The sequence below is a fragment of the Argiope bruennichi genome, chromosome 8 (genome assembly GCF_947563725.1).
Source record: "Argiope bruennichi chromosome 8, qqArgBrue1.1, whole genome shotgun sequence".
NCBI classification, from domain to species: Eukaryota; Metazoa; Arthropoda; class Arachnida; order Araneae; family Araneidae; genus Argiope; species Argiope bruennichi.
This window is the reverse complement of record NC_079158.1, coordinates 65,734,725-65,878,903: the sequence shown is the minus strand read 5'-3', so window position 1 is coordinate 65,878,903 and position 144,179 is coordinate 65,734,725. Positions and strand designations below refer to the sequence as shown.

At 29.3% G+C, this 144,179-nt stretch overlaps 2 protein-coding genes across 8 annotated transcripts; one reads left to right on the top strand and one right to left on the bottom strand.

Moving 5' to 3' along the window:
* Window positions 1-26,169: 26,169 nt before the first annotated feature.
* LOC129981845 (dentin sialophosphoprotein-like) lies at window positions 26,170-101,093 on the bottom strand. 2 transcript variants are annotated; one of them, XM_056092869.1, is made up of 8 exons: window positions 100,684-101,093; window positions 59,469-59,755; window positions 50,491-52,034; window positions 48,244-48,371; window positions 39,544-39,783; window positions 37,953-38,078; window positions 36,676-36,933; window positions 26,170-26,624 (listed from the first exon to the last, which is right to left on the bottom strand). In XM_056092869.1, exons 1-8 carry the CDS (start codon window positions 100,690-100,692, stop codon window positions 26,574-26,576), a joined length of 2,643 nt encoding a protein of 880 aa, XP_055948844.1. In that variant the 5' UTR covers window positions 100,693-101,093; the 3' UTR covers window positions 26,170-26,573. The 2 variants fall into 2 exon arrangements, with proteins under 2 accessions (XP_055948844.1, XP_055948845.1); XM_056092870.1 differs by lacking the exon at window positions 100,684-101,093 and adding an exon at window positions 62,429-62,661 and having other exon boundaries at window positions 26,171-26,624.
* On the top strand, window positions 63,085-140,300 carry LOC129981846 (ras association domain-containing protein 8-like). 6 transcript variants are annotated; one of them, XM_056092871.1, is made up of 6 exons: window positions 63,085-63,238; window positions 130,657-131,983; window positions 133,107-133,284; window positions 134,547-134,778; window positions 135,639-135,798; window positions 139,238-140,300. In XM_056092871.1, exons 2-6 carry the CDS (start codon window positions 130,786-130,788, stop codon window positions 139,342-139,344), a joined length of 1,875 nt encoding a protein of 624 aa, XP_055948846.1. In that variant the 5' UTR covers window positions 63,085-63,238; window positions 130,657-130,785; the 3' UTR covers window positions 139,345-140,300. The 6 variants fall into 6 exon arrangements, with proteins under 6 accessions (XP_055948846.1, XP_055948851.1, XP_055948847.1 ...); XM_056092876.1 differs by having other exon boundaries at window positions 135,642-135,798; window positions 139,238-140,299; XM_056092872.1 differs by lacking the exon at window positions 63,085-63,238 and adding an exon at window positions 92,969-93,073.
* The last annotated feature ends 3,879 nt before the right edge of the window (window positions 140,301-144,179 follow it).

Below are 144,179 nucleotides of genomic sequence, written 5' to 3'. Positions count from 1 at the left end.
GCAATGGGACGCTGGTGGCCCTGCTGGGACTTCGGATTAATAATCTTTTTTTTGCGCTTTGTTTCCTTTTTGCTGTTTTATGTTTCCTCTCCCACTTTACTGCTTGTTATTTGTTTCTCTTCTTTACAAAGCGCTGCTTCAATTTTATCTTTCCCAAATGCTTGGGGGTTTTTTTTTGGTTTTTTTTTTTTGTGTGTGTGTGTACGTCACCCCGGTGTTTGGTTGACCTCTTGCAGAGTTTGCAGATTGCTTTTTCCTTTTCTGTTGGTTTAATTTATTAGGATGCGTTTTGTTCAGTGGAATTGCCGTAGTATTAGGAATAAAAAAATCTGGCTTGGTATTCCTCCCTTCTCAATTTCAGATTTCTGGATTTTTCAAGAAACTTTTCTTTATGCTGAAGAAGATTTTAGTTTCTATAAAAAAAGGTTTTTTAGATCTCACAGGGAAGGCAGACTGGGAGGGGGCCTTTTAATTGGAATCCCCGATCATTTGTCGGCATACATAATCCCTTACGATGTACCTCAAAATTCGGACGTGGAAATACTCACCGTTAAAATCATTACAGCTTCTCTAAACTTTTGTATAGTAAACATTTACGCTCCTACAGGTTTTGACATTGAAATTTTCGGAAACTTTTTTAACTCACTTTCTGAACCAACGTTCATCTTTGGTGACTTTAATTTACATCACCCTTTTTGGGGCTCAACCACTTCTTCCAGACTCAGCAACAATTTTGTCGATTGGTTAACGGATTCAAATTTTGTCATTTTAAATACTTCGAACCCGACGCACATTACTCCTGCAGGTAACCAATCACTTCTGGATCTTACCCTTTGTTCCAAATCACTCTTCTGTAGCTCAGATTGTTTTGTTGCTGAATCATCTTTTGATAGCGACCATTTCCCCATAATTTCCACCTGCAAAGTTTTACACAACAAACAAAGGTTCCTCACAGAAATTAAATGGCAATCTATTCTTTTTCAATCGGAAAAAATTTTTGAAGATACAAATCTTAACCTAGACTCAGTTTCATCAAACATTTCAGAAATCATATCCAATAATACTAGAAAAATACCTTTGAATAACAAACAATACCCACCCTGGTGGGATAAAACCTGTCACAAACTTTACAACCTTAAAATCATATATCGGAAGAAAGCATTAAAATGCATATCAACTAAATTTTGGATTCTTCACAAAAAATTCGCAAGCAGATTCAAATTTTATAGTAAACAAGCAAAACAAAAATTTTGGGATAATTTATGTAATAGTGCAAGAAATCCTCGTTTATTTTATTCTATCTTAAGAAAACTGAATCAGCAATATGAAGATAATAACTCCTTCAACACCATTTCTGTTAACAATTCTTTTATCACAAACCCATTCGTGCAAAGTAATCTGTTCGCAGAATTTTATGCCAACAATTCCAGTACTCACGAGCCATTACCAATCCAGTTTACGGACAATCAGGAAAGCGAATTAAACGGAGCACTTCAAATGGAAGAATTACAATTCGCAATTAAAAAATCAAAAACAACAACCCCAGGTCCAGAAAATATTCCCGCATCCTTTTTCAAAAAACTTAACAAAAATGCAAATTATTACATCCTTCAATTATTTCAACAGCTTTTAACACAGCATATGTTCCCAAAACATGGAAACATGCACTTATTATTCCCATTCCAAAACCAAATAAAGACAAGCTTCAGATAACATCATATAGGCCAATAGCTCTAACATCTGTTTTTTCCAAAATCTTTGAACGTATCTTATGTAAAAGAATTACTGATTTTCTTACAAAGAACAAAAAACTTCATCCAAAACAATTTGGTTTTTTACCATACAAGGACAATAGGGCAGCCACTTACTCATTATATTACAGCATTTCAAAAGCAAAGAGGGAAAAAAAACATTTCATTGGTATTAGTCTCGACATCGCAAAAGCTTATGATTCGGTTTATATTGACGGATTGATATATAAATGCTTGGAATTGGGCATCTGCGGGAAGATATGCGCTTGGTTGCATCAATTCCTTAGTCACCGTTCGTTTCAAGTGCGATGGAGACAAACACTCTCCGACATAAGAATTACAAACAAAGGATTAGCACAAGGTAGTGTCCTCTCGCCAATCTTATGGGCAATTTTTATATCGGATTTTTTTGAAACTCTTGAAAATGAAGTTGATTGTTTGATCTTTGCGGACGACATATTTATATTTTGCTCGCATTAGTCTATTGAACTTATTGCTAAGAAATTACAAAAAACAATGGAAAACGTACATCAATGGTGTACGTATTGGAAGCTTTCAGTTAATGCAGAGAAAAGTTACATAGCCGATCTTTCAAACAAAATTAATTTTACCCACCCAAATATCTCACTAGCAGGAACGAACATCCAATGGAAAAACTCAATTACATTCCTCGGAATTCCTTTTTCAAAAAGAAATCAAAACGGATCGATCTTAAATAAAATTAAAAATAAAGCTTTAAAAAAATCAACGCATTAAAGGGTTTTGCATATAAACATTATGGCCCAAGAACAAAAGATTTAATCACAATCACAGACAATAGCATTTGCAGCTTATTCTTTTACGCCAGTCCCATTATCAACAAATTTCCAGAAACTCACATGAAAGCATGTAATATTATTCAGACCAAAGCACTTCGCATTGCACTTGGTGTTCCACAGTGGACACCAAATAAAGCTCTCCTTTACATCTCCAATCAGGAAATTCTCAGTGAAAAAATCAAACGTTTATCCTTACAATTTCTCATTAAGCAGATTTCTATCAGTTCCTTCTCCGCCATCTACAAATTAGATTTAGAACATTTCAATCTTGCTCTTATTGAACAGGACAAAATTTTTCTGGATAAAATTTTTTCTGATCTAAACATTAATTGGAATCGCATTATTTCTGATCAACATTTTTTGCAACTTCCAAGAGAAAATTGCAGTATTATTATTTCAAAATACCCTTTTCAAAACAAATCTCTCCCACACTCAGCTATTAATGGCAGTTTTCAAGAAACGCTTCAAAAGGACTTCAAACAATGTTTCATTATCGCAACTGATGCATCGAAATCGCAAAACTTAACTTCAATCGCCGGCATTTCGGATCTGTCTCAATTTGCTTTTCGAACCCACAACATCAATTCAATTTTTACAGCTGAAGCTCTTGCAATTTACCAGGCTCTGGACTATCTTTCCGTTCCTGAGAAACATTTACTTCTTCTTACAGTTAGTCTTTCAGTTCTTACAGCACTTCAAAAATTTTCATATAAATCCCCATCCATTATTCATAAAATTGTGGCCAAAATTGTGGAAAAATCTCAGATTAACCAACATATTACTTTTCTTTGGATCCCAGGTCATTCGACAATTTTATGGAATGAAAAAGCGGACTTGATCGCAAAATCAGTTACAGAAATCAGCCCATGCATTGAATGGATCGCATCGGAAGACATCATCTCACGCATCAAACAAATCTCAAAAAGAAAAACAACAGACAGCTATAGACAGAGCAAATATTATGAAATTCTTGGTGAAATTCCAGACATAAAAAATATTGCTAAATGGACAAGAAATAGAAGAGAAGACATCATTTGCGCTAGAATATCTACCAAAACACTCATTACACCTGGCCTTCTACATCGTTTTAACCTGTCGAATGAACCAAATTGCGAAACATGCCACTCTTTGAATAATTTGGATCATATCTTACTGCACTGCCGAAAATACTCAAGCGTAAGACGTTGCCTGTGGTCGAAGTTGGGCCTCAACTCTCTTTCAAGCTGTAATTTCAAACAACTCACGAGCAAAGCATTTGCAGATAAACTCTCTCTCCATATTTTCCTTCAACACTTGAAATTTTTTGATATTTATTGATTGAAGATATTGTTGAACGCTGGGATGACAGCCTTTGTAGCTAAAAATCCCTAAATCCCCCTCATTCAAACAAACAAAAAATCAAACAAACAAGCCTTTGTCGCTATATCTCTTACTGTTTGTATTCAAGTTACAAGAGTTCGTGCAGGTTAAAATTCATAATTTTGAGCAAAAAATATCGTTAAGAATTATGCTTAGAATATTTTTAGAAATTAATTCAAAATTGAAGAATAAATCACAGCCCAAAATGAGATATATCATTGAAAAGTACATTTTTGTTGAATTTTAAGAGGATGTAAAAACCATTTTTATACTTTTAGGATTTTGGAAGTAATCACAGAAAAACGCCAAATTTTATTTAATTTTTAAGTAAAATTCTAATCAAAATTTCAAAAAAAAAATAGTTTCGAGGTGCACATTCCCATACTTTAAAGTGATGTTTGTGCGAAGTCTGGTAGATGTCGATCAAACGGTCTAGCCTGAAAAGCGCCAATACACACATACAAGCAATCACAAACACGCATTAATCTTTACTATAAGTAAAGATAACGATTCTACCAGTTTTTAATATCTGAAGCCCTTTTTGAATATACAGGGTGTATTTTTAACTGACGGTACTCAGAGACCACTGTAGCTTGAACTATCAGCCGCAATGCCACCAAATTGTGTACGGGGATTATTAACTACATGGGGAAAAGGAATCCCCGAAAAAAAAAGATTAGTTTCAAAAGTTGACGATAGGGGAAAAATGTGGCGCTTTACACTTTAAGACGGCTAAAATTTTGCATAAAGCACAGGGAAAAATTGTAAAATGCAAAATCCCAATTACATAGTCAACTCCAGCGCCAGTATTTTGAGTTATAAAAAAGAAACGGAGCATTGAAAATCATTTCAAGTATTAGTTGATTAGTAAAATGCGTCTCACTTTAGCACAGCGTGCATTACTTGTGAAGCTCTTTATCAATCCAATGCAATCTTCGCGAATTTAGAAGTCGAAACAATTTACATAAAAGGCCTCTATCAATTAATGCAGTGAAAGCAATGATTAAAAATTTTGAAAAAAAAACAGGTGCTCTCGCAACTCAGCCTGGTAGAGGGCGGAAACCGGTATCGGAGGATACGATCACAGATGTTGCGATTGCAATCGTTGAAAGAAATCAGACGAGCACTGCTGCCAATGGCAGCACACGTGGAGTTGCCCGACAACTGGATGTTAGTCTTCAACAGTATGAAAAGTTTTAAGAAAAATTCTTCAATTTTATCCATATAAACTTAGCCTTTTGCATGAATTAAGACCTACAGATTATGATCTTCGATTAATCTTTGAATTGACATTTCTTGACTGGATGGAGGTCGACGAGGCTTGGCCTTAGACGATTCTCTGGAGTGATGAGGGTCCTTTTTATTTAAATGGAACTGTTAAACTCAGAATTTAAGCATCTGAACAATCCCATACAATTCAAGAAATACCACTCCATTCTCAAAAAGTAACTGTTTGGTGTGGTTTTACAGCAGATTTTACCATCAGACCATACTTTCTTAAGACTATTACCCAAGCAGGACCGCAGACCTGTTCCGTAAACGCTCGAAAATATCATGATATGCTGAGTAGTTTTGTTATCCTACAACTTCAGCAAAGGCAATGCTCAGATAAAATTGTCTTCGTGCAGGATGGAGCACCACCACATATTGGTACATCCGTACAGCAATTGTTGCGCCATAATTTTACCGAAGAAAGAATCATTAATCGCTGTTTTCGTGTTGCTTCGTCACCTCGCTCCCCGGATCTAACCCCATGTGACTTTTTTCTGTGGGGTTATTTAGAATCAAAGGTTTATCTTGGTGGAGTCTCAAACTTATCAGTTTTAAAGGAAAACATGACCCGGACACGTCTTCTGAAATGTTGCATTCAGCTGTACAGAGTACGATGTACAGAACGCAATGCTTAGTCCAAAAAAATGGAGGTCATATTGAAAATAGCCGATGTCTTCCCCGGGAAAGCAATTCTACTGAATAAAAACAAAAGAACAAAGAATAAAAAGAAAGTTGAATAGAATCTCCTCTTCTTTTTCTTTTTTTTTTAAATTTGTAACCATTTACAGAAGTTATTTTTTCGAATAAAGCACATTTGTGGAAAAATTAATTCCTTGTTATTCATTTATCTGTTACTGTAGCTTTTTAAAATTTTATCGTACAGTTAAACTTAAAATTTAGATCAAAATCGCCACATTCCCTCCTATCGGCAACTTTTCGAACTCAATTTTTTTTTTTTCGTGGATTCATTTTTCCCATGTCGTCAATACTCCCCGTACAAAATTTGGTGGCTTTGCGGCTGATAGTTCGAGCTACAGAGCTCTCTCAGTATCGTCAGTTTAAAAAAAAACACCCTGTATTTATTCATTTTACTGTTCAATTAATAATACTTATTTTACTTGTCGATATTTGTTTTTAACATTAATATCGAGCATTATTTATTTTTCTGTTCCAAGTCTGTGTCCTGTTTATGCTTATTATTTCAACATAGAAGATTCAAATGCATTGTCACGTAACCTGCTTCCAGCACATAAAAAAGAACATTATTTCGGCATTTTTTTTTTTTTTCTTTTCATCAGTATGCACAACTTTCACGAAAAAAATAGCAGCAAACGTAAGAGTCTCCCCCCTTCGTATGTTCAATTGTCGTGGGAAAAAAGTAATTGCAAACATAGGAAGATTTTTTTTTCCTTACTCATTAAATGTACACATAAAAAAATGGACAGCTATTAAATAATTTGATTTCGTTTTGCTGTTGTCCTGTTTACAGGCAATTAAAAGATTGCGTTTAGATAAGCTCTGAACAAATACTCCAGAGTTTTTTTTATTAGTTTATTTTGAACAATAGCAAACTAAATAAATGCATATGAGAAGGACTGAGTACTACCAATCTAAGCAAGATATTAACAGATCTCCACTTTAAAAAGAATTAGGAAAGAAAAAAGCAATCAAACAAATTATAGGAGTCCCGATAGTTTCTGATAGTCAGGAAATTAACGGAATTAAATAGCATTCCAATTACCTAAAGGATATTCAATTAAATTAAAGAGACGATTAGAGGGCCGCGGTGGCCTGGTGGTAAGGTCTCGTCTTTAAAGAACCTGAAACCGGAAACCCGATTTCACCGCAGAACCGGCGTGTAAGCTGGCCTGGTGAACATTTTGCCTTAAACTTCCTTGAGTTTAAAAAAAAAAATGTTTTTGTAACTACGACTATTCATTTGTCTGTGAACACACTTGAAAGCGTAACAAGCTATTGGCAAGCTATCGACAATAACCTTTTATACAAATTTGGATATATCTATCAGTTTTGAACAAAATCCGTTTTGTGGTAAATTTATCGATTCATCCATCCACGTTCACACAATCGCGATGATCTGGTGTTAAGATATTGGTTTCGGAACCGGAGGGTTTCAAGTTCGAGACCCGATTTCACCACTGAATCGTCGTGTAAGCGGGTCTTGTGCACGTTAAATCCGTAGGGGTCAAACGTCATCCCATTGGTATGGTGAGAAAGCTTGGTGTGGTGGATGCCGGATGAGGCATCGTCCTCGTCATCCGACCGTGGCTCAAAATTACGAGGTCCGCCCCGAAATGGTCTTAGTGTTGCTTTAAAACGGGACGTTAATATAACTGAACCAAACCAAAAGATAATGAAAAGTGAGTTTTTTCCTTATTGCAAAGAAACAAAAAGAATTGCAATCATCAAAAGTTCGAACTCGAAAACTGTACCTTTTTCAGCTCTATTAACTTTTCTATAATTTGATAGAAATCGACAATTTTGATAAGAAGATCACAAAACAAATTTCTTCTATTCAATTCATTGTGTTTTGGAGTAATTGTGTTCGTATTCTTATGGACAGATAGTCAGGATTTTAAAAATAGCTCATTCAGACTAAACTTTCATATTTAAGACATTGTAATTCATCAAAATCCATACAAATGTGAACATAAATTCTTCAAAATCTGAAAGCTCAACATTTTTTTGTAATCGTAGCATTTAATATATACTTCGTATATATGGGAAAATAAGAAGAGTAAATTTGACATAATCGAACGAGGTTGAAGCTAAATAAAAGTATTGCCTTTTTATTATTTTTTATATTTGTTACAGGCTTTTATTTAATTCATTTCTTTCAATTTCTAATGATTGAATCTAGTTATTGATTTTTCATTTCATCTCCTGTTGCAAATCTGTAATTTATATAATATTACAATAATACAACATTTTAGAATATAACAAAAATACAACATTTTAAAATATCACAACAATACATTTTAGAATATCACAACAATACATTTTAGAATATTACAATAATACAATATTTTAGTTTTTATTTATAAACTAGTCGCCTTTAACGACTAGTTGATTTATCAAGATTATAGGTTATCTTTCATTTCGGTTAAAATGTTTAGATATAACTTCATATTCATGATACCATGAACTTGTCAGACACTCAAGATATGTTACTTTAACTGTACATATGCTCTTCTCATTATGTACGTGAAATTATGTACATGTAATTTTGTAATGAAGACCACTCCTATGACATCAAGGCGGTACTAAAAATATAAAGATATGATTCATCTGCTTCATTCACTTACTTACTACATTACTTACTTATTGTCATTTTATTTGTCTCATAAACTACACAGATACTTAACAAAATCCTTATTTTCTTTTACTTTCAGTAAAAGAAAAAAACCACGCAATCAGATAATTGATGAAAAAATGAAAACGATTTCAACTTCAAGATAACAATATGATCTATTGTTGGAAATAAAGCAAAAAATATTATGGTTATATATGGCAAAATGCAGGAAAGTTTGTTAGAAAATTAAACGAATGTAATTGAAAAGATATTTCTTTTGATTTTTGTGTACATTTTCACCTTCAAGGTATAACTATGCCAAATTTTGTAGCTGTTAATCAAACGATCTGGTTGTAGAGCACTAACACACACACACATTCACCTTTATTATTAATAAAGATTAATTTATTAATATTTTTCGCTAAAGGAAAGTACTCACCATTACTGAGCCTGAGGGGAAAAAATTCAATTGCAAGATTCCATTATAATCACACAAATAAGTTATAAAATTTAAAGTTCAGAATAAGAAAGTAATAATTAATGAAAATAAAAAAAAATAAATAAAAACTTCTTTTTATTATTCTATTTAAAAGTAGAAAATATATATATATATATATTTTCAAAAATATGAAGATCATAGAAAATTATAAAATGTTTAAGATTCTAAAATCAAGACGATAATGATATTAAATCATAATAAATATCATAAAAAAGATCGGGAAATATTCTGTAAAAATTACAATACACCATGAAGATGACGATAATATCAATTTATTTAGAATCAGCGTTCACTATTTTACGATTTTTCTTTGACTTCCAAATTTTAAAAAAAGAAAACTATTCCTTCGTTTATTATTTCACAAACAGAAACATGTCTTTTATTTATTTTTTTATTAATAATTGTTTTCATAAATTGTTCATGTTGGAATTAATAGATATCACTTTTCTAATGCACTTTTGTTTCTGAAAGAAAAATAAATAATGTTTTTTTTCCAATTGGAATTGATAAATTTATTACATATTATGCTATCAAATAAAATATGCTGTAGAACTTCCATTATTTCATTTTACACCAGTCGACAGGATAGATCAGATACCTTCGATACAAATACAAATATCGAATATGAAAATCAAGTGTTCCAAGGTTTTTTCGGAAACCATGTATATGGTTCCAATTTTTTGGTGGCAATTTCTTTCTTTTCTGTTTTCAAGAAATTCTTTAGAATATTTCTTTACAAGCAACAAGATATAAAAAATATCAATTGCAGCATATAGTTTACACAGAAAACATATTGCTTATTATATTTTTCTATGGACTCAGTCTCGAATAAATATCATTCAATAGATAGTTTGCAATTGTATCTACGAAATATAAGATCTAGTTTTATTTCCAAAGAAATACAGCGCAAAAATTATTATTTTTGAGATTTATCGTTCTCAGGCCAATTTTAATCTCTTCTTTTGGCATGTTCTTCGTCACACAGCAGCACAAAAGAAAAAAAAAAAAAAAAAGATGAGAATTTGAGAAAATGTAAAGAAAAAAATGAACGAGTTTTATGGCGTATTTGAGGAAACCAAGGCAGGAAATTTATAGACAGCGTTGCGTAGCATCGTAATTCTCGCCTTTGACTGTGACTGTGACTTGTACATTCTGGCAGTTTTATCACCCTAAAAAACTCTGGGAAATCGCGAAGGGGCAATTGCCCGTCACTAGAAAGCGATTTCCTAATTTAATAAAGAAGATAAACCTTATCTCAAAGTATCGAGGTCTAAAACAAGTTTGGATAGTAAGTTAATGAATTTTCTGAATAATACGGAAGTAGACGTGAACCCCAAAAGATTTATAAATATCTTCGCGATGTTTTACAAAGAAAAGGTCGTATTGGAGTTCCTTCAGTTATAGTAGAAAATTATTAGATGCTGTTGTGTAATCGTGAACTATCCACCATTTTATCGATTTCAGATTTAGTTCAGCTGTGAAGTTCGCCTTACAAATTTGAAGTAACTGTCGCTCAAGTGACGTAGCGAGGGAAAATGGCGCTAGTATAATAGGTGGGGTTTTTTTCCCCTTGTTGTTGTTTGTTTGTTTTTATCATGTAAGAACATAATTTTTTTTAAGCACCAAAATGCAGAAAATTGGCGATTTATTGGTTTTAAAACATCTTTTTTTTTTTTTTTCCTGCTTTTAGGTTTATTAGAAAATATCACATTTGATGACTTATCGCCAATAAATAGTTACAACTTGGCGCGTATGTCCGCTATGTATCCGATTCTCCTGTCTGGCCTATAAAGAGCAGGGTTCTAAGAAGTTATCGTCCGAAAAAGAACAGAGAAGAAAATGGGAATGAGCGGAAAACAGTGAGGAGAGGCATCGAAAGTTATATATTATATATATATATATATATATATTAAATGTTCTAACCAGCAAAAAAGTTCTGGAGCTCAAACGATTTTGAGATGGGGAAAAAAAAATAAATCCTTCTCTAAATATCGACACATGCATGCACAATATGATAGCCACGTGATTGTTTAAAACCGGTTTAAGCTGGTTTTCCAAGGAGGAAAAATTTGGTCTCGAGAAAACAATTTTAGAAATCGATTGATTATGAGATGATTATAAAACATCGCTTTTCTAAATGTTGGTGATTGAGAAATAGGAGTAATGTGAGAACATGATGTTTTACAGTGCGCGAAAAAAGTATAAGGACAACATGTAATTGCATGAAAATATGCTTTATTTCCATTTCACCTATATGAACTTTTTATATTTCTTACTTCTGCTGCATAAGTTTGTGATAACACTAATACCACATAAAAAACATAATTTAGCTTCAAAATATTGATTTTACAAAATTTAACATTAAAGGAAATACGGAAAAAATTATAAGGACATGTTGTAAAATACTTAAAAAAATGTTTCAATAATCAAGAAAACTACCTTTTTTTTCACTCACTTGAATAAGCCGAGAGGTCATAGATCCTGAAAGATCTTTTAAAATGTCCACACATGTTTTTTCCCAAGCGTCTTTGATAGCGACGACAAGATCTTGTATACAATGATACTGTGTGCCATTTTTATAAACTTCTCGGGCTAGAAGTCCCCATAAGTTTTCGATTGGATTAAGATCGGGACTTCTCGCCGGCCAATCAAGTAAATTTACAGAATTAGCTTCAAACCAGAGTTTTGCACTCATAGAAACGTGTATCGAAGCATTATCCTGCTGAAAAATATAGTCCCCTGAAGTAATTAGTGGCACTTCAGATAACAAACTTTCTCCTAACATATGAACATACCTGTCCGAATTCATTTTACGGTTGATAAATACAATTGGAGTGGTTCCATTTGCCGCAAAAGCGCCCCATACCATAACCGAGCCACCACCATATTGACGCCTGGAAAACACTTCCTTGGTCTTTCGCAGATCATACCAAAAATAACGAAAACCATCAGGTCCATCAAGATGGAACTTTTTTTCGTCCGAAAAAATTACATCAACCCACTTTTGACCAAGAGAAAAGTATTTTTTGGCAAAGTAAACTCTTCTTTTCTTATGATGATTTGTAAGAGGGGGGCGTGATACTAATTTCCTATAAGAAACTTGAGGATGTTTACTCAAAACATTTTGAACAGTCCTTGTTGAGCATGGTAAACTCAAATTTTGTCTAACTTCATTTGCAGTTTCTCTTTTCTCGCAAGCTCTCCTTACAATCATTCTTTTTTGTCGACGAGTGAGAATTTCTGGTCTCCCAGTTCGCTTTTTCATACCATACATTCCAGGATTTTTTAGAAAATTATAAACCACAGTTTTATATCTCTTGATTCTTTTTGAAATTTCCCATCCACTTAATCCACATTCTCGAAAAGCAACAATTTTTCCTTTTTCAGAGTCAGAAAGTTGAGTTCCTTTGGGCATCGTTTAAAAATTCACACTGAAAGTCGCCGAGTGGGAAATTCTTTTCGCAAATGAATCTTTTAACTCGGAATTGTCATTTTATGCTTTCAAATATGCAAATTTTTAAATAATTACTGGAGAAAAAGCAATGTCCTTATACTTTTTTCCGTTTTCATTTAGGTTTAAAAATCAAAATTTAAACTTTAGCAGATTTAAAATTGAAAATTTTAATTACTTTACGCATAAAATATTTTAGTTTTACTTCTATTTTTGCTGCGAGAATTTGCATACGATTCTGTAAACAAGGCTTCTAGATTTGGCGATTTTTCGCGTGTCCTTATAATTTTTTCGGGCACTGTACTGTCGGATTGACACCAAGTGGCTTAAAAATATAATGTTCTCACATAATAACTTTAAATTTACAAAAGCATGTTTTTGTTTTTTGTTTTTACTCCATTAATGGCTTGAAAGTATTGAAAGTATAAACATCGTCGAGTCATGATATTATTTTTCCTTCTTTTAATCATATTTTTCTTGAAAAGTAACATAACTAACACACTAATATTTTGTCTTTATGTTGACAATCAAGATTGGTGCTCGGGGCATCCATAACTCCCCTCCGTTGTTATAATGGATTGCTTTTCATCTAGTAAAATACTTTGGAAATATGCTCCCTTAAAAATTTTAATTAGTTGATACTTTTAAGCTGGTATTCTATCTATAAACTGAATGATGCGGAAACCATCACATGAAAAAAAAAAAGAAGAAGAAGAGGAACTTGTACTGCAAATAGTTTTGAAATGGAAGGATTAAAAAATAGTATTAGCCTAGTTACTTTGTAAATAACTTTACAAAGTATATAAATTATATGATTTATAAAGTGTTAAAACAATAATAAGAATTTTACAAGTGTAATAGATCAAGTTAGAATCTATTTCATTAGGTTCACCTCGTCTGGAGGTCAAAATAACTGTCGCAAAATATTGGAACAAATTTTAAAATTTTATCGCACTGGAGGAAAAAAGTATTTTCTTAAATACAATACTCGAATAAAAATTTACTTTTCAAAAATGTTGCATTTAATATTATATACTTTTGTCTGTAGAATTCAATATTACAAATATTATAGAATCTAAAAATATTTTTCTCAAATTATTATCAGATGACGTCATTCATAGGGAATGAAAATTCTTTAAAATCGACTCACAACTAAGTTTATAAAACAATAAGATATTATGAAATTTTATATAAAGCGAAATTAAGAAGAAATTCAGAATTTTAATGCATCAAGTAATGATTGAAAATTCAATTACTCAATTCCATATGTACAATCTTAAAAGAAATCAAATTTAATACAAAGCATTTATAAGAAAAAATGAATATTTAACTCCGTTTAAAATCTGTATGCGCGTTATCCTTCGTTTTGAATTGGCAGATGACAAAACCGACTTTTGAGCTTGCACTGAACTTTCCAAATTTCCCCACCACGATTCCCTGATTCCCAAAGATCAAACTATATTGTAGAAAATCAGGTCTACTTAAAACAAAAATTAACCAGCAGGAATGGTCTCCCTAAACTTTCTCGCATACTGTCTAATAAACTTCTCGTGCCAGAGAACGCTTTACGCGCAATTGGCGCACATTAGTTATAACTTTGGCTTGAATTTAGCTTTTTTAGTAAATCTATTGCGTCATCCTTGGCGAATTATCTGGTGTTTAAGGTTTATGTACACACTTGAAACTTCGAAAATCGTTCAAAATATCGAATATTTTTTTTATTGCTTAATAATGTTCTCTGATCCTCTAACTTTCAAACGATACCAAGATGAAGTCAATATTCGAAATATTTCTCGAGTTATAATTATTTTTCTTGAGATTCTTTCATTAAAAACTCTAGTTACGGTTTTTTTTAAACTCATTTTATGAAGAATGATATTTTCCCACTATGTTGCTTCATTCAAACAATCATAACTCAACAAGAAATTATCCAAATACAATTATTTATATATCAAAATAATCTGTATGAAATAGCGGATGTTTTGTGCCTCAATCAAAGAGATATATATAGAAATAAATTTTTAATAGCTATTTAAAAGTTAAAATGACAGGAAAAATCTCTGTTTTTCTATACATCGTTGATAAAAAAATTGTTTTAAAAAAAACTATATATTTTTATAACTTGATTGAGGCAGACAACATGAAGACTAATATTAGGCATCATTTCCAACTAGAATTGTGTGCCTGTACAAATTAGAATTTAAGATATCATGTTTCAAAAAATAGGCTAATTAGCTCATTAAATATTAATTAATAATTAGTGTAATATTAATTAGTGTAATATTAATTTTTCTCACTGAAATGAGTTTAAACATATATTAATAACCTACTGTGAAAAAACTGGATTTTTAAAATTAAAATTTAAAAAAAAATCTTCTAGTGTGTACGTACACCTTAATAGTATCCAAAAATCGGATTTGTGTTTTAATTCGATTTTTCGCAATCGATTGGAACAAAAATGTCACAGAAAACTTCACTTGTAGTCACAAAATGAATATATTTAAGTCATTGCGTTTTTAAATTATTGATTTTGCATGTTTCTAAACCGACAGACAGTCAACCCGAAATTGAATTTGGCTCAAAATTTGATAAGCACCTACACTATAGATGTTAAATCGGTGTACCGAATTTTATCTAACTCTCTTCGTTTGGCAATTGTTGCGTTAACTTATATTCGAACAGTCAGACAGACGAACTTCCTCCGAACTGATTTTACTGAAAATTTGATTGAAATCTACAAATTGGGTCTAAAGATCATATACCAAATTTCAACCATGTAGCTCAAAACGTTTCTATGTTATTTTTGTCGCAGACAAACCGACGTTTTTCCAAAAATGTGTTTTCCGAATTCAGGGAGGTCTAAAATGTGGAGATTCGTCAAAATCTCGAGTTGGAATATTTTTGACGATTACTATACTTTTTCCATACGACGCCTACGAGAAAGTAAAAATATAGGTAAAACCAGTCTTTCATCGATTTCCCATTCTCATTATATACGGAAGAGATTTGCTTTAATGAATAAATTAACGTACCGAAGCGTTGAAACTTACTAGATTAATCAAATATTAATATCTCATAGACGACTGAATCTCAGTCATTAACACCACTTAGAGATTTAAATTATTCCTTTACATCTAATCTAATTTGCAACAGCATATTAATGCCTTTGCATATTAGTTTCTCATCTCTGAAATTAATCATTGATAATTCGTTCTTCAGAAAATTCGTCATTTAAAATTTATGATGAAGTAATTATTCAACCGTGTCAGGAGGAGTTGGATATAAATTGACTAATTTCCTAATTGAGTAGTTATATCTGTATCAATTCTAATTTTTTTTTCTTTTATGTAGTATAGTGTATATGAAATGGTATTAATTTTGCTAATAATTCATTTGTTCTTTCTGATACATAAAGAAAAAAATGTTGTAATCGTCAAAAATCTCAAATTTTAACGAATTTCCACGTTTTAGATCTATCTGATCCAGAAAAAAAATACATTGTCGAAATATGTCTGTGAAATGTATGGAATAATATGATAATTAAAAAAAAAGATTAGACAGGTAAAATTTGATATCACAACGTAATTTATAACCAAGGCTAATAAATACGATTAAATGAAATTGTTTTTGAATTGTAAGAACTCACTACAATACAATTCAACAAAGGATTTTTCGTATAGAATTTCAATCAATTAAAATTTAACAGAAATCTTATTATTTATTTATTTATTTGCCTTAATAATTTCAAAACACATAAAAAAATATTTTTACACCATTTTAAAATTTAAAATATTAACTTTAAAATCTCACTAGATATTTCATATTGTAAAAAATATTTATTAATTACTTTTTGTCCCGTACCCGAAACATTCATTTTTTACATCTCAACTCTAAAAAGGAATAATTTTTTCCCAATCAAAACAACCCCCGGGGGGGGCGGCACCTCGAAATGAGGATGAGATGCTTCTGGTACGGTGATTAGATCCTCCCACCCTGGATGGTACACAAAAAGGTGGGGGATCAGGCTCCTCCCATCGATGATGGAACGTACTTCCTTCGAGAAGGGTTGTACCATGGCCGGTAATGGCCCTTAAGACTCCACCACAGTTCCCGCCAGTGTTGCTGTTGCGGCGGTCCGGTCATTCAGTTTTCTTTATCCGTGTGCCTTCGGGCGGGTCAGAGAGTCAGTAATATGACCTTCCCAATCAAAACTCAAACAATTTTGTTCCGAATTTTTTATATAACGCGTGTATATTGACGAATTCACTTGGTATTTACATCTGAAAACAGTGAATTACAGACATTGTATTATATAAATTCCGAACTCATACTTTCAAGCTTCTCAAAAAAAATCATTAAAAATTTTCAATAATTAAGGTAAAATTGTAGTTTAATTAACAATTTCTACTAAGGAAGATTTTATTTTGCAATTTAAAGGCTGCTCTTTTTAGTTCAGTAAACAGTTATTACGTTTGTATAAATTCTTTCTTTCTTTTTTTTAATTCATGTGAAAATCTCGATTTTTAATTACTATTAATCAAATGCAAGGGATTCGTCGCCAATGATCATATGATAGATTCAGTAAATCACTAAATATAAATCACTCCAATGATCAATATTTCGTAACTATTGTTCGCTAATATCATGCAGGGCACTCGCGACTTTATCCGAGGTCCATAATTTTATGCTCAAGTTGGGAAGCGGATAACACTTTTATTGCGAAAAAGTTTGGAGCAGATCACCCCCACCGGTTTTGAATTAGTAATTTTCCAAGTTCTTATGAATTTTATAATAAATTATATTGGCCCCCTCAAAAGAAATCCTAAAAAATAAATTTCAAAATTCCTAAAATAGATTATACATATTTACTTTACGCGGTATTCCATTTTCGATGGCACATTTTTACTTTCACAAGTCGGTCCCATTCATGCAATGGCATCTAAGATTATTGCCATTCTACTAAAGAAAAATCGAAAATTAAGAGATAAATTCAAATATTAAAGCAAACGATAATTTCAGGTGCTTGTAATGATTTTCAAACCGCGTTTCAGAATTTGACAACATGAATCTCCTTTTAACAAACCTGCCTGACATATTATTCTAATCTGGAAAACAAATAAAATGAAAAAGTCAATTAAGCACCCTCGGAAGAAGGATAGCGGCTTAAGAAGAAAAACGCTAATGGGAAAATCCGATACTCGATATAACCCGAAACAATCCGGAAACCCCAAAAGAAGAGAAAACAAATGCACCATTATTCAGTATCATGAATGCTTAGCTACAAAAACAACCAGAAATAAATTAACTTTTTCATAGTTGTCATTAACTAAACACATCGCCTCTTAAAAATTCGGGTTTGTCCCTTTCATTTCCATCTTCCAAATTTTTAAGTAATTCATAATATGGCATTAAAAATGCATGTTTCAACATGATTTTGCCTACGTTTATGCAATTAAACGAACTCCTCTGACATCAGTAGAAATCCTCTAAAAATATATATCCACATTTATGTTTTCGTCTGACTTTTTACTTTCTCGTATAATTAGTATAGAGAAAATATATTAATCGTCAAAAAATTCGAAATTTTTTTTAAAGAATCTCCCAGTTTTAGACCTCTACGAGTTCGAAAAACACATTTTTGGAAAATGTTAGTCTGTCTCTGACAAAGATAACTCAGAAACGACTTGAGCTAGACGTATGAAATTCGGTATATGGCCTCTATACTAAATCTATAGAATTTTGTCAAATTTCTAGCGAACTTCATTCAGATGAAGTCAATCTGTCCGACTATTCGAAAATAAATTAACTCGGTAACTAAAAAAAAATGAAGAGAGCTAGATAGATGAAATTCGGTCACAGAATCAATATCTGTAGTCTAGAAACTTATCAAATTTTGTGCCAAATCTGTCAAGGGTCTAACCGTCCGTACTTTTAGAAATATGTAAACCTGCATTCTCATTGCTATGAAGACGACTCTGTGACTCGCCGAGAGTTATCGATACGTCCCGCAAGCCTAATGGACATTGCAACATGACGATTCCGAAAACACGGTTCGCATAGGTAGTCCAGACCCTGCCGCCTGATTGGTTTGGTTCCACATGCAATCAGAGTACCCTATTCTATGCTAGAGTGGGCTGTTCCTCTTCTGAAACAGTTATTTTCGTGTCATTGTTTTTTGGAAATAAAACATCCATTTCAAACTCCTTCCATCTACATAATTCACTGTCCTGACGTCATTTATGCACTCGCCCTCACTCCAACAGTATCTTATCGAGCAATTCTTGTATATATATAAATCTATTCATTTCGTGTATTTCGGAAACGGCTCTAACGATTTGGATCAAATTTTATATTTAGATAAAGTTTTGCTTTTTAAGCTTATCTATATAGGTGCCTTTCTTGAAAAAACATGATTTTACACACATACACACACAAAAGCATTTTTTTATGATTAACTCAGTTTACAGTTCAAGAGATGGTGCCATAAGCTGAATTTAAACAAACCGAGGAAAACATGAGAGCTTCAATAAAAATCTTATACCTTTAAACGAAAAATTCTTATAATTATATATATGTATATGATATTTTAAACTCTAATTTCAATTTAATTAATTTCCACGGTTTTATCTTAATTTAGCCCATTGTAACTGCATTCTAAAATATTCTCTTATTTCCTGATCGCATTCCACTTTTTCTATTTAATTAATTCAAGAAGTTTTGTAAAATGCTTAGGGCGGCAATTCACACGCACCGCGTGACGGGATAGAAAAATGCCCAGTAAACACATCCATGTGTTTCCCTTACTTGTGATTGATGTCTGAAATCCCTATCAGTCTCTTCACTGTCTCCAAAACTGCCTTCTGATTAAAAAATTATATGCTTACATTATATATATATATAAACAAAGAGTCGACAGGATAGTTTCCTGTGCAAAATTTTCAAATGAATTAAAATTAAATTACCGAGTGGAGAGGAAATTTGACTTTGCGGTACGGCTAGTCACTCGCCGTTGCTTTGAAGATGGTTTCGTGTTTGTTCGGTCGCGTTTTCTTGCGTGATGCAATAGCTCCTCGCCGACACCTATGGTTTTTCCCCCGGCTACGCTTCTCCCCGACACTGATGTTTCTTGCACCCGAAGTTCCGTTGCTACCGGCTGCCTCCGGTCACACCGTTCTACGGCGCTGAAATTTTTCGACTCCGTTGATATGCCCAATTCTATGCCCTAAGTAACCTGTGATCTCATCCGACCTTCCAGCTCTGCCCTTGGGTTTGTGCTCCATATACCATCCTGCTCCTCTCCTGTGAAAAATTTATTCATCCAATTTCGAATATGTAATTTATGTGCTACATTATCATGAAAAAAATAATAATCGCCTACTTTACTCTCAAGTTCTGCTCAAAATTGGCTTTTGTGAATCATCGAAAAGGGAATAGTGTTTAAAAAACAGAAGTCTCCATCAACTGACCCAACGAATGAAAGTCAAGATTTATATTCTGTACTTTTAATTTTATTTTGAATTGCAATTTTCAATTACAATATAATTGCAAATAATCTTTTCATATTGTTATTTAAAATATTAAAATTAATTAAAATATTAAATTTTTTTCTAATCTATTATTTAAAATTTCTGCATAATATTAAAGTGTGTTGAATTTGGAATTTATTTATATGCGAGCAAATTTAAGAAAAATGATTTCCCCACATAAATTTAATTGATGTAACTCCATGGTTTTAAAATTAAATAAATAAATAAAAGTAATGACACATATGAGAGAAATTTAACGAGTACCTCAGAGGAAATTTGTTACACCTCTGATTGTAATTAAATTATACTCTGGTATTTATTGTGTCAGAATGCTTTTATGTTTTAATATGCATACCTACCTTGTGAATGAAAAAAAGTAACAGACCAAGGTTTTTATATACTGCATAATGGCATGTGACAATCAGAATAATGTAGTAATACCTCAGGGGAAATTGTTACACCTCTGACAGTTATTAAGCTATCCTCTATTATCACTGTGTCAAAGTACTTGTTTTTAGAAAATACAAATATTTCTTTTTTTTTTATTTCTCTTTCAATTACCAATTATTTTTTATATTATTATTTCTCAAATATTTTATCATAAGAGTATTTTGAGTCTTGAGTTTGTTACATTCATTTACAAGTGTTTTGTTTGAAATCTTTGAATCTTGCATTTATTATTTTTAGTTTCAAGTATTTTTTATGAAAACATTCAATTTTACAATTATTTTTAGTTCCACGTTTTTCATTTGATATTTTTGAATCATGCAATTATTATTTTCATTTTCAAATGATTTATATGAAGGTGTTATTTCTACGAATTGATCGAGGAACTATTTCATGATTAACTTTCAACTGTCATGTAAATTTTATCATTCATATTAACCTAGATGAGAACAAGTTGTTCTTGTGTACATATAAGACTGTAAATAAAGGAATTGTCTGTAATGCTACTCTCTTATTTGATCAGTCAGGATCAAGAAATTACATGCTATATAATCCTAATTTACCTCTTCATGTTTTCTATGGTGCATATCAAGCAGCCATTGGAAGTGTTCTAAAATAGCCTTACTTTTCTGGCAAATTACATCTGGTATCTTATCATTCTAGAACTTTACGCTTTTATAAAAAAAAAAATTATTGAATAATTGAATTCAAAAGTTTAGCAATGTTAGATGCTCTTGATAAATTTCAATACTATTTACAAGAGAAACAATTCATAATTCATACTGATCATTCTGCCCTCATTCGGCTTAAATATGTTAAAAATTTGTCTTTCAAGCTAAACATATTTGATTTTGAAATTAAATATTTAAAAAGAACAGTTAATGTTGAGGTTCATAGGTTATTAAGGCATCCTATTGATCAATATTTCCAGCATCCTGCATATTTATTTGAGTTGGATGAGATAAAACACTATCAAAATTTAAACAATTTGGATAACACTAAATATAAAAATATTACTAATGTACTTGTACTAAAAAAGGAAAATCTGTTAAAAATAACCTTACCTGTTGCACCTTTTCCACTAGCAAACAATTTAGGCATCCAGGTACTCAAAAAAGTGAAAAATCTAATTACTTCCCCAATGTTATTGGTCTCGTACTACTCAAGATATTGTACTTTTTATAAAACACTGCGATTTTTTTTTTAACAATAAAATTTGCTTTTCACAGGCTGTGCCACTTCACAGATCATTTAATAAAGAAAAATATTCAACTATTAAATTAAAATATATTCTAATGAAATATTAAGAAAATTTTCACATACGAAGAAAATGATTCAAAAATAGTGGAAAAAATTACCAGATATTCCAACGAATCATCAGATAATAATAAAAGCTATATGAAAATGGATGGTAGCAATATGCAAAAAGTATTTCTTATTCAGAAGTCATAATTCACTTTGATTGTTAAATATTCCACTAAATCAAAATATTAATAATTAAAAAATTTTGTATCATGTAAAACATATACAGAATAATTTATATAAAATACTTTCTGTATCATGTATATTAGTGTTTTATATAAAATACTAACATGCATGGAACATAACTAACAGATATTGCTTTTAATACTATTGTTGAATGACAATTGTTAAATGTAAACAAACTGCTGTATGAATGTTTCAATGAACGTCTTTATAGATGCTCTTAACTCGGTGTTTCACTAATTAATGGAGATTCAAAATATTACTTGAAATGCTCTGGAGGGAATTCGCTATGTTACCAAAAACTCCAATCAGTCAGAGAAAATATAAAAGAAATAAAAAATTAGACGTCAAATTGAAAGTTTAATTGGGTACAAAAATAGACTTAACCATTTCCAGATGGGCTATCATTATGAATTGCCAATAGAATGGTTATTATCTTAGAGAATTAGTTTTTGCATTATCTTGAAATTCAAAAAGTTTACTTTTTTAACCTGTTAATTGGGTATGATGAAACATTTCATTGTGAAAAGAGTTGAATACAAGTTCATTACCTGATTAACAGGTTAATTATGGAAATTTCATTTCCATACAATTTTTCTTTATTTTTATTAAATTTTTTATACTGTACAATCTTTAAAAATATGATGAAATACAAATTCATCCATCAAAATATTCAACTGCATGCATTTGCCAATATTTAAATTAAGATTTTTAAAAACTGCTTTCTTTGAATATTCACTCCAAAATAGGATTTTCACTTCTACTTTTATGTTATAGAATATACACTTTTTAATTTACATCCATAATAATTTGTAGTATATTGGCCCAATTCATGGTTTTCAATCATATCAAACTACAAGGTGAAATTTTTAAAAATATATCTCATATTTATAGTTTAACTCTTATAATTAACTTTAGTTTTTAAGTCAACTCTTATAGTTAAAAACTAAAGTTAAGTCATAAATATTTTATTAGTGCTAAATCCAACTTTTAGCTTAGTTTTCAGTTTATTTTCACTATTCATTGTTTTCTTTTGAAAAAATGGTATCCACTAAATCTCTTCTTTTGATCTGTCATTTAATTTAAATGTTTTTCTAAATGACCAAGAATTTAACTGAATTTAATTGCAAAAATTATTTCGGAAATCTACTCTCATGAAAAGGTATTATAAATTACATATAATAAAGTAAGATAAATGCTAAGGTATTGATGAAAAGATATTACTGCAAATCATTAATTTTCATTTAACAATTTTTTTTAATACAAAAACATTTAGAATAGATTATTTACATGCCACAAATGATGAATTCCACATCCAGTTACAACTTCAGGTAATTCTGTATCAATTTATAATGAAATCTACTAAATTTGCAATTTGAATTCTTTTTTTGTGTGTCTATTCTTTTATGGGAATTTGCTTCAATTTCCTTACATAAAAATTAAATTTAAGAGCATCTTCATGAGAAAGCAGGTTTTCAAACTTAAGTAATCATTTATTTTTATTGTAAATTTATTATGTTTTGAATATGAATCATTTTTTAAAATTTTGTAACATATTTCAAAAAATACCTTTATTACTTTTTCCTTTAAAAGTTACTATCATTCTCAAATACCCTGCCCCCCCCCCCAACAATCTGTATGTTTAACAAATAAAAGTATAGTTAAGATATATTTTTAAGATCCTTTTAATTCTAATTAATTAAATAACAAACTATAAGTTAAAAATTGAAAAAATATTTGTATTTCTAATTCAAAACATTGTAGCATGATTATGCTACAAAAGTGATTTGTTAAGTGATTTTTTAAATTTAGTGCTAATTATACAACAGCAGAATACATACAAAAAATGTACTCAATATTATCAAAATGTGCAAGACTTTAAATACAGTAAATACAACAATAAAAGATATTGTTTTAAAATTACTTAAAACAATTTTTTTAAATGATTAAAATTAGAGGAAAAACTATACAGAAATAATTAAAATAAAGTTGATAAAACTTAAAAGGGTTTCTCATCCTTTTTTTCTAATTTTGAAGTGGTGTAATAGTGGTTTGTGTGTAAAATAATATACAACAACTTTCTTGAGGACACACATTAACATTCAATTGATTTTTATATATTTTGAAAAACCCTCTTAGTGAACACTTTATGTGTAGAATCTGGTATCTATAAATTCGACAATCTGCAATGTAGAAAGTTGTTAATAGTCTTTCCATCAGGTATTGCATGATTGGATTTATATTTATCACATGTGGAGTTTATAAACATTATTCATTAAAAATCTGGAATACTTGTTTATATCATCTCTGCTTCCATTTTTTCAAATTCAGAAAAGCATGTGAAGTTATTTTCAAAACTAATACCAAGCAAGTGTACATAATTTAGCTGAATTATTTATTTAATAGATTTAGCAGAATTATTTATTTAACAGATATCAAAATTGGCTTGAACTGATAAGTATTTTAAACATAGTTTAAAAATTATTTAGAAAATCAAAGCTATTCTACCTTACAGAATTTTTATTTAAAAACTGAAATAGCTCTAGTTTTTTTTTTTTTTTATCGTTTTTAAATACATATAGCATAAAAATGTATGGTAATACAGTACAAATTTTTATACTTATCAAAAAAATCACGGGAAGTATTATCGCCTGAAATATAAAACATGTAAATTGATCAAATGCAACATTAAAAATTTTTGTGGTATTCTTTGTATAATTTGATCTTATCTAAATTACATAATCAGTTTTGAATAAATATAAATTTTTAATATTCACCGTTGAAGTAAGGAATTTATGCTTGAAGCTTTATTACAAAAAGTTATATTTTTCTCAATTAAGAAGACATCTAAATATATATAATATATAAGACTAAGAGTTTAAAATTTCTTTTTTTTTTTTAATTCAAATAGAGACTATATCTAAAAATATTCCAATTGCAATCAAACTTCTCGATATTGAATTGGATTCATGAAAATCAAATATGATATACATAAAAACACATATTGCAAATTTTTCATCAACTTTTTAACAAAATAATTCAATTTCAATAAATATGTAAAATTTTTATATGAAATTAGTTTTGACATACCAAAATTTTATTCAAAATAGGCTTTAATACAGGCTTTTAGAAGCTAAAGTGAAGATTAAAAGATAAAAATTAAATCTGCGAATTTCCAATTAATTTCAACAAAATAAATTCTCCTTGCTTATTTTGAAAAAAAATCGCAACTAAAAAAAAAGCAAAAAGAAGTGCAATTTTAGCATTCTTAATAAAAAATTTATACAAAGTTTCAAAAAAAAAAAAAAAAAAAATACTGAAATTGGTTTTTGATTGATTCAAAGAATAAAGCCTAAATACTATCATTCATAAAAATTGCTTATTTCTATTTTTTTCCCCTTAAACATGTAAATTTCATGAAATTTAAAATGAAAAAATAATTATTATTCTTAGTTCTATAAATCAAATATGAGAAAGGCTTAAGAAGAAAAAAAGTGGAACTCCATAAAATAATGTATTAAGTCAAATATAAACACAGAAGTAAAATAAATATAATTAATTGAATAAATTTATACAAAAAGTGCTTAAGTTAATAAAATTATTTTACAGTTATCACATTAAAGAAAATAAATCTCGAGAAAATCGATTGATAAAATGCCATTCAATAAACACTGTAATCCTCATTTCTGTAGAAATGTGCCATATTTGATTTTATATTATCTATATATATTTTTATATATATAGTTCAATATACATATGATTTAAAAAAATAATATGATGAAAAATTGTTAAAACAAAGCATCTGTAACTTATTTTATAGAAATGGATAAAATTTTGAAACTATACAAGGAAAAATAGTACTGCCATAAAAAAACTATCAAAATCGACAAATAAAAATTCTAACATCAATATAAAAAGCAAATGTGATTAAATATTTAATTGTTAATATGTTTAAAAAATATTCATTTGGAGAAAATATAGATAAGATTACAAATGAAGCGTCCATCTTGTATTTTTTATCCTATTATGTATTAACTGTGCAAATCATAATAAAAAATATCTCTTAAAAATGTGTTTTGAAAAGAATTGAAAATAAAATTTAATAGCATTACATACTGCTGTCAACACCAATTGCAAATGAACAAATATTTGGCTTCACATTTGTGAAACAAAAATTTTATTAGTTCTAAAAACATCCACAATTACAATATTGATTACATAATTTTCCAATATTTTATCAATTCATTCAAGTATTAATTAACTAATAATCACAGCACATATATTGCCTTTAAAAGTCAAAAAAAGAAACTTAAATTTTTTTACATTTTGAACTTTTTTGCTTCTTGCTCATGAAATCAGTTTTACATTCCATTCAATACTCTTTAACAAGGAGTTAAAAAAATAATAATAACTAGTCTCCTTATTTTACATAAAATAAATGTTAATTATTATTTTACAAAATTTTATAACATAAAAATAATTTGCAGTATGAGCTAAAATATGTTAATGAAAATTTCTCTTAAAACTAAATAAAACACAAAAAAAAAAAAAATCAATTTCTCAAGAAATTTCATTTTTTAAAAAACTTTTTTACATTACTTTTTTTTATTTTAATAAGCACAATTCAGGAATGTCTTTAACTAATGTATGCATATTTATTCTTCCAAATTCACAATTACTCGGCACACAGGACATGTGTGGTTGATCTGTAAGAAAAATAATCAAAAATTAAAAATTTTCAAAGGCCATTTTAAAAAAGAAAGCAAGGTATAAATGTTAATTTTTACATTAAAAATAATATCCTTTTTCTATACAAAAAATTGCTGTTTTCATGATTTACTAATTTGTACATATGCTCACAATAAAATCATACAAATATCACAAAACACAAATTCATTCAATATTTACACAATAATATATTATGGAAACGGATGGCAAATCTTGCCAATCGTTTCCGCAGACGTCGCCAATGGCGGCCAAACATCACACCTTTCCCCCAAGATAATGATTAATCTCAATTTAATTGTTATCTGAAATTAGAACATTTTGTCCACCATTGTGACGAGCAGCCGAAACATTACAATACAAATATGTTACATATAAGTTCAATAACAAGTGATAAAATTTAAGAATTAAAAAATTTACATACATATGCTAAAATTATAAATGAAAATACTATTTACAGTCTTCAGTAGAGACAGGCAGTCTAGACAACGCATCTGCATTCACAAGTTTGCTTCCTGGACAATGCTCTACATCTAGGTGATACCTCTGCAAGGCAAGTGTCCATCGTTGCAACTTTAATGACTGCCGAGCATTTTTAACGATGTATGTTTGTTAGGGGATTATGGTCACTGATGATCCTAATAGAAGCTCCGAAAATCCAAGGTTCGAATTTCTTAAAGGGCCATACTATTGTGCAAGCCACTCTCTCTATCGTTGGCCATTGAGTTTATGCTCGAGTTAATTTCTGACTCGCATAGCAGATAGGATATTGCTTTCCACTGTACGTGATAAACATGCTCCAATGCCTATTTGAGATGCATCTGTATGGATAAGGAAAGGCCGTTCCAGTGATGGCGCATGAAGTTCTGTAGTTTTGAAAAATTTATCTTTCAGTTCTTGAAAGGATTCTTGATGCACTTCTTTCCAGTCAAGGACTTCCAGTGGTCGTTTCTTCGTCAATTCTGGAAGGGGATGAGCAGTTTCTGCATAATTTGGGATATAATCTCTGTAATAGTTCAGCAATCCAAGTGCACTTTTAAGCTGGGTTTTTGTTCTTGGTACTTCCAACTCTTGTGTTGCTCTTGTTTTTTTTCTGGATCTGGTTGATGCTTCCCAGATCCTGTTATGTGTCCGAGATAATTCATTTGAGTTCTCGCAAATGAGCATTTCTTCGAGTTTACAGTGAAACCAAGTTCGTCTAATTTTGTAAACATACAATCCAGATGTTGTAGACGAGTTTCAAAGTCAGAGGGAAATATTATAATACCGTCGATGTAAGCTCTTGCGAATTCACTACAATCTTTTAAAATATTATTTATGACTCTTTGAAATGTGGATGCAGAATTTTTATATCCAAAAAGTAAAACTTTAAATCAATATTGATCTCTGAGTTTTACAAGATGTATAGTAGGGTGGAACGAAAACGGCCTTAATTTTTTCCCACCGATTTTAGTTTGGTAATAGTGGGGAAAAGTTGCCTTTTAGATTCATAAAGAATAATTGAAAATTTGGTTTCAATATTGCAATATCTTGAAGTTCTGCAAAGAGCTTGAAATTTGAAAAAAACTGACAAATTTTAAAATGGGCCTTTAAATTTATTTTTTCGATTTCAGTTTGGTAATAGTGAGAAAAAGGCGCCTTTTAGGTTCAAAAAAAATTTTTTTTATTTATTTGGTTGCAATACTATAACATCTTGAGGTGCCCCAAAAAACTTAAAGTTTGTAAAAAATTGAAAAATTATAAACTTTGATAAAAAGAAATTTATGAATTTTTCGTGGATATGATATTACAAAAGATTGTTTTAAATACATATATAAGTACTACAACTTGAAAAATTCTTAAATAGAAAATAAAATAATACAAAAAATATATTGAATGTTAAATTTTGTTTTTTATTTTTGTATCCTTAATGATTACAAATACCATAGTTCAAAATCTTTCTTTCTACTTCATCGCCACATTAAAACATTTTTTTTTTGTATTAAATTTTGGCATATTTACACATGAGTCAATTTTTGCTGTTATGTATGCTTCTCTTGCACTGAACCACAGATATTTTGGGCAAATTCGGTTACCAGTTTTACAGCTCTTTCCACAGCTTGCGTGTGACAAAGAAGCCGGAAAAAGTCGAATACCGAGTCCACTATATTATTTAGTTCAACTTCAGATGCCTTCAGTATAAAGTCTTTGAGAGAGTCACTGGAAACACGTTTTAACAAGGGGGTCTTAGTTACATCATTTTCAAGCCATGACATCATTTCCATGTAATCCTTTGCATTGAAGTTTATCTTTGAAACTTTGAACTTCCTAACTATGTCTCTACTTTCTGTTCTTACTTTTAAAACACGTTGTAAACCAATTTCTCTTTGAATTTTACGTTCATCACTTAGTATGGATAAAAGGATATTTTCTGGAGCAGAAAACTACCCATTTCTTTGAATAATAGGGTCTGTAATGTTCGTGAGATCGTCAGAGAGATAGCGTGAATGCGAGATAAGATTAAACAAATGTTTGGTACCATTCGTACATGATGGTTTTAACTTAATATTAAACCTCACATGAACAAACACTTTCACAATGTACTCAGCCAGAGTCTTAGGATTTTCAGTTGTCACATACAATCGAAGCAAGCGATTGGCTAATGTTACTACCTGGAGAGAGCAAGTTTTCCAGGGTTTCTTAAAGATAAATCCAATGAAGAATTTCTACTTGATACAGCGATACACATATCCAATAAATATTTTTGATCTGTACTTAAATCATTTTTGTCTTCCAGATGAGGAAGGTCTTCAAGTGGCAAGAAGGTAACCACAGAAAGACTAGCACAGTTTTCTAGCTGCTGACCTATTTCTCCTTTAAACTCATTGGATCTTTTCGTTTTACCATTTAAATGACAAAAAAGATGTCACAATGGTAACTCATTACAATGGAACAAACAGATTAATCATTGTAAAGGTCTTCCTATTTCCATTTCCATCAAAGAAATCACACCATTATTATACCCAGTGTTTACAACAGTTCAAAAGTTATTTGTTGTGTTCTCTATCTTTAAGAAATTGAAATATACTGTCTGCTGTGTCTTTTCCAGTGCCAGATTTAGGTGCTACATGGCCTTAAAACTTTGAGTTTGGTTCCTCTATAAGTGAAATGTACACATCTGAAATAACTTTTTTATACAATTTACTACTTTTCTTTTCTTGAACAATTGTTATGTATTTTCTCCCATAAAAAAACAATCCTTTGTTTTCGGTTATCTGAGTATAACGAATGTCTTTAATGAAAACTCTTCGATTTGTTGATCTTGCTCTTTTAATTTTCAACCTGTCTATTGTTTTGTCTTCTTCTGTGATTATACCCAAATCCTGTAAAGCAACACTAGCAATAGCTGCAGCAGCTCTGATATTCCAATACGGTCAGCAATGGAAGCTACAGATGGCAATTTAATATGCATTTGAGTGCTTTTCTCTTCGTTCAGTTTCGAAGGGTCTGGTAGTTTTATCTCTTCTTGTCTATTTGATGGATCTGGTTGGTCTGTCTCTTCTTTTATGTGATCTTTTAAAGAACACTGTTGTTCTTCAGCTCTGTCAATAACCATTTCTGGCACACTAGTATTTTTTGCCTGTTTTAAACTTAACTATTCTTTGTAGTTGTTTACTTTTTCTTCCTTCTCTCTTCCGCAAAGGCACTTGTGGTAGCTATATCAATGTTACCAATAACCATTTTCCTTTCAGAACTTTGATCATTTAGAAACTCTTGTTCCATAACCGAAACTTTGTTTTCTTTTATGCAAGTGCAAGTATTACAATTTACACATTTACAAGCAGCAACATCAAATAAACATTTAGCTTCTTCTCTGAATTTTCTGAGGTTGGAATCAAACTTATTTTAATCTTTAATAAATTCCTGTATTTAGCATGATAAGCTTTTATTATTTGTAAAATTCTTTTGCTAGGAAATAACGGAAATAGAAGCTCTAGTTATGTCTAATATAACAATAGCACTTCATAACAGATTCATAAGTAAGCAGTTCAACTTCAAGCAAATCGCTAAATTTCCCAAAAATAGGGCATTTTGACATTTGTCTTGTTATCATTAATTTAACTTGAGCCATTTTTACTAACTACAAAGTACACAAACGTATAAGTTCACAAATCAGTTACGTTAATCATTACACAATAGACGGACAAACAACTGACAAAATACACTCAAACTCAACTGAACTCGGCATCAGCTCTGATCTCATCACTAAACGCAGACATAACTCCGCTTCAATAACATGTACTTCAGAGATGACTCGGCTTCCTGGATGCCATACCAATGCTAGAATACAACTGTTTTTATTTTTCTACTCATATTATAACGCCTATTTAAAGCTTTTTATTTCCTAATGAAAGCTTGCGAAAAGTGTGTTTTTAGAAAATTTAATGTCCTAGTGGCACCACAAAATGTACTCTAATATTTTTTTATAATTTTTATTTATTTTATGTATACCAAAAGACATCTTTTCCACGCTATTACAAATTAAAAATCAAAAGTTGATTATTTCGTAAAAACAAAACTTTAAAATGTAGCAAAAATTTCAATTTTCTGAAGCTTTAATGCTCTTGCGGCACCTCAAGACGTACTCTAATATTGCTCAAAAGTTGCCTTATGAACACCAAAAGGCAACTTTTCTACGCAATTCCAAGTTAAAAATCAAAAGTTCGTTTCTTCGTTCCACCCTAATGTCTTTATTCTGCTCTTCCAGTATCCCTTTTAATAGGTCCAAAGTTATGATGTTAGTTTTACATATACTATATATTAAATCAACAGCATTTTCCCTTAGGAAAATCATCTGGTTTTGCAACAGCATTCAGGGTACAGTAATCTACACAAAGTCTGACACTCCCGTCTATTTTACTAACGCAGAGAACTGGATGAGTTATGTCGGCATCATTTTCTTCTATTAATCCTGCTTCCAATAATTCGCCCACCTGTTCATTAACTTTTTTCTTTAAAGCCTCTGGTATTCTATAAGTATACGGCTTCTTCCGCTCCATATTTGGTATCAAGCGAATTTTATGTTCCTCAACTTTTGCTTTTTTGAGTTTTCCGGTAAATAATCCTTGATGTTTTTTTAATCAGCATTTTTATCTGTTTTCTCTGTTGTTAATTTAAATTATCCATTTCTATCTCGCTCATTTCATTTTCCTTCAAAGGCACAGAATAATCTTTCTCAGGAACTGTTACAATTTCCCCGAATTCTTCCTCATCCTCAAAAATAACTCCCACAGCATTGACCTGGAATTTTCGGATTCACATGGACTCTCCTTTTTCCATCAGGTAACTTAACTACGTAGGAATGTGGCAGAATGATTATAACTATTTCACCAGGTCCAGTCACCTAACATACAATTTGTTGCTCAAGTCCAGAATGAGTAAATATACAAAATCTCCAATCATAAAGCTTTTCGATGCAGTTCCCCTATTAAAATAATCAGCGAAGGATTGTTGTCTCTTCTCGGCAAATACTTTCACTAGTTCAGCAGCTTCTTCATTTTCAGTTTCTGTAGGTATTTCACTGCAGATAAGCTCATATTTGTACATGGAGAAATCTCTCCAGACCAAGTTGATTTTAGTACAGCCAAAGGACCTCTTGCCTGTCTTCCATACATTAACTGGAACAGTGAAACTCAAGCAGGGAATATTAAATTTGTCAGTTACTGCAATTAGCGTATCCACATTATTAAATAAATTCACTCGATTCCTATAGTAAATGGGGATTCTATTGACTCTCGCCTCTATTTGTTTCCCAAATGCAGGTGTTAAAAAAAAAATCTTGCTTCCTTCTTATCATATAAATAAGGTACCAATGATGAATGAACAATATAATATAATAATAATATCAATAATTGCTTCAATTTTTTTTAATTAATATAAACATTGATCTTCTTTAGAGGTAAGTGTAAACAAATTTTGATTTGGTTCCGCTTGCAAGTGTGAAGATTCCACTTTAGCTACTATTCCTTGGTTCGAAGTGTCATTATTCCCCTTAAAATTTCTATCATGTTATCTTGTAATTTCATTCCTTCTTCGATTATCCACACAATAGATGCAGATGACTTTCGTTTTAGAATACTATCATTTACTCTTGTAATTTCTCTTCTATGGTGAGGAGGAATATATTTACTAGATGAAAAGTTGGGTTTTCTAAAATCACTCCGGACCTCATTGATTGGTTTCTGTTTTGCTCCAAAGTAAATGTCGCATTCCTTAGCAAGATCCTGTGGTTTGAGCCATTTTCTTCCCTGTCATATGTAAATATGAGGTGCAGTTTCCTTGCCAGCGAGTCAAACAATTTATCCAAAACTATAACTTCTTTCGGGGCCTAAAAATTTTTTACATTTCTCAATTTACAATAATATTCACACATAGACATCAATCTGGATGCAAACTGGATATGAGTTTCTCTTTGCACTTCGGAAGTTTTACAGACAAGCCTGAGGTGTTGGTTTGGATTCTTTTTAAATTAGAGTGTTCATTTTAGCATAATCCTTCATATCTTCTTCATGCATAGAGACAGAGCCTGACTAAGGCAGAGGCATATGGGGCAGTTGCCTCAGGCCCCCACATCAGAGGGGTCCCCAAATCGAATACAAAGTTTATTTTACGTTTCCTTCTTTAAAGAATAAAATAGATAGAACGATATTTTGTCTGACCATTGGAGGGTGGGACTTTATAGTTATTTTAGGTTCTAGTCAATTTTCTTTTTATATATCTATAATGAGGTGAAAAATTTAAATACCTCCATAAAGTTCATTTCTTCATAACTAAAGTATGAAGCAGAAGGGGGGGGGGACAAAGGAGTTTTTGCTCCGGGCCCCAATTAGGCTAAGTTGAGCCCTGAAATAGATCAGCACCTTGTCGAAACCTTTTCACGAAGTAATCTCAACAGGATTTCCGCTTGAAATTCTTCTGGAACTTTCTTATGTCTAAAGGCTCATTCAATCGAATCGAAACATATATTCCAAGATTCTGTTTTTTGTGGTACCGGGATTGTCAAAATTTCCACTCCTTTAATAAGTTTATAGAGGGACATTCCATTTTCATCTTCATTGCGATCACTGCCACTCAAACTTGCGTTTTCATTATTCTGCAATCTGGCCAGTTCTACTTTGCATTGTAATTCTTCCATTCTTCTCCCATGGTTTTCCTCTGCCTGTTTTCGATTTTCTTCTACTCGTCTTTTATTTTCCTCTTCTTGACTTCTACTTTCCACTGTCAAAATCAAATAATTTCTAATAAACTCTTCATCATCTCTTATATTCTTTGCTTTCAGTTAGTTTATTCTTTAGCTCAACCAACTTCAGGTCAATCGTCGCTACTTCACCAATTTCATTCAGTACAAGCACTAATTCTTTTCTAAAGTTCTTAAAAATACTTTTTTTTTTTTTGCCTTTATACTTGTTAAGAAATTTGAATGATACTTTCATTATGCAAGTTAAAATATATATTGCACTATACAAATAATATTATACTAATCTATAAAAATTTTGAAATAATTATACGATTTTAGTTATGCAAATATTTTCTCCCTCTATACAACTATTAAACTCAGTTTTCTTAATTTAAATTTCTGAATATACTGCAATTCCATAATATGTCAGTAATAGTTACTATTTACGATGAATGGGATCATAGACTGAGTAAATTTAAAAAAAAAAAAAAAGATATATTTACAGTTATTATTTACATTAGATAGAAGTAAAAAGAACCAATTTTTATTTAACCATTTATAATTTAAATTCAAGAAAACCTTAGCTAACTTACAAGTACTGAAAAAGGCAAACCTTCACAAAAGATGTACTTCCTCAATGAAACACTGGCTCATGATATGATCAAATACCAACAAACAAAAGTTTAAGTAGGATCTTGCAAACAGCAAAGATCACCTTACTCAATTGGAGCAAAATCCCCAACTCTCTGAAATAATAGTAGCTAACATTTTTTATAATCTCAGTGAAATCTGGAATTTTCACAAAGCTTGTCGAAGAATTTCATCAATTTAGTCACTAACTCACTAAATTTAGCACCAGATGCCTAGCCAATGCCTAGAACTTTCTAATTTGCATCTAACAGAATTTGTAACTACAAAATACTTATTAAAAAATATAATGTGGTTACATGATTTTATTAAATCTCAAGGGACTTTGAAATGACGTCACTTTTTTATCTTTCCTTAGAATTAATATAGCATTAACTTATATGCCAAAATCAGATATTACATTTGCTGTTTGTGGCATCCTACTTAAAAGGGAAATTGGCCATAGGATAAAAGGATAGTTACAAAGCATACACAAATGTGAACAATAAGTATCAGCCATACAGCCATTTTTGACTATTAATTTTTCTCTCTATATTATATAATAGAAGGCATTTGTAAACTTTTATGGAATACTTTCATAATTTAAACATATATTTGGCATCACTCAGTATTTGATTTCATAATATTGTCAAAAAAGAATTTTGTTTTTATTGAAACCAAAATCTTAAGTTTGTTTGGTTTTCCAAATTGGTAAATGTAACTAAGCAAGGATTGTGCATTAAAATTTGTTTTTACAATGCAATATGTGCTATTAAAATATTTTAAATGTTTCAAAAAAATCCTTTAAAAGCAACTGTTTATCAAAGATAAGAGTCTTTGAGCAGTACAAAATATTTAAAGAAAGTAGAGAACCCATTATAAAGAATCAAATTCTGACAAACAATTTAGTTCAATCAACAAATTATTGAATTAGCAAATTGGTTCCTAATGATAATAGTTTAGTAATTAAAGACATTACAAATATGAAAACTTTGCAAATAATCAGCACTGTACTGAGATAATCCATGGATTGTTCTCACACAGCAAGTGGTGGATTTTAGCATTTTGTAATATAGACAGTGTACATCATGAGGGCCTTCTTTTAATTAACTAATCAAATTAATTTCAAAAAGCTTTTTGTCATTTTAATATGTTATTTTACATTAAAAAATTATTATTTTATTAATAATTTTTCATGAAGAACAAAATGTTTATTTCTAACTCATTAGGTCATATGATGGGAAGAATTTTAATATTCAAAATAAATAAGCTAGTAATTCTTTCAACAACAAAGTTTATTGATTTGATGCTTCCAAACTGGAGCAATTCAATGTACTTGCAATGAATTCATGTAATCACTGAATGAAACTGAACAACAACCATGCAATGAATTAGAAATGAGGAAAAATCTTACACTAATTACAAAAAAAAAAAAGGGGGCGGATGATAATTTTAGCATAACATCAACTCTGCAAATTGCATTTATTTTTATTTTTCTATTATGACTACAGTGAGTGTAATGAAATATATAAGACTCTGACTAATTTTATTTTATAAAATATTAATCCTAATATTTTACAATTCATAGAATTGCATTTTTCTAAATTTTATTTGGCAACCAGAAAAATAAAGCTCTATAACTGATATATTGCTGGCCTTTTTCAGCCTTGCAGCCCTAGGCAGCTGCCTATTGAAAGCCACTACACAGTGCTATTATTACACATGAATTTTTGATAAAATAAATTCAACAAATATGATTTACAATCTTTTTGTTCATGTGATAACATACAATATAATCATTTCCATGATTGAAACTACATCTTTGTGGCCATTGTTTTGAGTTTATTGATGTGATAAAAGAAAATTTGCAATGAACTCTGACGAAATTTCATAGAAAGGAATATAAAGTATGTTTTTAAGGCCGAAAAATAGTAGCAGAAGTGCACTGCAACTAGAGGAGATAACTTTGAAAGTGTAATAAATATTGAGTAATAAATTGATACCTTTTATTTTATGGCAACATTCCCACGATTGTTTAATCGCAATAATACACTTTATTAATTTTTGCTTTCATTATCAAGTCAGTATCTATAATGAAATATTAACCAGACACAAATTTATTAAAACCTATAGAATTTTTTAATCAATATCCATTTTATAACAACATAAAGACCAAAATGAATTTTTACCTTCAGCCATGGATCAATGCAAGGTGTGTGAAATTCGTGAAAGCAAGGAAGAATTCTAAGCACATCCCCATTCACATAATCATTCAAACATACTTGGCATTCTTTATTCAATTCAGCTCTTTTATGTGGTAATTCTGTATTTTTTGAAGAGGATGCTCCATTTGGAATAACATATTTTCTGGTAGGCAGTCTATTAATTTCAGTTCTTTGCAAACCACGAGAAACTTCTCCATTAATCTCTGCCAGTCCCAAAAATGCCTTAAAGAAAACAAAATATTTATATTTTTGGTAAAGAAAGCAAAACAATAGGATCTGCAAAATTATTATTAAATAAATTGTATCCAAAATATTTATTCATAAAACTGTTTTCAACATTAATAATCTAAAAACACTATTTTTTTAGCAGTTGTGTTGCCAAAGAGAGAGAAGACACTTTGAATTTTTACACTTCGCTTTTGTTCCATCTCAGAAGTCATAATTCATGCGAAGAGATGATGAACTGAAGTCCGTTCACAAGTTATACAAGATCAGGAAAGCAAAAGAGACCAAAATATTTATTCCCAAGGACTTTATACTATGAGATTCTTATAGGGATACTTTATATGTGTCATTTTAGGTAAGGGGAATATAGTTATATTTTAAAAGAATTTGTTAGCTTGACAAATTTTTATCCCTTTACTCAAAGAGAACTGCTTATTTAAGCATTTTTACAGAGCTCATATTCCATTAATAAAAAAGGTGGAACTGGATCAGGAAATAAAAGAACATTTTAGAATTAACTTAATATGGGTTTAATTAAGATAAAAATTAGGAAAATAATTAGGATTTAATTTAGATTTATAGATTATCATTACATATATATATAGCTTACTACAAGTAACTTGTTTCAAAACAGATAATTATGTAGCAAAAAATTGATCCAGCTTTTATAGAACACATATATATACTTATAGAGACATCCTTCACAATATAATGCTTGAATCTTAATTTAAGAAAATTACATCCAAAATCTGTAGGGTCCTTAAAAATGTTCTGGCCTTGTCAAAGTAAGTTTCTTGGTTAAGCACTTTCTTTTATGACGGAGAGGCTAAGAAAATCCAATTTTTTCATAGAAATTTAAATTGTTTTAAAAATTTGAGCTTATTTTGAAAATGACAAAAATTTAATTTTGCTAGATTTTCCAACTAATTCTCAACTAAGATAACTTTTTTTCCAAATTATTTTTTTTTAATATAGAAATTTTTTATATAATTAACAAAGCAAAAATATATTCTTACTTCATAGCTGTCCTCAGAAGTATCCAAATTGAATAAATTAAAAGTAGTCGAGTGAAGATTCATGAGATGTGATTCAATATCAGCAATTCTACGACGATTCCTTGTATTTGGCCTACCACTACCACTCTATAATATAACCAATTGACATTTAAGAATCCTTCAATTGAAATAAAAGATGCACAAAAAATTATTTATCATAAAGAAAAACTTTTTGAGCCATAAAAACATTATAGAAGGAACAACAAAGAATATAATAAAAATAGACATAATCACACAACCAGATTATCAATGTAAAGAACAGTAAACAAACATTTAAAAAAAAAACTTGATTAAACAGATAAATAAACAGAGGAACTAAAATTCATATTAAAAAAGTTAGTGGCTTGATTAATATTTCATATAACTTAAGAATTTCCAAAAGTTGGGGGGGGGGAGAGAAAGCTGGAGTTTGAATTTGTAAAATATTGCAAATCTTACATCAGAAGTTAAATAAATATAAATAATTTTTTCAGAGTAATAAATACATAATTATTCAATACAATAAAGCACATCAGAAATTCAGCTCATGGTAATTAATAAATTAGTAAAAATGCAAAGAAATTAAGGCCCAAATTTATAGGAAGCTTAAAAACCTATAGCAATCAATAACAACATACAAATGAAATATCTAAACTTAAAGATACCAAATATACAAAAAAAAAAAAAAAAAAAACTATGTTAAAGAACTGTGCTGTTTAAAATATTAATCAAATTGGAAATAGTTATCTTTATTAAAGTTATCAATGGCCAATTACATTTCAAAACTTCCTTTATAGAATGTATTAACAATTCTAAAAATAGCTTCTGGAATGTTTTCTCTTAAAAGCTAACAACTAAAAGAAGACTGAAGTGCATATATTCCCTAACAAAATTATATTATTTGCCACCTTTTATTTTCTTAGATAAGTCATAACAGTATGGGTAATAACATCATTGACCTGAACATTTTAAGAAACAAATTCAAATTTTTCACAAATAACCAGTATTTTAACATTCTTGGTAATACTCTTTGCAAATCTTACATACAGCAAAATGGGAATAAGGAGATGCAATTATTTTCTAGCCGAATTCAGCAGCGAATAAAACATTTAAACAAATCTTACAGTGACAATTTATTTATCACATTGAAAAGGTTAATGAGAAAGGCATTATATAACCAAAAATGTATATGGAAGTTTAAGAGATTCAAAGAATTCAGGAACAAGAATTTCAATACAAATCAACGTTGATTTAAAGAAGAAGAAGAAGGGAACTAAAACATAAGACAATGAGAATTTATGAGGATTAGATGATAATTTACAAAATATTACATCTATAGAAAATAAAATCTATCAAAAATTTCCTACAAATAATTAGATAAAGCAAAAATTGCTCTTCTGAAAAGTAAATGATAAAAATCTATCAAAAATTGTAAATGGAAATTAATGACAGTAAAAAAAAGAAGGAATGATTGCTTATACATATCAAACATCAATGATAAAAATAATTAGACAACAGAGAATTCATACAAGTTTTGAAAACCCTTCATATAAAATAAAAGGAAAATACATACACTGGATATTGGATATCGAGACAGCCTAAAATGTATTCCCCGCAAAAGAGGAGTTGTGCTTAATGAATCATAAGCTACTCGGTTTGGTGAATCACCTTGTATATCAAATATGCTCTCGTCATCATCATCACCACTTGAGTAATATCTAAGTGGGCGACGAGGAGGAGGATGAGAAGGAGGATGAGGAGATGGAAACCTGCATGGCACATAACTTGGATCAGCTTCAGCATCAAATTGAGCCTAAAATAAAAAAGTTTTAAAATTTCTGCAGAATAAAAAAATATAATGCATAATATACAAGTTTTTTCCCCTTCAACATATGATCTTGAAACTTCAAATTACAGTGTTTCAATATTCAAATATAACAAACTCATACTCTCAAAATTGTTAGAACAAAATTTAAATATGGTCAACTTAACTTGAATCATAGAAGTACATTTTTAAAATACCCATCAATGCAAAACATGTTTATATGGCTTAGTTCTGTGGTAACAAGGTGCCTGGCTGTAATTAGATAAATGCAAGACTATCTTGATCATGTTTTCAATTAAAGACATTTCAATGGGGGTATATATTTTATATATTACATACTACTTCTATGATCCATATATATTACAGGTGACTAAAGTAGTTTAAGCTTTGTAGTGCCCACCCACTCCTTTTTAATTTGGCCATTTCAACTCCGTCAAATAAAAGAACTTTCATTTTAAATACAGAATTATATCACATTTTAACATCAATTGCAGCTATCACTGACTATAATGAACATTATAATTTATCAGAAGAATTATACAAATTTCCAAATCTAATATATAAAAATCTCGTGTCACGATGTTTGTGTTCGTACTCCTCCGAAACGGCTCGACCGATTTTTATGAAATTTTTTATGTGTATTTGGTAGGTATGAGAATAGGTTGTAAAGTATATTTCCTAACGCTAGGTAATTAGGGTGTCTCTATCCACGTTCAATGAGATCAACGCTTGCTTGAAATCATCGCCACTGTGGCGTAATGTTGAAAATGGCCAGCTAAAAATAAACAAGTGCGTCCAAATGCTACAAGATCCATCCGCTGACACATTCTCGGACCAATTGTTAGATATCGGCGATGGAAAAGTTGCTGTCTATGAAAATACTGGATGCATAAAATTGCTCACTCATTTCTGCACTGTCGTTGATTAGCAAAATGCTCTCATTGGCCGCATATTTCCCGATGTACGTACACAATACATAAATCATGCGTGGCTGGCAGAAAGAGCCATTTTGGCAGCAGAAAATATGGAAGTCGACGATTTAAACTTCAAGATACAGCAATAGTTGCCAGGCGACTTGGTATCATACAAATCGATCGATACAGTTCGCGATGCTAACGAAGCTGTAAATTATCCAACAGAGTTTTTGAATTCACTGGATTTGACAGGCATGTCACCACACCTTCTACGACTGAAAGTTGGATCTCCGGTTATTTTACTTCAGAATTTCAATCCACCACGGCTGTGCAATGGCACGGCTGTGCAATTGATGAAAAACGTTATCGAAGCCACCATTTTGAATGGCAAATTCCGAGCCGAAAATGTTTTGCTGATACGAATTCCAATGCTTCTCACAGACGTGCCAACTGAATTCAAGTGCGGTCAATTTCCTATCAGATTGGCATTCGCAATGACAATCAATAAGTTCGCAAAGCCAAAAGATGTCTGTCTGTGGTTTAGATTTGAGCACACCATGTTTTTCACACGGGCAATTAATTATACGTGGCATGCTCTAGCGTGGGCAAACCATCGAGCTTATTTGTGTTGGCTAAAGACGGACAGACAATAAAATATCGTATATTCGATTGCTCTTCGAAATGAATATTAATTTTTTTATTTCATTTTTATACTTTAGGATAAAAAATATATTACTTTTTTCACTTTACGTTTAATTTTTAAGATATCAAACAATGTATATGTTCGCTAAGTTAATGAAATGCATTGTATTGAGAAAATGAATGGTTGGCGTTTTTTGTTTTCATCGGCGATCATCGTCTACAGCGTTCCATTCCTCTTTCTGTCATAGATCCTATCTCTACACACTTACAATGCATTCATTAACAACCAAAATATTCACTAGAAATAATATATGGCAGAACAACGTTTGCCGGGTCAGCTAGTAAATTATATAAAAACATTGATCACAAAAGCGAGTAGATAAAACAAAAAAACTACAAAAAAAATCTAACAAAATAAATAACACTACCTGCTTTCATTTTTATCAGCTTTCTTTCAAATCATATAAGTTTAGAGAAAGAACGGGAAAAGGAAATTATATCAGGAAACATTAATAACTGTTTAAAATAACCACAAGTAACACTAATTTGATGAACTGAACTTATAGGAATTTCAAAATAATATTTTTTTGTCTATCAGAATTCAAATAAGTTACATTTTTATAAAAATTTCAACTTGCCAGGTTTTGAAATCAAGTTGATCATTTGCAACATTTGAATTCTCAAAAATAGCAAATCTATACTTATAATAAAGCTCAATGTGTGTGTGTGTGTGTGTGTGTGTGTGTGTGTGTGTGTGTGTGTGTGTGTGTGTGTGTGTGTGTGTGTGTGTGTGTGTGTGTGTGTGTGTGTGTGTGTTGGCGCTCTACAGGCCAGGTCATTTGACATAAAGCTACCAAATTTGGTACATGTATACCTTAGAGGTCGGGAATGTGCACCTGGGGTCCCTTTTTTTTGAAATTTTAATTAGAATTTTAATTATTAATTAAAAAGTAACTTTCCCGCCAAAAAAATCTTCCATTTTCCCCACAGCCAACTTTTTCGCCAAAATAATCTTCCATTTTCCCCAACGCCAAATGATTTAGACTTTAGTTCTTTTTTTCTCCCAACAGTAATGAGGCTAGGGTTAAGATTTTTCGGCGGATTATTTCAAACGATTCTGTTTATTTTCTTAATGTTTTATGCCTTTAAAATTAAACATTGTTAATTAATCCATGTTTCAGATTCATTCTGAAGTACTTTTGAATTAAAATAACACAGAATAAAGGAAATTAAAAATGTCTAATCTGCATAACGTTACCCCAACTGGCGTAGAAAAATTCACGCAGTTGCGTTACCGTAAAAGGCGAAGAAAATTCACGCATGCGCACTGTGTTCTGATTGTTGGCATGGCAACCATTATCAACGGACGATTTAAATTACTTTTAGGTTAGTTGTATGCTTTTGTAAGTAAATTGTATTTATGTTAGTTATATATTTTTTATATATGCTTATAGTTTTAAGTACGTCGTTTTTTAAGTAGTTTTTTTTAACCTGTTTTCAATGATTTAAATTATTTTTAGGTTCGTTGCATGCTTTTGTAATTAAATTGTATTTATGTTAGTTATATATATTTTTTATATATGCTTATAATTTTAAGTACATCGTTTTTTAAGTAGTTTTTTTAGACCTGTTTCCGACCGATTATTTTAAACGATTCATTTTATTTTCTTAGTGTTTGATGCATTTAAAATGAAACATTGTTAATGAATCGATCCATTCATGATGAACCTGAGAAAATTTTGTTGACAAATTCTTGAGATATTACATAAATTAAGAAAGATATTCTTTAGTGCCCATAAAGTTTAAACGCTCAGTGACTCTATTATCAGTAATCATATTATTAAAAAAAAATGCTTTGTTTCAGTAAAAAAATATTATTATATTAATTGCAGATTAATCCTTTACACTTTAATTTAAAGCATAAATTCTACGAGGGGTAACAGAAAATGAGAGAGATACATATCACGTTATGACTGAAAGCCTTTATAATATTATGAGTGAATTATATGACTATCAAAATTTGAAGTTTTAAAATATTTTGCTGAACAATCTATTAAAGTTGGAATTGCATAAAATATTTAATTATTAAAATTTTGACGAACATTAAGATTGGCGAACCGGCTGGTCGCCAAAGGCGGCTAGTACTAAATAAAAAGAAATGAAATTAAAAACAATTTTTTGCTCAGTAGATCACATTAAGTTGCATTTTTATTTATAACTTTGCAAAATTCATATATAAACTTTTTTTTAAAATTTTATATTGAAGAATGTTGTTCCATGTTAATTCAATAACAAATGGCTTTCATCATTTCAGACTTTTATCAAATTTGATATTTTTATTTTGGATTTAAGTAAACATCCAAAATATTTTTGCCTTTAACTCAAAATGTTTATGTTGTCATAATTTCAATTTTCATTGATTAGGTCAATAATGCTATTTGTTCCTTTATAGACAAATTATCTTTATTTATCAATAAATTTTAATGGATATACTTTTATAAATAAGGTACATAGAAAAAAATTAAACCTGCAAACACCAATATACAACTAAGAATTAAAACAAAATTTGAAAAATTATTTTGAAAGTTTTGTTAACAAATAAAGAGTTCCATATTAATTACATCTAACAGAAAGAAAAAGAATATTCAAATAGAATTTTGTTTATTGTTCCAAAAGATATCTTCTACAATGAAAAAAATCCTTTCTTTTTTTAAGTCCCTTACTATTTTAAATGACTTCAAAATCAGAAATCATTTAAGTTTTAATAAATAAAAGGCTTCAAACTGAAAAATCAGATTTATAAAACTTAGTAAAACAGATTAAAACAACTGAGACCTACAAAGAAAAACATTAATTTTAAAATAAGCTGTCCAAAATTATATCTAAATTGAAATATAGAAATAAGATGATTTCCTCGCTTTCATAATTACATCTAATCAATGGAAAATTACATCAAAATTTAATTTAGTTCTTAAGTAATTAATAAACAGCTATCTCAAGAAATCTTATAATAAAATTTAATTTAGTTCTTAAGTAATTAATAAACAGCTATCTCAAGAAATCTTATAATAAACAAGCAAACCATTTAAGCAGTAGCAAGACTAAGTGATACTACGTTCTGTAAACAGGCACGTATTTTTTTAACAAGTCAAATTTGCTGGCATATATAAATAATCGAGTTTTATCATCACATCTATTCAATCAGCTATAGATTATTGACAATGAGGCTTCATGTAAATATTTCTTTAATCTTTTAATAAGACTTTATTAGTTTAATTAAAATCAAAAATGGCTAAAAACTAATAGAATCTTGATATGGCATTCCATTATGATTTATCAAGTAAAGTGTTAGTTTTTAAATTTTCTATATGTAATAAACATTTTATTTTAAGGTTCTTTTCATATATAAACATATAAATTCAATTTAAAAAAAATTATAAAAGTTAAATGGCAGAAAACTTAATAATTTTAAATTGAAAAGAGGTCTAGAAAGTTTTTAAGGAGCTTGCAACAAAAATAATAAGTAATTTGATAAAAGCAATAAAATGTAGTATACAAAACCAAATCATTTTTTGAAAACATGAGTTACTAGAACACATTAGCGACCAAATGATGGCTTAGTTGGAATACTGCATTCCAAGCTTTAAACCATTGATATAAAATATATAATTATTTAAAATTGCATTACTGTTGCTCAAAAAGACTGAAAAAAAAACAACTAAAAATAATAAAATTAAAAACCTGAAAACAAAGCATATGTTTGGTATCACATTATAAAAAAAAAATATCAATTTGCACAAGCGCGAGAAAATATTTCACTATGCAAGTTTATCTAATGAAATAAAAATAGATTCATTCAATCAGTTTAAATTGAAAATTTTTTTTAATGTATTAAAACATGACAAAGGCTTGAAACATTAAAAAACTGAATTTCATAAAATAATGAAACATGCCAAAAAACCAACAGTGAGAAGTAAAAGTATGATTAATTCAACAATAAAATAAATAAATTTATACAAAATGCGATTATAATAAAAACATAAAAATCAGATTACAACACTTTTGATAACAAAAAAAAAAAAAAAAAACTTAATAAAATGAAACTTTAATTTTTGGACTTCGAAAAGTTAATATCTCTCACTTCGATAGCACTTGCACCGAATTTTACTGAAATTGTACAGAGACTGTTGCTAGTACAAAAGAACAAAGACACTTCCAGAGTTGCCACTCAAATATGGAAAAATAATCCTCTTATTTTCCCCGTATGTATGTGCAATACGAGGGGAAATGTGCGAATAGCACTCGTGTATTAATTATAATGAAATAACAATACTCCATTGTTTCAATGAGAGGAAAAAGCAAGAAAAGGAAGCAATAATTTAACATTACTCAAAACGATAGTATATTAAATAAAGATTTGTATTTACAATAAAAAAATAAAATTCATTGCATATAATTTAGCAATACAAAAAAATTTATATTAAAGGTGATGGGGGTCTCCATTGACCTTCCTTCAAGCTTTTTTATTGGATGTCGTGAAAAATTTAGGACTCTGGTATATAAAACACAAAACATTTTTGATCAGATACAAATCATTACGTGATTACTTAACAAAAAAATTACAAGCAAGATAAAAAATATTACAAAGCAAACAAATAACATATAATAGTTTTTATTTTATTTATTTACTTATTTTTACAACAATTTTATTTGCATTGCAAATGTAATGCTTCTTTTTTTCTTTTCCCCAAACATTTTTGTTTTTTCTAAAGCTTCATAAAACCTCATATATGCTAATATTTCAGAATATGGAAACAAATCTTTTGGAATCAAAGAAATCTTTTGGAATCGGAACACTGAAAACATCTCCAACAAATTTTAAGACATTATATATAGTTATTAAAAGAATTAAAGAATCTTCTTACAGATTTTCAACAAGCATATCCTTGTTGATACTAAATCCACTTTCCACAACTGCACTGCCATGCAGTAACACAAGAATTATTTTTACAACTTCTCCAAAATCAAGAAATTCTTTGGTAATATATTAGAATAGAAAAAATCTATTCATCTTTTTTTCTTTAAATGAATCAAGCTGTTCTCTTTATAAACTATTTAATTTTTTCAGGGAAATTTCAAATCGGATCTGTGCACATTGCTGGGGAAATTTGTACTTTGAAATAAAAAGTGAATAAAGAAATCATTCATTTTTCACATAATAACGCATTGGTTCCTCAATAAATATGAAACTAAACAAAATTCAGCTTTTAAAGCAGCAAGAATTTCAAACATGCATTCAAATATTTACTATAGCATTTTTCACAAATACAAAAAACTCTGCTAAAAAGCTTCTTTTTTCAGTTTCAATAACTCCACAAGTAATCAAGTAACTTGTAATCACTATTACAAAATCAGTTTTTTTCTCAGTCGCATTTTTAGTATCATCAAGTTCTATCAAAAATAAGCTGTTTCACCAAAGCATATTATAAATTTGTTATTGATAAAAAATATTTCTTAAGAAATTGTTGAAAAAATAGATCCATAGCAAATAACATATGACATTTTTGTACGACCTAATATAGATTGTTTTGCTATTTCACTATAAGTGAACATATTTCCGATATATCATTGAATGCATTAAAGGACGAATGTAACACAATAAGTTTTAATCCCATAAAAGTTCAGCTTTAAATTGTTTTTGAACAAAAAAGTTCAAAATCGGTATATTTTCGAACATTAAATTTAACATATCTAGATCTACCATGTTATCTTTTCCGGCATACTCTTTAGACACTAAAGCCCAACATCAATTATAACTTTTTTGAATTCACAGGTAGTCTAGCATGTTTACCTCTTTTGGCATCAATAGTAAATGCCTGTTTTCTCATATTATTTGAGCTTATTACCTTCTTAGAAAGCAAGGAGTACATAGCCAACAACATTGCCTAACCCATTCAGCAAAATCAGAATTCATATTTTTATCCATTCAATCCATATTGAATACAGATTTTGAGCAGCTCATTGTTTAAAAAAAAAAAACTTAATCTACTATGAATAAGCTCATAACTTCTTAAATAATAAACAAACCATTCAATAAACATGCACATAAGCGACTAAACATCACTGTGATGATTCTACAGACTGAATGTTGCTATTCCTATTGCAGATTGAATGTTACAGCAGTCTTGCATATACCCATTAGCTAAAATAAATTTGTTCCCATCTCATGGAACGAAAACAACTCTCTCATATCGTAATAATACTATACAGACTGATCTATAACGAAAAAAAGATGAGTAATTGGAAAAGATGCAAGTTTCTGCAATTACATAGTCACGAATGATGTTCTGTTTTTGGAGCTATGGCTATGATCCTTCATTCTGGCAATGTTCAGAGATCGACATTTCTTTAGTTGAAACAAAAAAAGAACTAAGAAATTTAAAATTCCATGTTCTTTTCTAGTTTTTTCAGACAATCCCAATGTTTCCTGTTTTTTTTTTTTAATGCAATTTTTAAATACCCGTATTTTTTCGCTGCCTAGCAATCCTGATTTAGCTTTTCTTATATAGACATAATGTGCTGTAAATCAAACTTACTTTGTCAGCAATATCTCAGATTGTCACTAAGTGGAAAATTTTATAGTGAACCATTATGAGGTTGTAAATTAGTCCAAATATACTCAATTTATTAGTCCAATAAATGAAATATAGTTATAAAAATATTTATTTTCAAAAAAGCTGTTTGATCTTATTGAGTTCTATACCTAGGGATACACAGAAACACTCATTGCTTGTTATTGCCTTCCAACATATTCACAGCTTCTATTACCATAAATAACATGCCAAAATAAGTTTACACATTAATTAAAACAACCTAAAAAATAAAAACATACTTGTAACATCCTTGCAAATCTTTCATCTTCTTCAACTTGCCGAACCTGTTCCACAGGATCAGGTGACAATGAAACTATATCTTGACCGGATGAACGAAATCCTTGAGAGCCTCTCCGATACCTACGCCCTGAAAAAAATCAAATTATATTAATCAAATTCAATTAAAATTTCTTAGAAATAACAATTCTGAATTATGAAAAAAACATTACTAATCTCATAAATAAACTTTAAAAAATGAAAAACTGATGAACATCATATTTTTTTAAAATATCATACAATGAAATTTCAACTAATAAACATATTTGTAGAAAAAAATTTATATTTTTATGAAAAATTAAATGATGACAAAATTATTTACAAGTAGAACTTTTACTTATACTGGAATTGAGAATAATAAATATAGATTGCTAGAGATCCAATATATTCAAATTTGATTTTATAGTGCCAAATACTTCAAAAGAATATTATTTTGGCTAGAAATGAAAAATAAATATAATCATTATTGTAGATAAAAAAAAATTAATTAAAACCACAACCATCACATTGTGGATGTGAATTTAAAAAAGAATTGAAATCTTTACAAGTAAAAAAAATATTGTATTTAATTAGCATTTTATTTTCGGAATATAAACAAAGAGGACTGACTAGTTTGAAATACAATGGAACAAGACAAAACCGAAAAAGATAATATAATCACTGTGTTTTCACATAAATGAAATGAAATAAAATAACCTATCTTTCATATTTAAAAAATCCAAGAACAAAGGAAAATGATAAAATTCGGTGCAATAATACATTTGATTTTTTTAAGTCGACTTAATTTTTTACAAGTTTTTAAAAGTAACTCTTCCCTCTAATAAATAAACCTTTTTGTACATTAACTTGTTAAATTGATTAAAGGTGTATCTCATTCTTATCTTTTTTTATTTCCAACATTTTTTCTTATCTTAAACAAAAGAATACAATTTAAATTTTTGAAGGCTATCTAAATCATTATAAAAATAGCTAAAATATACCAATTTGGCTAGCTATCAAGATAGGACAAAGACTTTGGCTGCCAACACAAAACATCTAAAATTACGATACCTTCATTGAAACAGTATCAAAAGAGAAATTTTACAATAGAAAGGAGCCACGTGGCTCCACTCAAGTTCAGACAAGGAACATGCCAATAATTAAATAACTTTCCAAATTTAATTATGTTTCAAAATGCATCCGACAATAAGGAGGATGCAATAAGGAGTAATGCGATAAGGAGGATAACTTGCTGATAAGAAACAATAATATATTTTCGGGGCTAAATATCATAGTACGATTTAAATCCAGGTAAATATATTTCAAAAGACAAATAAATGATAAATGATGAATTATATGTTAACATATAAACAGGAGGAAAAAATAAAATTAATTTTCCCAATAAATTTTTTAAAAATCTAAAAATTAAATGAAAAATGCTATAAAAGCAAATAAAACAAATAATTTAAGGCGATTTTAGTAAAAAATGACTTTATTCTAGCTTAATATTATAGATATGTTTGTTAAAATTATAGTTATGTTAAAATATGTTAAAATTATAGACATGTTTAATAAAAGAAACAGGACAAAATGTTACAAATGCAAACTGACAAGTAAATATAAACAAGACAGATTTTTTTAAAAATGTATTTAATATTGTTTCAGTTCTAGAACTGATCAGAAATAAATAGTAGTTTATTGCTTTCTTTTCTCTTGACTTTGCATAAAATTCTTTAATAATTATAATTAGATAATTATATAGCCATTTATTTCTAAATGGTAAAAAAAAAAAAAAAAAAAAAGATACTACATGTTATTTTTAAAGTAAAAATTCAATTCACAAATTTCAATTCTCAAACCAGAATTTATAATATAGGAAGATTAAGGTACCAAAAATAAAAATAAAAATTCTGAAATTCGTTAAAAAAGGTCTTCAACTTAAACAAAAAATAAAAGCTTTAACAAATCATTGTCTTACATTAAAGATGTTCAGTTTACCATTAATTTCAGAGTAAGTATTGTGAAGACTTTTTTTTTTTTTTTTTTTTTTACTTGAAAGCCATTAAATGTGATAAGTACAATGACCTTATACAGTTAGAACAAAAACTCTCCAGGCTTGAGACAAAAAATTGCAATCTCTAGAAAACTGAACTAGAGGGCATATTTTGGATGTTTTCATGATAAAAAAAAATAATTAAATTCCAGATCTTCAAAGATAAATAAAAACTTACCTAAAGTTCTAGAAACTCTTCTTGAATCAGAGGTTCTATGGCGAGGAGCACTAGTGAAAACTACGGATATTTCATCTTCACTACTAACAACATTAACAGGGTTATCACTCAGAGCTTCTTGACTCTGAGGCTGGCTTCTAGGGTTAGGATTTACCCGTAAATTAGTTAAAGATTCTGTATTGCTTTCATTATCTGAATAAGAGTTTGCAGTAAAAAACTCAACTTCACTGCTATCTTCTGCGTCAAATATGTCAGGGTACATTGAAGCTAGATTATTTTCGTGTTCCTGAGAGCAGGCACCATTTAAACACCTTCCTTTTAAAGTCTTTCTAGTACTAGCTCTGTGATGAGGACCAGTTGGATGCGTGATAGACCTAATGGAATGATTTCCATCTCTAGGATGGTAAGAAGTCATAGATAAATTTACAGGTGGGAAATGATCAGAACGAAAATTTGGAGACCTACGAGTGTTATTTCCATCACCATTGAACATATCAGAAGAAGACTGCTTTGCTGGATGTACTTGATTTTGACGAGGTCCACTAATGCCCTTGGGAGACTTGCGAATGCCTGAGTGCCTGTGACTACGCAAAGATCTTGTTTGTGAAGAGCTGGGACTTCTAGAATGCGATTTTCGAGAACCTGAACCACCTCTGCCATGAAAAGAAGCCTCAATATCATCCGAGATTGGATAAAAGTTCTGATATGATGAGTTAGAAGGTTTATTGTGTATTCTAGAAGATTTACCAACAGAATTTTTAGTTCGGTAATCAGAAGATGATGAGGGTACAGATGAATTACATTGGCGACTGGAACCAGCTTTATTAAATCTTAAATGCAAAGGTTCATCATCCTCCGTATAGAATCTGTTATCAGACTCATGAGAATTTCCAGAAGGAAATGAAGGATTGGCAGATTTTTTAGAAGCTGAACTTGCTTTGGTATTTGCTTTTTCATATGGCCTACAGTCCTCACTATCTGAAGATGAAGAAAATATAACAGGGCGACTGCGATAGTCTACTTGCAAATCATCTGAATCACTATCTAAAACCTTTGTAATTTTACGGCTCCATCTCTTCTTATCTGAGATTTCAGGGGACTGCCTTCCTCCTTTCAAAGCCCCATTTCGCATTACAGTTCTAGAATCATCATCACTAGTGCTGTCAATTAAATGAACACCATTACTTCCAGATGGTTGATTTTCAAATAATTTTTTTGGTCCAAACCCTCTGAATGTTCTAGAGCTTTTACCAGCACCTTGAGGAATACTTTTACTAGGCATACGCCTCCTGGGTTGGAAGTCGGAATCATCATCTGACATGTTATTCAAATGATCTTCGTATGTTTTATCAGGATATAAATTTTTTACAGAAGAATTTGGTGGCTGAGAAGAATAATGCATTACTTCTGGAATGTCATTACCATTCATTTTCCACCCTGGAGATCTCACCAACCTGTCACCTAAACATGTTCGTTTTGAATTGTTAAAATGTTCAATATTTTTATCACCATTCTGACGTTTTTTGTTATGATGACTGAATGAACTATAAAAAAAAGAAAAAATATAATAATGTTAAATTATTTTTCATAAACTACAAATAATTCAAAATTTACAAATTTCTGAAAAAAAAATTAACACTATTTTTATATTTTGCTAATAAAGAGTACTTGAAGATAAATTTAATCATTAATACGAATAATAAATCAGTATAATCATTTTACTCATTTTCACACTCCATAAGTTAAAAAGATCAAAATTTTTTAAAAAGCAGACAATTTTATAAGTATAAAAAATAGATTACTCTTTTTTTAACTGAAATATATAGCTTTTCCATAACAAAAAGACAAAACATGTGCTTCTTCTAATTTTTCTTTTTCCCCTTGTTAACAAACAATTATTCATTTTATTTTTTAAAGAAAACGTTAAGATATAATTTTTTTCCTCGTTCTATGAAAGGAAAAACAAATTACTCTGGAATTTAAGACAAAAATAATGCTTACTAAATGGATAGAATAGTGGGAAACGCCAAGATAACTTTTAACCGTATATTAATGAAGAAAATCAGTACAGAAAGAAAACTATCAAAAATCTTCTAGGATTAAGGTTTGTATAATCATATTACATTCGGACAAATGCAATTGAAAGTATAATAATAATTATAAAAAAATATGTCAGATTTAAATGAAAAAATTAAAAATTGTCAGTTCCAATCCAACTTACTGACAACACAAAGCACAAAGGAAAATTATATTTCTGAAAGAGTACAAAATTCAAACATTAAAACTGGAAATGAATTTGTAGGAAAATTTCCATTTTTCTACCAAAAGAGAGAGAAAAAAAGGTTCAATTTAAAAAACTATATATAATTTTTTAAAGTAAAATAATCAAGCAGTAATACAAAATATAAATTAATACAAAAATAAAATTGTAAATACAAAAAAACAGCAAAAACATCACTAAAAGTCTCATTTAAATAAAATCATTGTTATATTTAAATTCCTAAAGATGATTTTAGCTTTTTATGTTCAGCGAAATTAACACTTAGATGCATAAACATAATTAAGAATAAAAAAACATTAAATTGAAGGGGGAAAATTCTTAAAAAGATGCTTTCCATCTCTGCTAATAACAAGGATGAAAGTTTGTGTGTGCATGTGTGTTTGCACTCAACAGGCCAGACTACTTGACGCACAGTAACCAAATTTGGTACATATATACTTTGGTGGATGAAAAGTGCATCTCGGAGTCATTTAAATTATAAATTAATCTAAATTATGGCACTTCTCTATGATAACATCCAAAAAAAGTACGGAAAAAAAAATTTCTACACTATTTCAAAATTTAAAAAAGTTTTTTATTGAAACCAATTTAATAATCATGCAAATTTTTGCTGAATTTTGACTTTTTTTTAATATTTTTCAACAATAAATTACATTGTTTCTCTGAAGTTTACAAAATTTTCAATGTTTCATTAACTGTCCCATCAAGTAATTTCCTTCTATTGTTGAAAATTAAAAAAGACTAATTTTGTTTGATATCTGTGTACTTAACAAAACATATAAAAAAAGTAAAAATACTATGAAATTTATAAGATAGATGAAACACGCATTTACATTTTTAATAGTACTTTGATATCAGGCAAGTCTGCATTAAGTTTCATGAATATAATTAATAAAATATATATAAGACAATTAAAGAAACACATGTTTGATGTTTGGCAATATCACAGTATCATGGATATGTAATCCAATTTAACTGATATTAAAGAAACCAATATCCCTCAATTAAACAGTTGGTCGCTAAAGGCTACTAGTACTAATAATAAAGATGAATATGTGTTGACATTCTACAGACCAGATCATTTGATGTACAGTTATCAAATTCAAAATAAATATTTTGGAGGATAGGAATATGCAGTCATTGTAATTTTAAAAAATCTAATCCGAATTTTAATAAATTAAAAATTAAGCTATATTTTGCCATTTTTTTTTCATGATGACTTCAAAAATATTATAGCATAAAAATAAATTTTACACTGGTTAAAAAAATTTTTAAAAAATGTCTTTTTAATAATATTAATTTAATAATTCGGTAAATTTGGGAATTTTTTTCTAAAAATATTCTTTTTCCCCAATTTTAACAATGGATTACATTGTTGCCCTGATATTCAAACCATATTCTACTATTATTAAAAGTTAAGGAAGAATTTTCTTTAATATCTGTATTTTTTTTAAAATAATAAAAATTGAATCTACATTCTGCAAAATTAAGAAGATATATGAACTAGATATACAGATATTTAATAGTACTTTGATGTTAAGGGACTATCTCCATTAAGAAGGTACTTGTACACAATACACAGAATAAATAAGACAATTTAAAAAAGACAAAATAACATGGCTTTGATGTCAAACAATTTGGTGGAATCACAGCCATAAAGTTATATTTAAATGATTCATTTGAAATAATCAATATTTCTGCAAATATCAGAAATAATCAATATTCCTGAAGAGCAGGATGGTTGCCAACTAGTTCCATTAATAATAAAAAAGAATGACTGACACACTACAACCACACTGTTTGACCTAAATCTATCAAACCCAACACTTACAACACAAACTTTGGAGGATTCAAAATGCACACTTCAGAGCATTTTGTAAAAAATATTTTAATTAGAAAGTAGGTTAAAATTTGGAGTTTTCCCACAATAGCTTGCAGAAATATTATACAAAAATAATTCTTGCACCATTTCAAATTTTTTTTAAAAAAAATTGTAATTTTATTATAATATTTGTGCATTTTTTTTTTCTTTCTAAATTTTGGAAAATTCTTAAAAATACTTTTTTTTTTCCCAAGTGCCAACAACAGATCAAATTGTTACCCTAGAATTCAATCAGTTTTCATTGTTTCATCAAATAATGAATAACATGATTTTTTCCCATTGTTGAAAGCTAAAGAAGATGGATTTGGTTTAATGCCCGTGTAACTTACAACACAAACAAAAGAGTAAATTATTGGTTTAATGGGTTATTCTCTATGGGTTATCTGATGCTATTTTCATTGTTGTCTTTAAAAAGTAAATTTTTGAAAGGAAAAATTAATAAAATTTTACAATAGCCATAGTTACTCCTTCATTTAAGAAAAAAAAAAAAAAAAAAAATGCAATTCCAATAATTACAAGAAACTTATGATTTCTGAAAAAAAAAAGTTTCCTCTAAAGAAAAGTAAAGAAATGGGCCTTAGAACAGGTATTTAAAAATTCAGAAAAAGAATGGTGCACTTTTTTTTTTTTTTTTTGAATTTCAAATATTTTTAAAATGTGGCATATTTTGTATCAAACTTCTTAAAATCGAAAGGAAAATTAAGGATGTATTTTTAATCCAAATTTAATATACATAAAACATTTTTGGGGTTAAGATTATTTCAAAATGTATTAATGTAGCTTTTACATCTGCAAATAATCATTGTATTTGCATGTAATAAACAAATTGTCAGCTCATTGATAGATTTAGTCTAAAATCAATCAATTGAATTCCATCTACAATGTTCTATGTGTTTTTTAATCACCGTGTTTACAGCAGAACAAAACGATTCAAAAAATAACTTTTCAGACACAAGAATGGCTAAAATGCTGAGATTAATCTAAATCAATACCAAATGTTACGACAATTTTATCTATGTATACCTGAAAAATGGTACAAAATTTAAAAACTAAAACAATTTAAAAAACTTTTAAATCAACATAAAAATATTAAGATTTTAAAGATTCTAATTCGAAAAACTTCACTCTCTGACATGGAATATTATTATATTATTGTAAAATGGCTACTCAGTCAGATACTCTACACAAGATATTAATAGAGAAAGTACACCTAATTAATAGCCTTCTAATAAAAACTTTTCAAGAAATATGTATAACTGCATTTATAATTTAATGTAGCTTCATAACAATCTATAGTACAGTAAATAAGTACATTTTAAGCATATGCTAAATTAATGTCTTTGACAGAAATAAAACTTCCTTAATTTATATATGAATGCCACTCAACTTATCTTCCTATTTTAATCCATCAATTTGCTAATAATTTTTAGTTTGAAATTTTCTAACAGAAGACCATTAAAGATAGAATTCCAAAAAGCATTACCAATTTCTTGATCAGATTAATTTCTTTACTTTTACATGGAAAAAAAGATAGGAATCTTATTTTCACTAATTCGGTATGCTGGACACTGCAAATACTATTTCTTTAGAATTTGGAGTAAACATATAAATTAGTTACAATGAGCAGCTAATAACAGAAGATTTCTAATGTTGGATCATACAGTAAATGCGAAATGATTTTAACAGTTACGAAAATTCTTTATTGATTTTCTAAAGTGATGAAAAAAGTTTGGATGATCTAACTTGCACATTTTATGAATTTGAAATTAAATACACAAAAGCTGATGTTAAAAAGAATAATGTATATAAATATGGATATATATTCTAACATTCAGGTATAAAAATTATTCCTTCCAGTTCATTAATTTTTTTTGGGGGGGAGGAATCAACTTTGTCACAATATAAATTTGTACAAAGGGTTTTTTTTTTTTTTTTTTTTTTTTTTTGCCTTAAAATAAATATTAGCATAATTTTATAATACAATATTTTTTAAATTTTTAACTGCTGATAATAAATCAATTCAAATATATTTTTGTTTAAAAACATTGAGCTTTCTTTTTTACACTGTATGACAGAAAAATACAACTTAAATTTATTCAAAATACATGGTATCATTATTTGTAAACTTTTCATTGACCTTTATAAGAGCTTCAATAAAATCAGTTTCCAAATTTTACTAATTATTACTAAAAAAGCAAGCAACTGGGCTTTAACTAAATTCATAATTTTGTCATAAGTGTAAATTTAAAATGACAAGCAAAATGTATATAAATAATCAAGAACTATTGAAAAAACCCTAAAATTTTCCAACAGCAATAGATTAAAAGTGCAATAAATATATAGAATTCCAAAGCATAGTTCAAAAGTAGACAGATTAATGAAGCTAACTGCAGAAAACATTGCTTCGATTTTAAATCACTAAACATGCTGTTGATGTTACGACAATATTATATAAGAATTCTAGCAGTGAGAATTCTATATTTCAGTGAGAACCACTGAAAAATTCTTAATAAGATTACAAAGAGCATTCTATTAAATGATATTGACAAAAGATCTTGATTTGAATACATCTAATATATAAAAATGAATCTTTGTTTGTTTTTTATGTACTACCATGCCGTTCATCTGATTGTGATAAAATGTTGCCAACTCAACACTTGCACTGGCACAAAGGTTAGAGGTATAGTAAAATTATTACCATTTATTTTCAACACAATAAAATTTACAAACAAATTATTTCATACTTTTCTATTATTCAACATTATTTTAAAACTGACAACTGAGAATCGAAAAAAGACAAACAGTAAATGGCAAATGTCATTCGGAATTAATTGCACATATAACCAACAAAATAAAATTATTACCATTGATGACAATTAACGTGATTGAAATGAAATTGAAAATATTTAGTACAAGCGCATGTGTTTTTTCGTTAATGAGTAGTTGTCTACATAAGATATTGTCATCCAATAGACACAATATTTTAGCTGTGTCACATTATCATTCAGAGTTTATCTCCAACATACAAAACAGAATTACTGATGTCAATCAAGATAAATTATATATAATGGAAATTTTCCAGTGCAAAGAGCAATTTTTCTACGTATTTTGTGAACTGACATATGATATTTTGGTTATACAAACTTATATTGTGTTAATTGCTTTAAAAAATATGCCTCCCAAACATATTTTACTTAGTAATTGCCAAACATATTTCACATGGTAATTACTACAAGCACAGCATGTAGAAATTAGCGAATTTGAGCTTCTCAAATTAGCAAAGAATGACAAGCAAGTAATGAAACAGATCATTCACAAATTGCAAATTCACATGCTTCAGAATTTTAAGATCAACACGCAACAAAAATGGAAATTAAAGATGTATGCGTTAACCGATCATAAGCATCAGAATCAGAAAACATCATGCAGCAAGAATCAAGGCAACTATCCTTAACTGAAGGTAGAATGGAGGCAATATGCTCATTCCATACATTCCTATTAATCTCACTGTCATGCCTTTTGATTTTAAATGACTGCAATTCACTTAATTGACTTGCGTTTGCATGACTATCAACAAAGGCACAAGGTCAATAACTTCAAGTGCAGATTAAACCTAGAAAATCCAAGTGTTTCACATAGCCAGCTGTATGTTGAATGCTCAAGAGTTGGACAGCCATGAAATTTGTTTTTGCTGTAGACAGAAAAACAAAAAAATACTGCCTACCATAAAGCACTTGAATAATAAAGTTTTTAAAAATAGAATAAATATTATTTATACTTCTCCTATATATGTTATTCGATTTCAAAGAATGTATTCATTATTGACAAGAAAATATTCTTTCTATCATTCCTAATTAAACAAGATAGCTATTTCAAATTTCCAACGATATTACCTATATTATTTCTTCTGCGGCAGCAATGCAACAGGTATAATTAATTTAATATAAGTTTTATTTTATGACAGTACTTATAATAATGATAAAATAGCTTTTTTATATATAAAAACATATGTATAAAAATAAACAGAAAGGAAGAAAATATACGTTAGTAACATGTCTAAAACCTAACAAATTAATGTAATTACAAAAAACTAACAATATTAATTACATTTAATAAACTAAAATAAAGAAAATAGAAGAAAATTATAATGAATAGTTTTTCACAACACTGCAATTTTCATCCAATTACTATTTTCACTTTTCAGTACCATCAGACAAAAAAAAAAAAAATCAAATATATTAAAAAAAAAAAAAAAAAAAAAAAAAAAGACAAAATGGTCAAAATCTGATCAACTGAATTTTCATTAAATTATTCTTATAAAAGATATTTTATTTTATTAAAATGAATTCTACTACAATTATAAATGTATAACAAGACTATTAATAAAAAAAAATTATAAAATATACTTAATAAATCTTTCTCTCTTTTTCTTTCTTTTCATTTTATTTTTTTGAAGTAGTATTAGAGTTATGACGTTTTGATTAAAATAATTCATAAACATGCACACCTGAACTGCTTGATATTAAAAGTATATTTAAAATTTAAGATTAATAATTTTAAAAACAACCCCAGAATTCACAACTGAGAATAAAGTTAAATAGATCAGCAATTAAAGCCAAAAATGCTAAAAGGAATCTCATGCAACCCGATGTAATAACTGTTGTCTCATACAATCAAAACAAAAATTCATAAAATTATTGCAATATTTTTAATACATGATTTATCATAATATTAAAATCTATTTAAAAATAATTGTCTAAAATATAACCTTTACTTTATTTAAGAAAAAACACAAAAATTCCAAATAAAACATACCTTGGACCTTCTAAAACTAAAGGATCACTATGAGTATCAAGACTGGAAGATGAACTACTAGATTTATATTCACGATATTTTCTTTGGTAATTATGGAATTGTTTTAAAGTTTTGCCATTTGGGAGGCTTCTGTGTGAAGCTAAAGGGTCACTTTTATTGATACTAAGACGCTCAGCAAGTTGCAAATTAACACCAATTTCATCATCAGTGCTATCATCTTGAAATGTAGCCATGATCTTCAACTTACGAATCAATTTTATACCCAACAAAGAATGGCAGGCACAAATCTGAAAAATAAGTTTTTAAAATAAGAGGGGGAAGAAATCTATAGAAATTATGAAATTTATAGTACTAACTTTAAGTTATAAAATAATTTAAACATATCTATGCTTTTTAAATCCAAGATAAAATTTCAAAATAAACAGAAAACATATCAAAAGTTAAGATTTAAATTCTGAAAGTAGCAAACAAAATAAACTTAATTTTAAAAGAATGTAAAATTAAATTTTTATATTGCATGAAAGGTTTTTATTCAGTACAAACAGTTAACAATTTCACATTTAAAAAATATCAATTTTAAAAAAATATGCCTACTTATACTACCAGTATCTCCAATTTGACAAGAGAAAAATTAATGAAAATTCACAGTCAAAAGTTTATTACATTCTTAAGAAAAATGTGTAAACATAATTTTTCTCAGTAGTGTTTCAAAAAGAAGTTTTCCTTTATTATTATTACTAATACTATAAGATCTAGAAGATTTTTCAGAATTTCATCTACAACTATACATCTAAAATACCTTCTATAATTGTAAAAAGTAAAATCTCGACATAAAAGAATATAAGGACTATTTTTAAAGGTCATTAAAAAGCGAGAAATTAAATTTTCACTTTGTAAATTGAAAGTTTGTTGTTGTAGGTTTGTTTTTTAAATAAAACAATATAAAAGAAAGGTTGAACAATGGAAAAATTTCTTACAAAGTCTTTATTTTAAAGAAAGTATGTTCAAAATGTGTCTTACATGAATTAAATAGTAGAGTCCCAGACACATTTTACAAAATTTTTCAAAAAATACTTAAAGAATTTTTTTTCGCCTTCAATTATGACATTTATAGTAAAAACCAATAAAAAAATACTTCCTTTAAAGTGTGAAAAGCTAAAAAATATAACAGTCTAAATTTCAAAAAATTCACAGCATTAGAAAAATTTAATAAAAAAAATGAGAAATTGAACTTTAATCACAAGATATATAAAACAAAGAAGTATTCATAAATTTTAATAAAATGTCTAAGATAACAAATATAATTAGTCAAATTTATTTCTAAAAAATACAATAAGCACAATCCGACGCAAGGTACTCTAAACTTGCCTTGGCTAATTTTCTTTTATTCTTAAACCAGACTATCTTACAATAATTTGCTCAACAGGAATATAACAAAAATTAATGTTTTCTATAATTCAAATTTAAATCGGAGTTCACAATCCATTTACAATATTCAAACCTTGTATTGCTGTAACATTTGCTAAGAAAATTAATTTTAAAAAAAGATGCTGAACAAGAATATAGTTAAACTAAATTATTTATTTTTATTAGAAAAATTATTTGAGGAAAAATAAACTAAATTAGCTTACAGAAGTAACAATGTTTTAAGAGATTTGTTTTCACTGAGGCTATACAGGAACTGCATGCCTTTAAATTGTTTCTCACATAATCTTTGCTTTCTCTCCCTGTTTATACAAACTAGAACTAATTTAAAGCTCCTTATAACGAATTATTACAGAAATTTCATTGTTGAACCAATTATTTCATACGCATCAAAAATAAAATGCAAATTTCATTTTTTTAAATATAATAATTAAAAATCGATAAGAACTAATTCTATAGAAATTCTTTTAACTGTCTTTTTGAAGAAGGGAGAAGAGCAGGAAGAAGCATAACAACATAAGGGAAAAAATGGATTGAAATTCTAATACAACATAGGAGAAAACATATACATATATATATATATTCATTTTAAAAACTGATCAGATTTAGATATTAGAAAATAAAAGTATAGATATTTAATTTAGAGCTTTATTTTCCCAACATTATACAAAACAGAAGTTATTAAAAAAAAGATACAAAGGTACATACATTAAAAATTTCCAAATTAATAATAAATTTAATACAAAAACTCACTCAAATAAATGAAATCAAACATGAAGCTCATTCACAAATTATAAAATATAGATATGATTAATCAATTACTGAGAACAAATTAAGTTATTAATCCATAAAAGATGTAAATGTTGATAAGTAAAAGATAAATGTTGATAGGCTTATCAAAATATAATGAAGTTAAAAGTCAATCAAATAAAAGATGTAATAGAATTTCTTATCCCTCAAATTTATTTATATTAAAAGATTAAGTAAGTTCTTAAAATGGGGCCCTACAAATCTAAATATGCAATATTAACAAAATAACGTTCCTGTTTGTTAATGTAAACATCAAATGCAGAACTATTACTTAGAAGAAATATAGTATCTACGTAATATCTGGATGAAGTCTCCGTGTTACGATATTCCAAAATAGTTTTCGGAGAACTTTTTACACACGATTGAAGTGGAATGCCGAACATGAATCATATGTGTGAAGTCCTTTACCTTTAAATACAATTTTCAAAACGCCTACGACAGGAAAAGGTATATCTAGAATCTTGCGCACCCCTCAGGAATGTAAGACATACTATTTGAGAATAGTACGAAATGACAAATGCATGTTAAACTAGCTTAAATTGTACTATATAAAACTACTGAAGCACTTTTTTTAGTAAAATTCTGGCGAAAATGATTTAGTAGATTATTTATTTAAATCGACTTATTTCGACCTGCATATAAAAAAGTGTTTAAAATTCAATTTTTATTATAGATATACACGTTCAGATGTAAACATAAGGAAAATCTTCAAATCTATTATTTACCTTTTCAGTTATTTTAAGAAATATTTTTCATCGTTTGATATTGGGAGTCCGCAATGCACCATTTATATTCAAAAAATTCGTTCTAATTATATTAATATCACGATCTAATTAAAATATTTTTATTATGGGTTTTATTATGTTTTCTCTAAATAAAGACAAAAATTTAAATTACGATCTTGATTTTCATCACTCCAACACCAACACCATATATAAATCCGAATAATGAAGGTGAAGGTGGGGGAGAGGTAAGTAGGATTTCAAAAATATTGCCAAGCAAATATCTTTCTACTGAAATTCCGAATAACATATAAACAAAAGGCTTAAATATTCATTAAAAATCTGTTACGTATAATAATAATATTTTACTAAAGTGATATGTATTTATCAACCATATATATAGAAACTTCCATTATCTTTTATTTAATTTTTTAAAAACAAATTTATATACATATAATGCATTTTCTAGGGTATTTGCATTCAAACAAAAATTAGAAGTTTCTCCTGCCCTTTTTATTCAAGCTTCAGTTCAATAATAAAAATTTCAGAATTTTAATCAAAAGAATATTAATATTCAAATATTGGCGATATACTTAATCGTAATCGACATAATATTTCTCCGCATACTTTTTTATTTCTTTTTTCGCATAACAGTCAAGTTGTCTTGACTTGGTGTGACGGTAAAGTGGGATCAGGTGTGTGTTCTGGTTGTTGAGGTCTTGAATACTCATTTTGTATGCGTTGTTTACTCTTCAAAGTTGATCTAATAATTATTTTCCAAGCTATTGGATTACGAATTGTTCCTTTATCATAGTAAGTACTGTTTTCTTTCGATTACATTTTGAAGTCTTTTATTATTAAAAAAAAACTTTAAAACCTGAATTTTATTTTAGATCAAGAATACATTTCTTCATCATACAGACTATTAATAATTATTTTTGTAATTATATTACTTTACTAGTGCATAGAATTTTAACATTTCAAAAATTTTAAATTTTACTATAATTGTTTAAAATATATTATGAATAAAAATTCCTTTTCTCTTTTAGCAAAGATGGAATTATAAACAGGTTATGACAAATAGTTTTCTGCACATTGATGTTTTATGTCATATTAGGACATAATCAGTCTATATACTTTTATTTTTTTAAATTTTGTTTAATTTTGAGATTTTTTTTAGTTGACTTAAAAATCGAAAATTTCTGACCCTATAAATTACTCTAAGTTTTTCATGTATTTTTAATTAGTTGATTTGTTATTTTTCCACTTAAGATTAGATTGGTTAAATTAAGAATTTTTATTATAAAAAAAATTCTCACTGTTTTTTTATGTCAAAGTTAAGGCAAATATTTTATTATTTCAGCTGTTTATTGAAACACTATTGTGTTGAAATTTCAATTCAGCTACATTTCTTGCTATTTCTGATTCCATTGTTTAATAGAAATCTATAAGTGCAATTTCTCGACAAGAGCCTTAGTTTCAATGAAATATTTTAATTCAGTATTTTTAAAATATATTTTATAAGATTCTCTGATCTAATTTTTTAAAAAGCTATGATCAGATATTTAAAAATGTGCACGAAGTTATAAATTGTGTTTAATGATAAATTTACATTTATCTGTTCATTACTTTAAATTTATCATCATAATTTATATTAATAAGGTAATATGTTAGATTATCTTATTCTTTATCTCTTATATTCTAATATATAGATCTCTTTGTTTGTGGGAGAGAAAGTTTATGCAATTTTATTTTTGTCTGTAAATGCTTGATAATTGTCCAAATTTTAAAAGACGTAAAAAATTCAAACTGTTAGTAATGTAATTATTTATGTAAATAATTTCAATTAAGAATAATGATATAGCAAATTTTAGTAAATTGTCACAAGTTGGTTTTTATGAAGTACAGTATTCTGTGCACATTCAATTACATTAGAGATCCATAGCTTAATACTTGGTATGCACTATATAACTTCTCATGTTACTTAATTATTTTATACCTAAGTCAGGAAAAATAAACATTAGAGTGTTTCTCTGCTTAATGCATTTTTTAAATAAATAAATAAATAAAAAACTTTTCTTTGGATTGATATGATTATAAGAAGCTATTTTATCACATTTTTTTATATGATTAGTTTTGATTGATTCCTAAGATATATATATGAGAAACACTACTTATTTTCTTGTGGTGTTCTTTAATTATATAATTTTCATATCAGGGTTTAATGCATACATCTTAATCCAAAATTGCTATTAATGACAAACAAAGCTATTATTTCTATGCAGCGGAAGATAAATACTTTTAATGTTGAAAATTGTATTTTATGTTTCGAATGACATTTTTAACAATTTGATTTATTATGCAAATATTTCAAAAAATTTGCTATTATGTCTATACGTTTAATTACTACAGAAAATTGTATAGCTTTAGATTCATTCTTACTTGATTAAATTAACTTTTGTAAGTCTTTAAATAAGCTAAGAAAAAAAAGGGGGCACTACCTTTTCAAATTAAAATCTTACTGTTCCTTAAATATATTGAAACTCCAGTAAAATAGTTTGAGATCATGTCTGCCTTTTCATAATTTTTTTATAAATCGTATTGTATTTATGGTATGTTGTATATATATCATTCAAAAAATTAAACCAGTGATTCGTCAAACATATTAATAAAAATGAATAAAATTTGTTTTTTTTTTATGAGTTGGAAAAATTAAAGTTCTCTCTGCTTAATCTTTTTAGAAATCCTCCGTAGTAATTTTCAGAAAATAGCATCTGAAATATTTGTTCATATTGATATCATTTATTGTAACCAAACATTCATCAAACATAATTTTATTGTAAAGGTTTTTTTAACACATTATCACTACTATTTAAATAAGATAAGAGACTGGACGGATTATTTTAGCATATTGATCAATATGCATATATAAAAGAAACTGGTGTGAATTTTCCCAATTACTCTGACAGTTTAAATTTTGTTGAGGTATGGAAATATGATGTTAATCCATTCACTACTGGATCAAAAATTGCATGTTTTCTTCATACAGTTAACAGTTTCTTAAATTTATAACTTTTGCTACATTGATATATTGTCACAAATACATCTATAAGATAGAAAGTCAATTGTCTTCTATCATCTCTCATAATTGGTCATAAATAGAAATCTAGCACACAATAAAATTTTTAATCCAAATGAAAGTTTATCGAGAGGGATGCTTGCTGTAATGTCGTCTTCTGGCCATAATTTAAAAAATGAAATTCATCCCAACATAATTCTAGTATAACTTCTTATCAAAATGTTGGGAAATATTTACGCAATTAACTAGATCGAAATTAAAAAATTTCAGCTTGCAGATTGGTTGAAATCTTTGCTTTATAATAAAATACTACAAATGAAATAAACTAAGCAAATTTATTTCATCTGTGGTAGTTGCTACACTGTCCATGGAGGTAATTCTGTTTATCAACTACAGCAGTTTTTATTATTATTATTTGTTAGATGACTGAACTTGAAGTAATCAGTCTTTTTACTCTCGAAATTTATGTATAAAATTATTGGCGTCTGTTTGTCATAAGATGAGTTAAAAAAACATCCTCATTTAAAAATGAAAATTCTTAAATAATTTAAATAAAATTCGTTCATAATATTCATATTATTAAATTAAAAACTATAATATTAAATTTAGTTTCAGATTCAAAAAAATATTAATTTAAAAAAATTTATAAATCCATTCTAAAATGAAATATATCGTTCTTTATGATTAATACCAGATGCTGTATCCGCGGATCCGATTATGTTTTTTTATATGTAAAGACAAAATATATGATGGCTGTTTTTAAATTCCTAAGTTTAAACCCTTAAGTTTTATGACCTACTATCCTAATTAAAAATAAATAATTACTACTCTGAAGCCTTTGAATGGTGAACATTTTTAGTCTTACTGTGTGTGTGTGTGTGTGTGTGTGTGTGTGTGTGTGTGTGTGTGTGTGTGTGGTGCGCGCGCATGTGGTTTACTTGCAGTTCCTCTCTAGAATTGGCCGAAGGAAAAGCGAGGTGTGATTACTGAAGCTGAGAGAATGCCATTCCGTTTTAATAATAGCAATTGCGAAAGCAAAACGAATTGGAAATTGAGTGTTAAAAAGTAAATGGCATATCAGAATAAGAGAAATAAGGAAAGCGTAAAATTTCACGTTGTTACTATTATCTGTAAAGATAGTGCATGATTTCTATTCTGTATTATTCTCCTGACGCAAGCATTCAATAATCATAAAGAATTGATAATGTTCTATATTTTATAGATAATATTGAATCAAAAATTATTTGGAAATGTAATTATTGTTACTGAAAAATTATTTATTTAATTTTAAAGTGGTGTAAAAATAATTTTTTTTAGTTATAATGTAAAAAATGTATAATGCATTGTATCCTTTTAGGTGCTGAGGAATATGCATGTTAAATTTCGTTCGAATTCATCAAAGATTGTGAAATTGTATAAGGTTAAAAAAAAATATAAATATTATTGGCTGCTGACAAGTATTTTGAGTCATCTGAATGTTTAACTATGATTTATTGAAACCAATCTGTTAACGCTGCATTTCCTCCTACCTTCCGTTATACGAGATTTTCATAAATGCAGAAGTAATTTTTGCCTTGTATTAAATTGATAATCTACCTTTTTTTCAAGGACCTTTTTTGCGATAACTGTCAATGACGATGCTTTCGAAATTATATAATTTAGACTCTCATTGGTATGCAAGTCATTTTCGCCTCTTGGCTTATATGATGCTTTGACCTCTCGAACCGTTCTGTTCAGTTACAGCTCCCATGTCCCTTCAAGAAGTAGGAAATAATCTAACTGCAGATTCTGGCGCAGTTCGGATTGAAGCATATTTTGTTAATGCATTATTATATAGAGTTGCTGCTAAGACTTCTTTTAAATGGATCATAACATTTTAAATTATGGCTCGCAAAGCATAGTGTGGACATGAAAACATTGACTGTCAGATTCTTCAATGTCAGCAAACAAAATTTATTCGGAATTTTATTTTGATTAGAAATATTTCATTAAAACTTTTCCAACTAATTTTGTTTGTTTATTATCAACCAATATTTCTTTGGCATGATTTATTTTGTTGAATTGTCTCTCGATCTTTCAAGTAAATGTGGGATTTTATTTATAATTGCAGTTTTCTTTTTTGGAGGCAGTCTCATCAGTCTTCCTTTTATTTTATTGTTCAAAATATCGATTTATAGTTCTATGACAATTACCTGAAAAGTTTGCAAATATGAGTAGTATTGCATAGAAATAGTAATAAATAAGATGCCTTGCAAATAACTAAATTAGATATAAAAAAAGGGGCTGGATCTGAACATATTTGAAAATTTCAACGCATTTCTTTTGTACATATCGGTATATAAGGCGTCTAGTGATTTTTATAATAACCTTCTTGCCTCAAAAATGGTCGTCTATCACCTTGCCCTACCCTGCCGGTACGTAAGTTGTGGATTACTGAATCTGATAATGTTAACACATATTTATTATTGCACTAAATCATTGAGGTATATGTGGATAAAATAATTTATAAAGGTTACCTGAAATTGATTTAAGGATAACGAAAACGAAACTTCTAAGAATGGAAATAAAAATGTAAATTTATATATGGATGTAACATAATTTTGCAGGTGCGTGGCCTAAATCAAAACAAATTTGGAATAAACTTCAATTTATTTTTCCACGGATGGGCATGATTTGTACATAGGACAAAGGTGGAACACGTCTGTTCGCATAAGAGAACACGAGCGAAAGTGTATGAAATTTTTACCCTTAGGGTTTTTTACCCAGAAATAGAGATTTCTTGGAACCTGTCGATTTAGGAAAAGAAATCGGAGATACTTTTGAAAAGAATGCATTAGTGTTAGGAATTTTTATCCCTTCGCTTGGAACATGAGAAATGCAGTGGCCATCAACTTTTCAGAGAGAAATAAGTAAATAAAAAAGTACAATTTGGATTAGCAAATAAGAGTGCTTTCTTGAATAAAATAGCATGGGCTAATTTATAAAATAAGAAATTGCTTCTTTTTATTTTGTATAATTTTTGTCACAATTTTTGTCCAAGTTATGGCGAGAACAGCAAAGTGAACCGAATAGGAAAAGAGATCGTGAGTAATTATTCGGAATTTATATAGTTTTAGAAAAGAACTTGCTGATGCAACATTTTAATTCTATTAAAAAAATTAATAGCCCACAGAATTAGAAGTTAACGTTATACTTATGCCGGAGTTTGAATGATTAAAAAAAATTTTTAGAATGTAAATTAATCAGAAATATATATATAAAATTTGACTATTTCCTTAAATTGTTAAAGAACTAAACGATTGTTTCTTCAAATTATATATATACAGAGAGAGAATGTGTGTGTTTAAAACAAATTTGAGCAATAGCGTGACGAACTTTTGATATTTTAAAACTTCGATTTATTCCATCTCGGGAGGCATAATTTAAGTACAAAGAATAAGTGATCCGAAAAACGTCAGTCTACATCGCGACACAAGAAAAGAGCAAAAGAGGCCGAAATTTTCCCTTCAATTGTTTTTAAGATAAGATTTTTATAGGAATTTCTTTGACACATGTCGATTAAAGGTAGGAAAATTTAGGTATCTTAAAAAAAAAAAAATGTTCTAAGCATTAGGGATTTTCATCCCTTCAATTGGAGCGTGAAGAAATTCAGATGTAAGCAATTTTATAGAGCGCGTGATGAAAATAATCAAATAAAAAAAGTGGACTTGGATCAGAAAATTGGAAACCATTTTAGAGTGAAGTTAGCGTGGGCTAAATTAAAATAAAAATTAGGAAATTAACTAAGATTTTAAAATAAAGATATATATATATGTAATGATATCTCTAAATCTAAATTAAATCCTTAGTTTCCTAATTTTTATCTTAATTTAACCCATATTAACTTAATTCTGATATGCTCTCTTATTTCCTGATCCAATTCCACCTTTTTTATTTATGCTACATGAACTCTGTAAAACAACTTTAATCAGCACTTTCACACTCACCAAGTGAAGGATAAAATCTCAAGCTAATCAAGTTCTTTTAAAAGATACCTATATTCCCCGTACCTAAATCGATACGTGTCAAAGAATCCCTATCAGAATCTCATACTATAACTACACTCGGGAAAAATATTTTGGTCTTTTTCTCTCTTGTATCGCTTGTTGAACGAACGTCAGTTTCGTCATCGCTTCTTGTACATAAATTATGCCGGGATGGAGTAAAAAGAAATTTTGAAAATTTTCAAAAGTGTCTTCTCTTCCTTCGGCCACGCAACTGCTTCAAATATATATTATGTAATGATATTTTAAAGTCTAAATTAAACCCTAATTAATTCCCAAAGTTTTATCTTAATTCAGCCTATATTAACTTCATTCTAAAATGTTCTCTTATTTCCTGATCTCATTCCACTTTTTCTATTTAATTAATGCAACAGAAGCTCTGTAAAAATGCTTAAGTCAGCGGTTCCCACGCTCGGAGTGAAGAGATAAAAAATTGCTAACCTAAACAAATTCTTCTAAAATATGCCTATATTCCCCTTGTCCAAATCGACACGTGTAAAGAAGTCCTATTAGAATCTCATAGTATTTAAACACTGGGGAAAATATTCTCTCGCTCTTTTACGCTCTTCTGCTCTTGTATCGCTGGCGAACGGATGTTAGTCTATCAGCGCTTATTGTACATAAATCATGCCTCCCAGGATGGAATAAATGTGAACTTTAAAATTCAAAGTTCTTCTTTGTCTTCGGCTATGATTATGCTTCCAAATATTACGTTGTATATATATAATATTCTTTGTTAACATTCTTCTTGGAAATACATCTTGTCAAATAAATCCCTTTTCTCTTTCTTCCACTCGTTTTACTCGTTGAGTAAAAAAGAGATAAAAGAGAGATTCTATACCCAATATATTGTGAGGATAATATGTCCTTCAGGTGAACATATAAAAGAGCGATATTTTAAAAAGATTTGATTATCAAAGCAAGATTATCAAGGTTATCTTGCTCTGTATAATCATATTATCTAAATTTAAATCTGGAGTGCTCTAGAACCCGAACGTGCCACTCGTTACTAGCTAGTGGAAAATGGAAGAGAAAAAAGAATATAAGTTGTGAAATTAGATTAAGTAAAATCTTTCATAAACAATTCTTTGAACAATAATGAAAAAACGTCTTTAATTAGATTTTGTGTGCTGTTTCTCTATTTAGATTAATCAACAGTTCTATAAGGATGACTCTATTATTTCTGTACAAAGTAAGAGTTGATTTAAATAAGATAATTATAATTAAATGCGCTGCATGTTAGTGAAAAGAAAACAATCTGTTAAATTAGGGACCGAGATATGTCCATTTTAATTTAAGCATTTATAAATTATCAGATTTTTTTTTATTTATTTATTATTATTATTTTCATTCTTCTTGACTTGTTTATTTCATTTTTCCTTCTGAGATAAAGTATTCTCAGAAGGAAAAACGAAAACTATCTAAACATTGTGAGAAAGAAAACTTACAAACTATAACCTATAAAGAGTATCTTTTTGATACTGTTTGGGATTGAAATTCTATACATTAATAATTAATGTGGCCTCTTTATGGTCGCAAAATTGCGTATGCTTTTGATGTGTGTTTGAGTGACTCCTGTATTTGTTTAGAGAGTATTCTAGAGCAAGGATATTTAAAGATTGGATTGGCCTGCATACTCGACCGATTTAAATACGATCGAGCGCGACAGAAAATGTGGTAGATTTAAATAGAAGGAACCGCAAGCTTTTCTGTCCTAAGCAAGAATGATTGTAGACACTCTTTAGATTTGAAATTTTTCTTGGAAAGGGGGGGGATGGAGTTAGATAATTAGCTTTTCGTATGTTATGCAATTCTTTTTCACTGATTGGACTTCTTGAAAATTAAAAGTAAATTAGGTATAGGTGCATGTGTTTGTTAAATCTATGATTATTAATTTTAAATTTTGTATTGAAATTGCAACTGGAGTTGGAATACAATTTATTATCTTCTGATAACCAGATACAGGCTAAAATGAATGTTTTTAATGGAGTCAATTCAGTGTTCGTGCAGTTTCGTATTGGAGTTTATTTTGCACCTTGTAAATAGAGAAGAAAGAATAAAACATGAAGTCACTGATGGCTAACATTTAACATTCTCCCTATATGACATATACCGTTACGTTTGTCATATGATTGATGTCGTGTAAGCTAACTTCTTTAAAAAATACCCATATTAAGCTTGCTACAATTTGAAATTACCCCTTCGAATAGTTTTAAAACTTAACGCCCTTAAATTTTCTGCAAGTTCTTTTTTTTTTTTTTTAATATACCAAATTGAAGAAATCACACCTTCTCTTTGATCATAAATCTCACACGTTCTGTTATTTCCGCACTTAATATTATTGCTTGCTTGTGTAGGTTTCTATTAAAAGATGAGTAAAGACGTATCTAATATTTTTATAATTTATTCGTGAATTTAAAAGGCGCTTTTAGTGCTTAGAATATTTGAATCTTTCTAGCCTATGCTGCTCAATATATGCTCTCTCTTTGCTCAATATATGATCTGCTCTTTGCAGTGTGTGTGTGTGTGTGTGTGTGTGTGTGTGTGTGTGTGTGTGTGTGTGTGTGTGTGTGACAGTTGGTAATTTAAAATTAAAATACATATTTGTGCTTTTTGCCATCTATAATTTTATTGTAGTCTTAAATAGCAATTTTAATCGATTTTATTTCTAACAAAAAACTTCTATACACAATCATCTTTTGTTCGAGAATAACTTTTGCTTCCTCAAATGTATTTAACTGTAAAAATAAAACAAATGTGAAAAACATTAAATGCTGAAATCAAATGTTTTAAATTCATGTAAATTATATCAATGTTTTCTCTATCTCAAAAGTGTTCTAAGCGACACGCATTTCTCTTCAAAAGTAATTTTCTAAACAGAAGATACTGTCCAACTCTGCATGAAAGGAATGGAAATTACAATATATTTATTCTATTTTAGAATAAGTTATCTATCACTATTCATAACTGCAATGATTCCTAATGCAAACTACTTAATGATTTAATTTTGGATATGTATCTTCTGTTTTTATCTGCTCTCTCGAATTCCTTCCACTGTTTATTACATTGAGTTATGTCGAACCAATCTTCCGGTTCTACCACTTGCATTCAAAAATAAATGTACGTGACTTTCTAACAATCACTTAGATCATGAAAACATTGTGTCCACGAATGTTCAGGACGAATTATGATGGTTTCCCAAGTTCACAGTTAACTACGGGTAAACGTGTTACTGGAGGCGCTCCTTCTGCAAGTAGATGCTTTCCCGCTTGCATCAATGGAGGTACGCGCGCATTCCACCGGGATCCGACATTGCAGGTTTTTCATTGTTGTTTTTTGTTATTTTTTCATATCCTCCTCTTGGCACACACGGAGAACTGGTTCCTTTTATTTGTCAAAGAGAAAACACTGGGCTGCCCGCTGAACTCGTCACAGTTCCTATTTTTTCCGCTTATTAGACAGATTGTTGAGGATGCCATACAAAGGTTTTTTTTCTGTTGATTTGTATCGTTCACGAAGGGAAATCGATTAGACGGTCTTTCAAGCATTTACTGCAGAAGCTGCTTGCTGGGAATGGAATGATGGTGGTGTGATAAGCATTGATGGAAAAGCGAAGGCAAGCTCATTGAAATGCTGCTGATGGAAATAACTAGGCTAAGCTTCACCTTTAAGAATTACATCCACTGTATGTTGCTTTCATACATTCCTCATTTAAACAAAAAGAACCTGGTGCTCGGACTTGATTTTTTTTAACGAAATGTTTTGTGTCATAGAAAATCGTAGATAGAGTATGTGGAGTTAGAAATTGTATTGACCTAAGAGATGGTATATTGTAATCATTAGGATGTTAATTAACGCATTCTTCAAATCATTCAAAAGGTGGTTATATGTGTTGCAATTTTTCACTTGTGCTGACAGTTTCATTTCGTACATCTTTCTAGAAGGGGGGGGGGGGTTGACAGAAACTTATTCATCGTGAAGTGTTATTTTTAACTTGTAGAGGCACAAAATTCGAAAAACTAAAAATAGAGGTGCATGTTCCTTAAAGGTAAGACGGATGCAAAAGTTGGCGGACAATTTACTGGGAATAGGTCTGTTAATTCTTTAATGACTCGCTAAGAACTCGAAGCAAACGCAAATTTCTCTGTAGGCTCAAATGCAAAATGTAAAGCCTTTTTTGCATTTTGCTCCTATTCATAACATAAATAGCTAATGTTTTCAACTTTTCACTTAAACTATGTAACTATTTTTTAATACATCAGTATTTCGTCCGTTTTTGTCACTGTCGAACTTTTCATGCATTCTTCTATTTTTAGTTAAATACGAATTTTGTGGAACATGCCCGAACTTGAATCTTTCAAAAATCATTGAGTAACTAAAAAGATGTTATCTCCACGAAATTTTTCTGGAAATCAACGTGATTAATAAAACACTATATCAATTATGATTTCCAACAGTATTTGCTAAATTATGCCCGCTTCTCAACCTCGAAACTGTTTTAAAATGGAATGTTCTTTTATCAAAATGGATATTATGACAAGCTCTTTAATAAAAACTGTACTATTATAAACTGTACACGCATTATAGTACCTATTTAAATTATTTTGGCGAACTTTTAGAAAATGCAAAAGTGGATGCAGATATTCTGCCTTTTGGCCACATACGTTTCATTTTCTTTAAGGGACATCTGATTTAGATGCATGAAAGTTAAAAAAAAAAAAAGAATGAAATAATTTCGCTTTCTCCAGTATCTTTCTTAACTTAAATTGACTGCATATTCTCAACCGAGTTTCTTCTCGACGTCACTGGATGCAACTTAAATGATCTCATTACTTTTAAGAAACTGCTACTAATCATGCATACTCATGGCGTGTCCTTCATTAACAGATTCGACTTCGCTGAAAGAACCATTAGGAAGCGATTCTTATAAATAAGTTGCTGTCTTTATCTTCTTCCCGACGGCCTTGGCATTGTCCACACAGTGAACTGCTGTGACAAGAATGGTGGTCAAATAAGAATTATAATACCCATGACGCAACACACCCACTGTTGCTCAGTGGTCTATGAAATGGGGGTCACCATTACAGGAAAAATGTATTTGAAGGAGTAATTGTCTTAATGCCGCCGTACAAGTTACTAAAAGAATAGACTGTTTCGTCCGGTTAGGTAGGAACTGTATTCATAAGATACTCGTAGGTTGAAATTCAAATGGAACAATATTAAGTGTTTGTTTTGACATTTAAGCTCTTAGACCTTGACGGCAATTATACATAATAGAAGACCACTTCTGGAAGTTTTTTTTTTTTTTCATTCATTTGTTAAAATACAAATAAAGCACTTATTATTTTTTTTCACGCATTTGTTAAGTTACAAATTAAGTATACTTTTCACCAACTTAAAACCTTAGTTGAATTAATGAGAGTCATAAAATTATGAATCAATTTTTTTCGCACGTGTTTGTGTAATAACTGAATGCTATCTTTATAAAAGTTATTAACGTGATTGTAGGCACCTGATATTAAAAACAATTATGTACTATTGTTACTTTTAAAATTATATGAAAACCTGATTTATTTTATTACCATTGTAAGCTTTAGCAGCCACAAATATTAAAAAATAATCATTTGTTTCTATTTGAAATATAACTAAGAATGCAAATACATAAACTTCATATAAAATGTAAATTTTTCTGAGAATTTTTCTTTAAATCCAAATTTGTGTTCAGAATTTACCTGCAGAAATTATTTTATATTGTAATTAATGTTATTCAGAATCGTATAATTTATATTATGATTAATAAATATTGAATACGTTAATACGAAATAATATAAATCCGATATTTTGTACAGGTAAGTATAAGACCGAAAAAAGTGGATTCAACTAAGAACAAAGCGAATTATAACGTGTGCAAATTCAAAAATGTGAATAAAATAAATAAATAAATAAAAACAGAAGTGAAAATCCTGTTTCAGATTTAATGTCCAAAAAAAAGCCCCCCCCCCATCTTGATTTTAACATTTGCAAAACAAGCGATTGAATGTTTTTGTTGGATAAGTTTATAGTAATATTAAAAATAAATTTTTACAAATTGTGAATGACATTTAAAAACTTTGTACAATCTTTTATTTATTTTTAATAGAGATGAAATTCATATTATCAAAAATGTAGTTATTGGAGTTTTAAGATAATGCAAAAACCATTTTCGTGAGATAACAGTTTTGGACACATAGGTAAGCCATATTAATTACCTGTCTATCAATAGTTAAGCCTATTTTCGCGTTCGATGAAACTTTGACGCCTAATACTTAATTACTTTTTTACATTTTGCTTCCTCTGGTTTATTAGAGTTTTTGAATCCTGCCCAGAGCACTTCTTTTTGTTTTGTAAACTCGTTAATGAGTGAAGCATTGACTTAAGTGTAGCTGCGAAAACTTTCAATAAAGTAATCTGAAACATTCTTATAGTGATTTGTTTACTGTTGAGTGCTGTCATTCGACATTATGTGACGAGAGCGATTTCTGTTCCATGTACGTTATCATTTTTTATATACAAATGATATAAATAATTTTAATATCTTCTAAATTCTTTTTTTTAATAGCTTGGCGAAACACAAAGGACAATCTATACACGAAACAATTTACATTTTTATAAATCTTTAAAAGGCAAAAAATCTACTTAAAACCGGGGGGGGGGTGATCTCCCCCAGACTTTCTCGCATGCTCTCTAATAAACTTGTCATACCAGAAAACGCCTTACATGGCAGTGGCGTACAATAGTTTCGAAATATTAATTTTTGGCTTAAATTTAGCATTTTTACTGAAACTATTGTGTCATTCTTGGCGAGTTATTTGGCGATTAATCCCTGGCATGCGTTAATAGTATCCAAAAATCCAAATGTTTTTTCAACCATTTGAAACAAAAATTCGACAGAAAACTGCACTTATAGCCACAAAATCCAATACCAAATGTAATATATATTTAAGTCGAATTTGTATTATCGCATTTACATTTTTCTGGAAGTACAGACCGACAGACAATCAGTCCTATGTTAGATTTGGCTCGCAATTTGGCAGGTGTCTATGCTATAGTTATTAAATTTGTGTACCGAATTTTATCTATCTAGCTCTCTTCAATTGTAATTATCGTGTTAACTTGTATTCCAGCAAACGAACTTCCTCTGAACAAATTTTATTCAAAATTTGATAGAAATCTGCAAATGTGGTGTAAAGACGGTAAACCAAGTTTCAACCGTTTAGCTCAAAGCATTTTTGAATTATCTTTGTCACAGACAGACAGACATTTTCCAATAATGTGTTTTTCGAACTCAGCGAGGTCTAGATCATGGAAATTCGTCAAAATCTTTTGTGCATATTTTTTTTTTTTTTTTGTCCATTACAATACTTTTTCTATACAACGCCAACGAGAAAGTAAAAAAATAGTCGGGAAAAACTGCATATCTTTACACTATTATATCTTAACAATATCACACCTTTTAAAAGATTGTGGTATACGTAGACGATTCTAATATTGTTCATGGCTACATTGTGGGCTCTTCGTTCTTTATGTTTTTTTAAGTAAGCAAAAGGTTTTGTCAGGAAGCTACTAATCTCTAAGGCTATATGTCATTTCATTTAGCAGACTTGTTGAGTTATTGTGAAGAGCTTTTGTTGGAAACATAATGCGATCAACGAAGCGAATTATTCTAAGCTTCTCCGTTGCCGTCGCTATAATCGTCTTGCAATTCTGACGTTCTTAGCTCTAAATGTCGACCATTTTCTCATACTTTATATTCATTTTAGCTTCATCCCTTTGTGAACACGCAGTCTCTCTCTTTATCACGTTCCCAGAGAGTGGATTTTTCCCCTAAGTAGTTATGCCAGTGAATCGCCTAACTGCGATTTCATTTTTTATATGGTTTATGCAAAAAATGTCTTTCAGTAGGGATAAATGTTGAGGTTGTCATTTAGGTTTAGTTAGGAAAGACGAAACTAGTATTAAATTTCATCTTTTTCTCCGTAAGGCAGTAGGTTTTTTAATCAATTATTACGTGAATAAAATGAATGGAAAACGATTCTGATTAGGGTCTTAGTTGATTAAAGGCATCTGATAAACAGGGACGGATTTGTGGGGGTTTTTTGTCCTTTGGCAACACATATTTTGTGTCCCTTCTTCCAGAAACTGGTCAATTTCTACGTTTCAAAACATTTTTATTTTGCTACAAATGATATATTCCGTTTCATTTTTTATTTTATTAACTTTTTGAAAATGTGCTTTTATTCATTTTTAATGTATGCCATGGAGAAAAAAGACTAAAATTATAAAATTATCGAAAAATTAATTATAATATTAGTTAATGATATCTTTATTTACAAATGCAAGCATATTTCCTTTGCACTCGGATGGTGCCTCTCATTCATCATTCAAGACGCTGCTTTCATTGACGTTTTTATTTATTTATTTTTTAGAATTTTGATTGTTAAAAATACCTACTTTGTGGTCAGAAAATGTAAATTAATTTTTGGGGGAAATTCAACAAAATAAATATACATATTTATTTATTGTGGCAAGTTAAACAAGGCTTTGTATTAGATGAATAATTATGCATCGAATTTCTTTTCCAAGTCCAAAGTGTTAATTATTATGAAAGATTATAAAGAAATTATAAATTTCAAGCAAATATAACAGTAAAAAAGTTATTTTACAGCACCTGTTAAATGGAATATAGCTTAATTAGATAATGAATAATAAATATTCCGATATATTATAAAAAGTAAATATATTTTAATCAGACGATATTTATTCACATACTAGTCCAAATATTTGTCATTTTTTTACAAATTTATTATTTGACAGCTAGACTAATACAAATTATATAATTATATATATATATATATATATATTTTTTTTTTTTTTTAAGACCTGCCTTTTGTTAGTCCTGCGGTTCTAAGCAACTGACTAGTCAGAAATCCATCTCTTCTGGCAAATAAATGTTTTATCTTTTGGACGAAACGTGCTCACAGATCGTTCGAATTTTTTTAAATCTTTCCATAAATCTTATTTTCCAAATTCTGATATTCTTCATATCTGAATTTTAAACTGTATAAATTACACCATTAATATTAGGACTATTTCTCTATCTCAATTGCTTTTTGCTGCTCTTAACAGTTCCATTTTTAATTTTGGTTATCAACTTAAATTAAAAACTTAATTGTTAGATTACGTGCGAACTTTTCCTTGACACACTTATCGTTTTGCTCGACTTATTTTTCCCTCTATATCAATTTCTTATTGTCAAAGATAGAAGGAACTATTTTTTAAAACCCTTGGCCTTCGTATGCTTTTTCAAATATTTCCCCCTTAGGTTCCAATTTAATCTTGGTACTTTCTTTTAATTAAAATCTGACTAAGAAAAACTTTTGCGTAAAGTCTAATAATTGTGAACAGTAGTATTATATATTGATTTCGATTTTACTTGATGTTCCAAGTTAAGATTTAGATTAATTTAAGATAAGGTAGATTTATTTTTTTAATTGACGCTAATTTTTAAAAATAAAAGGCGTAAACTCCAGTTTTTCCTTTATCCAGATTAGTTCTGTTACCACCATTTATAAAAAAAAAAAAAAAAAAAAAAATCCGTAACCATAGCATGTATTTAATTGCTAAAAAAAGTTAAAGGTTCATTGTATTCCAATTGCATTTTGTCTGAATTGTATTTTTTGTATTTGATTGAAAATCTTTACATTTAAAATAATTAGTTGAATCAAAGAAAGATTCCCTAACTAATGATCTAATTCCATCAATTTTTATTTCGCATAAAAGTACATAGCCATTAGATTTCATTTCAATTTTCACTTGTTCCCACAGCCCTACATTTTGAAAAAATATTTCAAAAACACTACTTCATTAAATAAATCATTTTTCAGACTTGCTAAATAAATCATTACCGTACATTTTTCTATGGGGAGGGAAAAAAAAAAAAAAAAAAAAAAAAAACCTAGACACGAGTCCAAAAACCACAACCGCTATACTGATTTCGGGAATTTTTATTTCATGTGAAAGCGCATGATCCCTAGTTGCGCCATCATGCACTCCATTTTCTAGAAAAATGTCGTAAACATAGCTGTTCCTTTTATTTAAAAAAAAAAAAAAATGCCACTATTCCTCTCTCCCCCCTCCCCCCGCCAAAAGAAAAAGGAAAAGAAAATGTCGAGACTTCTCTGTCATAGTCGCCGCACCGATTTCGCCAGTTTGTATTTCATCTAGAAACTCACGATTCCTACATACATCATTGATAGTCTTGCCTTCCCTTCCTCCCTATTACCCTCCAGTTTTGAGAGATGTAAAATAATTTGGTATAAAACAAAACACCATCTTTAGCAAGCAAACCAATTTCGCCATTTTATAAGCACATCTAATCATTCATTTTCTATTCATTGTGCAAATATAGTTTAAAATGGTACTTTCTTTTGTTGTGATAAGATGTAGTTCATCAAAGTTAGTTGGCATGATTAAATTAATACTACTAATATACTGGACGAGTAGTTGATTGTCAAAGGCGGCCTGTTTTAAATTGTTTTATAATGTTCCTTATGTAATTATTTCTCTATCATTATAAGCAAATGTGAAGAATAATTTATTTTTTTTCTAAAATTCTCTTTAAAACAGTTATTACTTAAATGATACTTTTCGTATTCAAAGAGAATTCCTATTCATATCTTTTTTGTATTAATTGGTGTTAAAGAGCAGAACTAGCTAAACATCTTGTTTTAAAACACTGTAATAAAATTTACTAAATAACTATTAATAATCTCTTTAGTTTTGGAAGATGGAAAAATATTTTTGTAGATTCTTATAAAAATACTACCTTTAGAAAGGGTTCTCATGGTAAGACTTCAGGGAAATTTTTCAGTTCTTTTTTCTGTTCATTTGAACCCCAAAAGCTTTGTCCATGTTTTGTTTAAAGCTTTGTCCATGTTGTCTCGTGAACAGAATAACTAAAGTAAATTTAATTGGTTTGGAATATGTTATTAGAAATGGAAATATCGGATGTGTTCCGATCTAGCTCATCTAGCTCAAAGAGGGTGGAAGTGGTGGGGAGGGAGGGGTGAAATATTCATTTCGTCATAACTTTCTTAATATTGAAGATAGAAAAATAAATCCAAATTAGTCAAATTACACCTCATTAAAGTGAATAACTTTAATATTTAAGGTTTTTCAATAAATAATATCTTAGAAGTTAGGGGCTGAAAATTGATTAAATCCTAATATAGACTGATTCTAACATGAACGATTGATGTTGCCAGATAGTAACTTAGATGTAAAGGAATCTACCTTTGGTTTCCAGTTTTCCAAAAGCCTTGCTTTTTTTTAATAGAAAAAGAATAACGAATTGAAAAAATTTAAAATATCCGAGACATAATAACGAAAATTTCAATAGTTTCTTGCATAAATTCCAGTTACTTCCTGTTTTAAATTGAGGAAAAATCATTTTTGATACATTTATTTATATTTAATTTATGAAATTTCCCTCATCATATGAACGAAAACGATGTAAGATAAATTTACTAGTTGTAATTTAATTGTATCTTCCTTATAGTTCAGTGTTTCTTCAATATTTATGGTTAATTTTTGCCTATATTGCTGTACAAAAATAAAACAAATGTTCCTTAATATCAAAGTTTTAAATATTTATTATAGCTTAATCACCTTCATTTATTTGTTGTGAATATATGCTTTATTACCACTATGTAACCATCCCGGATCAAAAATTGCTGAAATTACCTGCGATATCGCTTTATACGGAAGTCAGTATAAAAGGTTTTGAGCGATCCGCAACAAAAGGAGGGAAGCCGTGTTACCTGTGCATTTTTGTATTCGCGTCTGGCCGTTGAAATATCTGTTCGTGCTCTACGCGTTCTTTTTTGGGGTGAGGCTATTGTAACCCGCCGTCCACCTGCTTAGGTAGGGAGATGAGGGAAGCCGTTGCAGGGTTGCTGTTTCCTGCTCTGGAATGGTGTTTTTATGAATGGAAGGTACTCTCGCCAATGTTGCAACAAGTTTGTCAGATTTACTTTCCATATTTTATGCTTGTTTTGTAAAGAATTGTGTGCTTTTTTTGTGTTTTTATTTCTTATGCATTTCATTTATCTGCGTTACGAAGTCTGAACAGCAGAAGCAATATTTTTAGTCTTTTCTTGATTCTTTAGACGCAGTGAATTCAAAATAAATTTTATACCCTACAAATTATCGGGAATGTAGCAATATATATATATATATATATATATATATATATATATATATATATATATATATACAGTGAAAGTCAAAAGAAAGTAAACACCAACTTTTCATGTATAAAATGCTTTATTTCAAATGCATTATTGACTTATAATGTAAAACAAATACTTAAAATTAAGTGTTCATTTAATTAGAATTTAACAGCTTATAAATGTTAAGCTAAAACAAAATACAAAAAGAAATAGCTCAATTTAAACAAATGTCTAGCCAACTTTCTGAGTCAAAAAAAAAAGTAAACAGATAACTCTGATAGCAAAATAGAATGAAAAAAATTAGCAATTAATACTTTGTTTGCTTTCCTTTAGATTTTATTACAGCTTTTAACCTTCTAGGCATAGATGCTACCAATTTTTTCGTCAGTTCGATCGGGATTTTCTGCCATTCTTCCAAGATAGTTTTTTTCAATTCTTCTTTATTTGAAACCGTTCTTTGGCGTACTTTTTTATCTAAATAGGCCCATAAATGTTCAATGGGGTTGAGGTCTGGAGACTGCGGAGGATGGTCTAAAGTCTTGGGTGTCCGATATAGTAACCATTCTTTTACAATTTTAGATGTGTGTTTTGGATCGTTGTCATGCTGGAAGATCCAAGTTCGTGACAGTCCTAATTTCTCAACACTGGGGCCAACATTTTCTTTTAAAATATTTAAGTAGCCTATTTTATCCATCGTAGATTCGATAAATACCAAATTTCCGACCCCTGCTGCCGCCATACATCCCCAGACCATAATAGAGCCACCCCCATGTTTAATTGTTTTAACTGTACATTTATCATCAAATTCTTCGTTCTTCGATCGCCATATTTTCGACTGCTTTTTAGGGGCCAAAATTTCAAATTTTTTTTCATCACTAAATAAAATATTATTCCAAAAATTTAAATCATTTTTTTCGTACTTCCTAGCAAAATTCAGGCGCTTATTTTGATTTGTTTTCGATATGAATGGCTTTTTACGCGGTATCCTACCATGTAACCCATGATCATTAAGAGTTCTTCTTATAGTACTTGCGCTTACTGATTTTCCTGATGTCTGAGATACATTTTGCGCTATCTTTACAGCACTTTCAGCTGGATTTTGTTTTATCTCTCGTACTACAGTTCTAACTTCTGCATCAGTAAGTCTTCTTGGTCTTCCTGTTCTTTCAAAATCCTTAATCTGCTTATACTTCGTATATTTGTCAATGATTTTTTTGACCGTGCAATGATTCCTTTGGACAATTTGTCCTATTTCACGTAATTTTCCGTTTTTCTTCAAATTTATTATTCTTTTTCTCGTTTCTAGTGATGTTTGTTTCCCCATATCCAGTTTTCTAAAAATGTTCCAGAAAATTTCAGAAATTAACAGAAGAGCGAAATGTACATCAAGAATTCACTTTTGTTTAAGATTCTGTGAAAAAAAAGTGGTGGCACTTACAAAATTGATAACGTTATAGTGAAAGACTTGTCAGTGTTTACTTTTTTTTGACGCTCAAAAATGGGTGTATTTTTTAATTAAGCGGCTTATTTCTTCTTGTAATTACAATTTGTTTAATATTTATAACGATTTAAATATTTTAATATTAATTATTTAACTATGCAATATTAATTTATGTTACAAGTCAATAATATATTTGCTATATATTGTTTCACACATGAAAAATTAGTGTTTACTTTTTTTTGACTCGCACTGTATATATATATATATATATATATATAATGTATGTAAACAGTAAACATATTGTAGCAATTGTATGACCGAATGCGAGAAACTTTTGAAATTTTTTAACTTCGCTTTATTTTATTCTGGGAGGCATAATTTGTACAGAAACAAACGATCATAAAAGATGCGTCCGTCTACATTGCGACACCTGAGCAAAAGATACCAAAATTTTTCCCATCTGATATTTTACTATGAGATTTTGATAGGGATTTCTTTTTAACACATGTGGACTTAGGAAAGAGAATCTTGAGTATCTTTTGAAAGAATGTTGTAAGCATTGGGGATTTTTATCACTTCGCTCTCAGAGCGTAAAAAAATGTTGAAGTTGGCAGTTTTATACAGCGCGAGTAGAATTAAATAAAAAATGGGAATTGGATCAGGAAATAAGAGAACATTTTAGAATGAAGTTAATATGGACTAAATTAAGCAAAAAATTAAGAAATTAATTAGAATTTAAATTAGATTAAGAGATCATTATATGTATGCACACACACAAACATGTATATAATTTCGCTTTAACCTCGTTCGTAAAAAAAATTTCTACCCAAAGGAATTAAAACAAAATTTTTAAAACATTTGAACTTCTGAATTGCAATGTTTTTCGACTTACTCTGGTGATGTGATATAGGTTAACTTCGTCTTAAAGTGCTGCCCAGTCAATTCTTTAGTTTAAGTTTCGGTTCCAGCATCAATCTCGAAAACAGGAAATCTCCAATCTAAACTATTAAAACACCGCAAACTTGCTTTTTTTATTTTCTTTCGTTACATATTCTACGCAACGAAGCTGTGTCGCATTTCTTTCCATTGGTAAGGCTGATTTGTTCAAAATAACATCGAATGGTATCATTCGAGTTATCAAGAAATGAAATTTTTTTTAAAAGACTTTACAGTACAAAATCCTCGCTATATATATATAACATGTAAGCATGTTTTAGCAGCTGCGTGGCCGAATTGAAGAGACTTAAATTTTAAACTTCGTTTTATTTCACTTTATGTACAAGAAGCGGTTATAAAACTTACGTCCGTTTGCATCACGATACAAGTGCAAAAGAGAGCAAAATTTTTCCCTTCAGTGATTTTACTGTGAGATTTTGATAGGGATTTCTTTGACACGTGCAGTCTTAAGAAAGGGAATTTAGGTGTCTAAAAGACTGCTGTATTGCATTGGGGATTTTTATCCTTTCACTCAGAGAGTGAGAAAATCCCGAGACCATTAAAAGTGGGAATTGGATCAGGAAATAAGAAAGCATTTTAGAATGAAATGAATATGGGCTAAATTGAGATAAAGATTAGGAAATTAAGATTTAAGTTATATTAACAAATATCATTACATATATAATCGAAGAGTGACGTCAATTTAATATATCTGATAAATTGTTGATTTGTTCTATATTATAAATAGATTATTTTTCATGACATATATTTTAATTGATTCTGCATTACCTGAAAATGATACATATTCCACAGTGAAAAACACCAAATCAAATAATAGAAAAACAAAAGGACAAAAATAAATTCACTTATATAATTGCTATCTTCTATTGTGCTGTGACGTAATAGAGCAGACAACAAATAAAAGATGCGCAACAGATTTCATATCTAAAAGCAGCACCTAACAAGAATTGATACCATTCACATTTAGAATATCTAATATGTGAATGAAAAATATTTTTAATCCATATATCTTACTTGTGAATAAATATTGAATATTTAATATAAATAAGATCACGAGTTAAACAAGTTTCTAGTAAGTTATTCATATGCATTAAATAGAAAAAAAGATTTAAGATTATTAAAATTGCCATTTAATTATTTCATTACAGCTTAAGTAATTAATCGTTTGGCCGTCTGGATATTGAGTATGTTTTATTTTCAAATTAATTAATTTAGCATTTCTATACAATTCCAACAACTACTGTTTGTTTGAATACTTATTTAAATATATTATTTGCATTGTGATGCGTCCTTAATAAAATTTTAGCATAACATTATTCAATGTTTTCAATCCTACTAATATTCTATTATCCAATACATTATTCCTATTGAAACCTTTAAAAAAATTCATCTTAATTAAAAAGTTCTTTTATTAGTGAATTAAATTGCTTGTTTATTGATTTTCTACTTTTATCTTAACTATTGTTTTTTCAAACTTGATACTACCTGGTGCTACTGACACCTTGTCAAATTTTAATTAAATTAATAATTAAATTCTGAAAATGTTAAAACATTGAATCGAAAACACACAAGGAAACAAATTTTAACTGCTAATGCATCAAAAAATAACTAAAAAATCGATTACAAAAATTCATTTTTTTTCCTTGCAAACATAAGTTAAATAGAAGTGTTATAAAAAATTATTAATCATAATAATATTTTGGTATTGAATTTTGTATAAAAAGCATTAATTTAATTCTGTGTGCTCTTGACAAAATATTCAAAATTCATTTCAGTTTGTAGACTACGATTTTGTGATGAATTGAAATAGATATTTTATACATATTTCTACAACAATTAGTTTCTATGATTTAGAAAATGAGCATTTCGGATTTCGTGTGTGTGTGTGTGTGTGTGTGTGTGTGTGTGTGTGTGTGTGTGTGTGTGTGTGTCTACACCAAATGGCTTAGAAAAATTCACGCATTTGCATTACCATAACTGGCATTGAAAATTCACGCATGCGCATTGTGCTCTGATTGTTGACAACTATTTTCAACGGATGCGGACTTGATTTAAATTATTTTTAGGTTAGTTGCATGCTTTTGTAATTAAATTGTATTTGTTAGTTATATATTTTTTGCATATGCTTTTAGTTTTAAGTACATCGTTTTTTAAATATTTTTTAACTTGTTTTCGACCGATTATTTTAAACAATTCTGTTTATTTTCTTAGTGTTAGATGCATTTAAAATTAAACATTGTTAATTATCTGCTCATGATGAATCTGAGAAAATTTTATTGACAAATTCATGAGATATTACATAATTAAGAAAGATATTCTTTAGTGCCCATAAGGTTTAAATGCTCAGTGACTCTGTTTTCAGTAATCATATTATATATAAAAAATACTTTGTTTCAGTAAAAAATTTTATTATATTAATTGCATATTAATCATTTTAATTTTAATTTAAAGCATAAATTCTGCGGGAGCTAACAGAAAATTAGAGAGATACATATTGCGCTATGATTGAAGGCCTTTATAATATTATGAGTAAATTATATGACTATCAAAATTTGAAGTTTTAAAATATTTTGATGAAGTAGCTATTCAAGTAGGAATTACATAAAATATTTAATTATTAAAAATTTAACGAGCCTTATGATTGGCGAACCGGTTGGTCGCCAAAGGCGGTTAGTATGGAATAGAGCTTTAAAGTTTGAATTGGAATGAAATATGCGATATTTTTAGGAATCATTCCCATTTTGTAATCTGCGTTTCGTAAATGCTTCATAATAAAAAAAAATATATGATATCCTAACTTAAATAATCCAAATATTTCATTAACTTTCGACATTTCAACAAATAGTGTCTAGAATTTAGAATTGCAGAATATTCTTTCTTTTTTTTTTTTTTTTTTTGTTGTTAAATTTAAATTATTAATCTATTCAGACAATTTTTACTTTGTAAAATATAAATCAAAGTTATAATATATCTGATTTAGTGAATAATTTGAAATATTAAAGTAATGATGTGCATTTTTATATCACTATTTTAGTAGAAGATGAATTTGCAGAAGCATTTTTTAAAAAAGTTCATTTTCAAAAATATGATTCCCCACACACACATATACAAATCTCTCTTTTAATTATACCATCACATCTTGAATCCTTTTCCCATCTACTTTAATTAGATTCAGAATTCGTCCTTTTAAATGTTATGTGGTTTCTGTTATCTGTATTAACTAAACATAATAATGTAATTTTCCTTCAGATTATCTAAATATAATAAGGTAATGTTCTCCCAATATGGTAATTGGATAATCTTGTTATATATGCAATTTTAAATAATTCTATTCGGATTCAACTTAACTTTTTCGAGGAAATACAAGATATTTGTATTCAAGCGATTCTTCATGATATCTGTATTGGCTGCCTTCATTGCATTTTTGTGATAGGAATCAAAATAAGGTTTTTCAACAAATATTCCCATTTTTAACTTGCAAATATAGGTACTTGTGTTAGATTTATTTGCTATAGATCATCATGTAGATTTTGTTGACAAGAATAGTTGAAATGTTTCATATAAATATACCTGCTATCTCAAATATTCATTTTTAAAATTCAAATGAATACTTTTGTGATATTTCATTTCAATATTTATTCTATTCTCTCGTTGCTATTTCCAGGTTGCAATAAATTGTTTTACAATTCACTCATTGCATCGCATGGTTGGACGTTTTAATGTTTCTGCTCTATTTTTCAGCTTTGCCTTTTCACAGTTTGTGTTCCGACAAGAGCGTTTAACTTGTCTCGAGAAACTTTTTCCCAACTTCAGGCGGTTTCTTTTTTAGTGATTTTTGCATAACCTTCGTCTGAGATGTCTTTCAGAATTCCGGGGAGGAGGGGGAGTGTTCCTTTTCTGGATTTGCATTTTGAACTTGGGACAAATACTGATGATTCATCTTTTTGTACTTCAGAACTACACTACTATTAATCATTTTCCGGATTTCAAATCTGTATTTGCTTGCTATCTGAGTATTAAAAAAATTTAGAAAAATTTGTAATAAAAATCAAATTACGGATGTAGATTTCTACTCATATTATAATTAGTTATAAAAAAAAGTTTGATCATTGTTTGCTTAGGATTTTTGCAACCCTTTTCTGTTTGGTTTTTAACTATTCTGTATATCAATTGAGTGCTTTAATTATATTCTAGCACTAGCCGTCTTGGGTGACCAGCTAGTTTGTTGGCATTATTAGTTATGAAAAATTTCAAATATATTATTATATTACTTGATCTTAATGACTTTTTCAACAAAGTGTTTTTAAACTGAATTTTGATGGGCATGTTCTATTTATAACGTGAAATTTATTGTGTTATGGATCTCCATAATTTTCTGTCCTCTGACCTAAGATTTGAATGGAAATAATTAAATTTTATTAATTGAAAGGGAAATGTCTTTACTACTTCTAGTATAACTTTCTTGCTCAAACCAGACATAATCATTAAAAATGAAAGGAAGTACATTCATTTTGCATTTTAAATTTATGTATAATATGTTCCATAATTTGCATAATATCACAGAAGATTATCCATTGAGAATGTCTCTGATTCATCAAAAAATTCATTGTACTTAAATTAGAAAGCAATTTTCAACTAAAAAGAGCGATATTGCCCTTATGCATTCATTGTTATTACAAGACAGAGCAAGAATGTTAAAAATGGATGAACTTTTAAAAAATATTTTTTTTCAACTTTTTTTAATTTTAAATTTAAACTTTAATTCTAAGTACAAAAAAAAATTATTGAAAGCATATTTTAAATAAAAACTTACTCATCATAGGAAAAGTAAACCCGTTTATCATCGTCAACAACAATAGAAGAAAATTCAGTGATGAAACATTTGTAGTGATAATAATAGAAAACAAAATATTATTGCTACTTTTTTTTCTCATTATAATGATGAAAGTCTCATTGTTATAAAATATATTTAATTTTTTTAATTAATTGAAAATAGACAAAAAATGTATTGCATCTAAGTTGATATCATTAAAAAAATACTTTTCAACTTTTAAGATGATGTAAAAATCGTTTTCAAGCTGTAAGAGTTTCGGCAGTTAATGTTGAAAAAACATCAAAATTTCGCTCAATTTTTAAATAAATTATTTTTAAAAAACCACTCCGAAACATTTCTTTCAAAATATAACGGTGCTAAATTTGATAATTGTAGATCTACAGTCTGCCTGCTTGAACGCCAATGTATACATTTTTTTTTAATTGTTATTAGTAAATGCTGAAGTTAATATTTAGGTGAAAAAATACGAAGCAAAAATGTTTTTTGTTGTAATTGACGCCTAATTCTCTACTAGAAAACTTGTTATTTCCTTCTATAAAATGCCACCATTATATTTTTATATATACAACGGCATTTATTTATTTATGAATGGATACTGAAATATCATCAAATAACGTGTTGTAAATGTTGTCTGTCATCGTTTTTAATTTTATAGGTGTGGCCATCTGTAATTTAATTTTCTGTTATGGTGAAATCGTTGTTGGGCAAGTTAGTGAATTTTTTAAAAATATTAAATTCCATGCTTAATATTCATTTTCGTAATTGGAAATTCATGCTAATATGGAAGCATGTTTCACTTCTTAAAGCATTAAGATTAAGAACTCATTGTTCTAATCATTTTTATTCATTTTTTCAAAAAAATTATTCATAGTATACTATGTTTATAATTTATCCATCAGTATGCTATAAAAATCTCTGCTGTTTGTACATATTCTTGCGGGATGGTATAATCGGTGATATTTAGAATTTTAAAAAGATTAAATGATAATTTGATAAATTAATCCACTGATCTCATGATTGGTATCGAAATGCAAGAAATGACTATTACTGTATCATATTCAATTCAAGGAGTATTTCAAACCTGCTGGTAGCGTATTATTTTTATTATATTCAGAGCTAACCATTGAATATTTTATTCAATGGTGACTTCAGTTTATTAAATTATGTTTGTAAATCCGTGTTAAAATTTCTTGTTTTTATTTCCATGTCTGAATAGAAATTTGTGATGTATTTCTCTCTGTAATTCAATTCTTTGTTTCTTCGTATTGAACTCATTTTTTTAAGAGGAAAAAGATTACACTATCTGAACAATCTTTTGATCTTGACATTCGAAATGAAATAAAATTGGTAGGCTTTTAGAATAGTTGGGGGGGAAAAAAAGCAAATCAAAGAGTTTGTTGAACTGTTTTTAATCATTATGTTTTGTGAAAGCAATGTATTATGGGATGTATTCATGCGCATAAATATAAATATTTCAGCAACAGAATAATTAACAGATATTTCAGATTAAGTTGCGTGATTAAATTCTTTCTGCTCAGATGTTTTTCAAGCAAACGATAATTTTTCCTACTTTTTCCTGACTAATGAAAAAAAAAAAAAATTAAAATTGAAAGCATTTCGCTGTTTTAACTCAAGAATCTTAAATTATTTATGTATTTTTATTTAAATTGTTATCTGTCAGATTATTAGATTTATAGTTTGAGCTACCGTAATGTATAATTCGCATGACCTAATTTAAGTAAATTAAAGTGGTCTTAAATTGTTGGGAAAATCTAAAAATATTTATATTTGGAAAGTACGTACTATTCTTTCTTTTTTTATCTGTATTTGATTTCCTTTTGATTTACGTTTTATATTTGTCCAACGAATCCATTAGATGATAGATCCAGAAGATGGTTTATGATAAAAACAAATTTTGAAAAGAGATGTTAACTGTTTTTTCCCTCTTAAATATTGCTTGGACGAATATCTAACTTCATTTCTTCTATCATCACAGTGCAGCGTGATGCGGCAATTACATTCCAACGTGATCTTAACTTTTTTTTTTCCTCCCCTCCAATGAATGGGTTCCTTTCATTCATGGATGCCTCGAGTTCAAATTCATTTTAAACAAACGAGCATTTATTTCTAATTTCTTCTTAATCGACTAGCTTTGGCAAAATCATGAACTGAAATGAAAGGATGCAATAACTTGATATTTATATCCTGTTTCTTGATGGATGTTATCCAAAACCGTCTCTTAGCAAAATTAGTAGTTCCTTTACCAGTTTAGGATTATAATTTTATTTTACTGAATTTATTGATAATTTACTAGATAAATTCATCGTTAATTGACTTCTGGGACATCCAGTTTCCAATCTACAATGTTTATCCAAATTATCAAAAAATTTTATTCCATATATAATATCCCAAGGGCCTTAACCATATTATGTGGAAAGAATAAAAGCTGGATGCAAGATTAACGACCATTTTAAAGCAATATTACGTGCGAAATATATTAATGAAATCTTTTGTCTGTAACTCAGTCTTAATAGGCCTTCTCTCTCCAGCAAAATTATTAATATTTAAATTTTTATAGGCATTTTGCTTTATCATCGAAATTATTGTTTTATACCGGATATATTTCATAATTTTTGTTGTATCTCAGGGAATTTTCGTTTATTATTATAAAAAAAATGGTGTGGTGCAATAAAAATGAAAATCTACAAATTTAAAGGACGAAAACATGTCTTTTTTTTTATACTACTAATTATATTCTAGAAAAAAAAGTTATATTTAAAAATATTCAAACTATAAAAAATCTTATTCACTTTCAAATTTTGAAATAAACCTTATCTGTAATTGTCACAGAAAGTAACAAAAATATAAGAATTTTATTTGAGTCATACTTTAAAAAGAAACCTATACAATATGAAAATGGTTTTATTGTACCAATAAAATCATTGCTCATACCTTGTGTATTAATAATGGGGGAAAAAACAGGATGAAATATATTTGTTATAGCACTAAAAACAGTTTGAAATTCATTACAGCAATGAAAAGTTTTTTATTGCTGTAATAATAAACTTTTATAAAGTTAAAAGTTTTGAAAATTATATTTAAAAATATATTAAAATTAAAGAAAACACTCTGCTGCAGTTAAAATGTCATCTTAAAGAAGATTGTTACTATTATTATTATTTTGTATTTTTAGATTTTATAAAAAATATTTTTGTGCTGCAATATTTTTTGAAAATATCAGAAAAGCGTGTCATTTTTAATCAATTAATTTTTTTAAACTCTGAAGTGCAAATTTCTATTCTCCAAATTTTATACCCAATTTCGTTGCTCTAATGCGCTCTATGCTGTTAAACGCCAACAAACACACGCAGAAAGACAGAGACATTCTCTTTTATAAGTAGTAAAGATTTGCTATATTGTTAATAATTTATAATTCCAACCTTATATTTTATAAATTAATTTGTATTGTTTTGCTAATTATTTTGAAAACCAGAATTTTTTAAAATCCTATCAACCTGCAACCTTTCACAGAAAAAAAAGGCTCCTTAGTCATATAAAAAAATTTATTTTGAGATATTATATGCACTAAAATCATTGACCAATAGTTGCAAAACTTGATGGCAAGGTTTATTTTATATTTGTTAGTTTTTATTCTTTCATGACATTGCAGTTTCTAAAGGCTATCATTAACTAAGAAATTAATCAGAGATTAAATTCATCTTTTTCAATACCCAAACACTGATTTACCTGTTACGTTAGAATGCTGCCTCGCCAAATCGGGCAACCTTACCCTCCTGAATATCGATGTTTTCACCCCAAGTGTAACGCTAAGTATAGCGCCCGACATCTGTACCTTCAGAGTTTTTTTCCTGGCGCCTCTCCACGAATTTTACTATTTCCCTCTCACTCCCTTCGGGAATTTTTCATTCGGTTAAGCACTCCCGACAACTCATTCTGAAAGCATCTTCCCAGAGCATACCAATTGGAATATTTTCAGAAACATATGCCGAGCTTTATCATTCTTGGTATGTATATAGTGTATGCATTTTTGAAATAGTGTGTGAACGGTTTGTCCTCTCACGTGTATGAAATATTAATGATGTTTTTGTTGCTTTATTTAAAAATGAAATTATTTTGGAGTCATGTGTTTGCTCCTAAAAAAAGAAGTTCATGAAGGCGAATTATGTGGAATATTTTTTGGCATGACCTACTAGGAATGCGCTATGATTTTTTTTTTTACGTCGATTGATAAGGAAAATTTTATTTTTTAAATTTGATTGCTGATTTAAAATGGATTTAATTTTAGCACCAGTAGTCAGTTATTTGTCTACTTATTAACTGATAATAATAAAACAATGTATGTGTGTATTGTTTTTAAATATTTACTCTGAACTTTTGAAAGACTTTTTTTTATTCTGCACAAAAAATGTGTGCTGATGAAAGCTGTAGGTATTATTTTAAAAGAGATCTGATGCTTAAACTCACTATTTTCTCTGTTAATTCTTTAGCCATATTAAGCGTAGGTTATTAAAAGGCAATATTCGAATGCAAATCTTTTGTTGCTGTTTACTTAAAAGAAATCATTCTATTATAGTACCAAATGCTAAGATTACAATTTATATTAAAATTATTTCTGACATTAACTTTGTGACCTCTATTATTATTTGATATTTCCTTCAAATTCCGTATGGATGGATAAAAATCCGAACCTTTTTTCACTCGGCAGTATCTGCAGTAGGTTACAGTAATTTGGAATCATGCACTTATAACTCTTTCTTATTATGTCCTTTTACCCTCTTTTCATACTGTATATCGTGTGGGCCACCGTGGACTAATAGCAAGAACTCGGCTTCGAGGTCGCGGGGTTCCAGACTTGAAACCCAATTCTATTAAATATCCGTCATGTATGCGGACTGATGCATGTCACGGTCAAACATGCTGTCGGTGGCGTGGTGCGGAAACTTGGAAAAATGAGTATCAACTCGAGCTTTGTCCTTACTATCTGACCGGGTTTCAAAATAACTATGCCATCCCAAAATAACCATCCTACTGCTTCCAAATTGGACGTTGTTATAGCTAAACCAAAAACTAAACCCGTGTATTATGTTGTATAATCACTATCAAAAGCAAAAATAAATTCTTAAAATGCAAAATATATATATATATATGATCTGTTATGTTTGAGTCTTAATTGAAAATGGATGGAGGGAAAGTTGTCACTTTACTTAAGTAGAAAAGTCATGTTTTGAAACTTGGCGATATGTATTTGCGAATCTCTTCAAAAGTATTTTGAAAAGTATGTTATTTCAACGATATGTTATGTAATTTTTTATTGCTAAATGTTTCTAAATTTGTAGTATTTATTAATTTCCAACGTATTCTTTAAAGCAGAGAAAATCAATTTTTGATATGAAACACGTCTGTCAACTAGGAAGTTTACAAAACAGTTTAATAATAAACTTTCTATGCTTTACTGACCAAAACAAATCGAAACTATTTCCTTTGTAACTTACTAAAAGGAAATTTTAGAGCTACACAAATACTCACTGCTAATATATGGAGCAGAATAGATGGATTTATTTATACTGTTTACAGGCACCTTTTGTACAGTTGATTTTATTTGCTAGCGTGTATTCACATTCATTTAACAATCGCAAATGCATACGTCATCAAACTTCTAATCCCCCCCCCCTTCTACGAGATGCGTAATGGTCTCCGAAATGAAATGAGTGTTTACATGACACACTATATAAGAATTGACTTCATTGGTCCAATAAGAAATGGAAGTTTTTTTAAACATTTTAAGTGTGCCACGGATTCTCACTGGAAATAATACAATAGGACATTTCTAAAATAAGAGATTATCTATATAAAATTGAAAACAAAACGGTTTAGATGTTAGACAGTCTCGACAAGGATTTTAAACTTGTAGTCTACACTTCGTCTTTACGGGTCTGCGAAACTTAAGAGTATGAAAAATTAAAACAAAACTTTTAATAAAAATCTTGTAGCTTAATTTTTAAAGCTCCTAATTATAATAGAATTTATTTCTGTATGTATGTAATTTCCCTAAACTGCTAAGTCAAGTTGAACCAAACTCATTCAAAGCAAACTTTATTTTGCTTAACTATTCTTGTTATTCAAGACAAGAAAAAAGAATACAGTCGATTTTTCAAAATGAAAAGTTATTTAAATAGTCAATTAGAAATTAACCGAAATTCTTTCGTTTTTATGTTATAATTTCGGAACAAATTATTCCATAAAAAAAAAAAAAATTTTATACCATTTTAAAATCTTACTTTTCATTTATCATTTCTTTACTTTCTTTGTTCTTTCAAAATATAATTAAATACCAGAATAGATGCAGACGATTTCAATATAGGAAGATTTACTTATTCTGTTGCCAGGCAACAACGATAAGAATTTGAACTTACATTATCTTTATTCTTTCATTTTTCTTTTATATTTAAAAAATATTTTCTACAACAAAATTAATTTTATATGTATTTTAAAATTTATTAAGAATAAAAATGCTGGTGGCAGAAAGATTTTGTGTATTATAATATTTTATATAAAAGAAGCTTTTTCATTAAAATTATTTAAACGTTTAACTCAGACGTGTTGGAATTCCATGGAATGTAATTGTTAGATTCTTTTTTTATACGAATGATTAAAATTTATCACGACTGCTATAGTATAAGCAAGTTTTTAATGAAGTCTTCGTGGCACTTATTTAAAACATTTTTTTATTAATAAAAAAAGAATTATGAAAATTTTATTCCGGGCTTTCCTAAGTATTTGTTATAAATAATAACAAATCATATTTTTTATCAATGGCTTGTCGAATTAATCGGTGCGCTATTTTTGCCATCGAGAGCGAATCTTTTAGAAGACGATTATAAAATAATAACTATTACGTCACTGTCGTTCAAATAAAATTGCGAAAGTCTGAATTTTACGATTATTTGCCAGGCCGGTTTGAAAACACTCGAAAATTAGCATATGAATTTATTTCATTATTTGAAATTACTTAACATGTAATTTCTTTTATTTATTAAAAAAAGTCTTTCTGTAAAATTAAAAATTACTGATGTTCGCTTTAAATCACTTTTCGGACATCGCACTACAATTGAAATATCCTTCGAATCGACAAAAAAAAAAAAAAAAAGAGTTGGGGTGTGAATTAAAACTTTAAATTTACCATTGTCCATATTCTTTTAATGTTGTATTTTCAAAGTAAATTTATATCTGTATTCAAAGTTTATTATTATTATTATTTTCTATTGCGGCCTTCATAAACTTGGACTTAAATGCCAGCGCAGGCCAAATGAATTAAGTTTGACGCTCTTGGCTTAGATCATCGCCTTTATATCGGACCAGGGGTGTTTGTGCTCCGGGGAAACCCCGGAATTCCGGGGATTTTGAACTTCGATACCCGGAAATTCCGGGGATCGTCGTTCAAAAGGAAGTAGAAATAATAATGAATTATTTATTTTGATCTGGATAATTTTGTTTGCTTTGAAAGCAGAAAACGCAAGGTCAGTGTGTGTGGTGAAAACTTTTCCTTTCTTTCTCCAAAGGCAGTGATAATGCGTGAAAAGGGGGAAAAAACTTCTTTTTTGTTCTTTCCTTATTGCGAGTTATGACTCATTCCCCCGGTTCTCGGACATTCTCTTCTGGATTCTTTTCGGCAAGTAGGCGCGGCAGAAAAAAAGGGGAGAGACTTCGTTCAACCAGATGTGCGATCACGTGACCTGGGTTCAAAGGTCTTAATTTTGCAAAAAAAGTAATTCATTGAACTTTTATAATTAGGTCATTCAATACTTCATAATTGTAATTTTTCATTTCTCCCCCCCCCTTCTCGAAACTCCAAAATGTCGGTAGTAAGTCCGTAAAAGTTTCAGGGGATTTTTTGGGGTCCCACAAACACCCCTGATCGGACCCTTAAAAATATACCCCAATCTGTCTTGATATCAAATCCAAATTCTGTTTATTTGTCTCTAATATTCTATTTTTCTCGAAGCCCAGCATTTCCAATAATATGGCTATTAAATCGAACCACTTCTAACTATTACTAAACAATCGAAGCTATTAAAAAAAGATTGAATTTCATAATCCAGACGTTCGTTTACCTACGTTTATTTTGCTTATTTATACTGTTCTTATTGTATCGATTCGTGGGAGTTTACTGAAAAAGCCTGCAATAAAAAGAGTAGGAAAAAGGGTTTTTACTGCAGGTTTATTTTCCCTGAAAGTCAATGCTCTCCTTAAGCTAGTCCAACTTGGACTTGGGCAAACACACCTTCGCCAGCTGTTCAGAGGGTTGCACGCGAAAAAATAAATTGGTGTCATTGCATGTGTATTTCCTGTTAACTCCTCAATTGCCATACTTCCAGGTGTTCCCGGAACTTCGTGTGAAGGGGTGCACATATTAATTCCTTCTCTATAGGATGTTATTGTATTGTGTAAAAAGTTTAGCATTTCAGTCATCAAGATCTATAGAGTCAATCTGCGTCACAGCAATCGTATGATAAACGCAATAGCGCGTGTTGTTCAAACTAAATGTCTTACATCGTGCTGTGATGTCACGCCCGATTCCCTCTACAAGATGCGCAAAGTATTTCCAAAGTGAAATAGATGGTGCACATTTGACGCGTTTCACGTGGGTTAGAATCACCTCCATTATGATTGCTTTTTCTAGAGAGCCACCTGAGAAAGAAATATTAGCAGTAAAAAAGGTTTTCCTTCAAAATATTTGTTTTTGTTTCCGAAGTATATTTTTCAGTTTCCTAGATTATTGGTGGTTTGTTTCGAATTATATTTTTTAACTTGCAGTTTAAAAAATTATAAATATGTAATTTAGCAATTGAGGCATAATTTATTACATTTGAATATAAATTGTTATGCACATTTGTACGTCATTGCATTCACCATATTATTTTCGAGTGGTTTCTAAAGCCTGTTCAAAATTCGTCTTTTGTTTCGAACTATTTCATGTTCTTATATTACTGTGTTAAAGTTGCAAATTAGGTGAATATAAAAATTTGAAATAGGAAGCATTTCTAAATACAATATTTAAATCTACCGCGCCGTCTAAAATTATTTTGCTTAGTTTTACATAAAATATAATCCCATCTAAGATTCTTGATTCTGATCCAGATTTTGGTTAAGTTTCTTTTCTGGTTTATCCAATGCAAACATTAATGGGTCCTAAAATTCTGGCTTGAAGAAAGATTGTTTCATGTTAGAAAACGTGGTTATTCTTTTCTTTCTAGTAAAAGATATTTGCCTTTTGTCTAGTTCCAGATAAAGCTTTTAAATACATGTCATCTATCATGTAACAGCAAGTTACTTAAGTATTTCCTTCGTGCAAGGGGAATAATAGTTTCAAAATTTAAATCCTTACAGAGCATTTGCCCTGTATCGCATGAGCATGATTCCTTTGAAACATTCATAAATTGTTTGTGGTAATGTAATTCTTCACATCTATATTAAAATCAAGTAATGTATATGCTTATAGCAATTTTTCAAAAAAAAAAAATTGTTTTCAAAATTTGAATTACTATTAAGCAGCTTTATCTATATTTTCCTTCTAAAACAAAGGAACCTAATAAAGCTTGTTATTTTCCGCGTATCCTGCCCAAGGTTAGTTATATCAGCTAGTGAAACTAAAGAAGTTGCAGCTGTCTTTCGCACTGAAGCGAAACAAGGGGATTTTGCGCAGAGAAAAATTAATCAATTGAAATAAAGTGAATAATACGCTCGTCAGTTTTTCTATAAATAGAAGGGTGTGATGTCAGCAATCAGTGGCTTTAATATGCAGCAATTTCTATATTTCGCATGCGTCTCCTGAAACGCTATCTTATCGGCTGAATCGAATGCAGCTGAGAAAATCTTCCCTGCCATCCGTCAGTACTCTCTGGAATTCATCCAGCAGAACTAGCGAGACATTACGAAACTGTGATAACTTCATTTATTATTTTTAAAATGGCTACACTTTTTTTTAATCCGCTTTCAAATGGTGTTTATGTGTTGGGCAATGCTCAGTTTCTTTTATTTTTGTAGCAAGGTGATTGATGGTTCACTATAAAAAAAATTGATTTGAATCGTATTTTTAACGTGTTAAGTGAATGTTGACCGAAGTTTTTAAATTAGGTCAGATATGCAAGTAGGAACCAAATATAATTTTGTGTTTTTAATTGCCACAATTGAAAATTGTACCTAAAAGCATGTTGAACCAATTCCAATCCACTGTACTATAATTTTTGGAAAATATATCGTTCGATTTGGTTCTGACGTATCTTGCCAAAGCAACTATAGTTGCTTGCATGTATTTTAATCAGCGACATCTACTCGTAAACATGCGAAGTATCTGTATAAACGACAATGGTTTTGGGTTTTACTTATTTACTATTACTTTATTGTTATCATTTTGAAAGTTTTTTCATTTATTATTAGTGAGTTATTGAGTGTATAAAGTCCCCAATCATGGAACGCTCCAAATTGCATTTTTGACATTCATTGCTTTTTCTGTTTGATTTGAAGTAATCTGCTGTCGAAGTTCCTCAGACATTTTTAGAAACTTACGGTGATCGCTTTTCTGTCATATCCCACTTGTCGGTTTTGGTTTCAACAATGTAAGAGTGGCGATTTCTATGTCAGTGACAAAGAACGGCCTGGATGAGCAAAAAAAATTCGAAGACAATTGCAAGACTTATTGGATAAAAATGAGAAAAAGTTGTGGAAAATTATGGAATATATTTTGATATATATTGTACCGTTTCTCAATAAATGCTTTTTTAAAGTGAAAAAATGATCGAAATACATGCAAGCACCTAATATGTCGTATGATTTATAATTTTTTGTTAATTGCACTCTATTTGTTTGAATACTTTCTATTTTCACTCTATTAATAACTAAATACTTTTCATAAGTAATCAAAGAGCCATTTAATAATGGTAGTCGTTTATTTATAATGTTAATATGCATGATATTCAAGAGTATTTCGAAGTGTATCTTGAGCACACAAAGTGAAAATTTGCCTAATTGATCCTGTAATATTCTGTTTATAAAGATATTATAAAAATGGAAAATGTCATTTACTGTCATATGAAATTACGGCAATAATAAAAATAGATATTTTTTTTCTTACATCTTCCAATTTATCATATTAGTCTTAATTGGACTTATCGTTTAATGCCATTGTCATCAAAATTACAGACCGAAAATCCATCCATTGAAATTTTTGTACAGTCATTTGTGGAGTCTCTATGAACCTTTTTGGATTCGTTTCATGATTTTGAATGCAGCTAATGCCCGTTAATATATTATAGCAATAAAATAAATCATATAATCATAAAGGAGAAATTCTTTTGGAAAAAATTTTTGGAAGTATTGCAGAAGTTTGATTTAAGTCAGAGCACTTGAAATGTGTAAAAAAAGAATTCTTAAACAAAAGAACATTGAATTGTTTATATTTTACAATTTAAAATAACGAAGAATTATTACGTATCCTAAGAATATGTATACAAAGAACTGAATAATCAAGCACATATTAATATGGAATCTTCAACTCAATCTGAATTTTTTGCGTGCAGGGGAAGGGGTAGGCACTTGTCACACGCAGGCAACTTACCTTGTACATCTTGCTTAAATTTCGATTTCGTTTTCGAAATCGAACAGCGTCGTTCCGTTTGTTCTCAAGTTCAAAGACATTTTAACGTCACTCTATTTCCACGAAACATCTTAAGCGAAATAGGACGGCTCGCTCTCTCTTCTGCGAAAGTGTCACGATTCTGCTCTAGTTTCTTCTTAATTATTCTAGCGGCTACGAGTTCCTACTAATCCCTTGTTGTCTTGAGCTCTGTCGTGCACAGCATGACTGTCAACACTGCTATGGTTGCAGTAACTAGCACGCTGCTTGCCCTTGCGTATGTGTGTGTGACGGGCCGGCTGTGCGTCAACAATGTGCGTCATCTTTTCTCCCCAACGCCCACACCTGTTTCCATCATCCCTCCGAAGATGAACCAGCAGAGACAGGATTCTGTGTGGATGATGTTGCTGGCTCATCGAAATCCAGGGAGAGGACGTCCTCTTTCATTCTCTGCTAAGTGATGCCCTGATCTTCCTGATGAGTGTTAGCCTCACTTGCGTGACATCATCCTTCGAATGTTTAAGGATTGTTGGATGAAAACAGTTTCGAATTTCGTTTTCGCTTACTGGTGGTGGTTTTAAAGAGGATATAGTCATCGTAACGAATTGTGGATTTTTTTTTTTTTTTTTTTCTGGTGAAGTCGGTTGTTGGTGAGTTGGCCAGCGATTGCCAAGCGAGAATGTAATCTTTCAATGAGACACTTGTTTGTGTTGGCCCTGCCGAAAGGTTAAAGTTCTTGTGTGCTTTAGAAAAAGTACTATGTAGTAATGATTTTTTTTTTTTTTTCGTCTTTCTTTATCAGTTTTCGAAATTTTATGGTTGCTTTTATGTAGATCATTTTCTTTGATAGCGTTTAATTTTCATAAAATAGAATTGATATTACTGTCATCCAATTATATCGTTAAAATAGAAAAGAAATTTTGATATGAACCTTCCCTTTCCTCTTGTACTAGTTAGTGCAAATAATTCAATCTAACTGGAATTTCTCTAAAATTCGGGAATATATATATATATATATATGATATAAACTCCTATTATATGATAAATGCTGTAGATACTGGTATAAGATGATTAAAGAGTTTTTCGTCATGTGACTACACGTGACAGGAAAGCTCTTAATATGGCAAATTTATTTACAACAGACTTCTGTGTAGATAAATTTCTGTATTGCGAGATTATGAGAGTGCACTGTATATATATAATAACTGCATAAATGCTGACAAAGCAGCTTAGTGTATCATTACCGAATTAACCCTTTTCAAGAATTATCTCTTAACTCTAGAAACCGTAAATTATTTATAAATATTTTTACTATAGTGTTTTAAAATGAGATTAATTATTATTATTAGTGTGTAAATACCTAACGTTGAAAAGAAAGTTGGAATGAATTCTCGCCAAATTTTTTAATGAAATAAATGTCTAATGCTTCATTTTCTTATCTCAAGTTTTAAATTAATTCTCTTCGAGGTTTTTTTGTTTTACTTAGTTATAAATTAATCAATCAAATATTTTATATAATAAGCTAAACGGCTATCTTTTCTTAAACCTAGCTCAATTCCAAAAATATTTTATTTTACCATCAGGTTAGGCCTTTTAATTAATCCTAAATGTGAACCTGCTGAAGTATATATTTATCTATAGAAATATTTCTGTAATTTCTTCCCTCAACAAGTTTAGCATTGATTGTCCCTGATTGTTGAAAGTTTTTTTAGTCTATTGGAAATGTATCCCCAACATTTCATTACTCATTAATGGTGTGATTTCTAAAACATCGTTTTAAAGTTGCATAATGTCATTGTTATATCAAAATGTCGTATATCAAATCTGTGGAATCCATTTTATTGTTGCAAAGTATTTGTATATGTTAGTTATCTCTACTCTCAAATTTTAATATGTGATTGTTGTATGTGATAAAATGTTATATGGTTTCTATTGTTACATCAAAAGTTCGTATAATATGTTTTTGTATAATTTTTGACGTACTTTTGATACAACAGTAACAATATTGTGTTATGCTCTTGAAATATAGAGATATTGTCCTTTTCTTAACATTAATTATCCATACAGTAAGTATATCATGAAAGTTTTTGCTAAAATATGAAATTTAAATTTTTATTATAACAAATCATAAAACTGAGTAGCTATTTTGAAAAAAAAAAAGTGCTGTTGGTAGAATTTACCCTTCTGGAATAATTACTTTTTTTTTAATCTGGAAATATAATATGTAATTTCATTTTCCGATTTCCATTAAATGTATAAACTGTTTCCTAACAAAATTTTAAAAAAATATAAAAAATAAAACTTTTTAAGCACCATAATAAATAGTATTGCATTTCCCCAAATCACGGGAATGTATAAATGGACTGAAATTTCCTTAACAGAAACCTTTCGTGCTTACACTCATAAATGGATAATTTAATGCTCGAGGTAATTCTGGCATGACTCGTTGATTTTTCCACAGTTCACTGTCTATTTCTTTCGCGTTTTTTCCTTTAGAAAGCAATTCATTACACACATGGCTATTTAATTTATTTATATTTATGATCATACAAATAACAATTGCATAATCATGTTAGAAACTAAATTTGAATGGAATGAGAATATTTTGGCAATTAGATGCCCATGTGTTAATTTCTTAAAATAAAAGTGGCATTAGATGTATATATATATTATGAATTCCTATTTTTTTAAATTTGTTTTATCATTTAATGGTCGTAATTTTCCCAAAAATTTTAAATTTTTCCATTATATAGCCTTTTTTTACGCTATGTAATATTTATTTTATATGTATATCATGATATATAGTTGAAACATAAAATTAAAATAGATCTTAATCTTCTACGTTTCTCCATTTTATTAAAGTAATTTCAAAATTGAACGTGTGTGTGTGTGTGTGTGTGTGTGTGTGTGTGTGTGTGTGTGTGTGTGTGTGTGTGTGTGTGTGTGTGTGTGTGTGTGTGTGTGTGTGTGTGTGTGTGTGTGTGTGTGAATATCTCTTAATTTTATAAACAGTATGCAAAGAACAGTAAACATTTGCAAAGAAACCTGGACCGTTTCAGTATCTCCCATATCATACGAGGATTTGCTCTGGTCATTCGCCTGTCATCATCCCCTTTCAGCTTTTCATCTTCCGATACCTGTTTTCTTTTGCTGTTAATATTACTTTGTGGGGTGATAGGACTGTCTCCCTTCCCCCTAGATTTTCCTCAACATTCTCCAAATTTTGGGAAAAAAAATTAATCTATCATCACCACTTTTAAAGATTTTGCTTAAAGGGTTTGAATTATAAATACTGATAATTAATGCCGACTAAAATTTAATACTCCAGATGCATTAAAAAAAATAGATACAAAATACTACATCTTATAAAACAGAAATACCGGTTTGTTGTTTTTGAATCGGAATAAATGAGTTTGGTATTTTTGTTTCAGAATTTGTTCCTCCATGTTCATTTATTCCTTTAAAAACTTCGGAATTTCAAAAGTTTTCGTTCGAAAATTAAATAAAAGTTGCAAAGTTATTTCAGTGTTTGTGTCAGTCATGTATAGTATTAGATTTATGTAATATTATTTTGTGTTTTTCCCCATGCTTTTAGTTAAATTGTTCATTCTGTCATTGTATAGTTCTCAGTGATATATGATGCATTTGGATATGTCATTTAAATACATCATATTTGATTAATGATTTGATAGTAATTGCTTAAAGAAGCCTTAATTGTAAACACAGCTAAGACAGCACCTAGTTCACTGTAATGTTTTTTTGTAATTTATTATATTTACTCTTTATTTACATAATTTCTTTAGTTTAGCTGGTTCTGAATTAAGTAGCCACTTGCTGCAGTGTTCAATTTCCTAGAAAATTGAGTAAGAGAAAGAGACCTTGTATTTTACTCAAAGTTTTTTAACGTCTTTAGACGCAGAATTCTGTAACAGCTGGATGCTTTATTTCCAGCTTGTATGATAAGAAAATTGTCTATTTCTTGCTGTTATCTTTCCATTTATTATTTTCTCCTGTGTAATAATAAATGAAAAGGTAATATTATTGTGATATTTTAGAGATTTTTCTAAAATTCTGATTGGTATCTTATAGAAAGAATTATTGCCTATTATTCTGTTTAATTCCAAAATTTAATTATTTGGAAGTCTTAGTAACCATAGAGTTTCGCTAACTTTTAAAACCTAGCCGATTATTGACTTTTGAATGCTGCATTTTGAAAATTACTTTGAAGTGTAATCGTTAGTTTCAAATGTAGTGAATCAGATTGTAACTCCCAATTACTTATTACTCTAAACTTGCAAGAATTACTTTGGAAATTTGATCTCATCGTATGAAAATCGCTTGACTAATTCTTTCAAATTCCGTGAACTTAAAAGAAAATAATCCGTTATAAAATTATAAGATATTAGTTGCTTCAAATCTGTGACTAGATCTTAATGGTATGATTATGTGTGAAAAAATATTATATTTTTTCCAAATTTGCCGGATCTAACCGTATATCCGTCTGTAAATTACAAAATCAATGGCTTATCTTTTTAAATACTTAACATGAGTCTTCAAATTCTTTCTTCCGACCAACGCTACAAATTTAGCGCACAAAAAATCATTACTGATTATGATTGTTGTCACCCAGCTTGACTTATCGCGGTTTTTGACACGCTCGAAAGCAGAAGTAGGTAACGTCTTTTTGAAAATCTTTGTCAAAGAATGTTACCTAAAAGACTCGTGTGAATCATGATTCTTGGATTGTAAGCTTTTAGGATAAATCCCTTCACGATCTTTTTGTGTGGTAGCTCAAGATGTTGTAACTCGTTTTTATGAATGTGCCTGTGTGGTTTTATTGGTTTCCAAAATATTCATGCGCAAAACAGTTATTTGGCTGGAATATTGTATTAGTATGATATCTTTTGAGATGGATTTAAAAATTGCTTAACATTATTAGTCATTTATTCTTTGTTTTTGTGACCATTTTTGAAAGCCTGAGGATGACCGGCACACAGGCCTGCTTTAATATATTTCATTTCTGATTTAGGAATGGCGATGTTTTTACATTCAAATTAAACTTAACACGGAAAATGTTTATTTTTCTCTGTTTTACTATTTTCTTTTTTTCAAAAATCATAAGGAAAACTTTTGTTTTTCAAAAATAATAAGGTTTTTTTTTTTTTTTTTTTTTTTTCTGCATATGTTCTGTAGGGCTGAAGAATTAGTTTCTTTTTTCGCATTCCTTTATTATATGGACGAATTACAATAGTGTAAGCCATTTTTAAAAATAAAGTTTAATTTCATATCATATTGAGCAAACAAATTAATCGTTATGTTAAATTTGGATTCAAGCGACTTCTAAAATAATATTACAACATTTTTATTCCAGAAAAAATACACCTTTAATGTTATGCTAGTTTCTGAAAAACAAAATGTGTCCTTGAACTTGCACTACTGTAACCCTTTCTGTACTGCTGTTTTTATGACTTTTTAAAAACCATTTCCTTATTTATTAAATTGGAATGATATGCCTTTTTTTGCTGCATTTTAAGGACGACATACATTACATTTTTAGCTGATGCATCAGCTTTGCAACAGAAGATCTTTTTTTTTTTTTTAATAAACTTTGTTGCTTCTCTCTATCTGTTTATCTAATTACTCACCATATAGTTAATCTGTCTTTTAGAGGTTTAAAAAAAAATGCTTACATGGCGTGAGTGTTTCGAAACTTTTTTTCAAGTTTGAATACCTGAAATAAAAGTTAATGAAACGAAGTACAGGGTAATTCAAAATGAATATAGCGATTACAAACGGCTATAACTATTTAATGAAAAAGAATTTATCGATAAGATTAACACATAATATAGGCGGAACTTCAAAATTCCCCATGCCTAAAACAATAAAAGAATTCAAAGTACGCATTTGTAATGCGCTTGCGTCGGTGACTGCAGACATGCTTCAGAATGTATTGCTCGAAATGGAATACTGCCTAGATATTGTCCGTGTCAAAATGTATACAAAATTTTGAAGTTTCGTTTACGTTGTGTGTTAATTTTATAGAAAAATTCTTTTTCAAAAAGTAGTTATAGCCGTTTGTAATCGTTATATTCATTTTGAATTACCTTGTATCTTATATTTACCAGCGTTAGCCAAGGTATATAATTCTAAGTAGTGCCTAAGTATTCTTAAAGTTTGTAAAAACTAAATATTTTTTTCCATTATAAAAGAATCAAATGTTTGTAATTCGAGTTTTAAATGTTATGAAGCATTACCTTTTATGTATTTTGATTATTTTGCGTAACCAGCTATAAATTCTCAAATTTGTAATGGAAAACATTCAAAATGTAAACAGCAGTAATTCAGTTGACTTTTTTTTTTTTTTTTTTTGAAATATTGAATTGCAATGATATTCTTTGCACACACAGTGTGCAATCCATCTCGAATGGATTAAACAAATCAGTAGAATCACATTTAAAAACTTTCCTAGTCATCGCTACTAATCTTCAATTAGTTTAGGGGGAAATTCGTTGTTACGACTTCTTATATTTATTCTCCTCTGCTTAAGCTGATGAGTTATTTAGCGAAATATTTGTCATGAAACATAATATGAAAATGAACAGTTATGTGCAAATAATTTCAGAATTTTCTCCACGAAGCTTTAACTTCTTTGAATTGCAAAACTTTTTTTTACTTCTAAACATTGGTAATGTTTCGGGGAAGAGCTTCCAAATATTTTCGTATACCTGGAAATAATGCTTGAAAAATTATATAAATTTAAACAATCAAATAACGATTAGCAAATACTTTGGTGATGGAATTAAATGCTAGTAATAGTGAAGTACTATTGTTATTGGAAAATCTGCTCTTATGAGACTTCTTTATGTCCAGAATAATTAAAATTGTTGACAATAAATGCAATGTCATTGATAATAATCTGAAATCATATTGAAGAACGCTTTTTAACCCTACACTTGTGTATTCTATTGGACTCAAAGAAAAATTGAAAATTTTGATTAATGCAACTAATTTATAAAAAGATCATCCTTTTCACCAATGTAAAATTGAAGCTGCGCCTTTGATTTCTTTTCATTCTAAGATGCTTCAGAAATTTCGAATAAGGCTGTCATAAGCGACCAGATTCCATTGAATCCATCTTACAGATGTCAAAAGTGGTCATTCCTAACCTTCGCGAAAAGTTTCGTAAAAACAGATTCTTCAAAACCGGTAGGAGATGGATGTTAACATGGATTGGGAGACGGTAGATTTTGGCGTACTCTTCAACCTTGCGTGACTCGAGGCCGCCTCTTGCGTGATGCAATCCAAGATCGTTATCCGCTTGAGCTTTTTTGTCCACATGATACTTTTACTATGCAAGCGGGCTCGTTTACCTGTTTTGTCTGGAAGTAAGAAGATATTAACGGTAGATCCTTCCTCGACGTCAGTTGCACCCAAAGGAATCGCCGCCTTCAGCAGGAACTTCCCCGTGAATTCAGAAATGTGGAAAATTAATCCGTTGCGGTCAACTCTCTGGTCTGTTGGTGGTTGAAATGGCTCATTTCTTCAGCCCTGTGGCTTGTGATTGCGAAAGAGACGTATCAAGGTTAGTTTTGAATGAGGACGTAATTTGGAGGGATCAGTAATATTTTGGTGGAAGACATTGATGATTCATTGTTTTGCATCTTGCAGCAATGCTGTGTAAATTCGCTATCTAGAAATATACCCCGATTCGATATTTTGAGATCCATTCGAATCTGAAATATTCTTCGTTTATAAACTTCGTCTGGCTATAAAAATTGCCATTTTTTTTTTAATCATCTATAATTCTTTAAAATAAAACTTATGATAAATCATACATAATGAATTTTATTATAATTAATGAATTATAAACAGTAAAATTACAGTATACTCCCGAGTATCCGGTTTGCGATTCTCCGGCCTAGTTTTCTTTTATCGTAGTTAAATGAAGAAGGCAAGGCGTCTATTAAGGACTTTCTCAAAATCTAAAAACTAAGTTTTTACTCTTATCATAGAATTACCTTTTCATATCTGTGTAATCATTTATTAGTGAAAAATAAAATCAGCTTGAACCAATTTTCTTTAGAATCAGGCCTACGATTTATGTTAATATTTTGTTCATGTTTCCTGCATTTAAGTTGGGCATTACAGAATTTATGTTAAAATGTGAACAGTTTATAGGGTTTAACTTACTTTTTCTCTAACAAATTCTTGAAACGTGCAGTGCAGTATATGAACATATATAAACTATCAGTACAGATCCTTCTATTTTAACTCGACACGTTACAGGCAACTGCTTGTATGATTCACCGGCTGCGTTCACATTGAAATAAATGGAGGGCTCAATACTCAATAATAAGTGAAAAAATTATTATTATTGTTTAGGTGTAAAACTTTCTCTTCTATTACTGATGGGCAAAGAAGTGAATTCATAGAACTCTGGCCTATCCGGCCTGCCCTTCAGCCACATTAGGCCGGATACTAGAGAGTGTGTAATTCATTAAAATAAAACTTATAGATGGGTTAACATATTCTCCAACTGCTGCGAAATTTCCGTGGTTGCTGCAATAATTAGGTGAAAATTACGGACTTATGGATGTATAATGAAAAACTACGGAAACTACAAAAAAACGCCAAAAATACCCTCTTCCCGAATCTTCTCTTACAACATTGCTGGTGGTTAAGGTTAAAAAAAATTTTTTAGCATGATTAAAGAAAGAAAATTGGGATCTTGTTACACACTGGGGTCGCTCCTCTCTACAAAATATACATATGGGAGTTTGCTATGATGTTTAACCGAGCAGTGACGACTTATAAAAAGTACAAATGCTTGCTACTTAATAAAAAAATTATAAATGTCTGACAAATGGTGTTAATTTTTTGATCAACAGAATCGTATTGTGCGTGTTTTTAAGTAAAATTATTTCACTTATATATTTAGTCAATAATATAATTATGTTAAATAATTTTGAGTAATGTTTTAATTTATTAAAATTCTTTTTAAATATCTATTATTCAATAATTTGTGGATATCCTTTATATATAACGTATCTAAGAAGTGCTACGGATGACTGTGTTACGAATGTTGAAGAGTATATGTTAAGGCACAATTTGAAAATAATAATAAAGTTGCTTAAATTTCTAGTCAAAAGACTAATTCGTTCATTTCAACTCCTACGTTTTATATGGATCCAAAAGACCCTTAAAATATCTATACATCAATTTTATTCCAAATACAGTTAAAATTTTTGGAAAACAAAGAAAATACGACTTATACCACTAACTTTAGATCATCCATATATTATTATATGTACGAGTTTAAGGCAGTTATTCGAAAACAATCGATTCGATGAAAATAATTGTACATTTTATGTATAAAACTTGATTTTCACTTCATTGTTCGTAAAAAACTAATAATTAACGGTATAGCTCGAAAATATGTTTACAAAATATTAATCCGATGCTATCCGAACAAATTACTATGCGATTTTTGTTTAAATTTAATAAAGATAATCATTATTTTACGGTCTTTTATTAAACACAAGATTTTTCCCTTGATATTCGAGATTTAATTTTTGTTTCAGAAAGATACGTGTTTTGTAGGTTCTTTTTTGTAAAAGAAAAGTCACTCTAAGTTTTATATTTAAACATCTTTCTGATGTATTTACTTCAGTGAATTATATCTGATAACTCTTATCTTGATTCATTGTCTATTGTTCTTAATCATCATGCAAATCTTTTACGAATCAGGATTAATTTTTATTACATTTTATATATTGTGAATATTTTTGTTTGAATATCTCCTATAAGTATATTGCATATTAATTTCCGAAGTTCTGCTTTATCTAAATATTCAAAAATGAAATGAAAAGCATTTCTCTAAGTATTTCAGCTATAGACTAAACTGCAATACATATAATATGTAATGATATTTTAAAATCTAATTTAAATCGTAATTAATTTCCTAATTTTTATCTTAATGTAACTCATATTTTCATTCTAAAATATTCTCTTATTTCCTGATCCAATCCCCCCCCCGCTTTTTTTATTTGATTAATTCAACACGCTCTCTTTTAAAACTGGTAATTCGGCAGGTTCTCACGCTCCGAGTGAAGGGATTAAAATCCTTAATGTTTGCAATATTCTTTTAAAAATACGTAATTTCTGTTTCCTAAGTCTACAGGTGTCAAAGAAATCCCTATCAAAATCTCATTATAAAATCACTGAGGGAAAACTTTTTGTCTTCTGGTCTTCTGTCGCGATGTAAAAGGACGTCAATTTCATCATCGCTTCTTTTACATAATGTGACTCCAAAAGTTTTAAATATATATAATATATATATTGTGTGTATAATAAAGGTGCATTTATGTGTGCGCCCTCTGTTTTTGTTCATCTGTGAATTTTGTAGATTATAACCGCTTATTTAGAATTTCCTTTATGAAACCTCTTTTAAAACCATATTTCTAAGTTTTTCAATTCTTATATGCATATTATTTACTCCAGCCATTATACCCAGAAAAAATTTTTATTTGGAAGAAAAAAAAAACAAAAAAAAACAGCTTTTAGATATGCACCACCTACACATCGAATACACTCATGCGACTTCGACATCCTAATTTATTCATGTTTCAAAAAATAAAAGAAAAAACACTGCCTTCAAAAATTCCAGCGGTCAGAAAGTTCAAGGATAATTAGCCTTCCTTGCAACAACAGTTGAGGGCGGGTGTTGAATATCAGTCCCAAAAGCCGCATTTGTTTGTCTCGGGTCTTGGGAGATCGAATTCCGATTGGAAACTTAAAAGGAACATTTTGGGAGTTGCTTAAAAATAGCTCCGCGCTAATCAATCAACGAATTCTACGTGACAATCCGTTCTGAAACGGAAATGAAAATTAATTCTTCCTGTTGCATTAACTTCTCATGTTTGACTTATGAATGCATTCTTTAAGTCTCCCGAATGAAATTAATGGCAGCATGACTAAAATCAATTCACTTGATGAAAATTTACAAAAAAAATTTTTTTTAAACAGTCGCTAACTGATTATACTTATAGCTGACGACAATTTAATGCATATGGCTCGGTTCTTTAACATTGATAGTTCCTCAAACACTTGGCAGCAAGTGAGGATCTGTTGGGGGTTTTAAAGTTCCATGGAAATTTTGTATAGTAATATTTTTATCCTGGGAGACTGTAATATTCTTTCGTTTTCGAAAAACTAAAATGACATTGCATTTTGGCTGAATTATCCTATCTCATTTTTAAAGACAGTGAAATGTGGATCCACGCGAAAACTATGGCGTCTTTCTTCCAAAATCATCGGTCTATAGGAAGGATGACACAGTTGAACTTAAAGTGCCAGGCGTAGATCTTGGCTCCTGCTTCGTGTTAATTATCAATTCTATTTACACGATTCAAAATGCTTGTGGCGGATTGGTATGAGCGAGGATAGAACCTGGAACCTTGTGGTTCGCAGCCGAGTAACATGACCACAATACAAAAGCAATTGCTCGTGTAGCGTAGCTGTTAATTGGCTTATAAGCTTTCACCACAAGCTCATCTGAGTTATTATTCAGATTGTCTTCCTACTGTAAAGACTGAGTCTTAAATTCTTGCAAAGTATACTGGCATTCATTTTTAGATTTAATCGAAAGATAACTTATATATCGTTAAGGTTTTTTTAGGTTTCAATCTGTAGAATCAAATTGTTGGGAATAGCCTTTCGTTTTTGTTAATACAAGTAATGGGTTCACTTCATCGGAAATTGTTAAAAACATCCCTAGATTTCTCAATATTATCATTCTGTCTTTTTCCAGTCCATTTTTTTTTTCTGTGGAAGTAAATTTACTGGTTAAAAAAAATGAACCGCATGAATTGATTTGTTTTCATTCATTCCTGATGTGTTTTGTACAGAAGATATAAACTTGTGTAATTAACCGAGCATATGTTTGCATAGTTTGTAAAAGTACAAAATACCAATCGTGTAAATCTTACTTTAAATGGCCAGTAAATCTTACTTTAAAGGACGAAAAAAAATCCAGTCTCTTTTTCCTGGCAGTTAAATCAAAATAAACTGTTTCAGGTCATTATCATATTAATTGCTGATGTAGAAAGTTGCATGTTTTGTCTATCAAATAACAATAGTGTCGTGGTGAAATATAGCAATCGCGTCATTAAACACCTTTCAACATACAAGTAATATCAGACTGTTAAAACAACAGATGTTTAATCGCACCTCTGCTATTCTTATATAAAACATAGTCAAATGTTTTTTTTTTTTTTTTTTTTTTTTTAAGCATTTAAGCCATTCGCTTAACAAAGTAGATTGTACTTGGAAAGATGTATTATTTCAATCCATCCCCTTTCCCATAATGTATTTATTTTAAAGGTGTTGAATAAATTGCAATACAGTACACTTCCGAGTATCCGGTTCACGATTATCCGGCTTCTGTAATATCCGGCCTGGTTTTCTTTTATCGCAATTAAACGAGGAAGGTAAGACGTTGACAACATTGCCAAGGCATTGAAAACGGGCTGAAATGCAGAAATAATTGTCTATTAAGAACTTTTTTCAAAAACTAAAAACTGTAAGTTTAAACTCTTATCTTAGGGTTACCTTTTCATATCTGTGTAATCATTTATCAGTGAAAAATGAAATCAGTTTGAATCAAATGATTTACGTTAATGTTTTGTTTATGTTTCTTGCATTTAAGTTAGGCACTACAGAATTTATGTTAAAATGTGAACTGTTTATATCCTTTAACCCTTTCTGCGGCCGTGGGAAGTATGCTTCCCACCAAATTTATCAATCTTTGTATGAAATTTTGTAGGTTGGCATAAGTTTTGACAAATTTTTTTAGAAAGATAGAAATCTAGATGCTTCAGTTCTTTATCTCAATTAAAATGATGTGTCTTGATTTGTTACTTAATTATTAATTAACCTAATTAATCAAATTAAATTTATCTAAAAAGCTAAATGAATATCTTTTCTTATTCTAATTTCAAGCCTAAAAATATTTTAACATAATATGACTAGAAAAAAATGGCCCTTTAAAGGGTTAAATTACTTTTTCTCTAATAAATTCTTGAAATGTGTAGTGCAGTATATAAACATATATGAATTATCAGTACAGAGCCTTCTGTTTGAACTAGATACGTTAGTGGTCACTGCTTTTATGATTCACCGGGCCGCGGCCGCGTTTACATTCTACTTGGCTTGAGATAAATGAAGGGCTTAGTACTCAATAAGTGAGAAAATGCATATTATGACAGTGAGTTTTGGTATAAAAACTTTGTCTCCTGGTATTGGTGGGCAATGAAATGAGTTCATAGAACTCTGGCCTGCCCTTCCACCACATTAGGCCGGATACTCGGGGAGTGTACTGTATTTTGCCATCCTAGGCAAAATATTTGTTTTTCCCTTCTCTCCTTTAATAACCATCGCTAGAACGCTTATTTTAGTTCTAGCGTCATTTCCAAACACTGGCTGATATGTTAATTACAATTTGGAATCGACGCAGATTTTTGTTCTGAAGATGAGTTCATCTTGTGCAGGATCGATATTTAAATGAAATTCTGTTACTGCAATTACTTACAAATGAATTATTTCTCTGTCTAGTACATGCGGTCATCATTTTTCCAAGTTTTTGTACTATGTAAAAATTAAGAGCATCATCACCAACGTGTACCGGAAAGGGATAAACGGTAATTACAAGCAATCCGGAAATGGAAGCTGCTAATTGTTGAAATGTATTGTTCCATTCTCTTCCAGTCCTCATACCTTCACTTCATAATGAATGAGAGGAGGAAGCTAGTGATAAAAGAAAGCTCGTGTAGAAGTATGTTCGTTGCTAGAAAAAGCGTTTGATTTGTGTATATTTAGATTTGGCCAATTAACGAAACTTTCCTACCTTCCAGTTCCATGATATATACGTGACTGGCGTCGATTGAGTATCCAAAAAAAAATTTAATGGGGAAAAATATTATCTAATTAAAATAAAAGGTAAGATACCGTAAGTTTTTTTTTTTTTTCTTAATTATATTTTTATACTCTATTGTAATACCTGTCTTGATTTGCAGTTTTTATGATAACTTGATTTTTTTTTTAATCCGTACAAAAATTATTACTAGGATCTCTTCTGATTATTATAAAAATAAAATTTCTGAAATATTGAAGTGTTGATTATGCAAATGATGTAAAGTCATTGTGTCTGCTTTGTTTCGACTTTTTAATGAGATGGATTGTGAAATTCAGTTATCCTAGTTTTTAATGTCATTTTAGATATTTAAAGTGGAACTTTTTTTTATTTAATATTTATAGGTTGGCATAGTAACTGTAAGTTGCGACAGATTTGATGCAAAAATCATTGAAATCTCTTTATAGAGCAGATCGCGACTTTTCACATTTATCGCTACTTTTGAAATAGGTACTCAATAAATAAAAAATTATTTAAAATGTTCGATTAAAAACTTTAACATTTTTCCTAAGTAATTGTGGATTTACTGTGCAAAAAAAACTTCCTCATCTCTTCAAAATTCAAAAAAATAAACTTTTAAGTGTTAACATTTTCTTTTTCTAATGAATTATAAATATATTGTGCAGTAATATTTTCCATTGTTTTAATCATCGTATTTTTGCACAAGAGAATTATCGCTGTTATATAATTAATAGTAAATTTTGAAAATAAAATGTAGATAAATAAATCAAACCTAAAACTATCATCATCATTTTCATACTTTAGGTTGGAATTTCTTTTTCTGCAAAATGCTTCTTTAACTGAAGAAATATAATTATGGAAAAGAATATTTTATAAAGTTGTTTGTCGGAAGCTGTATTTTTATATCATAGACTCTATTAAATAATTAGTGCATATGTTACCGGCAATGTATTAAACGCAAGCATTCTGTAGAAGGCCTAGGCATTGTATATAACGTCGGGCGCTTATAGGCAAAGTGTGAAATATGAGGATTATTTCATATTTTCTCTAGCTATTGTATATAATATCTAGGCATTCTATTGAGTGACAAATGCTATTTAGGCAAATTATGAAAAAAAAGATCCTGATAAGGCTATTATATAAATGACGTGCATTCCTCAAAAATACAAACGTTATTAAGAAAAAAAATAATGAGAATGTCATTAAAAAATGTATTTAAAATACGTAAAGAAAAATGAAAAGTTCTACTAAAAAAATTTATGCTTTCTTATTATTAAGGGAAGCCAAATTTTCATATAAAAAATAAGAAATTAAAATTAACCTACTTGTAGAAACATGGTAGGCTTGAATGACATTTTGAATCGCATTTCATTACATTTTTCGAGTAAAGTCATTTCATATTTTGGCACTTTTACACGAGTAATTGCAACTGACCAGAGTGAACTTTTGTGGGCAGGAAAGTGAATTGTGATCTCGGATATACATTTTTTTGAAATTCCTTCAGAAATTCCCAAGTCGGTAGAAATCACACTCATTACAACTGTCAATATGTTATTGCGCGAATCGGAGATGTATTTCATACGTTCCCGGTTTCTCATTTTGCATTCTATAGAATGCCTAGGAAATGTATGAAATATGAACCGTTTTATTCATTGATGGCTAGTTTTAGGCATTATATACAATGCCTAGGCATTCTATAGAATGCCGAATTTCATACTTTGCCGGTAACGCATAAATGAAATATTTTATAGTGCAATTAAGGAAGTCGTTTCTTGTCCGTCTGGGACACAGGGCTGTGTTGGGGCAAAAAAATTTCGGAATCCATTTCGCAATGTGCTGTTAGAAAATAACATACTCCTTAATGAAACATACTTAACTGTAAAATAACATACTCCTTAATGTTAGATAACAAGATCCGTTACCTTTGTCAAATAATTTCCATCGCCTAGATTTCATTTGATGAGAAATTGTCTATCAAAGACAGTTTTTGAAATGTGTGATTGTAAAAAGAAGTGCAATACTGGATTTTTTTTCAAAATCGTTGCATTATGAATAGTTTATTATATGCAATTCTTATATTTCATATATTAATTCACTTATTAATTCAATAGTTAATTATATGCAGTTGCATATATTTCATATGATTAGCAGTTATTTATCTGAAATTCATTAAATAGTGGTTGATTCCCCTTGCATAACGGTGTTCAATTGGTGTACTCGTAATTTTTTTTTTTAAGTTGTGAGCCAAATTTAAGGAACAAAATTCTCTGAAATACGCATGGAAATAAATCTTTTACCCTTACATTTTAGATAAATAGGATTTTTTTTTTTTTTTGTGGTATACGGGGCATACAAAGAAAAGGTAGTAAAGTTGCCAAAAAAATTCAAACTCGGAATTTTGACGTATCTTAACATTTCAGACGTCCCTAATCACAAAAATACATTTTTAGAATTATGTACGTTTGTCTGTGCATGCAATGACTCGGAAACGCTTTGAGCCAGATAAATGAAATGTTGTATGTGGTCTTTACGACAAATTTACTGACTTTTATCAAATATTAAATGAAATCCATTCGTGGGAAGTCTGTCTGGCTACCCGACAACATGATCACGATAACTATAAAACGGAAAGTTATTATAATGAAATTAGGTATATAGAGTATTAGTATCGAAAGTAAATATGTCCTGAACCCAATCACTTGAGAGGTTGACCATTTGCTTGTACGTAAACGTGATTACACAAAAATACAACATTTTGAAGAAATGAAATTTCACTTGTTCTCGTTACAGAAATTGTAGTTGCGTGTCGAAGTTTGATTTTAATTTGTTGAGAAAAAAAAAAGTTTCCAAATTGTATATTTGGGTTTCATCATTATACTACGTAGTACAAAACGCTCATGGGCAGGATTCTGAAAATAAAAATCTTAGTACTCACAATATTCACAATTTTCCGTAAAGTTCACAGTCTCGTATGGGGAAGGGGGGGGGGGGAGAATAGTATCTTAATCAAAGAATATGCGAGAAAATTTCGGGGATATCATTCCTGCTGGTTTTTATTGCAGCTAACTTAAGATTTATTTCTTCGGATTGCAACAAGATTTTAATTTAAGTTTTTGTTTATCCGAATCTTTTCTTTCAGCAGATAAATTTTAGAGTAAGATATCATCTATACATTTATTCTGTGTTTGTTCAGTTTGCTGTGTTTTTGCTTTTATAAACTCTTTTAAGTTTTAATATTAAAAATTAACTTCCTGATATAGATAAATATTTACAAATCCTGGAAACTTTAGAAGTGATTCTTTAGAAGGGCTGGTGAATTTATTACATGGGTCTACGAATTTTTAATATTCTAAAAAAGAATCTTGTCGATTTTCTAATATGTTCAACTTGAAAAATTTGAAATTGAATCAAAACGACTTTGCGTAGGCTTAAATCCTTCTGTAAAGAACTGATTTGTATGGCCTGCTAATGAAAGGTGCTTGATGAGAAAATTACTGATTCTTTGATTGAATATTTTACTTGTTGTTGTAAATTTTTGTAAAAAAAATTCTTTAAATATTGAAGTTTTAATAGATTGGTCAAATATTTAAATTTATTTTTCATTAATTTTCTTATTTGAGAGTGATTTTAAATTCAATTTTAAATTTGTCTATATATTCGTGAAGGAAATCATATCTGTGATCTTTAAATTCGGTAAATCTACTGTTTATGTACACATGATAAATATCAAATGTATCATGCCGATTTAATTTGCATATCTGATGGGTGAAATAGGCATGATGTCTCAGCTGAAGATGAGTTTACATTAAACCATTATCGACATTATTAAGCTGCACGCAGAATTAATGAACAGTTACTTGACAAGACATTTCCATGACTTGGCTCTAACTTTTCTTTCTGCGCATGCACAATTTTTTAATGATGACAGCAATACTAGTTTAATGTAAAAGCAGCTTAAGACAGCGTGCATTTAGATGCCATCGCGGTAACGTGGCCATGACATCACATAAATTGACTCCATTTAACTCGTTCTTTTATTCTCCATAGGGAACCTAAAAAAGTAACCAACAAATTTAAAATGCTTCATCGTGTTTTGTGTTTAAAATTTTCCTTTCGTGAGAGGCATACTGAGAGCAATCTAAATTTATTTTCAAAAACATTGTATCTCCATCCTTTCCAAACAAATATCCATTTCCTGCTTGGCATAATTTTCAGCTGTCTGTCTGATTTTTCGGTAGAACGTGTGTGTGTGACCTTAAAAACTAATCTTTATTCTTGTCTTACAATTACTATGCCACTTGTGTGTCAAGAAGAAATTTCTTACCTACCTCTATTCAAATTCTTTCTATGTCGTCTGTCATGTCTTAGTTCCTGAACAGTTCAGTATGCGAAAAACATCTCTTTACCTCTTCCTCGAGAAAAAGTTCATGAAATTTCTCTTTGATATTAGAATCACGATTCATTCAATCTAAACGGTTTTTTACATTGAATGTATGAATATTTCTCTTCCGGGCTGTTGTTGCACGTTTGTCAGTTTAAGTCGTTGAGTGTATGGAGATGATTAAATTGTGAATTATGTGTTTTGTTGTTTTTGACGTGATATTATAAAGAGGTTTTATTATTATTATTATATACTTTTATTTAAAACAGGATAAAGTACATATCACCATGATAAAAGTATGGCAATATATATATATATATATATTTAGTTATGTCTTTTACTCTTTATTTTAAATATTTTTATGCATTTAGAACGGATTCCCAATATTTGATTATGAATTATTTATAATTTTGTGAAGTTTTTATCTCGAATTTCTTTAAAATAGTGAACACCTCCATAATTACCATAATAATAATTATTTGGTTTTAAGATTTAAAAAAAAATTATTATTATTATTATTATAAGCTTTTAAGCTATGGAAAACTGTACTTTAAAGTAATCTAAATCTAAATAATTATTATCAACTGTTAATCTATATTATGCATGTTTGCAAATACAGGTTTTTAGGATTAATGTATTTTAATTTTTGTATTCCATCAACAATATTTGTGAATATATGACTTCTCATTTTTCGTATAATTTTAATATTAATAATTAGATTCGAATTTATTTTATTCAGTTATTTCAATTTTCCTCGGATTTTAGAGTTTTTGATTATATAAATTTTTATTTGGATCTTTACATTATAGATTTAAGGACTTTAGTCAAGATTACGATTACTTTGATTATTTTTTTTATTAAAATTGCGTGATATATTTTTAATACTCGATATGTATCCTTTTATTAACTTACGAGTACTTAAGATATGAGAACTTTTAAGCTGTGGATCCTGGACCAAATGGGATCGTATATCTAAATTTTAAGTTCATGAAATACAGGCAACGTTTGCGTCGGTAATATTTTAGAATAATAATAAACAAAAAGTAATTTGGTTGATCCTTTTTAATGTAAAAAATTGCATTTAAAATTTTCAAATAAATATATTTCTCTTTTTTTTAACATCAACTTCATTTTTATTTCCTCGTTCTTATATGTGCTTTGGGGGAGGGGGAGGCGAATCTTAAACGTTTAAGAAGCTCTGAATTAAATTATAGCAATCTCTGAACAATTCCATATAGAAGTGGCAATAGAAGTTCACCAATAATAGTTCAAAGTACAAACTTTTTTTATTAATGAAAGAAAGGTAGGGAGTTTATAGTAATTGATATTTTTAGCCATCATTTTTGCAATACGTTCTAAACCTCGATTATCCGAGTTAACTGGAACTGTAATCATTTCGGGGAAACTGAATGAATAGAGATTGAATTTTAAATCGTGACTTTTTGTTGTTGTTCTTTTCTTTTTGCCAAGGCTTTTTCTAAAGTTTATAAAAATTATAAAAATAAGTCCGCATTAATAGTGTTAAAAAAAACTGAAATATGATGTGTTAATAAGAAGTTTCGTGTAATTATGTTTTCTAGGTAATGGCTTAAGGATGTTTTTTTTAAATAATCATTTTTCCTGCTACACAGCGTGGAACTGCCCAATATATTTATTTATAGTGTTATTTTTTTCACATAACTAGCGAAGTAATAGAGAATGAAATTTTTGTTTTTTCTAAATATCTGCTTGGAAATTTCGCCACTTTAACGAACCTTTGCGTCGAAAAAATCTAATTACTTTGACACTTTTTTGGTAAAATTCGTTAAATTTATTTTTTTAAAAAAATGGGGTTTTTTAATGAAAATTATAATTTTCTGCTATCTACTTGATTGGTAGAGATCTAAATAATTGAGATTCTATGCTTTTATAAGGATCATGTTTCCATATGTTGGAAACATGATCTGCGTTCATTTACTTTTAACTAGAATTATATTCAAATTTTTCGTAAGTAAAATATATTCACCAAGTAAATACCATAAGTTTCAATTTTTTTCGAAAAAAAAGTAAACAAATAAAAATAACATCCTCCTCGAAGTCTTATGAATTTTTCATATGGAAATATATTTTTTTAATTTCGAATAGTTTGACTTAACAACTAAAAGTAAGCTTTATGTAGTTCTTTCGATAATTTCATATAGAATTAATTTATATTTTTATATAATTTCAAATAATTCTTGGGAATTATCTGTTGGAATTATTGTTATTATGTTGGAATTTATTGTTTTATATTTTTTCTTCTGTAATCTCTGGAACGTTTATATTTGATTGGGAAAATGTTAAAATTTAATGTGAGTAATCAGAAATTTTTAAATAATTTCAAAGCGTTTTCTATGTTACTATCTAACCTTGTTACTAAACATTGACTGCACTTAAATGACAAAGTCTTTTCCTGTCCATTTTATCTACATGCAAGTAAAAAGGAATTACGGCCTGTTTGTTTTTAAGATAACAAGACCCCTCATCAACAGGATTTATAGCTGAAGATAAACTATTACCTGTTATGAAAAATGTTTGTGGGGTCGCTCTTGTTTTGATGGTTGATAAATGCGGAAACAAACAAAGATTGCTTCCTTTGCTCTTGAAGCTTCTTCAGCTTATCTCTTATATGTGACATATATCGGGCTTTTTCCTGTCTCTTACATTTTGGTTAGAAGACTTGGTACTGAGAGTCGAGTTTGAGTTCAGATATATTCATTGTAAGTATTTTGTTTTATTTTTTTAAGTAATCGTTATTGTTGAATTTCTATCCTTATTTTTAACTTTCCGTTTTAGATATATTAAAAATTGTGGGCGCAGTTCTTGATTCATTTGAGATAAATTTGATTTCGCCTTAGCAGTTTGCGTCTGTAATGAATTTTTAATTAAATATTTTCTACTTTGCTGGAAAATAGTGAATGCCAAAATGCAATATCTACGTCATGTACTTAATTATTATATTTACTTTTTTTTTAACTTTATGCTATACGAAGTATGCAAAATATTGTATTTTTAGAAAAGATTTTTTTCCTAGGATTTTGATGATTTTTTACTATTTTAAATTTCCCAAAGTGCAAAAAAAAAAAAAAAAAAAAAAAAAAATGTATAACCGTTGAAATACAAAAGGAGAAAAAAAAAAGAAAGAAAGAAATTCGAATTTATAATTGAAAACATCTTTTAGCACAATAGTATTTTAAACTTGATTTGTCAGTGTTTATTTTTAAAATTTATTCTTAAACATGCATACAAAAATAATGTATTTAATATCATCGCAACTCGCGTGTGTGTAAAATGTATTAAAAAAAGAGATAAACAATGTATGGAAGCAAAATTTTGCATTGCTGAAAACTTTGTTTTTCCCATTTTAAAGTGGCATAAAAATAGTTTTTGTGCAGTATGCTTCGAAATACTTAAAGAAAAAACATTGAAATTTTGGCTATCACTTTCAGGGTGAGCTCTGCTTACGAAGAAATAATTATGCGCCGATTTTTGTAGCTTTTAAGTTCTCTATACAATACTTTGGATTTATTTATTTTTTTCAACATTTAAGTTGCATTACTCGTTTTGCAATTAACAGATTGTATACCTTTAAAAACTATCGTGATACAACGAGACGAGTTAGAACGGTGAAGTTGATTATCTTGTCTTTACAAAATTTCAGATGTATTTAAAATTTTTGGAGAAATTCGTCTTGTCATTCCCGAACTTAATTGGATACCTTTTAAAGAAAATGACATATAAAAAATCTTTATTGCTAAATAGTTAAAATAACCTTAAAAAGATACGATTAGAAGAATGTATACATGTAATTATTACATTACCAGTAATATATTTGAAGAGTGATTAATTAATGGAAGTTTAGCAAAATTTTCAATGTTAAGAAAAACAGCATGATAAAAAAATAACGTATGTATTTCATTTTTTTTTTTTTCAAATATATATTTCTTAAATTATTTAGAATGTGATAGATCATAAGATAAAAATTTTTTGAATAAATTAATATTCAAGGAATGTTTGAAGTTATCGGCAATGAGTTTTCCCCCTAAATATTTATCTATTTTTAACTAAAACTGAAGGTTAAGCATGACTAGAAGGCTGTCGGAAAATTTCTGATTTGTCACACCCCTCAAAAATTTTTAATACATGCTTATCGAATTTTATTGAATTGTTTTAGCTAGGATGTTATGCTTCTCCATGAGTATACCAATCATAGTAAAATATTTATTTTTCAGAAAATGCATTTAAACACATATTTGCACATTAATCCTTTTAAATACATTAGAAACAAAAGTTGTTTCAACTTTTATAACTGAATTGCCTGAAATAACTGAACTGTGCTTGGATATGTTGAGATTTTAAATAATATTTTTGAAAAAACTGTATGGTAAAAATAAAGTGCGTTCACTTTCACAAAATATTACTATTCCCGGTTTCGTTCTTATTTGTTGTGTGTTTTTAAAACTGCTGTATCTATAATTCTGTTGTATCCAAATATATAAACTGTTTTTAAAAAATCTATGAAGTTTGGATTTTATTTTAGATTCAAAAATACAATTCGAAAATTTTTCAGAAAAAAGAAAAAAAAGTAGCATGACAACCTAGTCAGATATCTTAAGACTATGTATGTGGAAATAAATCAAAAACTCAATGGGCTATACTGCTGAAATTTGGCCTGTATTTTTATCACCATAATTATAGTATCTAATAGCAAAATAGTATCTCATTTTGGACCAGTTTTGTGAAATGGTGGACTGTATATCGATCTGATTATTCCTGTATATATGTGATAGTTCAAAAGAGCAACAAGCTACGAAAATGGAGTGCATCAATATAATTATTGAACCCTTGGCAATCAAAATCATGATTTGTATTTCTTCTTCGTATAATGAGAATAAAAACAAAACACGGACAAGAACGTCATGGTAAAAACTTTTTCCCGATTCTTATTTGGTTTGAAAATGTGTTGCATATTGACTGTAAATATATTTTTTAAGTTTTGTGTGCAATATGAATTTTTCTTTTATTTCGTATATGAAATAAAATATTGATTAGATAAAAAGACCCGTAAGGGGAAAAAAAACCAAAACAGGATCGATTTTTAATGGTCAATGTAAATATTTTCGAGAGTTCTAAAACTTTAAGGGGATTTTTATTTATTTTTTAATGATTCATCTATAAAAGATTGATATATCTTTAATCATTTATGGTATTTTTTAAAAAAATTATTCTGCTCTAATTTTATACATTTTTGATTAATAAATTATTCTCGAACTTCCTTTAAGCATTTCATTCAGTCACACCTTTGAGTTCCTGAATTATGCCAGGATCAATTACACTCCTTAATGAAACGCTCTGTATATTCGACAGATCTGGAACTAGCAGTCGTGCATTAATATTGCATTACATTTTCCTTATCCCGAGGGTCTTTTCTTTGCTGTTGGCCACGCAACTTAAAAGCGAAACATCACTTGTTGAAAATATCTTCATTGCCTTTCCTCAAACTGTCAATCTGAGTTACTGCCAAGATTCTGTTTCCTTCACCAGTCTGTCTGGGGTTTATCTGTCTCGGAGATCCATTCCCAGTCACAGCATCAGCAGTAGCAAGTAGTTGGGGGAGGCGGTCCTAATAATGGCTCGAAACTTAAAACCCTCCGACCGCCAGACATTCTTGGAAAAAGTCAGTCGGAGCAGCGGTTATAAATGTAAAAATGACGTTTGTTACCATCACTATCCTTTGATACCAGCTCAGAGCGGATGATGATTTATTTTTTCAGCGGTAGTGGTTATTCCCGTTTTCTTTTCATTTTGTTAAATTGGAAAGTCATTCATGCGTATCCAGAAACACGGAGTTCCCTTTCGTCTGAATGAATGTGGAATGAATAACATGAAAGCGGAAACTAATCATGATGTGGAAAAAAAAACCCAGTTAAATAGTACAAAGGTGTTTTTCTTTTTTTTAGGCCTGAATCTTTCGCTTTCAATGTGAATAGCTGAGAATTCTTATAATTGCATTTATCGTCTTTTCATTACTTTTCAATATTGCCAAACGAGGACGTTGGGCAGTAAAATGAGCCTTTCAATCAATGAGCCATAACTCCAAAACTGAAACTCTTTTTGTTTTAGTAAATACGTAGCACTGTCATTACAACTGGTGTAAATGAAGTGCAATTTGCTAATAGCTTTAACTCTCTCAGTCACCATTAAAGATGGCGCATCATTTTGATACTTTATTTTTTCTTTAATTCTTAAAAATATCTACAGAATGTTAAAAAGATGTAGATTCGTTTTTCTAGGAAACTTAACTTAAAAACAATTGGTTGTATTTATTTTTTGGTGTAATAAACAGGTCCATGTGTTAAATGAATAATTATGCATTGTATTATCTTTCCGAGTGAAAAGGGTTAATATGTCATTTTATTTGCATCTAATTTTAGTTATTCCTTCGTTTAATTGCGTTAAACTAGTGATTAACCAAAACAGGCTAGCGAAGTAGGTTATAATTGACTTTTCAATTTATATTTATATTTAAGACACCCCAATTAAGAAAAAAAAAGCATTTTAGTTTTGCTTCTTAATTGTGAAATTATATTGAGGGGGGGCGATACCTTCTTCAGTTCGATACCCTCGATGGCATTTTGTTACTTTTTTTTTATGCGTTTATTTCTAGGAAAAGCTTTAATACAGATGGTGTGTGTTTTCACTCATTAGGAAAGCATTTTTATTTCAAAACAGTGTTTCTAATGTTGAAACGATATTGTATCTAAAATTTCACTGCGCGTCTCATTAATTTCATTTCACTAACAGTTATTATTTTATAATTATGTGTTCAAATTTTAAAAGGGATTTACAGTTCACTTAAATGTTTTCTCATTCTGTTTAGGCATTGCTTTAGATATATTTTTTAATTATTATATTATAACAATGGCTATTATAATGAAATTCCATTTGTTAAAAAGCGTATATTTTTAAGTAATAGCTAGAATCACTAGACTTGTGACATTTTGCGACAATATACCCAGTCAATACAATAATTTGGCTGTAGATGTAGCTAATCTATACAATTTTTTTTACAACCAACACGTTTTGATTAAGTGGATATTCAACTCTTTAATATAACAGTAATGAAATATTCTAACAAAAAAAGCCCTATGCAATACCCGCCCTACCATTTTTCAATGACAAGAAACAAGGGAGTTGTAATTGTCATGGAAAACAAAATTGTAGTGTGTTAATATTACTTTTTACTGCCAGATATGACGAGGAGGCCGAATAAAAGATGTTTAGGATCATACTTTCGTGGCAATTTTATGTCATTTTCTCTCCATATGGAAATTAGAATTCGCAATCAAGTAAAAGCTAATTAATATTTTAGGAAATATTAATTAGCTTTAATAATTTCGTTGTTTTTCTTTGTATTAGATCTATAAATTAGAATAATGTGGAGGGGGGCAGTTAATGGGAACATCAAGCAGACCGCAGAAAGGGCATGGATTAGACTGAGATCCAAGCATCAGCCCAGAAAAAAAGTAGTAATACCTTTCGTTTCACATTTTGAAGCTAAGTGACGAAGGCAATAAAACACTTGGTTTTGGGTGACATTTATCACTGCTCGCTTCTTTTCCTTTAGATAAAAGGGAGGGGGCGGACGTAAGATTTTAGTGTCAATACTTGAAAGGTACCAGGAACTGGATTCTAATGTGTATCCATCATATATATGGGTCTAGGAAAGTTTAAATTGTAGGAAATCTCCGGGAAATTTGAGAGGCGATACCAGCTCAGGTGTAGCCCTCATCATCATCTAAGATCCATTCCAAAATCAGATTCATGAAACTTCAAAATGGAACTTTAATAGAACTAAATTAACCAGATGGAAGGGGTGTTTTTCTGTGGATTATTTTTTAAAACTAACAATTCATTTACAGTTGTGTGGTATTTTCACTAATTGTCATTTCATATATTTCTTTTTGTTTACTTTTTGAACCAACTCTTATATATAATTTTTAACGATAAAATTGTGATCGTACGAAAGATAAATTTCTCAGTCCCCCTCCCCTGAATTTTCTTTGTTGAGAACGTTTTGGTTTAACTGCACCATGGCCCTAGGTGTTATCTTTTATTCCAAGGTCAATGTGTTTACCATCCTAGCCAAGGATTAAATGACATACAGGAGAACCGGGCGAAGTGGGCGTAGCTCTTTTGAGTGAGGAGTTCCAGGCCTCATGAAATGCGAGAGCATCTTTGGGCAGTTTATTTTTGCGTTGAGGTTTAAACTGCAACTTTCTGTTCTTGTATCTTGAAATTTGAATTGTAAAATGCTTTTTGAATTTTATTTTTTAACTTGTTAAACTACTAACTAAACTACATGTAAATTTTTTGTTAACTGAGAGTACACCCTTTTAGCATGCCACATGTAATGAAAAACAAAATGTAAATAAAGAAAATTATTTTCGGATATTATAAACGTAATTTAAAATTCAATTATTTTTTAATAAATTTCAAAATATTCTAAATTTAATAACTATGAAACTAATTATTGAAAAATTTTGTTGCAGATATCTTTTATCTTTTATAAAGTTTACTTAATTTTCAAATGTTGTATACAGTAATTTAAATATTTTACTTATAAAAATTAAATTACGTTAAATCGGATTTTTCTAGAAAAACAAAAATAATCCAGTTTACTTGCAAGTGATCGATCCCTGTATAATTCAGTTCTAAAAAATGAGGCTTATTTCTACAGAAAGAAAAAAAAAAAGAGCTATTAAAAGAGAATAATTTTTCATCATAAATTTAGTATATTCTAATATGCATTAAAATGTCTTCACTGTCTCTACTATAACAGCATTAATTGAGCCATTTTCTTTTTCACAAGATATTTCCAACTTCAGAAATTTTTTTTTTTTTGGGGGGGGGTACATACTCTATGTTAAATCATTTTAGATTGTTTAAATAACATACTTTTAAGTTTTTAAAAAAAGTCTTTAAAATTCATTATATAATACTTGATGTGAATAGATTTCTACGGCACTTATGCATATCTATCAGTTATGAAATCTACATTTCAAATATTTAGCAGGTACCTCCAATGCAAACTCCAAGCCTCTTAAAACTAACCATTAATTTTTTTGTAAAATCTTTTGCTATCACTTCGAGATTATATCGGCCTTTAGAAATTTAATGGTTGTGTTTCATTTTGGTGTTTTCTTATTTTTTCACTCTTATAAAAGTAAAAGTGTCAAAAATCTCGTTAAAAAAAGTCTAAAATGCCTTGTATTGCGAGGGTTTTTCCGAATTTTCAGTCGTGTGAGAACGAACAATGCCACACTAAAGAAGTTGCATGCTACATTGTATTACTTATAGATTTGCATCCGTTAGAAAAGCATGTGAATCAAAAATTCCAAATGGGAGAAAGAAAGTTTATCACAATAACTCTCACATAATTCAATATTTGCACAGTAAACGTAAATTACTTAGGCTAAAAACAACCATTAAAATTTAACAAAACGCTCTTTTAAATCAAATTTACAATCAAAAACTTCATTTATTCATCATTTATCTATTTTCTTTATTTGGGGGGGGGGATGGGATTATAACCAACTTTCTAAATTGAAAACTGGACCGCTTAAGGTTTATCATTGGCCTAAAGTTTGAAAAATACAAGAAAGTCTTGAGCGAAATCTGTTTCAGTCGCGCTTAAGACATCATCATTCGTAAAGCCCTATCTCCTAATCTTTGCATTTTTCATGTCAGGGGTCTTTGGGGTAGTGGTCAGAGCAGACGTGGTGGAGGAGGTGGAGAACGGAAACGTTAGACGACGGCCGGGAGAAGTAGGAGGATTTTCAAGGATATTTATAACTCGAACATGGATAGGGTCGCTTGTTGGTTGACATTTGACAATCCAGTCTGGGAAGAGCAGCGAAGGAGACACCGGTAAAATTTGGCTGCCCAGTGAACCATCAAATGATTATTGCATGCGTGATTATTTTTCAGTCTCCTCAGACTTTGAAAAACGTTAGCTGATCTCAGACTTTACCTTTGTGTAAATTAGAAGTTAACTAGTAAAGTAAGTACTATGATCATTTATATATCACTGAAGCAAAAGTCATTTCAGAGATCGATTCTTTTTTATCAGTTCGACTATATTAGATTAATCAAATGAAAATAATAGTCTGTCAGATTAAATTTATCATCCATTCAGTTAATTAATCGCCACATGTGTACTATTTTATTGCTAATATTTCTAAAAGCCGCTTTAATTCTAATGCGTGTGCTTGATAAATTCTTATTTTGATGATATCTTGAGTATGAATAATATTCAACATTCAATTAAGTAAATTTAATTTTAAAAAATGTTCTGTTCGATTGTGTTTTCATAATCATTGAAAGTAACTTGTTCAGTAATTGACTTCAGTTGCTTTTCGAACACTTCTGTTCTTTCCTTAGTTCACGAGCCGTCAGATGTTATCGATTTATTGATATTCATCGATTCATTATACACGTGTGAGCTTCTGTGTTCGGTTCTTTTATCGCTCATAAAAGTGAGCAAATGACTTTTGAGGCGTCGTTTCATATAAACTTTATCCCTTCAGGTGTTTGTACTTTGTGATAAGAAAGTGTCTCAAGAGACAAAGTAATATTAATTGCTTTAAAAAAATGATAATATCCGTATCATTATTTTTTTTTCGATATTAAAACAAAAAAAAATCGTAATTTTATACCAATAATTTCAAAGCTAATCTTGTTTTGCACCTCATATGTTCTGATATGAAAAAAATTGCACACCATATCCATCCTGAGTTTTATAGAAAATATTTACTACTAACGCGGCTTTTAGACTAGACCAAAGCGGATAAGTCGGAAATAACTGGACGAATTTACCCTGGAAAATAACTTTAGTGATTTTTTTCATTTGTAATCTCATTTGATAATAAATAAACAAGACGGATCATCACTTCGATTCATTCGTGAATATCAAGCTCTGTTTTATAACTGTAGTCTTTTTTTTTTTTTTCTAATTATACAATTTAGCTAATAAAACGTAAGTTCTTTTTTTCTAGCCTTTAATTTGCATCATTCACTTTAAACGGCGTTTACCTAAGTGGTAAATTGTATTCTTAGTATTTATTTAGAATTGATCTTTTTAAACCAAGCTCAGTTTCCCATGCTTTAAAATATGGCATTTTTCATATTCAAAATGGAAATTGTCAATCTATCGTTTTATAAATGTTATCTATGAAGCCATCGTTGTTTTGGATCCAATTCATATGTTTTTATTATACCCAATACATTACGGCATCAATTTGGGCAAAATTATTATTGCTTTAATTATGTTAAATTCTGACTTACGCATGGTTGAATCGAATTTTTATATTTATTCTGCCACCAATGATTTGTTCCTTTTATAGAATAATCAGTGTTTTTACGAAAGTTGCTAATTAAATATTCTTATGTATTTGAAAGTATATGTATTATATCACTATTGTTTATTGTGAAAATACAATCTCGTTAATTTAATGCATTTTATTTATATTTAAGCTTTTTGCTCACGATTATAATTGAATGATTCTTATTATTATAATTGTAATTGATGAAGTTATACTATATTTATTTCTATTTTCTTTTGCAGACCCTGTTAAAATTCCTTCCATCCATTGTGGCCCTGGATAATTTTAATGGAATTACGCTGTTGTCTCAACTGTCAACACTATGTTCATAGAAAAGAGAATGTCAAAAAATTGTGATACACTCAATAATCATGGAATTAAAGGTTTGGGTTGATGGCATACAAAGGGTAGTATGTGGAGTTACTGAAGCCTCTACGTGCCAAGATGTCGTTTATGCCTTGGCACATGCCACTGGCCAAACTGGCCGCTTTACTCTGGTGGAAAAATGGAGAAATAGTGAAAGACTCTTAGCGCCCCAAGAACAACCTCTAAAAGTGCTCACAAAATGGGGTGAATACGCCAACGATGTGCATTTTGTTATGAGAAGATCATCCGGTGATGCTAAAGTGTCATCTGGTAATAATCAATCTCAAAACAATAATAAACGGCAGCATGATTTTCTTAGGGGCTTTTCTCCTAGTGGCAGCAATAAACAGAAAATCCCACTGAACAACAAAGAAATTAAAAAATCTCTGACGTTCAGCTGTGGGCATGGTAGCAGTGGCAGTGTGAGCAGCGAAAACTCCACACCGCCCATTATCAATGAATGTTCCCAGCCCAACTGCGAGACCTCAGCGAACCGGAACATCAAAAATCGAGAGGGGCGGTCGAAGCAAGACCTCCCCAAAGGTGTTGTCCGAGGGGTCCCACAGAGACCCAGAGACAGTGAAAGCCCCAGTTCGAAAATCGAAAGGCCGAAATATCCACCGTCTTATGACGAAGCAGTATCGCGCTCGAGTGGTCGTTTCCCGACTAGTCATCTATCATTAGCTAATTCTGCGTCTTCTCATGTCGTACCAGATGAAGAATCTCCTTCTAGCAAACGACCTCATCTTGCCAATCGCACCGATCAATACTCGCCCATGGATCGAGGTCCTTCATCAAGTCAGCCTCAGAATCATCTTCGCCAACCAAATAGTCATAAAAACCATTTAATTACGGACCAAATACGAGATTTCCATGCCAGGAGCCCTGATCCGCCATCGATTTCCAGCAGCGAGCGATTGTCTCCTAGCAGAGCCAAATCTCCTAGCCGGTCTCCAGAGAAACCTTCTCAGTTATCATACACCAACATATCGGATGATTCGATGAAACTTAAGAAAACTTTGTCTGCCAAATTAGAAATAGACAAGCACTTAACCAGTGAAAATAAGACGACTCTTTCTCCGAAGAGCTCTCAGCCCGAAGATCTCTCCCGTGATCCTCAGTATCAAGACTTACTGCGTTTGGTGTCTTTGCAGCGAGAAAAATTGGATAATCAGCAGGCTGAATTGTCACAATTTGATGCAGGTAAGCTTGCAAATGTTCATTTATTCAGAAACGTACATAAAAAAAAAAAAGCTCTTCATTATTCGTCAACGTTATCTATTCAAGAAAATATTTAAGAATGTTTGGATTTAGATATCGTAGTTCCTTGAGCTTTTATAACTCAAGGAAATTTTAATGTTTGTGTTAATTTTGAAATCAGATAATTCTATTCTATAGTCTGTATATTTTCTGTAGGCGGTTCAAGCTCACATTTTCTGCCGCATTACTGGTACCAGGCAAGGTAGAAAATGTGACCTTGGACCGTCTACAGAATATGCACAAGACTATATCTTTGGTAGTAGATTGTAGAAACGACTTTAACATTTAATTATTAACATTCATTTTATTAAAATTATGCAATGTAACTTTCGAATGAATTTTTTTTTTCTCTTGCCTTTCTTCTCTGCCTTATCCATACTTCAGTATCTCCTCTGACGATTTCTAAAATACAGATAATAATTCACTTTCAAATATGTAAGAAACTTTGCGTCTTGAAGTATATGTGAAATATTCCACAGTGGGTATTTCATTTTTTTGTATTGGATTAAATAAATAAAATATGTATATTCCTGTACAAGTTATTTCTACTGTATTATATGTGAATAGATTATGATTTTAAAATGTCCAACATGTGAATCAGAAAGATTAATAGGATTGGCTTGTATTTATGTTAATTACTGTTTTATATCTTCATTTAATTTTCAATTACAGTACACTCCCGAGTATCCGGCCTAATGTAGCGGAAAGGCAGATCAGATAACAAAAATGCTGGATAGGCCGGAATTGTATGAACTCAATTCTTTGCCTACCAATACCAGAAGACAAAGTTTTTGTACTTAAAATCCCCTGTTATGACACGCATTTTTGTGACTCTTATTGAGTTCTAAGCCCTCCATTTATCTCAAGACACATAGAATGTAAATGTGACCGCGGCCCGGTGAATCATAAAAGCAGTGACCAATAACGTATCCAGTTAAAATAGAAGGCTCTGTACTGATAATTCATATATGTTTATGTACTGCATTGCATGTTTCAAAAATTCTTTTTGATAAATACATGTTTATTTATGAATGTATTTAGTAAAAAATAATCTTATTGCCTCTAGAAATCCTTTATTGGGAAGGAAGACTTCAAGAACAGGAAGAAAAGCTGAGTGTTTTACAAGAAGAAGTATGCCATTTAGAACGCACTCATCACGAACAAGAAGGTGAACTTATTCAACTTGATCGCCGATCTTTCAGCGAAGAAGTTGAACTTGGTCGCCAGGAAGAGCGCACACTAAGGTATCATTTAAAGAAATATATTTAATTTATATGTTGCACTATCGCGGTTTTACATTTTTCAAGGGATAGCGTTGTAAATCATTGGAAACCACTTCAAAAAAATGTAAATACCGGATACTATCGTATATTTAAATTTTATGAATTAAAAATTCCAATACTACATTTTGGGCATTCTGAATCCAATATTCTTCTACCATTACTTAACAATAGTTGCAGGCAAAAAAAATTATTGGAAAACAAATTTCAGATATAATTTGAATTTGAGCTCTACCATAACTATATAGCAATAAAATATTCCAAATCAAATGATTTATGCTGAATTACTTTTCCACTGTTTTGTCAGATTTTCTTTGCTTTAATGCAAAACATAAGTCTTAATAGTACCAAGTAATTGCAAGGAACTTTATTTGCTATTTTTTCTATTTATATTTGTATTTTATATCTTGTATATGTTACCCTTAAAGATAAAAATCTAGTCAATTTGAATAATAGTGGCTTATTAATATAGCTGTTATAATTGATAATATCTAATTAAATTGCATTGACTGAAAAAAAAGTGCTCTATATTTAGATCTGCACAAATACATGGAAGTTTAAAAATCTCTATATCATTTCATCGAATTATTTTTCTTATAAAAGGTGCATCTGGAGATAAGTTATGTTTACTCCATTGAATATTGTATCTATATAGGGAAAAAATCTTGGATGTTTGATTTAAACATATTTCTAAATTTATTTATTTTTTAATTTTAAGTTTTATTTGTAAGCCTAGGATGCCTCATGACAATTTTTGTTGAAATATATTAAAATTTAAATAGGAAAAAGAAGGCTGGTTTTTTCAGATGTAAATCTAACTTTTTGTATTGGATAATACAGATCTATACCAATAGACTATTAGAAACCTTTCCCTCTCATATCACTAATCTGTTAAGTCTCTATCACCCTAAAAAAACTTTAACATTCCTTTGTCTTTTTGTATGAAGATGTGTATGATAAATAATTTGAATGGTGATAACAAAGGATAAGAATAGGTTACACTCCAGACGATCTAAATTGACCATATCTTATCTTCTGATGACTGATAAATAAGGAAAGTACATTCATATTTCTCTCCAAAATTGAAATCATTCTTATTTAAAGAAGTTATTGTTAAAATTACTTGAAGAATAAAATAAAATTTCAAGAACATTGCATGTACTGTTGCTTCAATTATATTATGAAAATTGGCTCAACTTGTCTGTAACAAAGTTTAATACTTTCAGGTCTGAGCTCACTTTGGCCCGTTCTCAGCTGGCCAATTGCGAGACAGAGCTTCTGCAATGCAGGCAAAGAATCAGATTGCTTCTAGAAGAAATTGCTGAGGAAAAACGTTTGAAATCTATTCGAGAAGAACAAGAAAGAAAAGAACAGGAGGAACAAGAACGACAGCTTCAAACGCAAGTTGAGTGCCTTCAGCAGCAATTAAAAGAAAAAGTGATAGAAGCTGAATCACAGGTGTTTATTATGAATAAAAATTATTTTAATATCTGTGTTTTTAATATTTTCTAGTACAATTATAATATGACTGTTTCTGACAAGCGATTTTTTTTTTCAGGATATAAATAAAAAACATTATTTTGTATCCATTTATTACCTAAGATATTAGCCATTCTTTGAATTTGTTAGGTGCTTATTGAAACTCAAAGAAATACCCCTAGTTTCTAGTATATTTTTGATGAAGCAATATTGCTTGAAATTTATTTCTCTGTACTTTGTTTCAAAATAACAAGTTAAATTATAAAGGTTTTGAATTTCCTTTCAGTGTAATAAAGCCTGCTGTAAAGACTGAATTTCAATATTTTTTGTGTGCATTATTTATGATATAAGTGTTAAGATTTTTAGAACAATGAACATTTTCATTATCTTGACTCAAACTATGAAATCCCTATTTTTAAAATTGTGATACTACAGACTTTCAGAATCTTATGTCTACTAATCTTATCTTGTTAGTCTTTATACATTATATTTCATATCATTATAAACTTTTTAGTAATAATTTTAAAAAGATTATAAAAATTAAAAGGAAACAAATCATTTTGTTTATTATGATCTTAAATAAAGTTTTTTTTTAAAAAAAACTTTATCCTACTTCTTTTAAAATTTATTTGGCTCATTATTTTGTAGCTTATTTTTGATAAACTAACAAATTGCTTGTCTTTATTTTTAATTATTTGCTTAATGGTTTCCTTTTTATTACTTTTGTGTGAGGTATTTAAAACAATGTGCAAATTAATGTTAGATATATAAATAATGAACTTTTATCTACAGTATTCTTTACCTTGTTTCTTCTTTTTTTTATGCACGATTTTCGTCAGAAGGCTGCATCAGAACAAGCGAAAGAAGAACTTCAAGATTTAGATGTGAAACTTGCCGAAAAGCAAAAAGAAATTGAAGTACTAATGGCAGACATTCGAGAAGCAAATCTTCGTTCTCTCTCCCTAATACCATCAGAAGAAGGAAAATTAGTTTTAGAAGGTAAGTATAATTATTTAATATGAATGTTTATGCAACTGATGAATCAGATATATATGAATATTCTTAGGCATCTTTAATACCATACATTTATCATTGAAAATCATATGAGATAATATATAAGTTGTATATAATTTATAATATCAACAAATGCTGTATACTGAATATTGATATTTTGCTATAATTATTGCATTGATACCATTCATTGTAACATTTATTCCTAAATGTGCAAACTATAGTAATGTTTTTTGTAGTATAATATAACTAATTGTTCATAAGGGTGGAACGAAAATAGTCTTTAATTTTTTTTAGTTTGGTAATAGTGGGAAATAGTTGCCTTTTAAGTTCAAAAAAATATTTAAAAATTATAAACTTTAAAATATTTTTTATGAATTTTTTGTATGCATAATATTTCAAAAGAGGGTTTTAAATGCATATATAAGTGTTGCATTTGGAAAAAAATTATACAAAATATAATAATGATAAAAAAAAAAAATTTATGTCAAATTTTGTGTTTTTTAATTTTATATCCGTAATGATTATATATGTTGCAGCTGCAAAATGTTTGTTTGTTTCATTGCCCTATTAAACTATTTTTTGTATTAAATTTTGGCATATTCACGTACAAATCAATTTTTGCTCTTACATAACCTCTCTTGTGTTTAAACTACAGACATTTTAAGCAAGTTCGGTCACCAGTTCCACAGCTCTTTCCACTGCTTGCGTGTGACAAGGAAGCCAGGGGAAATCGATATACTATTCTATTATACTATTTATACTATTCACTATACTATTTATTTCAGATTCAGGTGTCTTCCAATTTTCATCTTTTCTTTTACATTGGTTTTGTCTTCTTCTGTGATTACATCCAAATCTTATAAAGCAACACTAGCTATAATTGCAGCAGTTCCATCCGATATTCTGGTACGGTCAGCAAAGGAAGCTACAGATGGCAGTTTAATACACATTTGAGTGCTTTTGTCTCCATTCAGTTTTGTCGGACCTTGTAATTGTATCACTTGTATATTTTTAGGTTCTGGTTTGTTTACCTCTTGTAAAGAACACTGTTATTCTTCAGTGCTGTCATTTTCCCTAGTAACTGTTATTGACACACTAGTATTTTTTTTTTTTTTTTTTTTTTTTTTGTCCATTCTTAATTAAACTTAACTATTCACTGTAATTCTTTATTTTTTCTTGCTTCTTTCTTCCTCCAAATGCTTGTGGTAACTATATCAATGTTACCTAAAGTCATTTTTCTGTTAGAGCATTGATCATTTAGAAACTCTTATTCCATAACTGGTACTTTCTTTTTCTTTTATACAAGTATTGAAGTTTACACACTTAAAAGCAGCAATATCTAATAAACTTCTTTAGTTTCTTCTCTAAATTTTGTGGGGTTGGAATCAAACTTATCTTGCCCTTTTCTGCTTTCAGTCTTGAGTAAATTCCTGTATTTAGCATGTTAAGCTTTTATCGTTTGTAAAATTCTTTTGCTAGAAACAGCAGGAATAGAAGATCTTGATCATATTTGTTCTATTTTGGGAACTAAAGTGTCACATATTTCACTTGCAGAAAGATCCTACACTGAAACAGTTTTGAGGTTATATCTAATATAAAAGTAGCACTTTATAACAGATTCGTAAGTAGGCAGTTCAACTTCAAACAAATCACTAAATTTCCCCAAAATGGAACATTCTGGTATTTATCTTGTCTTCGCTAATTTAGAATGTGCCATTTTTATTCAACTGAACTTGGCAAAGCTATGCCAATGCAATAGTAAAACTGTTTTTATATTTCTATTCATTTTATAGCGCCAATTTAAAACTTTATATTTCTTAATCAAGAAATGCAAAAACCATTGGAAAAGCTCCAAAAAGTGTGTTTTTGTGAAATTTTAAATCTTTACGGACGTCAAGACTTTCCAATATTTTTCATATTTTTTTATTTATCTTATCTAAACCAAAAAGCAATTTTTTCTTGCTCTATTATAAATTAAAAATTAAAAGTTGCTTATTTCGTTACACCTTATTGCTCATTATTCTAAATTCAATATAATTTTATAAAGAAACAAAAAGATTAATTTTTTCAATGCTAATTGAATTCCAGTGTAAGGTAAACTTCTTAATATTATAATATATAATCTATTTCCAGTAAAAGGTCATTTAATTTATTTTAATGATATCTCTATATTAAAGCTTCCATTTAAAGTATTTTCTTTTAAAGGTATACTTTAATAGGTAATTGTAGGGGATTTGTTAAACTTGTACTTTTGATGTCAAAGTATTTTTGAATTTTAATGCAACTATAATACTAAGATAAAAATTGGATGTTGTTGATGGTTATTACCATTTTTTATATGTTCATTGATTAGTGTTAGCCTAATCTTTTTAATTATTTACATTTCTCTTAAATTATTATGAAAAGCTGTCAATCAATCGGATTATATAGATTTTGTTAGTTATTAATAATTTTTAGTTTTGGCAACTCTATTTTTAATAAATATGATAGCAAATATAGGTATAATTGTCATTATTTATCTTTTAAAAGTTAGAATAATTCAGTGTGTATGCCATATTACAAATAAAGTAAATGTTGTATATCTTCATTCTGGAAGTGGTATTATTTTGGTGAGCTTCAATATCGGAATAATATTAAACCATAAATTCAAATGCAATCACTGGTATTCAAAATGGCGTCAAAAATGACTTGTTTCGATTAACAGGTGATTTTAAAACTACATAGAACAGCATATCATGATTAAGAATTTAATACTTCCTAATCTTCTAAATTTACCTTCAGCATACTATTCTTACAATTTTTTATTTGATTTTATCTATTATTATTTGATTTTTTAAGGCAATTGACTATATTTATGTTTTTATAAATCTAAAAAAAAAATATTAAGAATATTTAAAATTGTAGTCTGGTATATTCTTTACACCTAAACAAAGATAGATATTTTTTAATTAAAATTTTAAATCTAATTTTAGAAAGCAGAAAGGAATAATAATAATCCAATAGGAAAGATTTTGTAATTTGAAGTTATTAACTGCAACCAATCTGTTTACCATGTTATGCATATGTTAATAATATGCCTATAAGTTAGTTTCAAAATTGAACATTGCCAGTTCTTGTATATATTTAATTTACCATCATTGAATATTAACTTCATATTATAATAGTATGATTTCTCTTTTTTTCTTCTGCTAATTATTCATTGTTAATGTGAATTTAACTTTATATATGAACTTGCTTATTGTGTCAAATTTATTTATAACAATGATTTATAGAAAAATGTACTTTATTCTGATCAAGATCAAATTTATAGCATAATTGAAAAAAAATCTGTTCTTTTTTACTGGTCTTTTCTATTAACTGAGTTCTATTTTGCATACTTTAGTTATCTTTCCATCTAATCTAAAATAATAATGTTTTATTTCAGGTAACTTTTATAATAGACCTGGTAGCACTCGCAAAATCATAGGTTCTCCTAGGCAATTAGAAAATGCTGTGCCTACAAATAAAAATCCTCATGGTGTATGGGTTTAGTCATTTTTGTCAAACAAAAATAGCTTTTCCAAGATTGACTTGATGGATGATAAAAATACTCATGTTACTAATACTATTCAAATGTGATGAAGAGATTACAAATTTTAAGATCTATATTTAAAGAATACATAAATTTTAAGATTTATTAATTTTTTTGCTTCTTGAATTTCCAGTGCTTTAGGTGATAGTATAAGGCACGCTACAAGTCAAAAGAATGTTATGCTGTAATATAATATTCTTTTATTGAAATGTTGAAGTGTAAGTGAAACTAGAATTCAGTTTGAAAATTTGTATAAATATAGTCTAAAGTACGTTTCGCAAGAATGTGTTAGTTTATGCTCACTTATATATATCTGTTTACATTAAGTACCATAATTAAGAATTGCATATATTAAATGCATTTTAGAATTCTTATTAGTGTAAATATTGTTTGTGATTGTGTTCTGTTTAGTAAAAGCAATGTGCCATTGCTTAAATAATGTATGTATTTAAAACTGCCAGTGTTGAGTGTTTCTAAGCCTTCTATACTTAAAATGCCATGAAGGTATTCTTCGTTAATTTTAAAATATACTCAGCATTTTTGTTTTGAAAAATATCAAAACTGATTCCTACTGAATAATATTGAATATTTTTTTATTGAAGGAGACGAATTATAAATTCACTTATTTTTTAACTTGAACCTTTTCAGATTTTACAAATTTTCTAATTTAATACTTTTATAAATGTGATAAGTTTCTTTTTATTTGAAATTTTGCGAAAAATATATTTTAAGCGTGTGAAGATTTTGCTTTATAACGTAATGGTAACTTTTCTTATTGTGTTTTTTCTTTGACTTTTTTTTTTAAATCAATTTTTAGTTTTGATGCAATAGAAGGAATGTAATGATCAAAAAACAAATTTTGTATTTAAATTTTTTTTATTTGTGACTTTTATTTGTTAATGCATTAAAAGAACTCTCATGTGCTAAATAAAGTTGTTTTAAAGAACATGTGTGTTGTTTATGATTAATAAATTAATGATAAATTAATTTAACATGCTTCAATTCATCATTTTCCTTAAAAACATGTAAATTTTGCCAGCACAGGAATTTTCCATAAATGTTTTGGAATCTTTCTATTTAATAAATTCTTTAATTATTTAGATTTATATTATAGAATCTATTTAAAATAATTGTTCTGAAATAAGTTGTAAGCTGTAAGTTCATGTTATACAACTTTACATTACTTAACATTTATTTGAATATTATATTTTGAGAATTATTAAAATGTGCCTTGAATTATATTCGAGTCATATTATCACATTGTAAGTTATTTGAATAGATTATTTTATAAGCGTTTTTAGATTTGCTCGAGACAGCTTAGTCAAAGATATTTCACCTGAAGATGCTATTATGGTGCAGAATAGAATCAGACCACCATTTCACACCTAATTACTACTGCCATTTCACACTAACTTTAAAATGATCTTTAATCAATTTAAACCTAGTGTGAAAAAATATTTCAATGAAAAAAAAATCTGAAAATCTCTATTTAATAAGCTGGAACTGAGAAACAGATTTTATAAAATATATTTCATTAAGTACTGAGAAAATGCTCTAAGAATTCAAATTTTGTTTTCTCTTTAATCTTAATAACAGTTTTAGTGGTTTAAATGTGATTAAATTATTTCTTAAAACAAAGAAATTCAGGTGAATTTAATTACAACAATGCATGTTGTAATTAAACACATACATAAATTTCAATACTATTAATTGTTGCATAGAAGATGCAACAATTAATAGTATTGTTGCATCTTCTATAAAAAAAATGCTTTTAAAACGTTTTTAAAATTTCCTCAAAATAATTGGATAATTTCATTGTATTGAAGTTTATGTATATGTTTATTGTAATATTTTCTAAAATTATGGAGAAGAAATGCAAAACTGAGTTAAATTTTTTAAAATTACATCTCAATAGGCATTCATATCTTTCAAAATATGTTAATACAGCATTTGGTTACTCATTTCAAGGCTTTTCATAGAATTCTCACAAAAACTCAATGATATTATTATTGGTAGAGATTAAAAGTAATTTAATTATGGTTATAATTGAAAAAAATATTGTTAAAAATTGTTTTCATTCTATTGTGAGTCACTTACTTGAAGGAACCTTTGCAGAAAACCATACTATTGCTATAGCAAAAGTTGAAGTTAATTATTGACTTTTATTTAAATCTTTTAGATTTTTTTTCCCTTAAACTTTTTCGATTATAGTACTATATGCTACAATGGTAATGCTGTTATTTTCTGATTTAAACTTGTTTAGACTTATAACTGATTTAAATTTCTTTTATAAGCAATGATAGTTATCCCAAAAAATCATTGGTTGCATATTTTTAAATTTACTATGCAATGTATTATATATCATTTCTCAATTTCTGCGACTACTTCCCTAGAAGTAAACTAGTTTTTTGAAAACTTAAGTTTTCAACTATCTGATCATGTAATTTATTCTCCTTCCAACTTTAAACATGATGTCGGCTTCTGCTGGCAATTATTTGATTGGTTCCCAGAACAAGATTGGCCAAGAAAGTTACAAATTACAATCCACTTCATCACTGTGTTTCTCTTTCAGATGAAAATACGTATAACATTTTGTATTGCAAATGTTTGAATATTGCATTTTGTTTTGAAATCTGTATTGAATTCTCATTAAAATGATATATAAGTTTACATTTTGTGAACCGAAACATTTTTTTATAATCATATAAAGTTTAAAAAACATAATTTCCAAAGGTGCCCACAATTTTGGCCACCACTGTTTATTAAGTTTACTGAAAAAAATTTCAAAATGATTTTAGATTCATTTTACTTTTTATTTGCCATTTAATACACATTTCCAATATATCTTCAACAATAGAGCAGTGATATAAAAATAATAAATTTAAAAATTCTGCTATAAATCTATTTATACACTAATAAAGTTGTTATTTTGTGAGTTATTTCATCCTGACTTAAAATTTAAAATGTTTAATCAGACTTGGTTAAATCTGGTGTAATTGAAGCGATTATTTGGATTTCATGTAAGCCACATTTTAGTTTTGAAAAAATTGATTAATCAATCAGTGGGAAAATATTGTATTTCAGCAGCAAGACAAATTAGTTAATATTGAGAAATTATTATTATAGGTAGAGGAAATTTTACCGAAATAATTTAATGAAAATAAGAGTAATTTTAAAAGAATAGATTAATTTATTAGTACGAATATGATTGTATAAAACCGAATATGATTGTAAAAAACCGCCATTATTATTCTGGCTGGCATTGCAAAAAGCAAATTATACAGAAAAAATGTTATTTTCCACAAAGGAACTCTTTTAATACCTATTGGTGAAAGATAAATTTTCTTTAATAGCAGATCCTTATAATTCAATTTCGAAAGGATGAAAACTTGACAATATATATCTCTACAGCTTTCAGAACTAGATCTACATATAAGATAAGATTAACAGCTGCAAAAAAGATAATCATTTATAAAAATAATACTTCAACTACATAAGATTATCTTTAGTGGTCTGACCTTCAAAAGTCATTACGATTTGTTTTATTTGTAGTATACTGATTTAATGGATAAAGAATTATGGTGCTCAGAACGCCGGTTTTGAAAAGTACCTTGATAAAAAAAAAAAAATATTAAAAAAACGTGTGTGTGTGTTCAATGTCAGAAAACAAAAATGCCATCAGTATTATCTAGAAATTACTAAAAATCGACTATGTATTCTATATCATGAAACTGGGTATAATTCTATCTTTATTGCCGAATTATACATTTTTCATTTTTACTTTCTTGTATACTTAATATAAAGAAACTCGTCAAAAAAATTCGATCTCGAGATTTTGACGAATCACCACATTTTAAATCTCCCCGAGTTCAAAAAACATATTTTTTAAAAATGTCCGTCTATGACAGAGATAAATCAAAAAACACTTCGAGCTAGACGGATGAAATTTGGTATACGGTCTTTACACCATATTTGTAGATATCTATCAAATTTTGAAGAAAATCCGTTTAGAAGTCTATCTGCCCGGCTATTCGAATATAATTTAACACGATAACTACAAAACAAAAATAACTATAATCTGTGTATTTTCTGTAGGCGGTTCAAGGTCACATTTTCTACCTCGTTATTGGTTGCCTGCCTCGCAACGCTGAGGCAGATAACAGTGTCACTCCTTTTATTTTTACACAGCTATTAAGGTATTCCGATGGTAAGGCATTCCCGAAACGTACTGGCGTGGGAAAAAAAAAAAAGTTTGTCGAAGCCATGGCAACGGAGAAGGAGAAAGAGTGAAGAATAGGGAAAACGAGTGTCCTTGAAACGCCTACAGAAATTACACAGACTATAGATGGTTAAAATTCTTTACACTGATTTAACGTCTATAGTGTAGACACTTATCCATGTTTGGACCAAATACGATAAGAGGATGACGTCGATCTTACTTTCAGACAGGGCCGACCATCTGGGGGGGGGATGCTATGCACCGGGGCACCGCGATTGAAGGCAAATAGTGTTCTGAACAATAATAGCATTTACACATACTGAAAGTATATGTATGTTTCCACGTGGCTAGCTGAGCTTCGACATACGCTTTTATTGGTCTACGATCGTAGCGATACCTTTAAAAAGGGGGGTTCATTTATGAATAAGGAGATCCCATTCAGACATGTTAAGACAGAGCGGCCCGACTTTTGGGAGCATGCTGCTCCCAGAAATCGAGGATGAGGCTGGATTCAAACGGACTTATAAATCATCAACTATCTACTTTTTTTCTACAACTAACGTAATATATTTTATG

Coding starts and splice junctions, on each gene's coding strand:
- LOC129981845 (XM_056092869.1), bottom strand. Junction 48,372..50,490: donor AAGAGTTTCTAGAACTTTAG/GTAAGTTTTTAT, acceptor GATTTTTTTCAG/GGCGTAGGTATCGGAGAGGC. Junction 39,784..48,243: donor GATTTGCAAGGATGTTACAA/GTATGTTTTTAT, acceptor TTTTTATTTTAG/GCTCAATTTGATGCTGAAGC.
- LOC129981846 (XM_056092871.1), top strand. CDS start 130,786: ATGGAATTAAAGGTTTGGGTTGATGGCATACAAAGGGTAGTATGTGGA. Junction 131,984..133,106: donor ATTGTCACAATTTGATGCAG/GTAAGCTTGCAA, acceptor TATTGCCTCTAG/AAATCCTTTATTGGGAAGGA. Junction 134,779..135,638: donor TGATAGAAGCTGAATCACAG/GTGTTTATTATG, acceptor GATTTTCGTCAG/AAGGCTGCATCAGAACAAGC.